The following is a 144,179-nucleotide window of genomic DNA, read 5'->3' as shown; positions in this document are numbered from 1 at the left end:
TCACACACACAGCCTCCCCAAACTTTACAGCGCCGCTCGCTACACCTGGGAGACGCAGGTCATGAGGTTTACGGCTTGACGTAGGAGACGGCGGCGAGATGAATTGTTGGAGGAAAGAGGAGTGGATGTAAAAACCTCCAACTGAAAGCTGGTCGAGGAACGATGGAGGCAACAGGAGTGATGATGGAGAGGAAATGGAAAAGTGGGCAGTGAGGTATTTAGAAGAAATACTGGAATAAGTTGGCGAGGAAGGAAATGATAGAAAGCTGGTCAAAGGAAGAATAATACAGGAGAGGATGTGTGGTTTTTCACCTTCTGCTCATACAATCCTGAATTGCAAGATCAAGCAAAAGATTGAAGTTTTAGTTTAAATACAGACATAAAGTCTGCAGACAGAAGCCATGTCTTCATGTATTACAAGTGTTTTTAATAATAGTGGGGTTTATGTTTTTTTAATGTGAATGTTAAATTAGAAAATAAAGAGGAAACAGAAGCAGAATCCATCAAAATGTCTCTGTTTCGCTACAGCACTATATTAAGGACACTTCCATTATTGAGGGAGTTTTGGATCAAGTTTTTACTCAGCTAAACCCTGCAATGTTTGGCTCCTCGAAGCATAAGATCATGAGGTTGAGGTTAGTTAGAAAAAAAAATTAAACCATTTAATCATTCACTCATGTCACTGTGTTTGAATTCCCTCCAAAAAAGGTGAAAACCAATAATTAGATACATTTTTTTTGGGTGGAATTCAGTCAAACTTATACCATTTGCTTTTGAAAACTTTATTTTAGATCGTATGAGATACCAGCAGCAACAGAAAAGTGGACTCTGTGATGGTTTTGATGGAGCGGTGGGACACAGAGTGGCTTTACAGCTTTAATTGGTGGTTTCAAGCCATCAAAAACACAGACGTGTGTGTTTTATTAACACGGTAAGCTGCGCTGTTATGTTTAATGATGAAGGCTTCACCACCAGTATATAAATGTGTGGTTTCATGAGCGGCTTTATGACACATATAAACAGAAACGTGCTTTCACTGGCACGTTTCTACTGTCTAAATATGGGTTTGTTTTCTTCTGCGGCTTTGACACTTCTTCAGATTCTCATAGCGCTGATGAAGCGCAGACCAACTTTCTAACCCCCCCCCCCCCCCCCCCCCCCCCCCCCACCTGCCTCACCTTTAAGTTCTGCTTTTTCAATACAGCAAAACATATTTCAGGGCCTCGCACTGGCAACAGTCTCCTCTGGCAAATAAAGCCCCTTTAATCCCCTTCAGGACCACGTGGTGTAGCAAGGCCGCTGTCCGTCCACTGGAACGCACAGACACAGACACACACACACACACACACACACACACACACACACACACACACACACACACACACACACACACACACACCAGATACATATACAGAAACAACACGCTCGCCACATCTGCTCCAAATTATGTTTATATGCAGCTACTTTGCATTAATATAGAGACTGTGTGACGATTATGTGGAGCAGTGGACTTTAACTAACAGTTTAATGTCCTCATGGCAGTCATTTAGTTAAGCTGGATTGTCTGCAGAGACTTTTGCTGTGTGATCTGTAGTGAAGAGGAGACAATACTGAAAGTGGAAAAGATATTATAAAAATCATAATCTGGAAAAATGTGGACACTTCTCCCTTTTCCCTGAGCCCAGAGAACAAAATGGTTTAGAAGAGTAAAAAAAAAATGTCCTCTTTTTTTTCCTCCTATTCTTGCGATCATCAACCTGAAAAAGAAGCAGAGTCTTATGCAAATACTTACATTAACACACCGAGGAGAAATTAATACACTGAAAAGTAAATAAAATTAGAAAAAAAAGATGCAGTATGTTGCTGAATATGTGATGTACACTCAGTTTTTAGAGCGTTTAAATCACCTGCTTTTTACATTCAACAATCACTCAGTACCGATGAGCAGAAATGATAAAGTCACTTTCACAGCGATCATGAGGCTCTGGACATCCAGTTTACCAGCAGAGAGAACCATGGAACGACAGCAAACATCAGCTGGTCGACCGGGTGGTTTCTCAATCGGGGGGGTTGCAGGCTGAATCACCCATCTGGCCGTACGTCGACGTGTCCTTGAGCAAGACACTGAACCACAAACTGCTCCCAGTGGATGCATTGGGCTGTTTGCATGGAGCTTCACCTGCTGGTGTGTGAAGGTGAGTAATCATGAAAACGCTTCAGGGCAACTAAAGCAAAGGAAAAGCGACATTTACAATAAGTCAAGGACCAAACTGGTGTTTTATTATGCAGGTTCATCTCCTCCTAACTGCAACATCGCAAAGCAGGCCAGGAGTGAGACACGCCTCGTTACACCACGTTCCAAGCTTATTTTTATCTTTTTTTTTCTGTCCTGTCTTTAACACAGAACACTTTAGTTCACCTAAAATAATATGGATCAGCTCTTCCAGACTCATCCACAGCTCAAAAAGAAAGCATTTCACCACACAAATGTCACATTCAACCTCTGTTAGTGCAATTTTATGAGCTTCCTGTGATTCTGTGGATAGATTTTAAATTTAGGACCTTCAGTCATCAACAACCTCAAACTCAAGCCTTACTTTCAACTTTCATGATCTCGCTTTGAATAGATTTAATTGATACGACTGATATAAATGTATCCCCTTAAGGTGTAATACTCTTTCACTCTTTCACGGTTTCTAATTGGTTTCATTTCATTTCTTATTATATTCTGGTTTGGATGCCTCTTTTCCTCTCACCTGAATTCCTTCTTGCTGGCATAGATTCAACAATGAGCTGAAAGATTCTTTCTGAAACTATGTCACACTATCATGCAGTTGCAGCACATTTGTTGGCAATGAAAATCCCCCTACACCATATACTTACACATATACAGAGTTTAAGGTTTTTTTTTTCTTTGCAGATACAAAGCCTGTGGAATCATTTCTGCAGGGTTTCATACATTTTCTTCAGCCCCCAGGCTAATTTTCTGTTTCCATGAGGCGCCTTGTCTTAATCCTGGGACTGACTCTGCTGAAATAGCTCCCTGAAACTGAACCAGAAACACACAAACACAGCCTTGCACACATAAACACACAGGGAGAGAGTAACCTTCCCACCAGGCCACCGAGGCCTGTTCAGCCTCTGCTCGGTGATGCTCACGTCTTCATGTCTGAGGTTGGTTCAGATAAACAGTGTTTTATCACAGAGTTTAATTTGTGGTCATTTATAATGCTTCCTTTATCTATTAGTGTTAAAAAAAACATCCAAAAAGGTAAATGATGTGAGAAAGGGGATGTTGAGTTGTTTAAAGTCGGCTAAATTTAAGATTTGTGAGTAATTACACAGCCTCATATGTAATTTTTAAACCTGTTCAAGCATGAAAAAAATACAGTTTCAAGAAATTATGTTTGAGCAGCTGTGAATGTTAACACTGCAAACCAGAGATATGTTGGGATTCTGCTATGAAAGGTGTTTTAACTGAGATATTCACCTGCTGTTCCGCTCATTTTGCTCCATCTCTTAAAAGAAATGCTTGGAGTGGCAGGAGCATGAGCAGCTCAGTGAACGCTCTGCACACTCCGAGTGAAAACTGCTCCGTTCATCAACCACACCTGAGCAAAAACATCAAAGGCTGAAATGTTGTTTGTGCTGCATAAAAACCTTAAAGTTTACCTGAAAATAGAGAAAAACCAGCAGCTGGAGCTGAATTATGCACACACACACACACACACACACACACACACACACACATGTATGCACAGAGCTGGTATTTCGCTCGCTGCGATAAGTCTTAATCACAAGTCAATGGGGGCCAAGAGGCTGCTTTGTGTGCACAGTAGTAGGTCTGACACACTCACACACACAAGCACACTTAGTTTAGACAATTCATTCCTCAAACTCAGCCCAGTGGTGGGTTCTGCAGACTCCCTCGGGGCTCGCAGCTTAGGCCTGGCCAACGGCACTAATCCCCTCACATACCTCCACACACGATAGCTCACTATTTGCTTTTCACCATCTTTCTGCGTCTTTTTTAACACCGCTGAGACTGGATGGTGCTCATTTCAAAGATATTGCTTACAATGTGAAATCACACACATTTAAATCTTTGTTATATAGAATAAAAGTAGGTAAAACAATCAAACAGGTTACATTTGAATGGTAAAAACTCCTGTCATGTTGCTTCTGTGTGTTTTACAGCTTTTGGCAGCAACAAGAAAATTACTGGTTACAGGCTTTCAACATGTTTAAGTTTTTAACAATCACAACAGAGTTCAAATTCAACTTATAAAGACTTAATTGCTCGGTTCAAAGCTTAATTTCTTTGCTGCCTGCTGCTCTGCTCACTGAAACTGCTTTTCGCGTTATCACGGTGTACGTAGCTCCAGTTCACTTCAATTTCAGGTTGCAACCTGAGTGAAAAATCTGGGTAGTTTCTCTGCTGAATGTGAGTAGGTGGTCCGTCACGGGCGGCCTGACGGCTGCAGACTCGTTACAGGCACCACGTCTGAAGGGAGCTGAATGGAGGAGATGCGGGATGCAGCTGTGGCTTCCTGAAACGTCCCACTATTATACGAGTGCACTCACACACACAAAGCAAAGCCAGCTTCAGCCGGCACTGCCGATGCAGCCTCATTCAGAGCGGTCAGTGAAAGGTGAAGGGGATCCACTTCAGAGCGGGCTCACACTGAAGAAATGAGCGATGGAGAGCGGGGTGAGGGGCTTCGCCTCCTGAGGATACATTGAAACCACTCTGCTCTACCTTTAACCTTTCGCTCCCTTCCACCACCACAAAAAACCTGTGAAGGAAAAGGTAAAAAAGCAATCTGACGCCGGAGCACTGAGTCAGATTTCAGTGCCCTGCACTAATGAAGCAACAGGAGGATTATTTCTAACAGAAATTAAATTATTTCATTTGACTATTACAGAAAGTAACAAGGCGGAGCAGATTACAGTTACATTGTTTTAACATTTTTATTTGTTACTATTTATTGGGATAATTGATCAATATGTCATAATCAAATGACAATACATGGACACAAACACAAATATCCATCAGGTCCTGACAGGTCAAAGTAATAATGTCCCTGTTATGTGGCAGTGTCTGTTCTAGATTAGCAGCATTCTCAGACTGATGCCATGATATTGGTCATGTGACTCATTAAATGTGATTAATTTTGAACAAACCCAATTCCCTGCTTTTTCAAGTGTTTTCGATGTAAAGGTTGAACCTAATGTGGACAGAAAGAGTCACTGAACTGGAGATAAAATGATTAAAAATAACTCAGTGAGAAAATGTCATGTATTTTTTAATGGCTAATAACATTCTAATGACAGCTGTCAATAAAGTGTTTCTCAGTCAATTCTGTGCCACAACGACAAACTTTTAATTCCAAGAAAACTCAAAATGGGAGCAGAACAATCCTAAGTATGGTACTGGAAGTTATACGACATGTCGTAACTCTAGAACTTGCAGTAAATTTGAACTATTTTCACTTCACTCTGTATTTACCTGAAAATTCTCCATCTCATTCTTTGCATCTTTACTCATACCATCAAAGAAAATGTAAAAATTGATTAATTACTTAAATTTTTGGTAAATTGTCAATTCTCAGTGCCACAATAGAAATGTAATGAACTGCGTTAAGTGAACTACTAAACCATTCAATAGTGCTTTATTCAGGCAGAGAGCTTCACATATACTAATCACTCCCTGGACACAACTTTACCACAAGTATCTGATGGCTTCACGGCGTTTAGGCCGTCTGCGCCGTGAGCAAGACGAGGTCACAAGGTCAGAGGTTAAAACCACAGTGGCTCCTAGTGGGAGATTCGGTTTCCTCAGGTGTGTGTGTGTGTGTGTGTGTGTGTGTGTGTGTGTGTGTGTGTGTGTGTGTGAGCTGTTGAGCCACTTCACCGTAAACGTCATTGTCCTCCTGGTGACCAGCGGCTCAGGACCCTGAGTGGTTTTGGGATGTCGGCGCTGAGATGTTTGCTTCTCCTCTCGCTCTTTGTACTGATGAGCTTTTCTTCTTATTTGCTTTGCCGTTCTTCCACTCTTCTCTTATTCCTGCCATTTTCCCTCTTGTTCGTCTTTTCAACATTTTTTTTGAGTGATATTTCATTAAAATCGTCCACAGGCTGTTTCTCAACACTTCACTTGCATTTGGTTTTTACCTTTCATGTTTCCGTCTCTTCTCTGCCGCCTTCTTTCTTTATTTCAGGCAAATCTTTGGGTTTCTTCACTTCTGCACTCGATCCATCATCTGGACAGAGTCTCCGAGCCGGAAAATCCTGCGCCGGACTAAAGGCAGATTACACTTCCTTCTTTAAACGCGCAGACGAAGAGGGGGAGCGAGAGAACAGGAGCCGGTCCACTTTTAAAGGATTATCAGTTTCAGCCCCTAAAGAAAGAAAAGGATAGACTTCTAATTTGAAAGGATTACGTTTCCGCCTTCAAATCAGGACAATCGCCAAAGAGACAAAAACGATCTGCCCGGTGGGTTAAGGTTGGGAAAAGAACCTGTCGGGGGGGGTTTTTTCTTTGGGATCAGTGTTGAAATGGCCTGTAGGTGGTCTGTTGTGAAAGGTTTGAAATAATATGCTCCACAGAACATGGAAACCTATCTTGAGCATTTCGTTTCTGCCTCCATCCAGACGGAAATTATCTGTACAGGACGGACTTGGAGCGGTGGACACTTTAAAATTACCAGTAACAGCTCTGATCAGTCCATATCCAACAGGATCAATAAGCCACAGGCACTTTAATAAAACCCACTTTTACCTACAGAAACAGAGACCAGCGCCTGAATGCAGGCGACTCCACCCATCAGTCCATCTTCTTTCACTCTGCTGGAGCGGCGGCGGTATGGAGAGAAAACCCCTGTAACTTCCTCCTGCTTCAAGTTCCTCATTTCTATCTTCTGGAGCCTTATCATGCTGCTCCAAACCACAAGGAGAGAATATCTGATGAATACCTTCCGAGGAAGTCCATAAAATCGGCTACTTTGAAGATTTTTATCACACGTAACTCCACATGGTGCCACAGCTAGAATCTATTAACCCTGAAGTAAATAACGTCTCAGGAGGCTCAAACATTAGAATATACCAGGAGTCAGTGAAAGGAAATGTTGAGTCCCGTGTTGATGCTGGCTTTGCATAGTTTAAAGAACTATATTTGGAGAAATAAGGCTTTATTTTAGCCACTTGGAAAAGTAAGATTGAAATGTAGAAGTGTGGCAGTAAGAATGGTTCTCAATTTGAAGAGCAGTGTCTGAAGAAGATCAGGTTAGAAGTGAAGAACGCTTGTGAATCCTGGTTTTCCAGTCATATCGAAGTCCTCAAATTAACATCTTTAAGCCTCCTGAAGGGCTCTTCTCTCTGTGCACCACTACCCAAAGCAGCTTTTCCATCTCTCCTGAACACAGTGGATGTGGGAACACTGAACACTTGTGGGAGGGTCTGACTGTCGACATTTGCACAAAGGAGAGCGGATCCCTAATTTATACTGTTGCAGAATCACTGTTATCTTCACACAGACACCGAGGCTCTGAAATAGAGCACGTCAAACATGAGGAAACAGGGTTCTGCACGTTTTAAACCAAGTTTACATGAAAACAATCTCCTGGAAATGGTATTGCATGCATACACAGTATTACGTTTATGAGTGTTTTCATGTGAGCGAACCTCTGGGAGATCAGACCCAAAGAGAGGAGCGTACAAAAGAGCAGGGAGATCAAGCAAAACCTTCCAAAGCAAAAATGGAAACCGTGAAAAAGGGGGAACAATTGAAAAGTGGATGGAAGTCTGGAATGTGTGAGGAAAAAGTCAGGAAGAAGAGGAAGTGTTGCAACAAGAGTGAGAACAAACAGAGGAGCAAGGAAGAAGGAAAATGGGAGCATAAAGACAGAAGGAGGGCGCTTCTGGTAACCATGGAGGCAAATCATGAGAATCTCATGATATGGGGCCTCCAGGAAAGCCTTCCACTTCTCTCTATTCTCTGCCTCCGTTCTTTCATTTCACCCCTCCTCTTCTTATCCTGTTTTTATCTGTGCCCCACTTGGCCAACTCCCTTTTGTCTTCTAAAATCCTTCCTGCTTTTTTCATCCGCAAAACACACACACACGTACACACACATACACGCAAACACACACGTACACACAAATTAATCGGTGTAATTTCCATAAGAAAAGAAAAGTCTTTTTCCTGGTAATTCCTCACGGAGCAGATCTGAGTCGGTCGTTACTGAATAAACTCTGGTTATTGATGTGCTGCCTTTTGGCTCTCCTTTGTCTGGAATGCTAACAACAAAACGCTAATCTGTGACATAAATTAGTGCAGCCTGTGGAAATGTGCACTCTCGCTGTGGTATCTGTAGCGGTGCTTTACTGCATCTGAATTAGTCCAAGTTCAATATATTATCACAATCTGTCAATTCAATCAATAAAAAAGTGAATTAAAATCAGGATTTGAATGAAATTCTTAATAATCATCATCAGGATTTTAAAGTACTGAAAGGATTCTAACACACCTGGCTGACCTGGTTGGTCATTCCCACAATGCACTTCATGCTTTGTACTCTTCACTAGTTTTATTTGACCTTCTGTACAGTTAAAGAACCAATGAGAGGCGAAGTTGAAATGCATCCAGGTTTTCTCGTTTAATAACCGTGCCAGGGGAAAGCAGCTGCGGTTGCTCTTCTGTTCAGGATCTGTTGAGTTTAATTTCATCCTTTATCCAGCCGACATGCAGCATTGATCCTCTCTGCTCTTATTGGGCCTCTCCTTCCTAAACCGTCTTCACTCTCTGATCCTCCCTCTGGTGTAAAATTCCTCCGGGTTACTTAAGCTACTTTACCGTCCGCCTCGCTCGCTCTGCTGTGTCGGTTCACCTCTTCCTGCTGGTGTGTATTTCCTTCCGTTTGTCCGAGTCAGTGCTGAACGTAATCATGTGATGATTTAAGAGTGCGTTTATATCGTCGATGTGACTCCAAAGTCAAAATACCTTTTTGCACCAGTTAAATCATGCATGGATCTGTGTGTGTGTGTGTGTGTGTGTGCTGCTCATAATGGATGTGTGTCTTCACTTTGGGGTCACTGGGGGTAATCCCCACCTTTAGAGGAGGGATAATCAGACACATCACAAGTGCAGTCCTACATAAACACATAAAGACACACAGACTTTAAGGATTTCTGACACGATGGTGAGTGTGTCCTTATTTCTCCCAGCCTGTTATCAATGCAGGGTCACTAGATTTCACTTTATTCACAGATGTAAAGCTACAAATGACTTGTATTAACAAAATCAAGCAAACCTAAGTGGAGTTGTTGAATTCAGGCGTTCACTGCGTGCAAATTAAAAGTTGGTTTGCAAAATGCAAAAACTTTTGGGTGAAGCAGTCAGTTACATCAGACATCAGCTTCCAAAAAGAAGCACATATGAATATTCCGTTAACTAATGTAAGAGGAGTACATGCATCTTTCACACACTCCTGCAGGTTGAAGGTCGAATGCGTTTGTGTGTATGAACACGTTTCACGATCCGTATCAGTGGAATTCATGCATGTGTCTGTGTGTGTCAGCGGCCGTTACACTCCCATCACTCAGCTGTGCACCACCGTCACGACACATTACAGGCTACACGCACACACATTCAAGCATGTGCACAAACACCAAGATCCGTGCCACATTTTTTTCATATCCAGAAACAGCTCATGGGCTCTCAAACTTTTCACGTTATGCTCGAATCACATGAGATCGGAGGAGATCCAGAAACCTGCGGCACACACTCCTCACACTCCGTCTCCCGTTCCAGCGTTGTTCAGTGTGTGTTCTAACCATGCTCTCCCCTGCTGGGTGACAAATCTCTCTGCCAAAGAGTCGATCCGTCAAGCTCACACACACACACACACACGCACACACACGCACTGTGTTATGAAGATTGAACATCACAGTAGCCTGTGTGTCAGAAAAACTGATACACAGATAATGGCAGGAATGCATGTTTAAAATGATCCAGACCAGAGATCGGAGTCACGTATACATATATCAGTGGACTCCACACACATACACACACACACACACACACACACACACACACACACACATTCTTGTTGCCCATGCTAACACACTCACATATGCCATAGTTGGAGCACAGCTCCCTGATTTGGTGCGCTCAGCAGGGAGTCTGTTGTGGCAGTGAGGTTTCCCATGGCTGTACTTTAAAGGGAAAATCCAGCGAAGACGTTCTTTCGTTCTTTCTCATCCCGGAGTGACAGAGCGACTGCTGCAAAGAGACAAGCCAGCGAGAACTCAACAAGTAGACGTCACATTGGGACAGTTTCACGCATGAACACGTTTTATTTTTAGTTGCTGTTTTATTTTGAAAGAATCCAAAAACAGCAAATCAAATGTTATTAAAAACTGCAAAAAGAATTTAATTAAGAAGTTAATGAATGTTCTGAAAAGCATGTGTTAATGGCCTCAATATTTTAACATTTCACTAGTTCTTTAAATTAATTTCAGTGAAATGTGGTTGTTAAACTACTTGGAAATAATTTCTTTAACCATTTGCCATCATGTTCCAGTTTTATATGCTCCTCGATCGGTCTTGTAGACGACTCTGTAATGATTTATTCAGGCACATTGACCTCCAGAGTGTTTCTCAGAGGAACCGTGACTTTTGACTGGACTGCTGTTGAACCTCACAACAGTGAGCTCAGATAAACAAGCGCAGCCGAACTGTGAGAATGAAGCAGCGTTACAGTAACCGGTGTCAGCAACTCTCACCTCGAATGGCAACAGGTGAACATTTATCTTTAAAAACAAAAAAAAAAGATGACGATGAGAATCAATGTTGTGTAATTTCACTTCAGACCACTCTCCGCTTTAAACCTCTGCAGCCAGAAACCCCGCTGAATGTGAGTTTAGACGAGCGTTTCCCACAGACTCGCTCTCCCTTTCAGTTTAAACAAAACAGCTTCAGGTTGTACATCTTGATGACATGAGGGTTTTTACCCTCCTCTCCTCTGGCTCTGGTGGCTTCAGAGGAGAGTGCTGTCATGTTCACAGAGGCTGAACGGTTCTGTCCCAAAGGCCCAGGAAAAACACATTTCAAAGCTGCTGTGTGCCGTTCCAGGTTCAGCTGGTATTTGCCTTAAAGCTCTCACCAGCATTTCTACATATACACAAAGTGCAGATGGGCAGAAAGCTTCCCGAGTGTTTATTTGTGTACGAGGGGAGCAGGATCGTCTCACGGTGCTTTTTATAAGCCGACTGGACTTCTGCTGAGAGTTCAAAACTCATAGGAGATGAGAGCAACCGTCCACCGTTCGCTCTCCAGCACAGAAAAAAACAGTCTTTAAATTTTCTCCCTTGATTTGAAAATACCTGCCTGAGCTTCCCCTGCACCAAGAGCACATGATGTACCATCAACTCCAGACGCAAACCATCGACTCCACCAGCCGCTGCATCAACACTGCCTGCAGGCACTTCGGACGGAGAGTGGCAGTGATTTACAGTGAGTGTTTGAACATTTCCAACATTAGTCACACATTCAGAAACATGGTAATCTTTCCCCGGACATGCCGGCCCGTCCGGAGGGGGATCTGAAAAGAGCCTGGAAACTGCTTGGTGGGATTTCAGTCCCACACGGCGAATCGGTGATTAGTTTAGCTGATTTATGCCCCGAGAGACAAAGAGCTTATGTCGGATATATAAACCTGCCGCTGAACCGTATTTCTCTTGTTCGTGCTGTCAGCCTTAATTCAGATCTCCAAATTCCTCCTCAAAAGTTCGAACATTTCAGTTTTTCATTAAATCCCACACAGCCAGATTTTGGCTGGGTTTAATTTAAATTCCTAATTATTTTTCAAGAGCTTCATTTCTCATTCAGTGCTTTTCGCAGCTTCATCCTAATGCCTCGTCTTCCCACTGTCTTTCTTTTTTCCGCGCCGGTTCATCACAGTCTGTCCTGAATCTGCTCCGACGTGCTGGATCTGAGGGAGTTGGATGTGTAAAGTTCACAGAAGTGGTGTTACAGCCTGAAAAAGAAACAAGTGGTTGTTTTGCTAGAATTCTTTGCGAGGGCGTGAAAAGCGAGGTGGAATAGTTCTGATAAGCTGCGATCTCCCTCCGGGCACGCTCGCAGAGCTGTTCCTGCGCTCTGCAAATTCAGGAGTGCAACTTATTTTGATAAGACAAATAAGGACAAGTCGAAACAGGTGTAAACTCTCTCTGTTAGTCCAAAAGTCAGATTTCCCATGAAAACGATCTTCCTTCATCAAAACACACAGATTCCCACAAATCTGGTGACTCCGCCTCAATGATGGTGAAGTTTGACCAACAGGACTTCGAGAAATATGAACAATTTATAGAAGTATTAAAGTCTAAAAGATGTTTGTAGATATTCACTATTTAAAAGAATCTGCTCTTGCAGTATGTCTTGCTTTTTGAAACTCTGCTCTCAACATGAGAAGATGTTTATTTTGGCCTCGTCTTATGGACTTCTCTTGCTGGCATGCAGCAAGCCCCGGCAAAATGTTCCATTTCTCTGTAATTTAATCAAACAATCCACACAAGAAAAGAGGACATACAGCTGACCTCTGCACCAAAACATGCATGAACGATGAAGTGATGGACCACGGGGCAGCAAAAATGAGACAAAGAAGCACAGACCAGAGATTTTCTGAGCAGCTTTTGTTGTTGAAGCTCAGACAAGAAAGTCTGCAGATGTGGCCAAAACATCACAGAGCAGCCAACTTATGTTATATAATATACAATAAATGCTGCGGGCAGTTTCCCAGGTCTGCTCAGAACCAGTGTCTTATATTTCCCTCTGACATGTGCAAATCTAATTTTTGACAACCACAGAGCCGGCGAAGCCTCCGGCCCCTCCCCTCATCTCAGGTGGCGCCCCGTGGGAGTCCCGGGTCACAGTGTGGGAGCCGCTCCCTTCAGAGCGTGGTCAGTGCTGAATTGAATCTGGACTTCCCAGCGGGGGCCATCCGGAGCTGCGTAGCCACGGCGCTGACCCCCAACGCTGTTCCTCCACACGGCCGCAGTCCTCCTGATTTATCACCCCGCCATCCATCTTCAGCAGACGAGCAGCAGACAGCAGGCGGGGTGACGCGAAACCACAGAAACAACGTTTTCGGACTTTTTTTCTTTTTTTAACAACAGAGGTGGGAGTTAAAACTGGGGCAGGAGAACGGATAAGAGGAAATGAAAAAAAGGCATGCTCTGCAAATACATTTAGCATGAAAATAACCACAATCAACAGTTTTTGTTTGATTCTCTTGAGATGGAATAAAATGACTGATTTTTCCTCTGGGAGAGAGGAAAGCGTCTGCAGAGACAGAGAAGGCAGATGAGGGCAGGAGGAAGAGTGGAAAATGATGGAGGAGCGCGCTCAGGGAATAGCGGGCGTTTTCAGAGGTGATAAATGTTGTTTTGACACGTGGGTATCCACAGGCCCGAAGGTCACGGTTTAACACGAGGAACGGAGGTTGGCGTAAAGTCTGGGTCGAGTCACATACGGCTCCCTGACAGGTTTGAGGTTAACGCTCCGGTTCAGAGGAGTTTGATGGGTGAAGCATGGCAGGAGATTAACTCAGTTCAGCTTCCCTGTTTGATTATGTGGCAGGACATAAGATAAAGTGAACACGATCAGTAATGTGCACGGCACAAAGGTTGAGGAAATAAAAGTGAATGTTGCTCATACGTATTGTGTGTTTAGTGAAGCAAAAAATAGGATCAGGGATGGTAACTAACTGGAGAAGGATTACAAATTTGATAAAAATCACAAAAAGAAGCACTGATGACAGTTTTTACTTGTGTTTATGGTTATTATCAGCCTCCTCTTCAAATGTGTTAACTAACGGCCATTAAACTGTTGGCCATTTCTGCTCCCATGCGCACACACACACACACACACACACACACACACACACACACACACACACACACACACACACACACACACACACACACACACACAAAAATCTGGAACCAATTACTCGTTACCTGCAGGCTGCAGGCGACCCTCATCACACACGCTGTGTTTAGGCATGGGTAATCAACACTACCCTGTGTGTGTGTGTGTGTGTGTGTGTGTGTGTGTGTGTGTGTGTGTGTGTGTGTCTGTGTGTGTGTGTGTGTGTGTGTGTGTGTGTGTGTGTGTGTGTAGTCCTGAACAGTGCACAGCTGTAATTATGGAAAGACACTGTGATGATTTAGGTCTGATGATGTAAAGTATCTGTGGAACAAAACACACTCTCACACACACACACACACACACACACACACACACACACACACACACACACACACACACACACACACACACACACACACACACACTTGAGGAGCATTTGAAACACACACTGAGACTACATCATACGAGGCCTGCATGAGTGAGTCGATATGGAGTCCAGCCACAGGAGAGATGATGGGCCAGATTACTAAACTCTAACACCACTCCAACATGTCAAGACCACATCAACACGGTGTGTTTTCATCTCCGACCAAATTTATTTTGGTTTGATTTGATTTGTAGTTTGTTCCTGACTCATATTTCGGCCAAAGGTTAACACAAATAAGCTCAAAGCGTTGTATCAGAGTCACAACATGAGCCATCTTCCCAAAGATGAAAAGAGACTGTTACAGATCAGGTTTTACACCCTCGCCGGCCGTCGTCGCTCTGTTTAGGTTCTGCTGTCGACACCAGTTTGAGTTTTCTTGTCCCTGTCTTGACTTGGCCGGCGGATGCGGTTTTGACTGGAGTCATCCCAAATGACACAGGATCATCTTGAATGCAACACTGTAATAATATGTAATATTATAATTTTAAATACAGTCTAAAGACAGACACATTCACACACATACAGTCGATAAACATGTACATGAAACACGTAACACACATTAAAACACATAGTCATGTTTCATTTCTGATGCCAAGTAACAGTTTACCAATGTAAGGCTGGCCTGAGTGGCATTAATTATTCTCATAACTTACTATATTTCATCACACAGCATGGCGTCAGGTGCTACTTTATTTCTGCTCCGCAGATATAGTCTCCAAAAAACTGCCACACAAAGAATTCACGTCATCTTTGATTCGTCCCCTTCTTCATATGAGCTGCCCTCATTACAACATCTGTTCAACAAATAGATCTTATCTTACCTGAGCAATGATGCCCCAGTAGTGATACATGGATGCAATAATTTACTTTAATTCCTATAAAAGTAAAAACAACGTGCATCAAGAGAATGCTTTGATTTTCTAAAATCTGCGAGCAATACTTCAAAACTAAATATAAACAACATACATTAAGATCGGGACATTTTATTGTTCAATGAATACAATGACTTGACATCAGCTCAAACTAATAACATAACAAAATATTTAGCTTTAGTGTGATTTCAGAGACATTTCTCCAGAACAGGACCATGTTTATATTTTTATCTCATCTTTATCTGAATAATTTAAATCACAATAAATCAAGTGGACGGTGGGATCATTAAAGTCTCTCCAGTTTTACATTGGGGAATATTTTGCTGGAATTGTTCCACAATAGTTCTTTGCAGATTGGTGAATCTGTTCCCTCCTTTACATGCAACAGTTTTACAGGTTATAATAATGCGAAAACGCTGCATTACAGAAAACTGCAGTTTAATGCACCATGTGTCCTATAACTGACACAATATAAAACTAAATGAAGTAATTTCTTCTCTTTTGACAGGTCATTGGAGCAAGTGGCCCTTTCCTAAAAAATTGAATATCAGGGCAAAGTTTATTTCCATAATTCCATTCAAAAAGTTAAACGTTCAAATAGATTCAGGGGCTTCAATTTAAATGATTTCAAGTATTTATTTATTTTACATAATTTGGGCTTCTGGGTCAGGAAACCCACAAGAACAGGAAGTCAAAAATAATTGAATACAGAGATCCTGAGAGAGTGGAGTGAGGCGAGAGTCCCAGCTTCAAAAACCACCACATCCAGAAGCATGTGGGAACTTCCTCGGGTCGAGCCACTTCTGAGGCTGAGGCAGCAAATGGAAGTGTCTCAACTGGGCCAAGGAGAAGAAGGACTGGACTGTCGGCCAGTGGTCCAAGGTCCTCTTTTCCCATGAAAGTAAAGTCTGCCGTTTGTTCAGGAATCAAGGTCCAAGGGTTTGGAGGAAGACGGGTGAGGAGCAGAACCCAAGCTGCTTGAGGTCCAGTGTGAAATATCCTCAGTCAGCCATGATTTGGGGCGCAGGGTCCAGTGCAGGTGATGGTAAACCCCACTTTCTTATATCCAAGGTCACTGCAACAGTCTACCAGAATGTTTTAGAGAACTTCTTGATTGCTTCTGCTGAGGATCCGTAAGGAGATGCAGATTTCATCTTCCAGCAGGACTTGTCCTCTTCCCATACCACCCTGCCCAGAACCTGGTTTGACACCCACACCATCACAGCGCTTGACTGGCCAGTCAACTCGCCCGGCCTAAACCCCACTGAGGGTCTACGGGGAAAACGAGGGCCGTCAGACCCAAAAACACAGAGCTGACGGCAAACATCAAGGAAATCTGGGCTTCCAGAACTCCCAGGCAATGCCGACTGCATCAAGGCCGACTGCATCAATGCCACGGCGTATCCCGGCAGTGATGAAGGCAAAGGCATTCGAACTATTGAAGACTGACATACTGTTTTGAAAATACCATATTTTAATTGATTTGATGTGATCTGAATATCCATCTTTTTTCTTCTACCATAACTGATATGTAAATGGTGATTTCCTCACAGTGTCCTAATTTTTTATATTCCTGTTTATGTGGGTTTCATGAGCTGGAAGCCAAAATTATGTAAAAATGAACAAATGAATAATTGAAGTAATGTAAATTGTGGGCCCTGAATCTATTATCTATGAAAGTTTAACTTTTTGACTGGAATTATGGAAATAAACTTTTCCGTGATGTTGTAATATTTTGGACGTGTTAAAGTGCCTTCCTAGAAACCTAACAATAAAAATTTGTCAAATTCAAAAATAGAACAGAAGATCAGGCACTAAAGAAGCTTCATCAAGCAACTGTTGAAACCTTATCTGTATTTAAGATTTAATATTTAACCTTGACAACTTTTCAAGGCTGTCGTGATTTCAGGTCTGTACATAAAAAATGCATGACTCAGTTTTCACATCTGGTTTTATCTAAATCTGCTCTCGACAGGATAATTGAGGGTTGAACCCGCTCCAAAGCTCATTATACTGTTTTTTACTTTCCTGTTGTGTTTAAGTAAACCATGCAGCGTGCGTCTTTCTTCACCTCCATTCTTCATAAAGAACCCCGTCCAGGGTTTCCTGTCCACGGCCAGACTGCTCGCCACATTTTTCCCCAGGAGACGATTATATGGGTCAGTTAGTCAGTGATGAGCCTCGGCCACATGTGATGGAGATCAGGCCGAAATGATCAAAGCCACAGCAGAGAGAGGCGGAATCGCTGGAAACAAGATGTCTGCAGAAATACGACTGCTTTAGGACTGTTGAACAAACTCAGCAATGTTTTTGTATTTAGCATCTCATAGTGATATGATGGTGACAAGGTTCAACCTTTTAAATTCAACTTTCATTATTTTGACAGTCACTAAAAAAGTGTCTTCCCACAAAGAGGCAAATTACAACAGAGTTGTAATAACAAGGATTTATGAGAAAAATATTCACCAGTAAGAAACCATGAGGTTTGAAAAATCCAGTTTCATTTATTTGATACTCTTACGTTCAGTTTTACTGTATTTTAGAAGCAATGACTTTCTTTCCATCCATCCTTCTTCCCTCCCTCTTTATCCGATTGAGGGTCTCGTGTCGCTGGAGCAGATCTCTGTTAACCATCGGTGAAGGCTGAGCGCACCCTGGACGGGTCACCGATCCATCACAGGGTAAAAACTGAGAAACACACAGTCTCACACACTTCCGTTCACACCTAGAGGGAATTTTACTGCACATGTTTTTGACTGTGGAAGGAAACCGGAGTTCCTGGAGAAAATTAATGCAAAAGAAAACATGCAAACACAAGACTGGACGTCAGCCAGAGCGACTTTTATTATGAGTTGAGTGCAAACCGCTAGACCACTGTGCAGCTCCGAACAGCGATTATCTGGTTCAAATGATGATTGATGACGGGGGCAACGTGTGGCCATGTCGGCTCTAAATGAGCCATATTTATTCCCTCTTCAGCTACTGGTTTAAATTCAGGAATATTTTTTCTGTCTGAACTCTGCAGTTGCTGTTATACAATGTCACTAGCTCCCATTATTTTATTAAAATAGCACATTACTGCTGGCTTTACTCTTAAATATACTATAAAACAACATCCAAATTGTTTAGAATAGCTTACATTTTCTCATTTCTTGGTTCTACTAGATACACTCTGGACATTAATGTTTGTGGCAGTGGTTTTAAGTGTGGATATGTGTTTCCAACATGCCTCATGTCCTTTCAGCATCCCTGTCTGCACTCCGTCTCTCAGCATGTGTGTGTAGGTTGAGCACAAGAATTATAAATACATGTTCGCTGCTGCATGTTCTTAACATCTGAAAGACAAAGCCGATACGTGGAAACACATGTTGACTCTGTGATAACCTCCATCATAAATCTCCAGAGGAACGGGACATGAAAGGAGGGAAAAACAAAGAGAAGAGGAGAAAAGCGGTCACAGCAACAAGCAAATCAGATCGCAAGAGGTTGTGGTTCAATCATTGCTACATTTATATTTTTCTGTATGATTTATCTAAAAAGGTAACTAATGTCAAGTTTCCATTACCCAGGTGGTTCACTCAGACACAAGAACCTCATCTGGAGTGGAAAGCGACAAATTAGGGGAAAAAATACAATATTTAGCAACACATGAATGTAATGAGATACCACTAAGCTAAGCACTTCAAAGGAAAGTTTGTCCGACTTTAAAACACAGACTAATTGAGGTGATTCAGGATCTACTACAGACGGCATGTCTGATTTGAAGTGACGCCTTATGATCCCACAAACGCAACAAGAACGGCCACTGAAGCCAGTTCTTGGCCTCTTAACCGAACTCTGAAAAACAACACAAGCTGAAACAGCAAACTACAGAAACTTGTGCAGAACCAAAAAGCTCTTCCCGAACTCTTCCCCAAGAAGAAAGTGCGAGTCTGAGATGGCGAGCCCTCCTCCTGATCTCCACGCCTCTTCTTATTACCTCCTGATTGCCTGCAGGCTGTGGAGATGAGAAGAGGGAGGAGGAGCGAGGGGGGAGAAAACAGCAGCCGACACAAGAGTAGCGCCCCCTCAAGGACAGTGCACGCCAACCGCAGGTGACATGTTACATACGAGGGGGTACCCAAAAGAAACTGAAATTTGGTCAGAAAACAATAATAATAACGAGTTCCGACTTCTGGCCGTCAGATATGCTGCAGGTAAGCCTCGTGCACATCTCTGAGAAATCTGAGCTCCCAGAGTGACACTGACGCCTGTCAGGCGCTATTTATAGCAACAGAGTGCAGCTGCGTTCTGCGATTTTTTCCAAAATGGCGACATTGACTGGGAAGCCAGAGCAGCGCGCAAACATTAAATTCTGCTTTTTGCTGGGAAAAAACAGCAGCAGAAACACTCAGCTTGTTGCAGCAAGCCTACAAGGATGATGCTCTGGGGAAGAATCAGGTCCATGAGTGGTTCGGGTGGTTTAAAAAGGGCCAGATGTCGGCGCGTCAGGTCCACTCAGCCGTGAAAACAATGCTGAGCTGCTTCTTGGCTGTCCAGGGTCTCGTCCACAGCGAGTCTGTCCCTCCAGGTCAGACTGTAAATCAGGACTGCTACATGGAAGTCCTCAGACGCTCCGTGAGGATGTGAGGAGGAAGCGGTCCGCGTAGTGGCGGAGTGGAGCCCGGTTTATCCACCACCACAGAGCGCCAGCGGACACGGCGCTGCGCCTCACGCAGTTTCTGGTGAAGAATGAGATAAATCTCCTCTCCCATCTGCCTAATTCGCCAGATGTAGCCTCGAGTGACTTTTTCTTGTTCCCCAAGTTGAAGAAGGAGCTGAAGGGACGGCGGTTTGCAGATGTGGAGGAGGTGACAGAAAAATCGCAGCCGGCAAAAAATGGCACAATTACGCGCGGGTCTGACGACGCATTCGTGAAGTGGGAGACACGGCTGGAGCGCTGCATTAATGCGGATGGAGACTATTTTGAAGGCGACAGTGATGTTTTGTTTTGAAATGTCAGAAATAAAAAGTTACAGTCAAATTCCGGATTCTTTTGGGTACACCCTCGTAGTGACGTGAATGGTAGATTCGCTTACATTGTACACCATGTTCTTTTACTCCTCTCCCAGACCCACTCAGTGGCAGTCAAATGAATAAACGTTCAACTGCAGAGATTAATCAAACCACCACTTGAAAATCTTCAGTCCTCCCAAACCTGATATCACAGTGTTTGAATAGAGTGTTTCATTCTAAAGTAAATTTAAAGAAAAACCTGGCAAACCTAATGGAGGCCAGTGTTACGGGTACCGGGCTGCGGCTCCCGTGGGCAGTTATATGTTGCTGAAATGATAAAGACGAAGTGATCACACGGGAGCCGTGGCTTCTCCTTCTCCGGATCATGCAGCTATCTTTATTAAACATGTCATTCTATTTACTATTCATTGACATTGTCCATTTTCAAAGGTAACAGCAAATCACTGTTTCTTTTAATCTCTGAAGACATCTTCAAACATTCACAAAACATGTGTTTCTCTTAACCCATTTCTTTTGCATAACATAAACAAATCTGTCACATCTTTCAGTCATTCATCCAAAATCCACGCCAAATAATATCATGGTAGCATAATGCACTTGATATGCATCTCATTTAAATACTGTAAAGTATTCTCATGGACTTGTGCAAAACAGAATCATGTAAATAGACAACTTTCAAACTTTTTAACCAAATAATCTTTACAACAACATGAATTTACTTCTTTTTAATCAACATTTTACTATTTAACCTCTTTTTAACAGTTTCTTTAAATGCACACCGATTAAACTTTATGAAATCATGTCATGGAGCCAGTCAAATCATGAAAAACACTCTTTACCCAACAGAAATGAGTCGTGCTGCCCATATAAAGAAATATAAAGATGTCTTTTAACTCTATCTGCGTGCCACACCGCCATCTTTGTCACTTCTGGCAGACATGTGGCCCCAAAAACACAAGATTAAGCACTCTACTGATCATCTGAGTCAATTGCATCTCGCCCAAACCAAACTCAAAATATTTACAAGTCTTATGGACACTTTCACTAGTTTTTGATCATGTTTCATACCTGAAATGATAAAGACGAAGTGATCACACGGGAGCCGTGGCTTCTCCTTCTCCGGATCATGCAGCTATGAGAGTGAACCGGAGGGTGAGGTGACAGATACCACAGGCTCACAGTGCCTCCTACTGGTTGGAGTGCTGCGACTACATGTCAGTTTCACAGATCATACCTTTTATAGGTCTTTTTCACAAAATAATAAACACATCAATGAGAAAAACTCAAATAAACACAAAAATATATTAACACAAGTGGGCACACACTGGTGGGCATCACACGCTCCCTGACAAAATAAAAATGGCTCCTGACATTTCAAAATACTCATAAAACTCTTTAAACCCAAATATTTATTGACCCAACTATTTCAATTACTCACTCCTGACTTAATAACAAAACATCGTGGGTGGAATGTATGTGGCTGGTGGATATGGTATGTGTGGTGTCTGATTGTACCAAATATGATGAGAGTTTGGGACACAGATTGGTGACATCTGTGGTGTGAGTGAATGTGTAAGTGACGTGTGGTGAGGTATCATTGCAAACACTGGGTATGGCACTGTATGAGCAGTTGCGGAGTTGACACTGACGCCTGACTGCACTGACGGTTCACCAAGTGTTTCATACGTGAAGAACTGTTTTGGTTTTCTGTCACGTGTAGACTTTCTCAATGCAGGCTGTGTATGTTCAACAGGGGGTCGATTCTCTGTGTCAGCATCTGAGTGTTCATCAACTCCATCTTCTTCAGTACTGATGTCTTGTAAGTTTCGATCATCATCCTGTTCAGTCTGACTTTCAGTTGGTAATGGAGTAGTGTCAGGTATGTACTCAGGTACAATGCAACTTTCTCTTTTCTCCTGTTCTGAAACATCCACGTCTGTTCCAGGGTTTTCAGTTGGATTCCTCTGAGTAGATTGTTCATGGGTATTCTCCATTCTCTCTATTGGTATCCTCAACCAATAACCTGAAGGGCAGTCATCATCTGAGTCAGTGTTTTCACTTTCATCTGCTTCCTTTTGAGTTTCTGACTGTTTTCTTCGTCGTTTGTATTTTTCTCTCTTTTCAGGTGTTGTTGGAGTAACTTCGACAGGTAGGTCATTTACCAGCAAAAGGAGGTTGCGGTGGAGTGTTCGGGTTTTGCTCTGATCTCCAGTTTCAGGACAGACGATGTACACTGGGTTCTCGGCAATCTGTTTTTTGACTTTGTAAACTGTCTTCTCCCAGTATGATCTTATTTTGCCTGGACCTCCACGTTCACTGAGGTTCCTGACTAGAACTCTGTCTCCGGGTTGCAACATCACTCCTTTGGTTTGTTTGTCATAAGTTACTTTCCCTCTTGCACTTGATTTTCGGCTGTTTTCACTGGCAATCTGGTAAGCTTCTGACATTCTTTTAGCCCATCTTTCTGCATACCCTTTCGGTGAGTATGATTCCTTTTCTTCAGTTAATCCAAATAGCAGGTCGACTGGGAGATGCGGATGACGGCCGTAGAGTAGAAAAAAAGGTGAGTAGCCAGTCGATTCATGCCGAGTACAATTGTACGCTTGAACAACATGCGGGAGGTGATCCTTCCACCGCAGCTTCTCACTGTCAGTCAATGTTCTCAACATCTGTAGTATGGTGCGGTTCAATCGTTCTGCCGGATTGCTCTGTGGGTGATATGGTGTTGTCCTTGAGTGACCAACTCCAGATAGTCGCTGCAACGTTTGAAACAGTTTATTTTCAAATTCACGACCTTGATCGTGATGCAATCTGGAGGGATATCCGAACCGAGGAATAAAGTCACTGAACACGAGCTCTGCAGCTGTCTTTCCACTCTTGTTCTTAGTGGGGTACGCCTGGGCAAACCTAGTGAAATGATCAAGCACCACCAAAATATATTCATATCCTCCAACACTGGTTTCCAAATGCAAGTAATCAATACATACTAGTTCCAAGGGAAAACTAGATGTGATACTCCCCATCGGAGCACGGACATGTGTGGTCGGCTTTTTGGCTTTAATGCATGGACATTTTCGAGTGACATAATCTTCTATTTCCTTTGACATAAAGGGCCAATAGAATCTCTTTCTTGCCAGATGTAGCACCCTCTCTGTGCCAACATGACCCATCTCATTGTGCAAATACTTCAGAGCGAGTGTTCTGTATTTGGTAGGGAGGACCAATTGCTTGTGCTCATTTGTTCTTCGGTAAAGGAGATCATTGTCAAGATACAACCTGTTCCACTCATGTAGCAGCTTTCGGGTTGCTCCACTCACACTTTTTCTTGTTTCATCTGTTAGTTTTGTGTTTGACGCCTTTAACTCTCTTATCTGATTGATTGCTTGATCCTCTTTTTGGGCTTTCACGAGATCTTCATGGCTGATGGTTGGTAGATTGGTGTGTGGCTGTAAGGACATGTCTGAGGAGGTGGTGTTGAGAGCTGCGACCCAGGCCACGTCTTTACGCTCTGCTGCCTGACTTCCATCCCATGTCGCATGCACTACCTCATCAGAGAGTTTTTCTGTACACACACTTTCATATTTCTCCAGATCGAGGGGAAGACGGGACAGTGTGTCAGCGTCCACATTTGCTTTTCCAGGCCTGTATCTGATGTCGAAGTGAAAATCTGAGAGCTCACCCACCCATCTATGACCCACTGCATTTAACTTCGCCGTGCTCATGACATAAGTCAGAGGATTGTTGTCGGTGTAAACGGTGAAGTGTGGAGCATAGTACAGATAGTCTCGGAATTTCTCACAGACCGCCCATTTCAATGCAAGAAACTCCAGCTTCCCGCTGTGCAGATGGTAATTGCGTTCGGCTGGTGTGAGTGTCCTTGAGCCATATCCGATAACTCTCAGTTTTCCATTCTGGCGCTGATATAGAACTGCTCCTAGGCCCTGGTCTGATGCGTCTGTATGCAGCGTGAAGGGGAGGTTAAAGTCTGGATATGCCAAAACAGGTGGATTTGTCAGGAGAGCAACAAGTTGTTCAAGGGCATCCTGATGTTCAACATCCCAGTTCACCAACTCTTTGGAAGACAGCTGTGGATGTTTGGAATTTCGACTTTTTGTAAAAGACAGGGGTTTTCCTGGTCTACTCTGAAGAAGCTCATAGATTGGTCTTGCAATTCGAGAAAAATCCTGGATGTATGAGCGGTAATAGCTCAGGAAACCAATCAGTTTTCTCACCTCTCCAACTGTCTGCGGTTTCTTCTTTGTCAAGGTTTGTACTGCTTCCAGGTCACGTGGATCTATTTTTACTCCTTCAGCAGATACGAGACGGCCTACATATCTGACTTCATGTCTGAAGAGCTCACATTTATCCGGTCTCAGTTTCACTCCATGCTGCTGCAGAGCCTGCAAAACTTTTCGGACAGCTTCAACATGTTCATCGAAGGTTTTAGCAAAACAGAGCACGTCGTCAAGATATGGGATACAACAGTCATCTCTGAGGGGTCCAAGCATCTCCTCCATGCTTCGTTGGAATGCAGCTGGGGCATTTGAGACACCAAATGGTATACGGACCCATTCATAGAGGCCCCACGGCGTAATGAAGGCAGTGAACTTGCGCGAACTCTCAGCTACAAAACCCTGATGATAGGCTTTGCCTTGGTCCAGGATACTAAACCATGCATTTCCCCCAAGGGTGTCCATCAGGTCCTGTATCCTGGGCAGCGGATGTCGATCAGGGACAGTCTTCTTATTCAGGAGGCGATAATCAACGCACAGTCGTAGACTGCCATCTTTTTTTCTGACGCAGACCACCGGTGCAGCATACGGGGATGTTGATTTTGTTATCCAGCCTCTGAGCAGCAGTTCCTGTATGTACTCTTTAACTTCTTTGAAGAGCGGCTTTGGAATAGAAGCATATGTTCTTTGTACAGGTATTCCATCCTGAAGAGTGATTGACATCTGCAAGCTCGGTATGCACCCAATATCATTTTCATCACGCGCAAAAGCTCCCGATTCCTCACAAAGCATTTTTTTTACCACTGCCCTTTGCTCCTCATCAAGGTGGCTGAGGTCAACATTTGGCTGCCAGGGAGATGCTTCTGGGCTTTCAGGGTTTAAAACAGCACTGTTTACAGTCACTTTGGGCTTGGGCATGTCAGATTGATCACATGGGATCACTTTGCCAACACTTTGAATGACACCAAGAGCCGTCATTCTCGGTAGGGTGATTGGGTGTTTTGTTTGGTTACTGACAGGGAGGGTCACATACGGTCTCTTTGGATTCTGTATTTCTAGTAGTCCCTCACTGACATTCAGCTCTGCTAACTGCACATTACTGTCGTCAGGTTCAAACAAAAAGACTGAGTCAGCCAAATCAAGGTGGGGTGGAACGTGGCACTTGACCCAGGTTACTTGGCCTGCTGGAATCACAGTGTCCTGTTTGTGTGTTCGAATGCGCCCACACTGCATGGGAGGTTCACTGGCCTGGATGAAGTGTACGAGGAGCTCTGCTGTCTCTTCTGGTAACGACATGGCATTACAGAGCAGAGTGATGAGCATGGGGATTAGTTTTTGAGATTGTTCTTGGATCATCTCCTCCAGTACATTAAAACCAAGCAATGGTCTTTCCAGAGTCAGACTACTCACAAGAAAAGGCACAGTGATTGACAATTCTGGGTTTTCATTCCCCTTTAAGTTGACTGTTAATGCAACCCAGCCGTCAAATGGGATGGTGTCGCCATTGACTGCATACACTTTCAACTCCTCTTCATCATCAACAATCTCACTGAGTGGGTTAACAGTAGTGTCAGGGAGATATTTATTTTTCCATTCTCGATCGATCATGCTCACTTGGGCTCCAGTATCCAGCAAAGCAGTGATCGCCAGACCATTCAGATTACATTCAGTGAGAGCTTTTCTCCCAATAAGTTTAGCTAGTCTTTCACCTTTACTGCTCGGGAGGGCATGAGCTGTTTCACTGGATGTCCGTTTTGTCTGTCTTTGACTCTCTGTCACATTGTCTTTGTCCTTGATGTTAAGTGTCGCCACACTTGTTTTGTCAGACTCACCAGAATGGCAGGTGTTAGTTTGGGACTGCAGGGACCCGGTCACTGTCCGTCCCCTGGCAGAGACCGGCGAAAGTTTCCCTGGTGCTTCGGATTCTTCAGACAACCAACTGCTCGGTGGCCATCTCCACCACAACAAAAACAGTGAGTACAGTCAGGCAGATTCAGGTCGACACATTTATCACAGCCATAGGGTCTCTCTTTTCTGCCATCCATTTTGCTTCTTCTTGGGTGACTGGCTTGCTCTGATTTTTGGGTGTGTATTGACTGTTGCATGAGTTTGACAAGATTGGTAAGTTTCTCAACTTTCTCTGTTAACTCCTGAATCACATCTGTCTTTGTTTTTTTTCCAACATTTTCCTCTTTCACATTGAGAGACTGAGCAGCGTTTACTTCAACCTGAGCACTGTGCACATTTGTTGGTTTGTGACGGGTGGCTGAACCTAAGCGTCTCTGTCTTTCATTTTCGTCACTTATTATTCTCTTCATTTGCTTTAGGATGGCTTCATCTGTTACATTGGGATCTGCAAGCAATGATTTGAGATCTCGGCGGACATCATCATACTTGTGTGCAAGCCCTTGATACACAGTGTGAAGAAAAATATCTTGCACTGTACTTGCATTATACTTTACATCTGTGTCATCACGTTTTGAAGCCAGCAAGATCTTTTGTTTAAGTCCAATGACTCTGTACAGGAATTGTTGAGGTGTTTCACTGTCCTTCTGTTTAGTACACATGAGTTCTTGGAAAAGTTCCATGTTGCTCTGCTCACCAAGGTGGGAATGGAGGAAGCCTTTGAGCTCTCCAACCGTTAAGTCATCCTTATTCATTAACATGTCCTTGAAGTTCCCAGGTTTGATTGCTCTAAGGACAGCCCTCACAATTTCTGCTTCACTGAACTGCTCCTTTACTCCTTCCTCAATCTGGCGGCATACATTGTTGTAGGTTATGTCTGACCCTTGATCTCCAATCTGACCCCCCAAAATCTTAAACTCTCTGCGATGGAGGTAAGAAAGCTCTCTTAAGGAGACCATTTTGTCATGGGTCATGGGTGTGGAATGCTCTTTTTGACTGTTGCTGTTTGATTTGTGTTGTGATCTTGAAGATGACTGAGGGGTGGACTGCAATGTTTGAGGAGGAATGTATTGCCTGATTTTCTGACCTAGCTCTTGATAACTTGCAAGCATTTTCTGTACCTCAGTATCACACACATCCTTAACTGTAGCTGAGGGGTGTCTAGCATGAACATTTTCACAATCACGAGCCCCACCATCATCATGTACAACTGGATTGACAGAAGCATCAACTTCATTTTCTTCCTCACTTACATCATCAACGTGTTTGTCTGGAAAAGAACCAGGGGGAACACCACCACTTGGTGCATGTGTTTGCAAATCAGACCTGTGTTTCTGCATAGCCTCTTCAATCTGATCTTTCAAATATAACAAGTGAGCAATACCTGTATCCTCAGACTCTAGCAAAAGCTTACTCTGCATATAGCTGGTGATGTACTCAAAACTCGCCTCTTCATCCTCTGATGACAGCCTGGCTTTGTCCCATCCTGGCACTGGACCCAGCGTTGTGGCGATCTCGAACAGTTCATCTGGCGGTAGAGCAAGCAGGTTCTTCTTGATGATCCACACCAACTTCTTCCTGTCACCGTCCGCCATGGCTGCTTCTCTATCACCCACACCTGGTCACGCAGTCCTGGGGTTCTGGAACCGATCTCCGCCTCTGTCCTCGACGAATGGCGACGTCAGCACAACACCACGTTCACTCTTCCTTCTTCACAGGTGGCATGCTGTTGGTAGCATCACATTGCTTCTGGTCCAAGGTTTCCATATCACTGGATCAGCTTCCGTCATGGCAGTGGAAGTGATCCCGGACGAGCCCCCAATAAACTGTTACGGGTACCGGGCTGCGGCTCCCGTGGGCAGTTATATGTTGCTGAAATGATAAAGACGAAGTGATCACACGGGAGCCGTGGCTTCTCCTTCTCCGGATCATGCAGCTATCTTTATTAAACATGTCATTCTATTTACTATTCATTGACATTGTCCATTTTCAAAGGTAACAGCAAATCACTGTTTCTTTTAATCTCTGAAGACATCTTCAAACATTCACAAAACATGTGTTTCTCTTAACCCATTTCTTTTGCATAACATAAACAAATCTGTCACATCTTTCAGTCATTCATCCAAAATCCACGCCAAATAATATCATGGTAGCATAATGCACTTGATATGCATCTCATTTAAATACTGTAAAGTATTCTCATGGACTTGTGCAAAACAGAATCATGTAAATAGACAACTTTCAAACTTTTTAACCAAATAATCTTTACAACAACATGAATTTACTTCTTTTTAATCAACATTTTACTATTTAACCTCTTTTTAACAGTTTCTTTAAATGCACACCGATTAAACTTTATGAAATCATGTCATGGAGCCAGTCAAATCATGAAAAACACTCTTTACCCAACAGAAATGAGTCGTGCTGCCCATATAAAGAAATATAAAGATGTCTTTTAACTCTATCTGCGTGCCACACCGCCATCTTTGTCACTTCTGGCAGACATGTGGCCCCAAAAACACAAGATTAAGCACTCTACTGATCATCTGAGTCAATTGCATCTCGCCCAAACCAAACTCAAAATATTTACAAGTCTTATGGACACTTTCACTAGTTTTTGATCATGTTTCATACCTGAAATGATAAAGACGAAGTGATCACACGGGAGCCGTGGCTTCTCCTTCTCCGGATCATGCAGCTATGAGAGTGAACCGGAGGGTGAGGTGACAGATACCACAGGCTCACAGTGCCTCCTACTGGTTGGAGTGCTGCGACTACATGTCAGTTTCACAGATCATACCTTTTATAGGTCTTTTTCACAAAATAATAAACACATCAATGAGAAAAACTCAAATAAACACAAAAATATATTAACACAAGTGGGCACACACTGGTGGGCATCACACCAGCTACAGGATGATAGTACCGCATTGGTTAGTGAGCTGCTTCATAAAATTCATGAAATTATCAAAGAGCCGAACAGACGTGAAGATAAATGGTTCATGAACGCAGCACAAACACAGCTGAAGATCACAGCAAGAGCAGGACCGAACTGCACTCTTAAAAACTTAGCAAAAGTCTGTATTTATACTCCACAATCAGCAGTGGAGATAATGCATTAAGGCTTGAATTCACTCCACAATCCATCATCCAGTTTATGTACGTGGCGCTGAAAGCCACCAGCTGCTGCTCGTCTTCCAGAAGTGCCTCCGACCTGAAACCGGACCTGAACACGAGGTGGTCGCGATGTAGATCATCTTTACTGAGTCTTAAAGTACGCAGAGCAGCGAGACACAGTGATGGCCTCGGACATCACTATCTTAAGTGTGTGTCCTCTGACAAGCTCACAATTCTTTTTTACTGGCCGTCTGCTCGCGGTGGGTCCAGGATGTTAACCGTCAGTTTACTATTTCCTGGAATGGTTAACATCAAACATGAGGCGAAGGCTGATCAGTTAGAGAAAAAAAAGCTGCTTTTTAAATTAAACCTTAATAAATAAAGGGCCAGAGGATGAATGTGGATGAAGGAGGTTTGCAGATATGAGACCAGGTCACACATGTGGAAGTCTCAAGTCATTTTTTCTTGAGCAAATCAAGTCCTGTAATAAGTCTAGGCAAGTCAAAATCACGTTACCTCATTTTCACGTACTGTGTTTTAACTATATACTCTATTTTTGAACCAATACTTCATTTAGTCCATCTCAAACAGAATTCAATCTCCTTTAAAACCTCATTTATTGAGGTATTTTTTTCAATTTTAACCAAAATTTTCAGTTACTTCATTGTTGGCAAGTTCACTTTTTCAGCCCTTAATTTGATTTTCACAGCATGTGGAAACGAAGGCGTAGCTTGAAAACCTGTGAGTCTCACAGTCGATGCAGGGTCAAGTTAACATTACAAAAAGACTGAAGAAGTCAGTATTTCTCCATCAAATCTGAGCAGTTGTGAGTCACCAGTATCAATTGTGTACATGCAGATTTTATTCTCTCCACAAATACAACACAACTCTTACATATTCTCAAATTCTGAATAGCAGATCCATAAACTTAAAGTTGCAGATTAAAAACGTGCCACTTTTTCTCCTACTGTTGAAGTAGATTTAGTGCAAAACATATTTGTGAACCTGGAACAAACAATTTTGATTGAAGTTATGGACAAAATCTGAATAAGTGCAAAAATATTCAATGTATGTAAAATAACTTTCCACAGAAATATTTGTGTTCCTTCGAAGCACAAATGCAAATCAATAACTCCAACTGCCCAAATCGTCTATAACTACAAATCACAAACTGTGATTCCACTGAAATACGTGGTGAAAATTTGTCTGCATTGAGTCCATGGAGAAAAAGGCGGTGCTGATTTGAGATCAGCTGATTCCACAGCCAATGGAGTGTTTTCAAAAGTTGCATTTTCAGTGGCCTTGATCATTGTCGTCTAAACAGACATCACAAACGCAGCAAAAGCTTCATGTTTTTCACTTCAAGATGAGTCTGAATTTCAACAAAAATAATGGTTCTATTCTTCTCGATTTTTTAACTCTCATGTCTGACAGTCAGTCACATTAATTAATCTGTTCATATTTCTGTTGTGATTTATTTTATGGAGGAAGTAACATCCGTCTATGAGGTTTGGAGTGAAAGCATGGATTGAAAGGCTCAGGGCATTTTTAAGAAATCTATTATCATCCCTCCCTCTCCTGTATTCCCCCCTCTTCATTCCTGCCTATCTTACCCCATCAGCTCTCATCTCATCACTGATGTAGCAAAGGGGGCGACCCCCTCACCCCCGCACCGTGGTAACGCCCTGCAGCCGTGCACCCGGGGTCTCCAGGACCCTGGGAAGGTGAAGGAATGTGCATTGAGAGAGGTCTGTGAGAATCACAGTGGATGCACAACCTGAGATGGATTAAATGACAGCAGAAAACACACACACACACACACACACACACACACACACACACACACACACACACACACACACATTTGTAGTACGAATGAGTGGGGCCCACTTATTTACATAATGCATTCCCAAGTCCCTAAATGCCCAACTTATATGCTAAACTTGACCTTGGTGTTAATCTAACTCAAAGCACGGGTCTAAAACCCAACCCTGACTCATGAAATGATGTGAATTATTGTGACGCCCCGCAATTTGATTCATACAAGTAAACTTGGACCCTACAAGTGTGGCGTGCTCCGATCATTTAGATCTGACAAGGAGAGCAAAACTCCAGCAGAGCTGAAGCGATCAGAGTCCGAGCTGCAGGGCAGAGGTTGGACTGACGAGTGATGAAAGCCCCAGTTTGATCAATCGCATCATTTCACAGCTGACACAGCTTGAATATTTGACGGACTTCACCCATCATAGGTCACTAATTCACCGTTACAAATAATTTTCTCCTGAACAGTTAAAGCACACTGAACACAGTGATTCAAGTCCTTTATTCTACCGAGTTAAAAACAAATTTAATTCAGACAAAGCCAAATGCACTGTATGGGGTGCAGCTCATCCTCCATTGTGACATTCATCAACTAAAATGAATGGGTTTATTTTGGCAGCATTAACAAAATAAGTACTGCAGTTTGTTGTAGCTCAGTTTGAGTGAATAAAGCAGCACTGAGTTACATAAACGCAATTGGTCTGAGCTGGGAAACAAAAATTGAATTAGAAGAGCTCAATAATATTGTTTCACATTGACACAGTTGTTTTAATTAGGAGCTACAAAGATCTATTGGATGGAAATCCTGTACATCGTTATAATTACAATTTTTTTTTTATTAGTTAATTCTTTGTATTTTTTTTTCCCAATGTGCCTGGTGAGTTAAATCAAAATCACCTCAGATGATTGAGGCTGCAGTAAATTGGGAGTCTCGATCGAGAAACAACACAGTCAACAAAAACAAATGATTATGCTACAAATCACTATTCTGAATGAACATTTAGGTCATATAGAGGGGAATTCACCTTTAAATGTTTGATATGGAGTCACAAGATTTTCTGTTGTCTGTCTGTTTTTGTTTCATTGCATGCTTTATAAGTTTGAAGCTCAGAAATGTTGAAAATAGGACAACTTTTACTTCTCCAAGCAGGTGCTATGGTTTAATCAGGTTTTCAGTAAATACAGATTATAATGTTAAACTTTATCCAGACACTTAAAGATCAGCTAATGTTAAGCACGGACTTCAAAGAAAAAGATTCCACCCATTCAACTCGTCTGCCCTCTTAATCCAAATCAGAGTCCCGGGGCGGGACCGCACTGCAGCCGGCCTGGGAGGAAAGGCGGAGTCGACCCTGAACAGAGCCCAGAATCACACACTCACACCTACAGTTAAATCAACAAGCTGTGGGAGGAAACCAGACGGCAAAAGACCAGAATGCATCTGGAGCCACAGTGCGTCTGAATTTTTAAAGAGCCGGAACACAGATAATAACATAAAAGTGACAAAGTTTTGCTATATCTAGAAAAAGTGTCTTTTGTTGTTTTGACTTTATGAGTGCAATTCAGAACAGGGCATTTTATTAGATTTCTGATACTTTCAAAGAGCTATAGAAAAAGGTTGAGTTTTTGTATCTGTATTTAGAAGTTTAAACCCTTTTAAAATCATTTTTATAAGAATGTTTAAAGTTTTATCTCTTCAGTTTTATAGCTTTAACCATTTTTAACAGTTTACCCATTTTAGATTTTAGATAACAGATTTTTGGTATTTTTCTCAATTCAGTCAAAATAATTTATTAATTTCAGTTTGCTGATTTTAGTTAAGTTAACTTTCTGTTTGTTTGTTTGTTTGTTTGTTTGTAGCCCTCATTAACTTTTAGCCTTTTAAAAACAGGTTACTGACACCTGACTTAAAGAAAAGTGCTGCAGGCAGATCATGAAAACTCCATGCAGGACTAACTCCATGCCAACAGGACTAATAAAATTGGTCAACAGCAAAAATATGACAAAGAAGCATCTGACTTTAATGAAGTAAAACACACTCAGTAAAGTAGCGAAAATATTCAAATACCTTGAATTTTGAACTGGATGTCACCATAAAAATACAAATGTAAATGTATTTCATTGGGACTTTATGTGATGGACCAACTATTTTGCTGCAGAATTATGAGGAGGAAGGAAAAAGAGATTGTTTTCACATTTTTTTTACAAATGAAAAAATAAAAGTGTGTCATATATTCATCATACCCTCTTCACTTTGATACTCTGGAATAAAATCCAGTGCAGCTAAATGCCTTCAGAAGTCAGTGAGTCCGTAAAAAGAGTCTCCTTGTTCGTATTCTAATATTAATAGAAAATTTATATTCTTCGTTGTACATGCAGGATGGCTGTATTTATATTATGAATACAGCCGTCCTGCACGAACAACGAAGGCCTCAGAAATATTCCTTTGAGAATATTTGTCAACAAACGGCATCATGAAGACCGAGGAACACACCGGAGAGTTCAGGGTGAAAGTTGTAGAGAAGCTTAAAGCGGGGTTGAAGTTTTTTCAAAAAAATCCCAAATTTTGAACATTTCATTTAAACCATTGTCCAGTCTGAACTTCACAAATCAGGCGTTTGTGGAAGAGTGGCAAGAAGAAAGCCGTTGTTGAAACAGAAGGGATAAGAAGTCCCATTTCCAGTTTGCCATGTTGGGGACGCAGCAGAAACACGAGCTCAACATGTGTTTGAATGGACGAGTTCAAGTCCAGACCTTCATCCAACTGAAGATCTCTGGCATGATGTGAAAATCGTCGTTCACAGACACTCTCCATCTAATCTGACTGAGCTTGAGCTACTTTTCCAAGAAGAATGGGTAAAAATGTCAGTCTGTAGATCTGTAAAGTTGGTAGAGAGTGATTCCACTCTACAAAGGTTTGTCTCAGTGGGTTTAAATATTTTGCAAACCACAGCAATTCTCACAGATTCTCCTGCACAATGAAGAGCATTTTTTACTTGAAATACATTCATTTCTGCTTCTTTATTGCTTTGTCTCCAATATGGTGATATGGAAAACAAATAAACCCAAACATCCCCAAGCAAAAGAATCAGTCTCTCCAGCCTCCTCCCATGGTCGATTCCTCAAGGGGAGCAAACAGGGGGCGGTCTTAATAAGATGCCTGAAGCACCTCAACTGGTTCCTCTGAATATAGAGTGGCGACTCTGCTCAGAGTCGCTCTGGGGAGGTTGAACCCCTCAGTGGAACACAAAGAGCGAGGCATGCCACCCTGTGGAGAAAACTCATTTCAGCTGCTTGTGTCTCTGATCTCATTTCTGTGGTCGTGAGAGTTTTACTCCAGCTTCACCGTCCAGGACAGCGCTGGAGCAGCCACTCGCTCAAATCTGTGGTCAATCTCACAATCCCTCTTCCAATAACTGCTGAATAAGAACCAGAGATACTTTAACTCCCCTCACCAGGAGAGGGCATGCCATCGTTTTCATGAGGGAAACCAGGGACTTAGTCTTGACTTTGCTGATCCGCACTCCAACCGTTGGCAACAAACTGGCCAGTGCACTCTGCAAACTTTCATTACATTTCACTGGCAAGACTCACAGTTTACGAAAAGGACATTTTAACAGTGAAATTGCCAAACTCAAGCAGGGGCTTTGGGTAGAGGGCATGCAGCATTTTCCCCTCCAGAGCCTTTGATGTTCCAAGTTTTGCAGAGTGCATTTTTTACACTCCACATTATGTGAGTCTTCAAATAAATGTGGCACGGCAGTCTGTACTATTACTCTGTTTTTGTTTTGCTTTTGATTTTCTTAACATATTGCCATGGACACAGAAGCCCTGTCATGTGTTTTGGTTTCTGTTTATGGCTTCAGCCCAGATTTGAGGTATTTTTTTCAGTAAATTCAGCCAATCAAACATAATTAAATGACCCATTAGCTGACAGAGAGAGAGAGTCAACCGACTAAAAAAAACAGCAGTTCTATTCAGCACAGTGTGTAAGATATAAAACGCTCTTTTGATCACTGCAAGAGAAATCTGAAATGCTCAGTTCAAAAGCACTGACATTCACATACAAAGTCCCTTGTCTCGATTCACTAAACCCACACAAACACTCATTCATTGAGCGCGAGGCTTCCTCGGGCAGCCCTCTAATCAAAACACATCTTCAGAGATGCAAACGCAGCCAGACAAAGAGCATGAGGCGCTCCAAATGTGTTGTCAATTAGCAACAGCACAACAATGCAGCAAAATACTGGAGGAAGAAACATTAAAGAACCAAAATAAATCAAACTGTTTTGTTGTTTCTTGACAAGTTCTGAGATGTTGGAACAGGAGCTACTTCTTTTTTTTCCCCACTGGGAGTCTCTGGTCAAGAATTATGTTTATAGAAACAATGAGGCAGCTTGTGCAGAGAGGCCCTCAGTGTGCTGGTTGCTACATTATCCTGGATGTTTCCATTCACTTTCCAGTCCTTCCTTCCATTTGCTCCTCCTTTTATCAATTTCTGCGCATCATGGGTGTAATTCATTACCGCTAGTGATGGGAATTCCGGCTCTTTTTAGGGAACCGGCTCTCTCAGTTCGGCTCACTAAAAAGAGCCGGCTCTTTTGGCTCCCAAACAGCTCTTCAGATTTTTTTTGTTGCTTTAATCGATATATTACCAATAATAATGTAACGTTATGCACAAAATGAATTAATAATTTATAAAAAAAAATATATTATACTACTATATTATGATAGCCTTTATTTTTTCACTCTGCAGTGAACTTTCAACTAATTTAACCTTTTAACTTTTTTATACTAAGCAACTTTAAAGTCAAGCAACACAGAATTCCTGAAAAACACATGACACAACAAAATGTAAATTACAAATATTTACTTTTCAGTGCAACAACAAATAAACTATGAAATACAAGAATAAACTTTTAGCTTTTTTATACTTAACAGATTTAAAGTGAAACACAGGATCCCTGAAAACACACAAAATATAAATTTAAATGGTAAATGGTAAATGGACTACGCTTGTATAGCGCTTTTTACCCTGCATGACAGAGCCCAAAGCGCTTCACACTGCAATATCACATTAACCTGTTCACACCATACTCGGTGGTGGTAAGCTGCTGTTGTAGCCACAGCTGCTCTGGGGCAGACTGATTTACAGATCTACAAAAAAATAAATTCTCAAATACAAACAATTTTAGCTTTTTATACACTCAACAAATTTAAAGTCAAACAACAACACAGAATCCCTGAAAAAAAATTAAAAACAACAAAATAAAAATTACAAATATTAACTCTTCAATGCTATAAATAAACTATAAAATACAAGAACTTTTATCTATTTACAATTCAACTTTTGACCAATTTAGACTGAAACAACACAGAACCCCTGAAAAACACGCAAAAAAAAAAAAAATTAAAATAACATAAGAAAACAAAAAGAAAAAAATCAGCACTCTCTACTGAAGATTGGCATTTAGAAACGCCAAGTGCCTCAGCTTTGAGCGACTGATTCGGCTTCTTCCATCGGTGATTATCTGACCTGTTTAGAGAAGATTCTCTCAGAGGGGACTATATGACATTTTGGTCTTGCAGACAATGCTCTCTGCTTTTGGAGCCATCAATATAATTAAAATGAGTCCAAATTTGGCTCCTTTTCCTGATATGACTAATTTCTTTTTTACTTTCTTTCTTTTTGTCCCCCATGTTGCTCTCTCTCTCCTCTGTTGACCTGTTCCTGTGCTCACTGTGCTGCTGTGTGTGTGTGTGTGTGTGTGTGTGTGTGCTCAGCTGCAGCCCCTCCCCCCTCTGCTCAGCACACAAGCAGGCAGACAGAGAGAAAAAGCATCTCGAAGGGAGCCGGCTCCTGATTGGTGGGGAGCCGGCTCCCGTCGTTCACTTCAAAGAGCCGGCTCATAGAGCCGTTACGTTCGCAAACGACACATCACTAATTACCGCCTACAGACACACACACACCCAGCTCCCTCCATGCGCATCACACACTGCACGTAGGGCCCTGAGTGCGGGGGGGGGGGGGGGGCAGATCAGTGTCCCATATACATGTGTGGTCACGTGTGAAGAAGATCAATACCTTCCTTCACATCTGCTGCTGAAAAAAAAAAACGCCTTCATGTGATCTGCACCGTGGATCGCCCAGTAAACAACCATGACCTCCAGGTAATGAATCGGGTGCGGAAAAGAGAAAAAATAAAAAAAACAGCGAGTTGAAGCAAGCTGGTCTACACCCGGCCAGTTGCCAGGCTGGTTGTTCTTCCTGCAGTCCCTTCCGGAGAAGAGGACGACTCTGCTCCAGTGCCTTCGGCCTAACTTGGACTTTGTCGCCTTTGTTTGTTGTTCAAATGTCCTGCGTACATTTGGGGGCGGCTGTAAGAAAGGCCACAAAGTTTGTTCATAGTTTGTATGTGTCTAGAATGGGCGTACTCAGTTGCCACGGGGTTATAGGTCACAGAGGTGTCACGCCGCTACGCCCCCCTTACCTGTAGTTAAGCGCCGACACGACGGAGCAGCAGTGCACGGGGAGAAGAGATCAATCGGGAAGTTCGTGTGCGTCAGTGAAAAGTAAGTTCACTCATCCCCCGTTACCGCCATTGGTTCATGATCCGTGATTTCTGTTATTGTACGTGCATCAGATTGTTTGGCGAGTGACTCGCATCTGAGCCAGGAAGTTCGGTTGGCGCCGGGCGTATCTCGGCTCCGGTGGGGAAGTCGGATTAGCGCCGAGCATGTCGTGGCTAACTCAGTGGTGGGCCGTCAGGGCCTGCAAAGCCTTCTCTGCTGGCCTAAAAATGATCTGAATTACAGACTGATGTAAATTATATTTTGTCCATAAATAATTAATAAATGATTCCAAACGGTATGTTCCAGTTCCTTTCATAGTTTTCCCGTGGTTGCGCTGCTTCCAGACATGTTTTTTTCATATTAAATGATTTAACCAATCAGATTTCAGGCATCATCTGTTGCTAGGGTCAAAGAAATCTGCCCGAGGCCTTCGTTATCCGTTCCTGATGGCGCAGTGAAGTAAAGTGAAGCGTCAAACAGACAGTTGCTTCAACCAATCAGACAGTTGCTTCAACCAATCAGATTTCGAGTTGGCGACTCAGCGCCTTCTAGCTTCTAACAACAGCATATCCAGGCCCTCTGATTTACATTCACCAAGAGATACAGTAGGGGGCGGTGTGCACCTAAGTTGTTGGTCGCCTACCTCAATTATTCCAAAGAAGAAGAAGAAGAAGACCTGAAGAGAAATAAAACTTAAGCCAGAAATACCACAGGGCAGCTGGACTTTCAGCCCTGGCTTTATGGAACTGAAACGCACGGATAATCTATATGACAGAGCAGTTGAACTCTTTTTGAGGAAGGAAATGAGGATGGATTTTGTTTACAAATAATCGGGATTTTGGTGAGTAAAATGTTCCTCTTTTCCTAAATAATATTGCTGTTTTATTAAGTTGTTGATGCTCATTGTATGTGCACAGATGTCGTAGGAGAATTGTGCACTTCAGCAAAGGCATTTATTCTGGCTGCACAAGTATCTATCTGCTGTGCAACAACTCTTTATGTGCATATCTGCATAATAAGATTTTTTTTTGTAGACAAAATAGTTATTGAGAGGTGGATTGGTTCAGGCGGATCTGTTCTGAAGGCTTTAGTGTGAAATGCACGGTCCGCCACTGGGCTAACTAGTAGCCCGGCGCGGACGGGCTGCCGCTCCCTGCATCTGTTGGTTGGCTGCTAACGGTGATCCGGTCGCAGGTTCAGATGTTGCATAGCTGGTAGAACGAGGCATGATCGCTCCCTTATTGTTACTTGTACAGAGCGATTCAGCATCTCCGTGGATGACTGTCAAGCTACGGGCTAACGGCGATACGTGACTTCCGGTGCCCTTCACATTAAAACACCGTGACTGTGGAATCATGAGCACCGGTTTATTTACAGCATTTTATTAACTGTGGGGCTGCAGATGTTGCAGCTTGATGTTTATTCTGTACAGTAATCACCTTAATGTCACTTTGGTAATTGTTTGTTTCCTTTTGTTTAGGAAAACCACACACACATCCACACTCACGAGTAGTTTGTATGCCTGCTGAACTGTGAGTATAGCCTTTGTTCACCTGCAACCTGCCTCCCTCCTCTTTACTCCTCACCCCAGAAGCGGCCACAAGTGGTGTTCTGGCCGACACACCGGACATGAACAGGAGATAATTTCATAATTCCAGAACTGGCCCTAACCCCAACCGAGATTCCTCCGCAACAGTATGTGTCTTCTTGGATTCCTACATTAATGCAGGGTCGATGCTGGAGTACGTCCGAGGAGGAACACAAGACCAGGAAGCAGATGGAGATGAGCAGTCATCTACCAGCATCATGCGGTCATCAGCATCAATATGGAGGTGGCTCAGAAGCTGTCTTACGATGACCTGACAGCTGATTTTGCTTCCAGAAAATGCAGACGTATGCCTTTGTAAGGCCTGCAATTAGTGACATTCACTCATCAAACTGACACCGGGGGGGAGCGGCCCTGCACACACATAAGGGGGAGAGGCACTGTGTAAATTTGAAATGCGATGAGTAGTGCATGAATATTCTTTTACTTTATTCCATCCATCCATTTTCTTTACCGCTTCTCCCTTTCAGGGTCGCGGGTGGCTGGAGCCAATCCCAGCTGCTGCGGGCGAGGGCGGGGTACACCCTGGACAGGTCGCCAGTCTTACAATTTTTAATAAATGAAGTTGAAATACATAAGCATATTGTGAAAAGTGTACATATAGTCAGCATTTCCTCATAAGAACAAGTTGCATTTTCAGTTTGTTAAAGGAGAACTACTATGCAAGATTTGGTTTAGCGCTCCCCCTACTGGTTTCCTGTGAAAGCTCACTGTTTTTGTAGTCCAAAACATGGGATCATGGCATGGAGTTTTACGTCCGTTTTACCCCCAAATTCCACCGGACGCTTAAGCACCGCGTCATGCCAGCGTCTTGTTCTTGAACTCAATGCACACCGGGAGCGCAGCGCTGTGCCGTTTAGAAGCGGCGACCTGAAGCGAATCACCAGCGCCGTAGCGTGCACCTCCGTTCTGGTGATCTGTCGTAACACCGGCGCTTCTGGGACGCGGCGCGGCGCTTTGGCGTCCGGTGGAATTTGGGGGTTAGAAAGAAAAGCCTTCAGAGCAGATTCTTGCTGTGGTTTCAGCACCAAATTCAGTTTGTTCAAAACTTCAAACAGAGCCGTGGTGAAGCCTCGCTGTGTTGCGGCCACCACCATGATTGTTTTGGGGGGGGGGGGGGGGGGGGGGGGGGGTATACTATGACGCATCGCTATCTCCCGCCTCTCGTGGGCTGTGATTGGCCCGGCAGAAGTTTGCCGGGCAGAAGTCAGACTCAATTGGTGCGGTACCAGACTGTATCTCCGTGTATCCCTGAGCATGGAGAAACAGTCTGGCGTGCCAGGCTAAAAAAAAAATTGCATAGTTCTGCTTTAAAGGGGCTGTATCATGCTTTTTTAGCTAGTCCAAACCCGAGAAATGGCATTAACATGGTAATAGTTCAATTTTGGCGCCAAGGAAAAGTAATTTTGTGTGAATTAAAAGATTTTCTGATGTTAATTCTGAAACCCGGAAGAGAAAACGTTCTGTTTCACTGAAATCCCGCCTCTCCCCCTGTGGACTTTGACTGACAGCGTACTTCAACCAATCAGCGCTTCAAAACAAATATGCTGGCTAGCTTTAGCTCTTTAGCTTTAGCTTGTCTACACACAAAGACACGCGAAAACATCTTTTCCTGTTAGAAACTCACCAAGCGCAGACCCTCCAGACCCTTCAGACTCTTGCTCTTGCTTGATTGTTGCTTTCAGACGATGGTCAAAGTTTGTCTCCGTAATCAGAGTTAGAAAAAAGCAGCAACGCTGATTGCCGAGGGCCTGTGGGGGGGCTCAGGGGAGCCATCATCTCAGTGTGACGTGACTGTGGGAAACAGAGCGTTTTCACGGGTGCCGTAGGGGCTGCCTCTCTGAGCAGCAGAAACACGAGGAAAGCTCAAGCACGCAGGCACAAAGGAAAAAAATGCTTTGGAGGTGTTTTTGGTGAGTATATAACTATAAAAAAAAGGTTAAAACATACAAAAAGTGAATTTTGCATGATACTGCCCCTTTAAGACCTGCAGTACCACCCCCACAACAACTTGGTATCCCTGAAAGGACTTGATCCTATCTCAAATTTTCTTGAATTTATTGTATAAACCAATAGCTGAGAGCAGATTTTTTTTCCCATCTGATAGAATACAGAACGCCCCTTATCCAGCAAGTCGGAGAAAGGGGGTCCATTTGATTTCCACATTATCAATATTGGCGATCGGGCCAATAGATCTGTGAAGGGCATGAAGCTCTTGTGAAGGAAGGCTGGTGAACAAGAATCCAAATAAAAGATGAAACAATTTGGTTCAATTTGTTCCCCTATAGCTTCTGACAGCAAAAATATCTTTACAGTATTTGCAGAGAGAAGCAAACAGTCAGACAGAGTGGATCATCTTGGCAGGAGATGGTTGACATTGATCACATAATCAAGATACTTATATATTTAAGCTAAAGGTGTCTTCGTATAGAAAGAACTCAAAGCTTTCTAGAAACAATGAGTACATTTAAATGCAGTCAATATTCCGGTTAAGAAAGGGTTAATAAAGGGTTATTGACTGCATGTAAACGCACCCACTGAGGATGACGGTGAAGCTCCTTACTTTAATGAGGTTGTTCAGACATTTGTCATTCAGACTAGAGAAACATAACATCAGTTTTCATTGCAGAAAAACAGCCACAGTGGTCTGCATACTCACTCCAAACATGACTGATGTGACAATACACAATAAAACAACAAAGTGAAATACCCACCATCACTAACCACTCACATTAGCAGCAGCATCTGAGAAATGAGACGTGCACAACCCTCCTTTCAACTATTAACACCAAACTGAACTTATCAGCAGCTGTGCTCAAATGAAATGAGACATAGGAAAACTGCTAGTTTAAACTTGACGCAGGAGGGGATTCCTCTCAGAGACAGTCAGGGTTTGTCACAGCTCATCCTTAACATGTATGATTTTGCTCGGCCCGCCATTCTTCTTACTGCACCTGAGAAACAAATATTACTTGAATGAACTATAAGAAGTTATGAAGTCTAGGATCAGTGAATGGAGCGAATTGTTGCAGATCTATTTAAGCCGCCAACATTTGACTCTAACTGCCAGCCTTGTGTCTCCGCTACACCTGTAATATTTAATTATTCAGATATTCACTGTGGATGTGCTTCAGCACTATGTAAGACAACACAAAATATCCACAGCCTCGTCTCACTGGGATAACGATAGAGAGAGAGGAAGAGAGGAAAATCAACTCATTATGAGTCAAGAAAGAGGGCTCTAATTTGACGGCGCAACTTGGCGATGATCACCGGCGGAGGCAGCGCATTCCTATTTTCGACAGGCGCAGAAGAGGGTTTCTGCCCGGTCTGCTGCACTTGCGCCGAGATGGGCGTGGCGGCGCACCAGGGGGAGGGGTCGACAGAATCAGCTGGGCGCAGTGAGAGTTTAGTGCAGAAGGTGTGAGCAGGCTGGGGAGCGGAGGATCTGATGACACTGACAGCTTGTCAGTGTCATGAAAGATACACAGAATCACTCATGAAGCACATAATTGTTTTTATTATCTTCTTCAGCATTACAACAGCCAAGATGGTCTGACAGACCGTTTGGGTTTTTGGAATTCAAATAAATCTGTGAAAAATAATTTCCCTGTCCTCTAATTCTTTGACTTTTCCTAAATATGTGTCTTGTATGTTTTTCTGAAGCAAATAAGGTCCTAACAATGACACAAATAATATTGCAAAGCATTTATACCTCCAAAGGCCAACAGTGGTCTCACAGACTGCTGATAAAAAAAGATGCACTTCACGGGGCTTTTTTTTTCCTGCTATTGATTTGTTTTGGTTGATGCGCGCATCTGAACAGGGAGCGAGCTCTGACAGCAGACAATCAGACAGACTGCCAAAAATATCAAGCAAATCCCAAAAGAAAGACAATAAAAACAGGCATAAATAAGAGATATAAGGTGGAAGAAGCTTTAGCAATGATACAGGAGGTCAGTGAGGGGGAGTTGGATGGCGGAGACGTGTCGGACATCAGCGATCTTGACTGGAGTGAAGAGGAGGAATGTTCTGAATCAGAGTCAGAACAGGCACGCGCCAAACAGCGAAACAAATTTAATCCTGCCCCAAAAATACCCGATCGACCTCCAGCTGCTGTACAGTCCAGCACAGAACCTGCAGTGGCGCATGAAGCGCTCACGCGTCACCTCCAGGTAGAGAATTACTGTAGGCTGCTGTCAGTTTACAACTAAATAATTATAACATAAAATGGTGTAAAAAAAAAACAACTAATGTATTAAAATTAAACACAATAGTGAACACGGTAGTTGACAGCAGGAGCACTGGTCCAGCGACTCCAGAGGTGCCAATTACAGATTCAGGTAAAATATTATATTCTCCATCAAAGTACAGCAAACCATGTATTTTTCGTTTCCAAAAATTAATTTTAGAACGAACATATTTTCTAAATAAAAACCTTTGTCCTGTCAAGCCTGTAGTCCCAGAATCAAATGAGCAGAGTGAGGACCGTACCGTGTGGAAAGTTGTCCGTCCTGGTGCGCAGCCGGGGAGACTTATTTTACTAATTTTAATATGTTCTTAATTATTATTGACGGTTAATAATACAACTTTTTTATGTGTGTTGGTGTGTGTGTGCGTGTTTATCAGGGACATAAGTGCGCGGAGTGTCAGTGAGAGGTGACGCTGCGCAAATGCGCACTGTAAAAAGTTAAATAAATTTTGAAACCTGATTTGAGGCATTGATAAAGCAGACATGAGGCATTAAAAGGTTTGCTGATCCTCTTGACTTAATATTTTGTTTATTTATCTTATTTTCGCGCTAGGTTTCCACCGCTGTCGATCTTCCTCAGGCAAAGAACCAACAAAAAAAAACACAAAAAAAACACAAAAAAAAAAGAGAAAGAAAGAAAGAAAAGACAAAAGAAAAACAAACCACACGCGAAAATGGTTTCAAGTGGGTCAATGTACAATTCGGCCGGGCCCAGAGCAGGATACGTTGTCTCTACAGAGTTGTGACACCAACTCTGTCATCATGAATGAGTCGAAAATGAGGGACTCTCCGCTTTGCGTCGCCTCATTCATGCATGAACAGTCTCTATTTTGTGCTCGGAAGATCTCTCAGGTCATTTTGAACCGACTTAAAGACAATCCTTCATATGGACAACCAGTCCGTTTGTCACTGGCTGATCAACACACTCCACGCAGTGACAGCGGCTTCATTCAGTTGACTGATCTGATTAAAAAAATAAAATGAACATATTGCAGGCGCGGAAACTATGTGGATCCCGCACGGCTGTATATGCATGCGTTGAACAGCGTAAAAAGCAGGTGAATCATCATTTCTACCTGTGATTTTGAGGAGGAAACCCACACGATGTCAGAAGTTATTTCACACCATCGGACCAAAACACGGTTCGGACAGTCCTGGGCAGGCTCTTAGAGTGTTTTATTGATCTTGCATCTTGTCACGACGCATTTGCTACAGCCATGCACCTGTCAGTTTGCCTTGTCTTTCTTTGTGAATAAATAGTGCAGTGCGTAAAAGCGCGCACTGTATGTAAAGACCTCGGCGGAGCCGATTGGCGCTCTGAAGGAAGTATTAGCCTGTAAATGTGTCTGCATTGTTATTTCATTTGTCTGGTTCCCCAAGCTCTTCAAGAGATTATTTATTTCAAAATACCTTCATATACATCGTTGCTTCACTATGGTTTAGTATTGAGGCCAGGAAATAAAATGTAGTTCATCATGTTAATGAAGCAGTGTCCTTTGCTGCAGTGCATTTGAAAAAAAGAAGAGGTGTTCATTTGATTGGTCAAATTACTCTCAGCTGGGTTAAACCCACTTTCTCTCCTCCCTCTTGTGCCACCTGCACCAGTGGGCGGGATGGAGGCGTGACTGCGCCTGGTTCACGAAATTAGGACAATTTTCTGGACACGCCCCACTGACTTTATCCGCCGACGGCGCACTTTGCGCTCCGCTGACAGCGGGCGGATTCGGCGCAGTCTGCGAAGTTAGAGCCCAGAGAGTGAAAACAAATGCAGGCAAACTCAGAGAAGAACTGACAAAAAAAGAGGACAGTTTAATAAGCATATCAGAGGCAGCAGCAAGCTAACTGTATTATTTATTTCCGTTCACAAGCAGAGAAAGCAAATGAGTAACAAGAAAACAACATTCTACAAAAATAATTTGCAATCACAGAAGACAGGAACCTGAAAACATCTTCTTTATAGTCTTTTTGGTTATTTGAATTATGTGAACAGAAGACTGTTGTTTGTATATTATTCGATGTTCATGACACTTTCACTTTCCATAACTGTAGTTTTCGTTCATATCACTCTATAAAAATATTTTTAAAAGCAAAGACACTTTCTTACAAAGACACCGTCAGCTCACTGAGGTGACCTTCTGTGAAACATTAAAAAAACCCTTACTTTTTTTTTTCAACTCAAATCAACTTTATTTATGAAGCACTTTAAAACAACCATTATGGCAACAAAGTGCTGATGGGCAAGAACATCTAAAAACAAATATACAATAAGTATTTAAGTTGACATCGCTCCTTTTTTATTCACACTGTTAGTATGGAGCTTAGTTTCACCACAGTGAATGATATAAATCAGTGTACAGTACCAGTGGGTATGTTTGACTTTTCAGATTACAGGTCACACAAAGTCACAGAGCCCTCTTTAAACCAGAAGCCTGGGAAAAGTGGGCCTGTGAACTTTGTGCGGAAGGTGTGTATGAGGCTCCGTTCATCCGATGATACACCGTAGTAACTCAGAGTCCCAGCTTTCCAATCCAGGTAGACTGCTATTTTCTGGCAGCATGGCACTTTGATGTGTTTTGACATCTTCCCGTGCCTGGCAATGAATCCAGTGAACATCTTTCCATCCCTTCCCATGAAGCCAGAGCTGGAACACATCAGACTCCAGGACTTCTCATTGCACCCCAGACCACCGGCATTGTCCCATTTTCTGCCCACATCATTATATGACACAGCAATGCCGACCATGCCCTGCCATTCCACCTCCCAGTAGCCGAGGTCCTCCAGGCCTTTGTCACAGAGCACCTGGGTCCTCTTAAACCTGTCGTCATTTTCAGGACGGGCCACTTTCTCTTCCACCAACTCCACAGTTTTGACTTTTCTTCTTTTATCTTGATCCACCACAACAAGTCTTCTGCTTATTGTGTTTTCATCAAACTTCAAGAGTGCATCATCTGGAGAAAAAAAATACATTTTGTGTTATACTTTCAATAGTTCTTTTGTGAGATGGTGAAGTGCAGTGAGTTGACCTGTTCGCCTTTTAATAAAGTGGTTCATGTCAAGTTATTACACTATATGATGACAACTCCATCCATTCATCCATTTTCTACCGCTTATCCGGGACCAGGTCGCAGGGGCAGCAGTCTCAGCAGGGATGCCCAGACCTCCCTGTCCCCAGACACTGGGGGACATGCTTCACATATCCGCGTGGGCGCGCGTTGCACATTGGTCCACGTGGCGTAAAAATCATCATGAATTCCTACCCGCTAGGGTCCGCGCGGACCGATCCATGGATGTCCGCGCAGCAGCTCGATTTTGTCACCGCACTGCGCGTTCATACCGGTGCATGCATGCGCCAGAGCACCACAGCAAACAAAACAAGACGGTAAAATTGACAGTAGATAGAGCTACAGCCTGATGGCTCCACACGAAGACACCCAGTGAGTGAAAAACTCATGGACAGAGAGAGCAGACTCTGTCGGAAGGGATGATAAGGTCTGCTGACAGAAATGAAAGTATCTAATCGCTCGGACACGGCCCCCGCAATTCAGAAATAGAAAAAGGCAAACTAAACTTTAATGGGGACATATTATGCTATTTTTCAGTCATGTTATATAGGTCTCAGAAGCTCAAAAACAGAATATTGAAGTTTGTTCGCCCCAAATTCATCCTTTGTTTGGAGTTTCAGCAGTCAAAAAAGTCGCTCTAACAAGCCCTCCTCAGAACAGGCTGTTCCTAAGCCTGCTTCCCGGAATGCACATGAATGCATCTGTCCACACCCACTCTCGCTCTCACACACACACACACACACACACACACACACACACACACACACACACACACACACGGTGGGGCACAGTCAGGGGGAGGAGTTAAATCCGCTTATTTCAGGATAAGCGGACCAAACTCAAACTCGACCGTTTCAGCAGGCATTTTCACAAAATGTGATGTAGCAAGACAGGGAGGAAACAAACAGTTTTCAAAATTGAATGTCATAATGAGGCTACGGCAACACATATTACAATAAGAAACTCTTCACAAAGTGGAAAAAGCATAATACCGTATTGGCCCGAATATAAGACGACTCCGATTATAACACAACCCCTATTTTTCAAAGATCATTTTGTGAAAAAAAAAAAATGCTCAAGACAATAAGGTCACTGATAAAACAAAATTTTTTTATACAATTATTATAAACTCAGAAACTCACAACTGAGATAACATTTCATGAGATATAAAATGAAAAAATATATTCTCTTTCTCAAAATAAGAAACAATAAGCAACAAACAAGGAGCCTCAAGGGGTCCAAAGTACTGCATAAATGATGTAAATAACTTTCCAGTGCCTTTAGCTGAATCAGGCTCTGGTGGTGGGCATTCCGTCTTTCCGTCTTTCCGAGACGTATTCACTCACCCTTCTATCAGTCTCTCTGAAGCGTCGCTCTCAGGACCACAGAAAGCTTTTCTCATAGTGTTAGCATCTGTAGGCGTTTTTTTCTGTGCTCTCCAATAAGAACGAGGCTCTGCTCCACCAGATCTCCTGGCGGCTTGGCAGTAGTTTGATGACTCTGCTGCGTTGATCACCATCAGTTTAAAGTTGGTATCATAACTTCTCCTCTGTTGTTTGCTCAGTTGTCCAGCGTTCAGCCCCGTTGTTCCAGATGATCCGCCATTTTTCATCAGATCATTTGATCTCATTTCATCGCTCCACTCGCTCTCTGGTCAGTGATACTTTGGCTCCATCTAGCGGCGCGGATGCGTATTGACCACATACCGTAAGTCCGCGATTATAACACGACCCCACTTTTTAGGATGCAATTTCTGGAAAAAAACATCGTCTTATATTCGGGCCAATACGGTATGTCCCCTTTAACACTAAATGATAATGTACTGACAATGTATGTGCTTAATTTTCTCTAAATAATCTGGAATAAAGGAGCAGATAAACAGGCTGTAGTGCCGGAAAAACTTCTCGAGGATGCGTGGATCAGTGCGCCTGCATGGAATGTGCACAGCTGAGCCCAAAAATGTAGAATGGGAGAAAGTGCATGCGCATCAGTGGTGCGCGGAGGCTCCAAAGCGGACGCGGACACGTGGACATTGGAAGCATGGACGAGCCTTAAAGGAATACTGCGAAGATTTTGGACCCATGCCCTATTCCTATCATTTTTATAGTGAGACAAGCTCATACATACCTTTATTGTCTCTCTGCATCCAGTGGCTGGCTCCCAGCTGTTAGCATCATAGTTAGCTTATCTCAATAGCTGGAGGTGAACAGGAGACAGAGTCAGACTGACGAAAGTGGACAAAATACTCCTCACAGTGGTCCGGGGGATGGCGTATTAGCACGTGAAGTAAATCCGAATGGTTATAAAAAATTTTAAAAGACATGTTTTCTTTTTAACCCGTTTAAATAACGTTTTGATACACACAGATCTGCACAAGCATAGTGCTCCGTGGAAGGATATACTGGCGCACAGCGGCTGAGTCTAGGGCTTATAATGCTGTGGAGCACTGCGCATGCGCAGGTCTGTGTGTATCAAAACGTTATTTTAACGGATTGAAAAGAAAACACGTCTTTTAAAATGTTTTATAACCATTCGGATTTACTTCACATGCTAATACGCCGTACCCTGGACCACTGTGAGGAGTATTTTGTCCACTTTCGTCAGTCCGACTCTGTCTCCTGTTCACCTCCAGCTATTGAGCTAAGCTAACTACGATGCTAACAGCTGGGAGCCAGCCACTGGATGCAGAGAGACAATAAAGGTATGTATGATCTTGTCTCACTATGAAAATGACAGGGATAGGGTGTGGGTCCAAAATCTTCGCAGTATTCTTTTAAGGGAGGGCCCAGCCACCCTATGAAGGAAACTCATTTCAGCCGCTTGTATCCGCAATCTTGTCCTTTCGGTCATGACCCAAAGTTCATGACCATAGGTGAGGGTGGCAACGTAGACTGACTGGTAAATTGAGAGTTTTGCCTTTCGGCTCAGTATCCTTCTTCACCACAATGGACCAATACAACGACCGCATCACTGCAGCCGCTGCACCAATCCGCCTGTCAATCTCACGCTCCATTCTTCACCCACTCGTGAACAAGACCCCAAGATACTTAAACTCCTCCACTTGAGCCAGGGTCTCTCCACCGACCTGGAGAGGGCAGACCACCTTCTTCCGATTGAGGACCATGGCCTCAGATTTAGAGGTGCTAATCCTCATCCCTGTCGCTTCACACTTGGCTGCGAACCGCCCCAGTGCATGCTGTAGATCTGGGTTCAATGAAGCCAACAGGACAACATCATCTGCAAAAAGCAGAGACTAAATCCTGTGGCTACCAAACCTGATCCCCTCCGACCCCTGGCTGTGCCTAGAAATTCTGTCCATATAAATGATGAACAGAATCTGTGACAAAGGGCAGCCCTGCCGGAGTCCAACATGCACAGGGAACAGGTCCAACTTACTGCCGGCAATGCGGACCAAGCTCCTGCTTCGATCATACAGAGACCAGACGGACCTTAACAAGGGGCCCTGAACTCCGTATTCCCGGAGCACCCCCCACAAGACACCACAAGGGATGCGGTCGAATGCCTTCTTCAAATCCACAAAACACATGTGGACAGGTTGGGCAAACTCCCACGAGCCCTCGACCACCCTATGGAGAGTATAGAAATGGTCCAGTGTTCTACGACCAGGACAAAAACTGCATTGTTCCTCCTGGATCCGAGGTTCGACTATCGGTCAAATCCTCCTCTCTAGTACCCTGGAGTAGACTTTCCCAGGAAGGCTGAGGAGTGTGATCCCCCTATAGTTGGAGCACAGCCTCCAGTCCCTCTTTTTAAACAGGTGCCTGTCCCCGACCCGAAGGTGCAGGGACACAACCCTCTCATTCACTGAGGTAAACTCCAACACATGGCGGCTGAGCTGTGGGGCTATAAGCAGACCCACACCAGCCCGCCGCCTCTCACCGCGGGCAACACCAGAGAAGAAGAGAGTCCAGACCTTCTCGAGAGGTGGGGTTCCAGAGCCCAGGTTATGTGTGGAGGTGAGCCCGACTATATCTAGCCAGTACTTTTCAACCTCCGTCACAAGCTCAGACTCCTTCCCTCCCAACGAGGTGACATTCCATGTCCCTAGAGCTAGTCTCTGTGTCTGGGGATTGGGTCGCCGGGCACCCTGCCGTTGGCTACCACCTAATCCACATTGCATCCGGCCCCTACGGTTCCCTCGGTGGGTGGTGAGCCCACCGGAGGTCAGGCCCACGTCGCCCCTTCGGGCTGAGCCCGGCCGGGCCCCGTGGCCAAAGGCTCGGCCACCAGGCGCTCGCTTGCGAGCCCCAACCCCAGGCCTGGCTCCAGGGTGGGGCCCCAGCTGTGCCATACTGGGTGACATAACGACCTTTGTTGCCTTCCTTCTCATAAGAGCTTTCGAACTGCTCTCAGTCTGGCCCGTCATCCAGGACCTGTTTGCCATGGGAGACCCTACCGGCGGGCAAAAAGCCCCCCGACAACATAGCTCCTGGGATCATGCGGGCGCTCAAACTCCCCCACCACGTTAAGGTGGCAGTTATAGAGGGATGACAACTCACCGCACTATTTTTCTATGTGATGATAATACGCTGCACTATTCTACTACAATTTCTCATGTTTATCTGGGAAAAAATGATAGTTAAGAAGCAGCATAAAATGTCACTTGCACAAATCCTCAAGGTAGAAAAAGTGTGACAGTCAGTATTTCGTTTATGTTTGAACATGAAACACAGCAGGGGGTCGTCAACCCACGATCCTGCCGTCAAATTATGGATCCGGGTAAAACCCCATTTCTGATACCTCAATTTCCTAACATACGGCTCCTGGAATTCAACCTATAAAGTCTGAACATAATCCGACAATTGAAAGGATTTCGTGGCAGAACAGTTTGCTTTGTTGTTATCGACCATTGCTTCTTGGCTGCTGGAGCAAAGCTTAACTTGATGTCATGTTTAGAAACAACCACATCTCCTGTACTGTGCCTAACTGTGAATGTGGTGGTTGAATATGTTTAAATTCTTTGTATAGAATTATACAGTGATTGCATCAAGATCTTAAACAATTGCTTTGCAAAAAATACTAAAACACTCCGTTTTTCTTATATCTTAATTACATTATGATACAAATGTGCAGTGAGTTGGTCTGTTGATGTGCAGTAAGTTGACGAGGTGCAGTGATTTGACCTATTCCCTGATAAACCACATCAAGAGATGACTTATTTTGTAAATATGAAAAACACCTTACTGAAAGGCAAAACAACATTGAAAATTGATATCTCTCTATATAATGAGGAGATAAAGATCTGATGATAAATTAGTTCCAAAAGCAGACTTACACTTCTTTATCCCTGGCTTTAAACGATGTTCTCCACCGTAGTTGACACTGTATCAAATAAAAACAGCAGATATTAGATGTTTGTTCACAGCACAGGAAAAGGTCATGTCATGTGTCTGTTGTAAAATTAAGTTAGTTGATACTGACTGGCAGAAAAGTATTTACCAACACTGAAAGTACCAGCAGGATGCTGTCAGTAAGTTTGAAAATGTGCACATTCACTGACATCTCAACATACCACAGTTTCATTCTTGGATCCGCAAAGACAGCACTGAGCTCTTTGACTCCACTTTCTCCTGGGTGATTGTAACTCAGGTCCAGCTCTTTCAGGTGGGAACCTGTGTTCTCCTTGAGGGCAGAAGCCAGGTAAGAGCAGCCTTTCTCTGTCACCTGACAACCAGACACCCTACAGATCACAAAGAAATGATTCAGGTACTCCAATAGGTTCTGACATGGAAATTAGTGCAGCTTGTAATCACATTTTCTTTTGATATATTTTCTTTTTACAAGCTTTCTGCAAGCCTCCTTTAAGAGCCGTGACTTCTCTGGAGGTATGTATCTTGTGTCAAGGCTCCTTCTGTGGCTGTGTAAAATCTGTCTTACCTGTTGTATATTAATACTCATCTGTCTCATCTTTGCCTCTGCACATATGCCCTTGTTATCAATGTGTTTCACTCGTATCTTCCCCTTGCTCCGTGTATATAAACCCCTTATCTTCATGTGTCAATTGCAAAATTGTCTGCATTCCCTAATGTTGAGATTTCCCACATCTTCCTTCATAAAGACAACAATCCTCCCTTGGAGTCTTGTGTCTATGATTCTTGTTTTTTAGTGTTTCCTATTGCCTATTGGATTCCCTTCTGTTTGTTCCAGTAAGCTCTGTAAAACCTTCAACGTGAGTCTGCCTTGGGGTTTAGTACGATCCGTGACATCTTGCTCAAGAGTTGATGCACACTTTGCAACAACTGCACATCAGGAGGGATGTCCAGGACTCCACCCTGGACTCCACAGAACCAGAACTGGTCCTCATGCTGCACACGCCTATTCAGGCAGCTCTCTCCCAGATCTGCAGGCAACCTCTGCACAAGACCCCGTGCTCCAACAGCTGTGCATTTATATTTGCAATGGCTGGCCTGCCAGGATCCCGGAGGAACTAGCACCCTTTCACCAGGTCAGGGATGACTTCTTCTGCTGGAATGATGTCTGCGTGGCCAGGGGGATCCACAGTGATCCCAAGCACTCAGAGAACGTTTTTTGACTATTGTCCACGATGGCGATCTGGGCATTGTGAAAATGAAAAAAGATGGAGAGGTCTAGTCTGGTGGCCAGGCATTGACAGAGACATTGAGGATCTAGTCAGGGACTGAGCAGCCTGCCTCACCAGCGGTAAAACCGGCCCACCTCCTCCCCCGCCTCTGCAGCCCGTGCGGTGGCCTCAGACACCGAGGACCCACATCCAGGTGGACATCTGTGGCGAACTCCACGGCACCCCACATCATCAGCGCTTCCTACTGGTGGTCTATGATCTGCACTCCAAATCCTCAGAAGTGCTGCCTGCTGGGTCTGTTACCACTGCAGTGGTCATCAGCTTCCTCTCCTCCCTGTTTGCCTGCTGGGGTGTACCTGACACCATCATCATGGATAATGGGCCCCAGTTCATCTCGACTGATTTTGCAGCTTTCATGGGGCGGGAAGGGGAAAAAACTGAACAGAAAGAACTGTGCTGTACCTTCTGCAGGCCAATGTCAGCATGGAGAAGTTTAATCTGACCCTAAAGAATGGGCTAAGAGCGCACATGGCAGATGGCCTCCCATTTTCAGCTTCACTGCAAAGCACATTGATGCACTACCAAGTAACACCCCACACTCTTTAATTGGCAGCTCACCGGTTGTCCTGATGCTGGGGCGTGAGCTACAGCTTCTACTGGACCGCCTGCGCCACCATGCTAGTAATGTCCAGCAGCGACAACTTCCACCGGTGACAGAGTGGCGCAGCAGGAACGGTGCATGAAACAGCGGTTCGATAAAAAACATCGTGCGAGGCATCCAACAATGGCCGTGTCGGACTGGGTCCGAGTCAGGCGACCCACTCACTCCCACAAGCTGTTCTCCTTCGGGTCTGCACAGTGGGGACCGGCCACCTTTCGCCTGACAGACGGTTCACGCTGGCATGCCAGTCGCCTCCGACAGGTGGCGCGACTGTCACTATCTGATCAGCTGACTGCCTCAGATCTCCTCAACACAGATGAGGTCTGGGATCGCCCTCGTGCACAGGTGGAGACTCCAGCGAGGCATCCCTCTGAGTTGGCTGGGCCATCTGAGTCAGTGCAGCAAGAAACTCGTCCAGTCAGGGCCCGCCAGAGGCCCGCATACCTCAAAGACTATGTTACTGACTTTTAAGCTAAACTTAGTTACATAGCCCGTGTTACGGCAGTTGCTGTATTTTTTTTTTTTGTGTGTGTGCACAATAATCCACAGGGCTATGAAGGTAAACCGGTAGTCCGTCCGGTTTATCTAGGCAGGTTGGCTGTTGGCCTAAATGTTGTTCATGCACTACTTTACGGTTATTGCACTTTATTGTTCATAGAGGTGTTCAGACATTTTTAAAAAGGAGAGTAAGGCTGAATCCCATTTCACCCCTTAGCCCTTCCCCTTGGCCCTACCCCTTAGCCCTCCGCCTATGAAACGGAGTGCTAAGGGGTAGGGGAGAAAGTCAACCCCTCCGAATTGGGACACCCCTCCGACAATCGTGTACGTCATCAGTAGTCGCCGCTGCCGATGACGTAGGCAGATGCGACAATTATCTGCCGAAGAAGAATGTTTTTCTTACATTTTAAAACTTTATTAATTGACAAAATACTGACATTTATGAACGTCTTTCGTTGCGGACGCCGCCATCTTGCTGATCTTGGAAGGCTTTCTGAGAAATCTGTCATCCAGTGGCGCCGGTGGCGAGGGGCGCTTGTTTTGTTCGCCTGGACCGTCAGTGGCGGGTGGGGTTAGTTCACTTCCGCATTGGCGGGGGCGCTCGTTTCCCACCCGCGCATTCCAGGCGGGCCGTGTTGAAGAAACCAGTTTATTGAAAATAATCGTCTATCTGTTGTGTTTGGAATGCGCCTGGAATGCGCGGGTGTGGAAACGATCACTCCCGTCAATGCGGAAGTGAATTCACCCCGCCCGCCAGGCATGACCTAGGCTGAAAGAACAAGCGCCCCTCGCCATCGGCCGATACCCCTCCGTTTGGAGTGTGCCTCTCGAGAATCTCCTTTTGGAGGGGTGACTGGCCCTCTTTCTTGGCCCTACCCCTCCATCATAATGACAATTGGGACACTCCTATCCCTCCACGTGAACGCGCAAAACGAGGGGTAGGGCCAAGGGGAAGGGCTAAGGGGTGAAATGGGATTCAGCCTAAATGTGGTTGTTTGAGTCACATTAAGATGACGTCATTCCGTAAAGCAGGCGTGGGTATTTGTCGGTGCTGTTCTCGCGTCCTGGGGTTGATGGGAAATGGATGCCAAAATTAAGTGCTTCATTCATTCATTCTACACGGTCATTGCATATCATTATTCTGGAGATAATACTGAGGCCTTTCTTCTTCCTTGACTCCACCTCATGTTCACACCCAAATAAAACCAAACTAAACAAATACATACGCCCAAAAATGGTATAATTTTTCTTCGACTAACATTTGGGAATAATAAAAGGATTCTGTGTCTCTGTTATCCTTTTTGGTACCTCATCCTTCACTGCGTTACTGTGCGAGTTGTTCATATGAAAAGCATGATAAATGCATTCCACACTTACTTGAGATTTTTCAGTTTGCAGTGAATACTTTTTAGCCCTTCAGCAAGTCGCTGTATCCCTGCATCCTTCAAGTCGTTATTACTCATGTCCAGTACTGTGAGATTTGAGGATGGAGAACTGAGGACTGAGGTCATCAGACCACTGCAGGACTTTTCAGTGAGGTCACACCAACTGAGCCTGTGGAAAACAAATACAAATGCAAACAGAAATATATTTAAACTAAAAAAAAAAAAAACAAAACAAAAAGAAAAAACTTGACAGATGAAGCCATTTCACAAAAGGATTCTGCCAAGTGTCTTCAATAATGGCACATCATCACAATGGTGTTTTTTTCATGGTTTGAGAGAGAGAGAGTCTCAGCAGTTCACATCTGGGGTTGTGCCACATCAGATCATGTAATCTGCATGTTTTATTTGACTTCTATGTATGGACTTCCTGACAGCAACCTACAGGAGACAGCTGGAACCTTGCTCAAATACCCACGCTTGAGACTTCTCAGCATGAAGATTCAAACCAGCAAGCTTCCCTGTCCTGTTCACTTTCCAAACCTGTAGATAACCACTGGCACTTATCTCAATGGTCAAGATCTAATCTCTGTTTTTATACCCCACTGGCTTAGGCCAGGTTAAAATTGTAGCTGATTTGATGACAAAACTACTGTATAAACCAACTATAATTGCAGCCTTTGCTGGTTAAATTTAGCATATACAGTGTGTGCAATCACCTCGACCAGGCTGATCATTCAAAGGCAACATGTAGAACAGTGATTGTCTTGTTAGTGGCACCCATGAACCAGTGGAGAAAAAATGCAGGCAGATTGTGGAAATCTTTTCCTTTAAATATTTCGATATGGATGCGCAAGCATATGGATCTCAGTGAGACTTAGAAAGACAGTACTTACAATGTAGTTTCAGAAACTTTGACCACCGGCAGCATTCCCAGGAGTACCGTTTCTGACTTCAGGTAGTTTTTAAGATCGAACACATCAAGATTTAAATCTGATGTTAACAGCACAAATGTCAGAGCTGACCACTGTGAGGGGGAGAAGTTTTCAAAGGTCCGTGTTTCCAGAGACTTTTTGACTTCCTCAACAAGTGAATCATCATTCAGCTCATTCAAACAGTGGAAAAGATTTTGCTTTTTTTCTGGATCATCCACTTCTCTGATCTTCTTTTTGATGTGCTCCACAGTTTCCTGGTATGTCTCCTTATTGTTTTCAGGTGTTTTGAGCAGCTCCGGCAGCAGATTCTGATGAGTCGCCAGAGAAAGGCCAAGCAGGAAGCGGAGAAACAGATCCCAGTCTCCATTTTTGCTTTCCAGAGCTTTGTCCACTGCTTTTGTGTAGAAGTCTGATGCAGGTGACTCTGAATCCTCAGGGGAGGAAGTGAACACATTTTCACCGTTGTTAGTGAATCTGTGAGATACATACAAAGCTGCGACGAACTCTTGAATGCTCAGATGAACGAAGCAAAACAATTTTTGTGGGTAGAGCCCACAGCCCTCTCGCATGATTTGAGTGAATAAACCTGAAAGGACAGCAGCATTTCTGATATTGATACCACACTCGACAAGATATTCTTCAGGAAAGACAAGATTTCCCTTCTCAAGCTCCTCAAAAGCCAGTTTTCCCAAAGCAAGCACTGTTTCCCTGTTTCTTGTATTCAAGCACGAATCAGCTTCAGGATCGTCACTGGTCTCGGTTTCTTCATATTTCACGTTTGCTTGTTCACACTGCAGCAAAAGAAAACGTGTGTACATGTAAGTCAGAGTTTTGGGCAACACATCCTTCTGGTCTTTTTTCATGATGTCCTCCATGACATTTGAAGTGATCCAACAGAAAACAGGGATGTAACACATGATAAACAGGCTCCTGGATTTCTTCACTTCTGAGATGACTTCTTCAGCAATCTCCTTCTTGACGAATCTCTTCCTGAAGTACTCTTCCTTTTGCTTTTCATTGAATCCTCGCACCTCTGTAACTCGATTCACTGCATCAGGAGGAATATTGTTTGATGCTGCAGGTCGAGATGTGATCCAGATCTGAGCTTTTGGAAGCAGCTTTCCTCGGATGAGGTTTGTCAGCAGAACGTTGACTGTTGTCTTTTTTCTCACATCTGTCCAAATGACATTCTCACTGAAATTGAGATCAAGGCGACATTCGTCAAGGCCATCCAGGACAATCAGAATCTTGTAATTGTCATAGTTCCGTATTTCTGACGTCTTCATTGCTGGGAACAACTGATGAATCAGTTCCTCGAAACTGTGTTCCTGGTCTTTTCTCAAATTCAACTCCCGGAAGGGAAGCAGAAAGGTGTAGTCAACAGTTTCATCTGCTGGACTCTCGGCCCAGTCCAGAACGTACTTCATGGATGCAAATGTCTTTCCTATGCCTGCCACTCCGATTGTCAGCACAGTTTTGATAGGTATGTTTCCCTCAGGTGCATTTTTGAAGATGTCGGAGTATTCGATGGGTGTTTCTTTTCTCACTGATCGAGCATCATCAATCTGTCTGACCTCATGTTTTTTATTGACGTCTCCTCTGTCCCCCTCTATGATGTATAGATCTGTGTAGATTTCTTTTAGCACAGCTGACGTGTTTCTTTTATCAGTCCCTTGAGTTACGTAGGTCAGTTGCCTCTTCAGTTGGGATTTCAGGGTCCGCGTACTTGTAATATCAGGCTTCTCTGTAAGGAATTGCATTTTAAACATTAGAGAAAAATAATATCTTGAAGTTGTACTGAGTTACGTTTAGCACATTTGCACTTCTCAACAGATGTGTTACGATTGTACATATTTACAACAAAATTGTCTCTAAATTGATCCCTGTCAATCAGTCTGGTACAACGTACTCTGAGAATGATTATTTTTTAATCAAAGGATCTGATGTTGTTAGGGACCCTTTTATAGATCGATCAACAAACTGACAGATAGATAAATCACACTTTTTTTTCACATTTTTCCATTCCATTTTCAAATTGGATGACGCTACTGTAAAATACTTTATTGCATCAATTTATATCATTTGCAAATATAGTCTCACCTCGTATTTCTGTCTTCTTGTCAACACAGTCAGGCGGCAGCTTTTCAGCTGCTGAAGGCTGAGATGTGATCCAAAGCCTGGCAGAAGGAAGCAGGTCTCCCCTGATGAGGCTGGTCAACAGCAAACCCACTGAGGCTGGCTGTCTGATATCATCCAAGACAGCTTTGTGGTCAAAATCAAGAGGAAGTGGAAACGCATCCAGTCCATCCAATAGAAATACAAGCTTGAACTTTGCGTAGTCAGAGATCACATATTTTTTGGTTTCCTCAAAGAGGCCATTTAGAAGTTCCAGCAAACTGGATTTTTTAGCTTCTTTAAAGTCAGACTTTGACAAGTCAAATGGGAAAAGAACTTCTATATCTTCAGTTTGACTGAAAAATTTTTTTCCATCGTTGTACAGGCGAGAAAGTAGTGTTTTATCATCTGCCCATGCTTTTATGAATTTCTGGACTTGGAATGATTTTCCGATTTGAGCTTCTCCTACGGTCAAGACAGTTCTGACTTTTTTGTCTTTTCTAGCTTCAAAGATATCAGATACAGTTACTTGTGTAACTGATTTTGGCTTGGTCTGTTGATCAGTTTTCCCATCTTCAGTGCTGTGTTCCTTCAAGATGTGTTCTGTGTTTTTCTGGTTCGAATGATCAGGGTCTTCAACTGGAGTGTATTCTCGACGATATCTCTCTTTTAGCTTTGAGATCAGGTCCTCTCTGCGCTTTGATGTCTCTGACATGAAAAAACAAGCATATTACTGGATATGTCAATATATTTGTCAGAAATCAAAAGGCATTAAAATCTTTTTCCTTGCATTGTCTGCTAAATATATGTAACTGCTCATTGTTATCCCTTAATTGTTTTATGAGCAATAAATGCAAAGCATTGAGATCCCAACTGTCAAGTTTGATCATTTTGCTGTTTCTCACCTCGACATCGTGTCACTTTGTGAATACGTTCAGGAGGAACCTTGTCAGTTCCTGAAGGTCGAGAGATGATCCAGAGACGAGCATCGGGAAGCAGATCTCCTCTGATGAGGTTTGTTAGGAGGACATCTATTGAGGCACGTTCTCCAATATCAGTAAGGACACTGCTGTTTTCAAAGTCAAGACGACGTTTACATTCTTGAAAGTCATCAAGGATGAGAGCTAATTCACACTCAGAAATGCAATCTTTTCTTCTTTTCCATTTCTCATCTTCCAAAAAGTGGTCAAGCAGATCTTCCATACTGTGCTCTTCTCCTTCTGTCTTCAACTCACTCAAACTGAGAGGGACGATCAAGTCAATACTTGTGTTGGACTTTCCTTTTGCCCAGTCGACCATCAACTTCCTTGTCTGAAAGGTTTTACCAATACCAGCCACTCCCTCTGTCAGCACAGTTCGCACAGCTTTTTTCTCTGAATTAATGAAGATGTCGTTGCAGGTTTGTGGCACATCTTTATCTCCAGTCGTGACGTAGAGTTCTGAATCCTTTTTCAATTTACGCAGTTCAGTCTCATACTGACCCAACACTTTTTCCTTTACTTTCTTTATGAGTCGTGGCATGATGATGTCTAAATTAGGAAGATAAAAATGACAAGATTCCATGACTTTCAAGAAGCAGCACACTGATGGAAATCATGATACATCCTGGTAGAAAATAGTGAAATAGTCATCACAGTTAATGTGTTGCATGAGATGATGAATAATTTCATCAAACATAACTAAAGTACCTGGTATACTGATTTTATTTAGTAGATTCTATTCTTTTTAAATACTTTGAAAAAAAATGTTGCATCAATTTATATTATTGGCAAATATAGTCTTACCTCGTATTTCTGTCTTCTTGTCAACACAGTCAGGCGGCAGCTTTTCAGCCGCTGAAGGCTGAGATGTGATCCAAAGCCTGGCAGAAGGAAGTAGGTCTCCCCTGATGAGGCTGGTCAACAGCAAACCCACTGAGGCTGGCTGTCTGATATCATCCAAGACAGCTTTGTGGTCAAAATCAAGAGGAAGTGGAAACGCATCCAATCCATCCAATAGAAATACAAGTTTGAACTTTGAGTAGTCAGAGATCACATATTTTTTGGTTTCCTCAAAGAGACTATTTAGAAGTTCCAGCAAACTGGAATTTTTAGCTTCTTTAAAATCAGACTTTGACAAGTCAAATGGGAAAAGAACTTCTATATCTTCAGTTTGACTGATTCGATTATTTCCATCGTTGTACTGGCGAGAAGACAGTGTTTTCTTGCCTGCCCATGCTTTTATGAATTTCTGGACTTGGAATGATTTTCCGATTTGAGCTTCTCCTACGGTCAAGACAGTTCTGACTTTTTTGTCTTTTCTAGCTTCAAAGATATCAGATACAGTTACTTGTGTAACTGGTTTTGGCTTGGTCTGTTGATCAGTTTTGCCATCTTCAGTGCTGTGTTCCTTCAAGATGTGTTCTGTGTTTTTCTGGTTCGAATGATCAGGGTCTTCAACTGGAGTGTATTCTCGATGATATCTCTCTTTTAGCTTTGAGACCAGGTCCTCTCTGCGCTTCAATGTCTCTGACATGAAAAAAAGAAGCATATTACTGGACATGTCAACATATTTGTCAGACATCAAAGGGCATTAAAATCTTTTTCCTTGCATTGTCTGCTAAATATATTTATCTGCTCATTATTATCCCGTAATTGTTTCATGAGCAATAAATGCAAAGCATTGAGATCCCAACTGTCAAGTTTGATCATTTTGCTGTTTCTCACCTCGACATTGTGTCACTTTGTGAATACGTTCAGGAGGAACCTTGTCAGTTCCTGAAGGTCGAGAGATGATCCAGAGACGAGCATCGGGAAGCAGATCTCCTCTGATGAGGTTTGTTAGGAGGACATCTATTGAGGCACATTCTCCAATATCAGTAAGGACACTGCTGTTTTCAAAGTCAAGAGGACTTTTACATTCTTGGAAGTCATCAAGGATGAGAGCTAATTCACACTCAGAAATGCAATCTTTTCTTCTTTTCCATTTCTCATCTTCCAAAAAGTGGTCAAGCAGATCTTCCATACTGTGCTTTTCTCCTTCTGTCTTCAACTCACTCAAACTGAGAGGGACGATCAAGTCAATACTTGTGTTGGACTTTCCTTTTGCCCAGTCGACCATCAACTTCCTCGTCTGAAAGGTTTTACCAATACCTGCCACTCCCTCTGTCAGCACAGTTCGCACAGTTTTTTTCTCTGAATTAATGAAGATGTCGTTGTAGGTTTGTGGCACATCTTTATCTCCAGTCGTGACGTAGAGTTCTGAATCCTTTTTCAATTTACGCAGTTCAGTCTCATACTGACCCAACACTTTTTCCTTTACTTTCTTTATGAGTCGTGGCATGATGATGTCTAAATTAGGAAGATAAAAATGACAAGATTCCATGACTTTCAAGAAGCAGCACACTGATGGAAATCATGATACATCCTGGTAGAAAATAGTGAAATAGTCATCACAGTTAATGTGTTGCATGAGATGATGAATAATTTCATCAAACATAACTAAAGTACCTGGTATACTGATTTTATTTAGTAGATTCTATTCTTTTTAAATACTTTGAAAAAAAATGTTGCATCAATTTATATTATTGGCAAATATAGTCTTACCTCGTATTTCTGTCTTCTTGTCAACACAGTCAGGCGGCAGCTTTTCAGCCGCTGAAGGCTGAGATGTGATCCAAAGCCTGGCAGAAGGAAGTAGGTCTCCCCTGATGAGGCTGGTCAACAGCAAACCCACTGAGGCTGGCTGTCTGATATCATCCAAGACAGCTTTGTGGTCAAAATCAAGAGGAAGTGGAAACGCATCCAATCCATCCAATAGAAATACAAGTTTGAACTTTGAGTAGTCAGAGATCACATATTTTTTGGTTTCCTCAAAGAGACTATTTAGAAGTTCCAGCAAACTGGAATTTTTAGCTTCTTTAAAATCAGACTTTGACAAGTCAAATGGGAAAAGAACTTCTATATCTTCAGTTTGACTGATTCGATTATTTCCATCGTTGTACTGGCGAGAAGACAGTGTTTTCTTGCCTGCCCATGCTTTTATGAATTTCTGGACTTGGAATGATTTTCCGATTTGAGCTTCTCCTACGGTCAAGACAGTTCTGACTTTTTTGTCTTTTCTAGCTTCAAAGATATCAGATACAGTTACTTGTGTAACTGGTTTTGGCTTGGTCTGTTGATCAGTTTTGCCATCTTCAGTGCTGTGTTCCTTCAAGATGTGTTCTGTGTTTTTCTGGTTCGAATGATCAGGGTCTTCAACTGGAGTGTATTCTCGATGATATCTCTCTTTTAGCTTTGAGACCAGGTCCTCTCTGCGCTTCAATGTCTCTGACATGAAAAAAAGAAGCATATTACTGGACATGTCAACATATTTGTCAGACATCAAAGGGCATTAAAATCTTTTTCCTTGCATTGTCTGCTAAATATATTTATCTGCTCATTATTATCCCGTAATTGTTTCATGAGCAATAAATGCAAAGCATTGAGATCCCAACTGTCAAGTTTGATCATTTTGCTGTTTCTCACCTCGACATTGTGTCACTTTGTGAATACGTTCAGGAGGAACCTTGTCAGTTCCTGAAGGTCGAGAGATGATCCAGAGACGAGCATCGGGAAGCAGATCTCCTCTGATGAGGTTTGTTAGGAGGACATCTATTGAGGCACATTCTCCAATATCAGTAAGGACACTGCTGTTTTCAAAGTCAAGAGGACTTTTACATTCTTGGAAGTCATCAAGGATGAGAGCTAATTCACACTCAGAAATGCAATCTTTTCTTCTTTTCCATTTCTCATCTTCCAAAAAGTGGTCAAGCAGATCTTCCATACTGTGCTTTTCTCCTTCTGTCTTCAACTCACTCAAACTGAGAGGGACGATCAAGTCAATACTTGTGTTGGACTTTCCTTTTGCCCAGTCGACCATCAACTTCCTCGTCTGAAAGGTTTTACCAATACCTGCCACTCCCTCTGTCAGCACAGTTCGCACAGTTTTTTTCTCTGAATTAATGAAGATGTCGTTGTAGGTTTGTGGCACATCTTTATCTCCAGTCGTGACGTAGAGTTCTGAATCCTTTTTCAATTTACGCAGTTCAGTCTCATACTGACCCAACACTTTTTCCTTTACTTTCTTTATGAGTCGTGGCATGATGATGTCTAAATTAGGAAGATAAAAATGACAAGATTCCATGACTTTCAAGAAGCAGCACACTGATGGAAATCATGATACATCCTGGTAGAAAATAGTGAAATAGTCATCACAGTTAATGTGTTGCATGAGATGATGAATAATTTCATCAAACATAACTAAAGTACCTGGTATACTGATTTTATTTAGTAGATTCTATTCTTTTTAAATACTTTGAAAAAAAATGTTGCATCAATTTATATTATTGGCAAATATAGTCTTACCTCGTATTTCTGTCTTCTTGTCAACACAGTCAGGCGGCAGCTTTTCAGCCGCTGAAGGCTGAGATGTGATCCAAAGCCTGGCAGAAGGAAGTAGGTCTCCCCTGATGAGGCTGGTCAACAGCAAACCCACTGAGGCTGGCTGTCTGATATCATCCAAGACAGCTTTGTGGTCAAAATCAAGAGGAAGTGGAAACGCATCCAATCCATCCAATAGAAATACAAGTTTGAACTTTGAGTAGTCAGAGATCACATATTTTTTGGTTTCCTCAAAGAGGCTATTTAGAAGTTCCAGCAAACTGGATTTTTTAGCTTCTTTAAAGTCAGACTTTGACAAGTCAAATGGGAAAAGAACTTCTATATCTTCAGTTTGACTGATCCAACCTTTTCCATAGTTGTACAGGCGAGAAAGTAGTGTTTTATCATCTGCCCATGCTTTTATGAATTTCTGGACTTGGAATGATTTTCCGATTTGAGCTTCTCCTACGGTCAAGACAGTTCTGACTTTTTTGTCTTTTCTAGCTTCAAAGATATCAGATACAGTTACTTGTGTAACTGATTTTGGCTTGGTCTGTTGATCAGTTTTCCCATCTTCAGTGCTGTGTTCCTTCAAGATGTGTTCTGTGTTTTTCTGGTTCGAATGATCAGGGTCTTCAACTGGAGTGTATTCTCGACGATATCTCTCTTTTAGCTTTGAGACCAGGTCCTTTCTGCGCTTCAATGTCTCTGACATGAAAAAACAAGCATATTACTGGACATGTCAATATATTTGTCAGACATCAAAAGGCATTAAAATCTTTTCCCTTGCATTGTCTGCTAAATATATGTAACTGCTCATTGTTGTCCCTTAATTGTTTTTTGAGCAATAAATGCAAAGCATTGAGATCCCAACTGTCAAGTTTGATCATTTTGCTGTTTCTCACCTCGACATCGTGTCACTTTGTCAATAAGTTCAGGAGGAACCTTGTCAGTTCCTGAAGGTCGAGAGATGATCCAGAGACGAGCATCGGGAAGCAGATCTCCTCTGATGAGGTTTGTTAGGAGGACATCTATTGAGGCACGTTCTCCAATATCAGTAAGGACACTGCTGTTTTCAAAGTCAAGACGACTTTTACATTCTTGGAAGTCATCAAGGATGAGAGCTAATTTACACTCAGAAATGCAATCTTTTCTTCTTTTCCACTTCTCATCTTCCAAAAAGTGGTCAAGCAGATCTTCCATACTGTGCTCTTCTCCTTCTGTCTTCAACTCACTCAAACTGAGAGGGACGATCAAGTCAATACTTGTGTTGGACTTTCCTTTTGCCCAGTCGACCATCAACTTCCTCGTCTGAAAGGTTTTACCAATACCAGCCACTCCCTCTGTCAGCACAGTTCGCACAGCTTTTTTCTCTGAATTAATGAAGATGTTGTTGCAGGTTTGTGGCACATCTTTATCTCCAGTCGTGACGTAGAGTTCTGAATCCTCTTTCAATCCACGCAGTTCAGTCTCATACTGATCCAAGACTTTTTCCTTTACTTTTTTTTTAAGTCGTGGCATGATGTTTTCTAAATTAGGAAGATAAAATTATGGGATTCAGTGACTTTCAAGAAGTAGCACACTGATGGAAATCATAATACATCCTGCTATAAAATAGTGAAAGTGACATGATTTAGTGTCATTGTAACAGTTGAGTTGATGAGTAATTTTCAACATTAAACACATCTCAAGTAACTCGAACATTGAATTAATTTAGTAGATATGACAATAATGATGAATAAACAAATGTCACACTGATGCTATTGTTGTGCAATACCACATATTTCTCATTCTAATTGAACATCTAGTTAAACCAAAACATCAGGTAAACCAAAACACTTAATGAGCTTATCAGACAAAGAGAGTGACTTAAAAACTATTCACCTGATGAATGAATTTGTTGGGGGTCGTCCTCTGAAATCAGAAAATAAAATATAAAAAAAGATTATCAAGAGATATAAAGACAGTTTGGAAATGTCATTGCACTTTTAATACTTTGTTGAAGAGTGTTGGTTTACACTTTCAATTGACCAATGAAAAGTTTGCAAGCTACATTTACATCCATATTCAGTGTAGGCTTATGAAAGTTCCTTAAAGTCAGTTATTTCTATTTTACAACAGTCATGAGTGTGATGTGGATCCTCATCTGTTGTTACAATGATGGCACAGCCGATGGTCGGTGGTGTTGAGTTGTTTTACTTTCCCAAAATGTCATCCCAAAGTGCAGAAACAAAATTAGGGGCTCAAAAAACTATTTACACTATTTACAAAAAAAATAGGGAAAAAAAAGGAAAATTCTTGAGAAGGTCATTGGTCTTTAGTTACCTCCACTGTAACAATTCAAACCAACGCTTGCAGGCTGTCAGTCTCTCTGTGAGAGTGAAGTCTTTTGTCTCTCTCCCTACAGGTGGAGGTTGGCCTCCTTTTAAACCCCACAGGCCCCTCCCTTTGGGCAATTAACAAGGGAAGTCATATTTTTCTCCACCAAAACATAATTCATTACCATAATAAATTCATTATAATTTCCCAAAAAATATAGAGAAACAAACAGTTGTAGCACTGCATCTCAGAATAAGTCAGCAATAAATAAATTATTTTAATGCCAAAATCGACACCTTTCGGTGACGTCATGACATCACTTCCGGGATCCCCCTTCTGACGAAGTATATCCAGCTGCAGACCGCAGACCCATGTAACACTACAAAACACACCCACTGTGACGGTTAGGGTTAGGGATGATGATATGATTCCTTCACGTCTTCACCTCCGCTATACTTGCTGCCATGGCCGTGTTTTGTAGGGCCTGCAGTCTGCATCTGGACCCTCCTCCATCTGACAGGACATAAACAGGAAGTGGGCACGGCGCTCGGTTTGACAGTAGGAGGATGTGAATGGGAAGTGAAAACTGGTGAAAAGTTTACAAGGTGGAAAGATTATGGCAAGGAAGATGATTTGGCTGTGGTCGAGTGTGCACCCACAACTACCGCGGTGAACGACAATGTCCAAATATGTAGGGAATGGAGCAGACGAACGGGGAAAAGACAACAGGTGAGTGTTCATGTGGGTTTGAATGTGCGCCGACGCTGCGCCACGGCCACTGTCGAAGTGACTCTGTCCCAATGAGGTCTAGTGTTTTCACTTGAAATTCAATTACAATACAGGGCTCAAAAGGATGACGTCAGCAGTGGAAAAAACCGCAATGCATTGTGGACTTCTTGGGATGCTGAAACGTTTGTTTACACCTGCTACAGACAAGACGCTGTGCTCGTGCTGTTCTTTTGTTTTTTGTTTGGCAAGTTTTTAAAAATTAGAAAAATGGCACAATCGTGCTTTGTCATTAACTGCCACAGTCATTCCCACGATCGCTCCAGTAAAAAAAAAGAACGAAGGGATGACATCTTTCTCATGCCCAACTTGGAAGCAGCGGCAGGGACCTCAGATATGTGAGCTAACAGAGACGCCGAATGGCCTGGAGAGCAGCTGTCAGACGACCAAACATCACTTTCAACACCATCACCGACACATGTTGGTGTGTTCACAGCATTTTCACACTGGTGAGTTCTGTTATATTACTGGCGTGTTGCGGTGTTAGCAGTGTTAGCTGGTTGCTAGCATTAGCCACGCTAGCTCAGGGCAGTGGTAGCAAAGCAAACACTCTCTCTTTCCTCCACTTACTTTTGAATTTATATAATTGTCCTCACTCATAGGAGATTGACTTTGAGAGTACATTGTAACTGACCTCATTTTAAAAGTCATAATGGGCGTGTGTGTTTTTCAGGAGAGCTGCTGATGAAGTGAATGAACCTCATCCAGACTGCGCTCCTGTCATCACATCTCAACACACGGAGGTGAGAGCTGTGGATTACCAAAGATTCCAACAGAGAAAAAGGAGACAGGTGATTGTGACGGGAGTTACTGCAACTGCTACACCTGCAACTCGCACACCTGATGGTTATCAAGCTCCACAACAGAACGACATTGTGGAGAACGAGCAGTGTGTCCATTGTGAACGTATGAATGGTGAAATTAAGTCCATGTGTGCTGAGATGAACCGCTTTTGTTTATCTTGATTATGTGTGACCAACTTATGTTTTTTTGTAAATAAAATTGATGGCTAACAGTCTTCCTCTGCTTAATTCTAATATTTATCCTTAACATTTCATTATGTCCAGGACAGGTAAATCTCCTCAGCTGTTACTAGCTCACATGGTGACAAAAACCAGCCCTCTACTTATTAAGTTAATAAGACTATGGTGAAAATAAATATTGTAGTTCAGTACTATTTATGACACTTCATTTTAATGGGAAATCCTCTGTGAGACTGCACCATTTACCCATGCAATAATGGCAGACCATTTCTTGTTTCAAAGTTTTTCCTGTGTATTACCAACCGTCTTGTGTAGTGCAATGACACTGTTAAAGTTACAGTTACAGTTCAAATAAGTTGCAAAAGTCTTTGTGCAAACAAATATCACTGCAACTATTTAAAGTACGATTAGATTGTGCAAAAACATACAACAATTTAAATAAAATGAAGGAAAATAATGTGCACTTTACTCGGTACGGTCCGTCGTCTTTCTGTTTTGGTCCATTTTTCCTCGTGTTTAATTCTGTCTGTCGCCGCACGGTACGTGATCATACATGGTAAACACTGTAGCTAAACGTGAATGTGCTGTCCCGTATTGCCCACAATGCATTACAAAATATCACGTGTCCTTTCGAGCCCGACTGTAATACCCCTTTCACAATTACAAACTCTCTCCACCAAGGTCTGCGGATCACCGCAGCACTGGACTGCCATGTGTCATGGTGCTGGGTTGTACGAGAAGCGATTTCTCATTGAAAAAAAGAGAAACAGCCTGTGTGTGCTCACTGGAATCATATCACTAGCTCATGCGGGCAGAGAGTTCTCATAGTGCTAGTTCCAACCTTTAAAGCAGAACTATGCAACCTTTTTACCTCAAATGTTTTTCAGAATCCCTGTGGGGGTTAAACAAAGACTTGTCACTGTGATTGGCCGGTCTCTCCACTCCCCCCGTGGTCTGTGTCCTGAAAACAGCGCTTGCAACTTTCAGAGGAGCTGACCAACTACATCTCGCGAGAACAAACCTGCTTTACGCCACTCATACGGGAGTACAAGGATAAAAGCGCGTCACGAACTTCTGGCCCGCATCATTGCTCAGAGTGCTCGTCTGTGATTGGATGACGCGCGCGTTGACGCTTCCAAAGTTCAATTTTCCTAACTTCAGGCGTTGACGCCTGCAATGCGCGCCGCCAACACTCGAAACACTCGGAAAGTGACGCTCAAAAAGCGCCGCTCGAAAAGCGCCTGACGCGCGTTAGGTCCATTGAAGCTCGTCCACCATAGACTTTGAATGTAAAAGCAACGCCCGTGACGCTTGCAACGCGTCCGGTGTGAACACACCATTAGGTGCTCACTGATGGTAGAACCAAAAAGACAGAAAAAACCTTTGTCTGACAGGCGGAAAAAAAAGAGGGAGAGGGATACTCTCTGCGCGCAGGGGTGGGGGGGTGATGTGGCGAACGTTTACGACAGTGAGCTTTCACAGGAGACCAGTAGGGGGAGCACTAAAGCAAATCTTGCATAGTTCTCCTTTAAATAGAAATTTCAGCTGCCATGCATTCACCAAAGTGTTTCAGTGACGATAAGTATGAGACAAAAAGTTATTTCTCCCTGGTCAACCTAAAATGTTTATCCAATCATGTCTTCAACAAAATGCAGAACGTGTGCCCGCCCACTTCGACCAAACCTGTGAAGGTGTGAGGGTCATCCTCTTGGTACTTCAACACTTGAGACTCAGGTGGGCTGTTGAAAAGACATTGTGACATGTTTGACACAAGAAAAGTTTTCTCTGAAGCAAGAAAATTTTTTAAAGTATTATGTCAAAGAAAACTGTACAGATTTTGAGTTTCTGGGAAATGTGCTTAGTTGGTTAGTATTTGCTAAAATATTGAAAAAGATGAGATAAGACAATTGCTGTGTAAATATCATCAATCATTCAGCTACTGTTATGGGAGAAAATAAAAAGCGATGCTGGCGCCTCGGCGCCGCCGAAGCTGATTTCCTCATGCCAGATACAGAGCAGCGATAGTGGTGGGCGGAGCCATCTCAATCTCAATCTTTATTTGTAAAAGCACGTCTCATATTCATTGATAATGATTTTATGTATGTACATTCAAACATACATTGAATAGGCATTACATTGTTTCCCTTCATCAGAGCTAGAACATCTCACTCTTCACTGTCTTACCTTGACTGATCATTTCCAAAGTCAAGAGGTCTGTCTTGAGACAAGTCACTCCTCAGTGAAGCAGTGCTGGATGCAGGTGAAGATGGTCTATACAGTCAAACCACAAACAGCAAAGAGAAGAACACACAGCGTAAAACTATGAGCATATTTTGGTGATTAAAAGCAGAAACGTGTTTATATGATTACATACAGCATGCAGAGCATCCCCAACATCTTCACAGTTGTTGGGGATCAGGGGTATCACCCAGAAGCTGTTCATTTGCCGTGACTGCTGTGTGTGCGCGCACACAGCGGGGGGGTCAGCACTGCTAACGGCTAACAAATTAAGGGTAGGCCCTCAGACCAGGGCCTAACCAGAGAGGACTTGCACTGCCACTCGCCCGCCACCTGCCGCTTCATGGCTCTTCACTTGTCGCTCGAGTTGAAATAATTGAACTTTTCAAGCGAATTCGCACCAGGACAGCCTATCAGCGTGGAGGGACTGCAGATGGCGCTGTGGGAGGAAGTGCGCTGTGTCTGCTGAATGAATGATGGTGGCACCCAATGAGACCGCTGCGTTCTGATAAACCAAAAGCAAAGTTTTCTGCAATCAAAGCCGTGTGTAAACCGAAAAATAACGGGAAACCGACATAATGCCACCCAAGAAAGCACAGGGGAATGAAAATGACGGAGGAATGGAGGAAATCCGTAAATCGTTGGACAGCATGTCGGGTGAGCTGACGAAAGTAACTCAACAGCTGACCAAGCTCATGCAGCTGTTTGATGAAGTCAAACAACTCAAGCTAACAATCGCGGAAAAGGACAAAACTATAGCTGAGCTTGAAAGGAGGATTGACAATCTGGAGCAATACACTCGAATGGAGGATGTGATTATCACCGGGCTTAATATTAAACCTCGCTTGTACGCGAGAGCGACAGAGAACGGAAGAAATGTGAGCGAGGACGCGGACGCCGCCGATCTGCTAACGCTGGAAAGGCAAGTGCTGCATTTTCTAGCCGAAAAGGACATCATCGTGGACGCGAACCATATCGCGGCGTGCCACACTCTCCCGAGGAGAGACAAAACAAAGCCTGCTGTGATATTGCCTTTCATTGCGTTTCGTCAACCGCAAGCATAAAATGGAGCTTCTACGCCAGGGAAGGAAATTAAAGGGTTCAGACGTCTATCTGAATGAACACCTCACCAAGAAGATCGCCGAGATTGCAAGAAATGCTCGCCTTCTGAAAAGAAACAACAAGATCAAAGCAACGTGGACGAGGAATGGCAAAGTATTCATTCAAATGAAAGGACCCCCTGAACAAGCCAAAGTAATTCTGGTAAGAGAACTAGCAGACCTTGACCAGTACAAATAATGCGACAGATTCTTTCCAAACCTGACATCTGCAGAAACTTACAGTCTGGATGGAGGACCACATTATCATTTTTAGTTTTTTTCACATTGGCTGGGAAAACTGTTACTTTATGAAGACTGTGAAAATTCCTTTCCTCTTGCTCCTTTTTTGTTGTTGAACTATATAAAAATGAGACTCCAGCAAATTAAGATTTTTGTCAAAAGTCAGTGGTCCATTGGATTTTTTGTTGATTTTTTGACAGACTGAAGACATTTGAACACTCCCAGCACACACTAAGAGTGTTTGGAAGCTCTTGTGAAATCTTTTGTGTATGTTTGTACTGTGTGTGTGGATGTGTGCGTGAATCCTATTTCATCATAGTATATCTCATTGTAAACAACCTCGATTATACTGTATGATAACAAACAGTGATGAGAATCTAAATGATGCGTGGGGTATTTTGGGTGACTTTAACATAACTGATGATGATGAATATGAGCCATATACTAGTGATCTACACACACTCTATGACAATCTACAACTAGACACACTTGATTCTATGGATTACAAAAGCAATGAGTTTGGTTCTGACATAGACCTGGATAACAATTTTAATATTCCCTCAATGAACAGCTGTATTATAATAATGAACAATTCAATAAACTCAAAATAGACAATGCCTTCACAGTTATACACATAAACTGTAGAAGCCTTTACAAAAATTATAATGATATAAAAGCATTCCTAAATAAGTTTAAAAAATTCAGTGTCATTGCTATATCTGAGACATGGTTAGATGTCAAAAAAGGGTTAGATGTCAAATTGAATGGATATGAATTATATATATTAAATAGAGAAGGGAAAAGAAGTGGGGGGGTTGCCTTGTATGTTGACTCAAATTTGAGAAGTAGGTTGGTTGAAAGTAAAACCACCTCCATTGAAGGGATCATGGAATGTATAAGCGTCGAAATTGTACTTGAAGACCATAAAAAAATCCAAGTAAGTTGTGTGTACAGAACGCAAGGTTCTTGTTTAGATACATTTAACTAAAACATTGGAAAGCTGTTTATGGAGGCAAATAAGAATAAGATTATCTGTGGGGATTTTAATATCAACCTTTTGAATCCTTATAATAGTATAAAAACATCTGACTTCATTTCTACAATGTATGCCAGCAATCTTTTTCCATTGATCCTCAAACCCAGTAGAATTTCAGTGAAATCAGCCACCTTGATAGATAACATTTTCACTAATGACATAGATAGAGAAATCACAGCTGGTTTACTTGTGGCTGACGTTAGTGATCATTTACCCGTTTTCGGCATTTTTCATCAACTTGTACCAAAGGCACATGTCTCTCAAACAGCAACCCACAAAGCATTTAGACATAGAACACCTGAAGCCATGGCTGCCCTTCAGGCAGACCTACTTGATCAAACATGGGAGGAGGTTTACGCCACCCCCCACCCTGATCAAGCATATGACGTTTTTCAATCTATTCTAATTAACCTATATGATAAACACTGTCCATTAAAAAAACATATCGTCAAAAACAAAGTTGAATCGGAAAAGCCATGGATCACACGTGGCATAGCAAACGCCTGTAAGAAAAAAAATTATCTTTATGGACAATACATAAAATATAGAACTAAAGTTACTGAACAGAGGTATAAAACATATAAAAATAAGTTGATCAGTATAATCAGAACTAACAAGAAATTATACTATCACAAGGTATTAGAGCACCATCAAAATGATGTTCGCGGAACATGGAAAATATTAAATAGTATAATCAAAAATGGTAAGAAAAGAAAGGAATTTCCCCATTATTTTATTAATAATAATAATGAAATTACAGACTCCAAAGACATTGCTCATGGCTTTAATGATTTTTTTGCAAATGTTGGACCCTTATTAGCAGATAAAATCAAACAGTCCAAGAATGGACAAGCAGAATCCAGAAATGCTAAAAAACACACCTTAAACTCTCTTTTTTTAAGAGATGTGGATGAATTGGAAATAATAGGCATTGTAAATAAATTTAAGGATAAAAAATCAACTGATCACTGTGGCATTTATCAAAGATATAATTCATTTTGTAGTCAAACCATTCACCTATATTTGTAACCAATCTTTTCTCACTGGTATTTTTCCACAACAAATGAAAATAGCCAAAGTAATCCCTATATATAAAAACGGTGATAAGCACTCATTTACAAACTACAGACCAATTTCCCTACTGTCCCAATTCTCTAAAATCCTCGAGAAATTATTTGTTAATAGGATGGATAAATTTGTTGAAAAATACAGTCTTCTCAGTGATCAGCAATTCGGATTTCGATCAGATAGGTCAACCCTAATGGCAGTCATGGCTCTTGTTGAAGACATTGCCACTGCAATGGACAACAAAGAATATACTGTAGGTGTATTTATTGATTTAAATAAAGCCTTTGACACCATCGATCATGTATTACTCATGGAAAAGCTTCAAAGATCAGTGTTTCCCCTAGGTTGAGAATTTACTTGTGGTGGTGGGCCGGGCGGTGTAGGAAGACGTTGCGGTCTTTGATAAGTGCATTCACAGGAACCTAGTCAAACTGGTTTATGAACCATGTATTATTCATTCCAGATACATCTTAAGCCTGCTTTAACATAAACAGAACCAAAAAGAAAAGCGAAATAAAAAAAATGAAGGAAAAATAGCCATTTAAAGCCACTTGCAAAGCTAGTTGCAAAGCTGACAGTTTGTGTCAGAGCAGTGTATTTTTCTTGGTTTAGTAAAAAAGATCTCCAATGCCTTTCGGTACGGAAAGGATCGGGGGTCAGGTCCATTTATGCTGATGTGCATGCATGCAGCAAGATGCTCCCCTTGCAGCCTGTTCCTCAATTCAGTTTTGATCTAAAAGAGAAAAAAAACTTGCATAACAATAATGCAAAAGAGCACAAGAAAATTAACTGAAATTATTCACATTGTGCTCTTATGCATTGTGGTTTAAATCACTTACTAGAGCTGGGCGAAATCAATATCACGATAATATTAAGCAGTTCACCTCGATAACGATAAATGGACGATAATTATCTACTTGGCGGGCATTCAATCACAGCTTTTTATTGTACTGAATTAAATTTATGACAGTTTACTGTGGACTCAGGTGGTGCAAACATTATTATTATTTTATTTCTCATTAAATGGGGTCAATTTTCTTGAAATGCTAGTACATTTATCAAGATTAGGGTACAAAACATATCTATGTATCCTAACTTTCACAGCAACAGACGTCCAAATCCGACAGAACTCTGCTGGCAATGTAAATGTCTTCTCTGTGGGCTTTAGGGAAAATCCGATGACTGGAATACTATAGAAAATTATTAATGTTACGAGGTTCCAGATGTTTCCAGTGTGATGTGGTGTTATGAGCAGCTGAGAATGGAACACAGCTGGACGTCTACCTGTCCCTGAATTACAAATGAGCCCAACTTATTTGTTTAAAATCTCCTTCTCAGTTTCCTGTCCATAAAGCATCGCTTCAGGAAATATCTACATCCACGCAACATAACAAGGACTCAAAACGATGTAGTTCACCCGCCAGGCCTTCAGATGGCGCTGTCACTCTGACACAGCAACTCCAAAATAGAGAAGACACGGAGCAGGACTCGGAGCTGCACATGCAGCGTGATATAAACAAACACAACACCAGAACATACAGCCTGCTCAATAAAACAGCATGAGGAGCTTCTGCAGGAAAAATCAGCCAATCGAGCTGATTATAAGTTTTACTGTCCGGGACGGTCGACCAGCATTAATCTGCAGCCTGCAGGCTGTTAGCCTGTAGCCGGTAGCGGCTAAACTAGCATGCTTCCATGCTATGTGTCCAGAGATCAGAGTACACGGGGGTGCGCGAGCCTGACACCCAGTGTGAGAGACAGACCGCGCGTTTTTTGTTTTTTTTCCATTCATCTTCTTGGGCGGGTGTCAATCTACTTGGGCGGCCCGCCCAAGTAAAGTGTATGTAGGGGAAACTCTGAAGATACAGCATCAGGGGCACTGCTGCCGCATGGTTGAACAGTTACCTCAGCAATAGAGAACAATATATACATTATAACAACGTCAACTCAAAAAAACAACTCATGACACATGGAGTTCCGCAAGGCTCTTTACTGGGCCCCAAACTCTTCAATTTGTACATAAATGACGCACCTGATGTATTAAATAATGCAAAGTGCCTATTGTATGCTGATGATACGAATCTCTATTGCTCAGGTAATGACCTGCACAGGCTCATGGCCACAATGGCCCATGAGCTCACACTCCTTAAAGAACATTTTGACAATAATAAGCTGTCCATGAATCTGAGTAAAACCAAATACATTATCTTTGGAAATAAGACAATAAAGAGCAACATCAATTTAAATGTCAATGAATCAACAATTGAGCGTGTGCAGGCCAGTAACTTTCTAGGCATTACAGTCGATGATAAACTCTGTTGGAAGCAACATATACATACTATACAGTCAAAATTAGCAAAAAATGTTGGTGTAATAGGAAAACTGAAATCAGCATTAAATAAAAACTCACTTATGCTACTATATAATTCCCTAGTCCTTCCATATCTTACCGATGGGGCAGAAATATGGGGACATAATTATAGTGTCAATATTGACCCTATATTTTTACTCCAAAAAAAAGCAGTTAGAATTGTTAGTCACGCTGATTTTTATGCACCATCTAATCCCATTTTTGTGGCGTTAAAAACATTAAAAATATATGACATTATTGATCTAAATACATTAGCTGTCATTTACAAAACATACTATAATAATCTTCCAAACTGCATTCAAGGTATGTTCGAACATAGAAAGAATTGTTATAATCTTAGGGGCTCTTGCATTTTAAAAAAACAAAATAGGGTAAGAACAAATAAAAAATGCAAATGTATATCAGTAATTGGAGTCGCCAAGTGGAACGAACTTGATGAGGGTATAAAAACATGCAAGACCTTGAAAGTATTTAAAAAGCAGTTGAAAAGATTAGCTCTTGAAAAATATCAATCCCAGGGAAAATAAACTAAAATAACCAAAATGATTTTGAATGGACTCCTCTTATCTTGTAAATGATATCGAAAGATATTAGCCTGGTTTTCTCTTCTCCTGTTTGTTTGTTTTTTCTTGTCTTTTCTTGTCTTTGTCTTTTGCCTATGTTTTTTTTTCTTTTATTCCTTTTCTCCTATGAAATATGGAAAATTCTGTTTTGGTTGAAAAGGGTTAGGCAAAATAAGTTTTGACTTCAGCCTAAACCCTTCGGTCACAGGATGATGAAGTTGATGATTCTGATGAGTTGTTGTTGTTGATACTGATGATAATAACTTATGTGGATGGAGACGATGATGATGATGATGATGCCATCATCGTACGCAATTGTTACAATGTTTATTCTTTTTCCATACTGACCGAATAAATCTACTACTACTACGAGGTCTTCACGGCCGTTCTGACATAGGGCATGCAGGGCTCCGACCACCAAAACAGGTGGCATGATGCCACAGTGAGCGGCGTGCACTATTTCACTTGTTCACCACTTCTGGTGGAAATACAGTATCAGCCTGAAGTAGCGCTGGAACCGGCCATCGTCCGGGCGCAGCTCCTGCAGAAGACTGTGGAACTCACCGAGCTCAGACCCCCTACGTAGTGCAGCATGCATCCAGAAGCGATGCTGGCGCCTCGGCGCCGCCGGAGCTGCTTTCCTCATGCCAGATACAGAGCAGCGATAGTGGTGGGCGGAGCCATCTCAATCTCAATCTTTATTTGTAAAAGCACTTCTCATATTCATAAAAACAACGCAAAGTGCTGAACAGTAGAAACAGTCATAAAAACAAAAAAGAACAAAAACCGCACCATCGATCAGTATGCGCACACAGAGAGAGACAGACAGACAGCCGGGTGCACAGTACTGTGGGACAAACATCAGAAGAATCCTGCCCACTGCTGCTGTGCAGGAGACGGTGATGAGGAAGGGCGTAATGTTTCTGCAGCATGTTGTCTTTTGCATATTTGTACCAGCAATAAAACTTGAGTGTCTAGCGAATGCAGTCGCGTTCAACGCGTCCGGTGGAAACACGGCGTTAGTCTTTCTTCCCCCAGTTGTTTTCAGAGAGCACATTTCCCACATTGTCTTACCTTTGTTCGTCATTTCCTGAGTCAGGAGATCTCGCATTGAAACAGTCACTTCTTACTGAAGCAGTGCTGGATGCAGGTGAAGAAGATCTATACAAACAAACGACAGAAAGTCCAAGAGAAAAGCACACAATAAAAAACTTGAAGCACATTTTGATGGCTTGAAGCTGAAACACATTGATGTGCTTCACTGTCACAGAGTCACCTGTCATCACTTTTCACCTGTAAAAAAACCTCTTTGACGGTGCAAACTGCTCTTCAATGTCTTACCTCAACTCCTCATTTCCTAAATCTAGAAGTTCTTCTTTGGACTGGTCACTTCTTGCTGTGTGGTCACTGTATGCAGGTGAGAGTGGTCTGCAAAGTTACAGTGAAAAGTAGTGAATATTTTCCTTTATGATAATGATTTTATGTATGTACATTCAAACATACATTGAATAGGCATTACATTGTTTCCCTTCATCAGAGCTAGAACATCTCACTCTTCACTGTCTTACCTTGACTGATCATTTCCAAAGTTCAGAGGTCTGTCTTTAGACAAGTCACTCCTCAGTGAAGCAGTGCTGGATGCAGGTGAAGATGGTCTATACAGTCAAACCACAAACAGCAAAGAGAAGAACACACAGCGTAAAACTATGAGCATATTTTGGTGATTAAAAGCAGAAACGTGTTTATATGATTACATACAGCATGCAGAGCATCCCCAACATCTTCACAGTTGTTGGGGATCAGGGGTATCACCCAGAAGCTGTTCATTTGCCGTGACTGCTGTGTGTGCGCGCACACAGCGGGGGGGTCAGCACTGCTAACGGCTAACAAATTAAGGGTAGGCCCTCAGACCAGGGCCTAACCAGAGAGGACTTGCACTGCCACTCGCCCGCCACCTGCCGCTTCATGGCTCTTCACTTGTCGCTCGAGTTGAAATAATTGAACTTTTCAAGCGAATTCGCACCAGGACAGCCTATCAGCGTGGAGGGACTGCAGATGGCGCTGTGGGAGGAAGTGCGCTGTGTCTGCTGAATGAATGATGGTGGCACCCAGTGAGACCGCTGCGTTCTGATAAACCAAAAGCAAAGTTTTCTGCAATCAAAGCCGTGTGTAAACCGAAAAATAACGGAAAACCGACATAATGCCACCCAAGAAAGCACAGGGGAATGAAAATGACGGAGGAATGGAGGAAATCCGTAAATCGTTGGACAGCATGTCGGGTGAGCTGACGAAAGTAACTCAACAGCTGACCAAGCTCATGCAGCTGTTTGATGAAGTCAAACAACTCAAGCTAACAATCGCGGAAAAGGACAAAACTATAGCTGAGCTTGAAAGGAGGATTGACAATCTGGAGCAATACACTCGAATGGAGGATGTGATTATCACCGGGCTTAATATTAAACCTCGCTTGTACGCGAGAGCGACAGAGAACGGAAGAAATGTGAGCGAGGACGCGGACGCCGCCGATCTGCTAACGCTGGAAAGGCAAGTGCTGCATTTTCTAGCCGAAAAGGACATCATCGTGGACGCGAACCATATCGCGGCGTGCCACACTCTCCCGAGGAGAGACAAAACAAAGCCTGCTGTGATATTGCCTTTCATTGCGTTTCGTCAACCGCAAGCATAAAATGGAGCTTCTACGCCAGGGAAGGAAATTAAAGGGTTCAGACGTCTATCTGAATGAACACCTCACCAAGAAGATCGCCGAGATTGCAAGAAATGCTCGCCTTCTGAAAAGAAACAACAAGATCAAAGCAACGTGGACGAGGAATGGCAAAGTATTCATTCAAATGAAAGGACCCCCTGAACAAGCCAAAGTAATTCTGGTAAGAGAACTAGCAGACCTTGACCAGTACAAATAATGTGACAGATTCTTTCCAAACCTGACATCTGCAGAAACTTACAGTCTGGATGGAGGACCACATTATCATTTTTAGTTTTTTTCACATTGGCTGGGAAAACTGTTACTTTATGAAGACTGTGAAAATTCCTTTCCTCTTGCTCCTTTTTTGTTGTTGAACTATATAAAAATGAGACTCCAGCAAATTAAGATTTTTGTCAAAAGTCAGTGGTCCATTGGATTTTTTGTTGATTTTTTTCTCTGACAGACTGAAGACATTTGAACACTCCCAGCAGGCCAGCACACACTAAGAGTGTTTGGAAGATCTTGTGAAATCTTTTGTGTATGTTTGTACTGTGTGTGTGGATGTGTGAGTGAATCCTATTTCATCATAGTATATCTCATTGTAAACAACCTCGATTATACTGTATGATAACAAACAGTGATGAGAATCTAAATGATGCATGGGGTATTTTGGGTGACTTTAACATAACTGATGATGATGAATATGAGCCATATACTAGTGATCTACACACACTCTATGACAATCTACAACTAGACACACTTGATTCTATGGATTACAAAAGCAATGAGTTTGGTTCTGACATAGACCTGGATAACAATTTTAATATTCCCTCAATGAACAGCTGTAAGTATTATAATAATGAACAATTCAATAAACTCAAAATAGACAATGCCTTCACAGTTATACACTTAAACTGTAGAAGCCTTTACAAAAATTATAATGATATAAAAGCATTCCTATATAAGTTTAAAAAATTCAGTGTCATTGCTATGTCTGAGACATGGTTAGATGTCAAAAAAGGGTTAGATGTCAAATTGAATGGATATGAATTATATATATTAAATAGAGAAGGGAAAAGAAGTGGGGGGGTTGCCTTGTATATTGACTCAAATTTGAGAAGTAGGTTGGTTGAAAGTAAAACCACCTCCATTGAAGGGATCATGGAATGTATAAGCGTCGAAATTGTACTTGAAGACCATAAAAAAAATCCAAGTAAGTTGTGTGTACAGAACGCAAGGTTCTTGTTTAGATACATTTAACTAAAACATTGGAAAGCTGTTTATGGAGGTAAATAAGAATAAAATTATCTGTGGGGATTTTAATATCAACCTTTTGAATCCTTATAATAGTATAAAAACATCTGACTTCATTTCTACAATGTATGCCAACAATCTTTTTCCATTGATCCTCAAACCCAGTAGAATTTCAGTGAAATCAGCCACCTTGATAGATAACATTTTCACTAATGACATAGATAGAGAAATCACAGCTGGTTTACTTGTGGCTGACGTTAGTGATCATTTACCTGTTTTCGGCATTTTTCATCAACTTGTACCAAAGGCACATGTCTCTCAAACAGAAACCCACAAAGCATTTAGACATAGAACACCTGAAGCCATGGCTGCCCTTCAGGCAGACCTACTTGATCAAACATGGGAGGAGGTTTACGCCACCCCCCACCCTGATCAAGCATATGACGTTTTTCAATCTATTCTAATTAACCTATATGATAAACACTGTCCATTAAAAAAACATATCGTCAAAAACAAAGTTGAATCGGAAAAGCCATGGATCACACGTGGCATAGCAAACGCCTGTAAGAAAAAAAAATACCTTTATGGACAATACATAAAATATAGAACTAAAGTTACTGAACAGAGGTATAAAACATATAAAAATAAGTTGATCAGTATAATCAGAACTAACAAGAAATTATACTATCACAAGGTATTAGAGCACCATCAAAATGATGTTCGAGGAACATGGAAAATATTAAATAGTATAATCAAAAATGGTAAGAAAAGAAAGGAATTTCCCCATTATTTTATTAATAATAATAATGAAATTACAGACTCCAAAGACATTGCTCATGGCTTTAATGATTTTTTTGCAAATGTTGGACCCTTATTAGCAGATAAAATCAAACAGTCCAAGAATGGACAAGCAGAATCCAGAAATGCTAAAAATCACACCTTAAACTCTCTTTTTTTAAGAGACGTGGATGAATTGGAAATAATAGGCATTGTAAATAAATTTAAGGATAAAAAATCAACTGAGCACTGTGGCATAGACATGACATTTATCAAAGATATAATTCATTTTGTAGTCAAACCATTCACCTATATTTGTAACCAATCTTTTCTCACTGGTATTTTTCCACAACAAATGAAAATAGCCAAAGTAATCCCTATATATAAAAACGGTGATAAGCACTCATTTACAAACTACAGACCAATTTCCCTACTGTCCCAATTCTCTAAAATCCTCGAGAAATTATTTGTTAATAGGATGGATAAATTTGTTGAAAAATACAGTCTTCTCAGTGATCAGCAATTCGGATTTCGATCAGATAGGTCAATCCTAATGGCAGTCATGGCTCTTGTTGAAGACATTGCCACTGCAATGGACAACAAAGAATATACTGTAGGTGTATTTATTGATTTAAATAAAGCCTTTGACACCATCGATCATGTATTACTCATGGAAAAGCTTCAAAGATACGGCATCAGGGGCACTGCTGCCGCATGGTTGAACAGTTACCTCAGCAATAGAGAACAATATGTACATTATAACAACGTCAACTCAAAAAAACAACTCATGACACATGGAGTTCCGCAAGGCTCTTTACTGGGCCCCAAACTCTTCAATTTGTACATAAATGACGCACCTGATGTATCAAATAATGCAAAGTGCCTATTGTATGCTGATGATACGAGTCTCTATTGCTCAGGTAATGACCTGCACAGGCTCATGGCCACAATGGCCCATGAGCTCACACTCCTTAAAGAATATTTTGACAACAATAAGCTGTCCATGAATCTGAGTAAAACCAAATACATTATCTTTGGAAATAAGACAATAAAGAGCAACATCAATTTAAATGTCAATGAATCAAAAATTGAGCGTGTGCAGGCCAGTAACTTTCTAGGCATTACAGTCGATGATAAACTCTGTTGGAAGCAACATATACATACTATACAGTCAAAATTAGCAAAAAATGTTGGTGTAATAGGAAAAATGAAATCAGCATTAAATAAAAACTCACTTATGCTACTATATAATTCCCTAGTCCTTCCATATCTTACCTATGGGGCAGAAATATGGGGACATAATTATAGTGTCAATATTGACCCTATATTTTTACTCCAAAAAAAAGCAGTTAAAATTGTTAGTCACGCTGATTTTTATGCACCATCTAATAGCATTTTTGTGGCGTTAAAAACATTAAAAATATATGACATTATTGATCTAAATACATTAGCTGTCATTTACAAAGCATACTATAATAATCTTCCAAACTGCATTCAAGGTATGTTTGAACATAGAAAGAATTGTTATAATCTTAGGGGCTCTTGCATTTTAAAAAAACAAAATAGGGTAAGAACAAATAAAAAATGCAAATGTATATCAGTAATTGGAGTCGCCAAGTGGAACGAACTTGATGAGGGTATAAAAACATGCAAGACCTTGAAAGTATTTAAAAAGCAGTTGAAAAGATTAGCTCTTGAAAAATATCAATCCCAGGGAAAATAAACTAAAATAACCAAAATGATTTTGAATGGACTCCTCTTATCTTGTAAATGATATCGAAAGATATTAGCCTGGTTTTCTCTTCTCCTGTTTGTTTGTTTTTTCTTGTCTTTTCTTGTCTTTGTCTTTTGCCTATGTTTTTTTTTCTTTTATTCCTTTTCTCCTATGAAATATGGAAAATTCTGTTTTGGTTGAAAAGGGTTAGGCAAAATAAGTTTTGACTTCAGCCTAAACCCTTCGGTCACAGGATGATGAAGTTGATGATTCTGATGAGTTGTTGTTGTTGATACTGATGATAATAACTTATGTGGATGGAGACGATGATGATGATGATGATGCCATCATCGTACGCAATTGTTACAATGTTTATTCTTTTTCCATACTGACCGAAAAAATCTACTACTACTACTACTACGAGGTCTTCACGGCCGTTCTGACATAGGGCATGCAGGCCTCCGACCACCAAAACAGTTGGCATGATGCCACAGTGAGCGGCGTGCACGATTTCACTTGTTCACCACTTCTGGTGGAAATACAGTATCAGCCTGAAGTAGCGCTGGAACCGGGCATCGTCCGGGCGCAGCTCCTGCAGAAGACTGTGGAACTCACCGAGCTCAGACCGCCTACGTAGTGCAGCATGCATCCAGAAGCGATGCTGGCGCCTCGGCGCTCATTTCCTCATGCCAGATACAGAGCAGCGATAGTGGTGGGCGGAGCCATCTCAATCTCAATCTTTATTTGTAAAAGCACTTCTCATATCCATAAAAACAACGCAAAGTGCTGAACAGTAGAAACAGTCATAAAAACAAAAAAGAACAAAAACCGCACCATCGATCAGTATGCACACACAGAGAGAGACAGACAGACAGCCGGGTGCACAGTACTGTGGGACAAACATCAGAAGAATCCTGCCCACTGCTGCTGTGCAGGAGACGGTGATGAGGAAGGGCGTAATGTTTCTGCAGCATGTTGTCTTTTGCATATTTGTACCAGCAATAAAACTTGAGTGTCTAGCGAATGCAGTCGCGTTCAACGCGTCCGGTGGAAACACGGCGTTAGTCTTTCTTCCCCCAGTTGTTTTCAGAGAGCACATTTCCCACATTGTCTTACCTTTGTTCGTCATTTCCTGAGTCAGGAGGTCTTATTGAAGCAGTGCTGGATGCAGGTGAAGAAGATCTATACAAACAAACGACAGAAAGTCCAAGAGAAAAGCACACAATGAAAAACTTGAAGCACATTTTCATGGCTTGAAGCTGAAACACATTGATGTGCTTCACTGTCACAGAGTCACCTGTCATCACTTTTCACCTGTAAATAAACCTCTTTGACAGTGCAAACTCCTCTTCAGTGTCTTACCTCAACTCCTCATTTCCTAAATCTGGAGGTTCTTCTTTGGACCGGTCACTTCTTGCTGTGTGGTCACTGTATGCAGGTGAGGGTGGTCTGCAAAGTTACAGTGAAAAGTAGTGAATATTTTCCTTTACGGTAATGATTTTATGTATGTACATTCAAACATACATTGAATAGGCATTACATTGTTTCCCTTCATCAGAGCTAGAACATCTCACTCTTCACTGTCTTACCTTGACTGATCATTTCCAAAGTCAAGAGGTCTGTCTTGAGACAAGTCACTCCTCAGTGAAGCAGTGCTGGATGCAGGTGAAGATGGTCTATACAGTCAAACCACAAACAGCAAAGAGAAGAACACACAGCGTAAAACTATGAGCATATTTTGGGGATTTAAAGCAGAAACGTGTTTATATGATTACATACAGCATGCAGAGCATCCCCAACATCTTCACAGTTGTTGGGGATCAGGGGTATCACCCAGAAGCTGTTCATTTGCCATGACTGCTGTGTGTGCGCGCACACAGCGGGGCGGTCAGCACTGCTAACGGCTAACAAATTAAGGGTAGGCCCTCAGACCAGGGCCTAATCAGAGAGGACCCTGGCATCCAGCATCCAGGCTTTCCCACCAAGGACCGCAAGAACAGGCCAGAGGAGCACCGCCTCTACTCTCACAAACTGTTCTTTGAGACATCCACAGGCCAAGCGACCAGTTCCTTCAGCCTGAAGCAGGATCTCCGGCCTCCAGCCATAAGCGCATGGCAGACTGACCGACCAAGCCAAGCACCAGTCAGCCCCAGCGTCTGACTGCCACCCAGGCCCAGAATCCACTCCTCCAGCCCATGACAAGGACACCGCGGAAGAACCGCGGCAGGAACGGTTTTCCAACGCCTCCACCTTCTACCGCCGCACAGCAACAGTCAACGTTAGCAGGGACCTGCTAACAGGAGACAGAGAGCACCACCTGGCAGCCCCGAGCAGCTGGCCAGCACCGAGCGACTCTTCCTCCAAAGACAATGGAACGTGGAACTATCTGGGCTTCAGCATAGACTGATTTTGCCAAGCGTAGAACTGCTTGCTTTCATGATGTGTGGATTTAATTGAGATTGTTTTCCCGTTTGGATGAACTGAGGATAAGTTAACAGTCTGTAAGCTAATGGTCACTTTGCTTCACCCAACGGCGGCTTTGCAAGTTAATCTTTGATACTGAACTGTACTGCTTCAGCCTCCAGCATCACACCAAAACATCGCATGGTTAATCCAACATCGTCCACCCGGTCTGAGGTGATGGACAACACAGATCATGTAGACTCATTTTGAACTGGCTTTTACAAAGTTGCGCTTGAGAGAGGAAAAGGAAAATTTTTCAAAGAAAACTGTACAGATTTTGAGTTTCTGGGAAATGTGCTTAGTTGCTTAGTATTTGCTAAAATATTGAAAAAGATGAGATAAGACAATTGCTGTGTAAATATCATAAATTGTTCAGCTACTGTTATGGGAGAAAATGAAAACAGGGAAAACAAGGTTTCGTACAAGTTCTGTGTCCTCAAAATACAAATAACATGGTCAGCACCTTTTACCTCGTGTTTCCACCGGACGCAACGCAAATTTTTCACACGATGAGATTACATACAAAGTCAATGTAATGAACCGATTGTCGCTCAATCTTGAACAGCAGGCGGCCGGCGGTGAGCGTTTCCTGTGAAAATTCACGCACCCGTCGACTTGCACTGCCACTCACCGCCACTCGTCGCCCGCCACCCGCTGCTTCATGGCTCTTCACTTGTCGCTCGAGTTGAAATAAATGAACTTTTCAATCGAATTCGCACCAGGACAGCCTATCAGCATGGAGGTCTTCACGACCGTTCTGACATAGGGCATGCAGGGCTCCGACCACCAAAACAGTTGGCATGATGCCACAGTGAGCGGCGTGCACGATTTCACTTGTTCACCACTTCTGGTGGAAATACAGTATCAGCCTGAAGTAGCGCTGGAACCGGCCATCGTCCGGGCGCAGCTCCTGCAGAAGACTGTGGAACTCACCGAGCTCAGACCGCCTACGTAGGGCAGCATGCATCCAGAAGCGATGCTGTTGCCTCGGCGCCGCCGAAGCTGATTTCATCATGCCAGATACAGAGCAGCGATAGTGGTGGGCGGAGCCATCTCAATCTCAATCTTTATTTGTAAAAGCACTTCTCATATTCATAAAAACAACGCAAAGTGCTGAACAGTAGAAACAGTCATAAAAACAAAAAAGAACAAAAACCGCACCATCGATCAGTATGCACACACAGAGAGAGACAGACAGACAGCCGGGTGCACAGTACTGTGGGACAAACATCAGAAGAATCCTGCCCACTGCTGCTGTGCAGGAGACGGTGATGAGGAAGGGCGTAATGTTTCTGCAGCATGTTGTCTTTTGCATATTTGTACCAGCAATAAAACTTGAGTGTCCAGCGAATGCAGTCGCGTTCAACGCGTCCGGTGGAAACACGGCGTTAGTCTTTCTTCCCCCAGTTGTTTTCAGAGAGCACATTTCCCACATTGTCTTACCTTTGTTCGTCATTTCCTGAGTCAGGAGGTCTCGCATTGAAACAGTCACTTCTTACTGAAGCAGTGCTGGATGCAGGTGAAGAAGATCTATACAAACAAACGACAGAAAGTCCAAGAGAAAAGCACACAATGAAAAACTTGAAGCACATTTTGATGGCTTGAAGCTGAAACACATTGATGTGCTTCACTGTCACAGAGTCACCTGTCATCACTTTTCACCTGTAAATAAACCTCTTTGACGGTGCAAACTCCTCTTCAGTGTCTTACCTCGACTCCTCATTTCCTAAATCTGGAGGTTCTTCTTCGGACCGGTCACTTCTTGCTGTGTGGTCACTGTATGCAGGTGAGAGTGGTCTGCAAAGTTACAGTGAAAAGTAGTGAATATTTTCCTTTACGGTAATGATTTTATGTATGTACATTCAAACATACATTGAATAGGCATTACATTGTTTCCCTTCATCAGAGCTAGAACATCTCACTCTTCACTGTCTTACCTTGACTGATCATTTCCAAAGTCAAGATGACTGTCTTCAGACCGGTCACTCCTCAGTGAAGCAGTGCTGGATGCAGGTGAAGATGGTCTATACAGTCAAACCACAAACAGCAAAGAGAAGAACACACAGCGTAAAACTATGAGCATATTTTGGGGATTTAAAGCAGAAACGTGTTTATATGATTACATACAGCATACAGAGCATCCCCAACATCTTCACAGTTGTTGGGGATCAGGGGTATCACCCAGAAGCTGTTCATTTGCCATGACTGCTGTGTGTGCACGCACACAGCGGGGGGGTCAGCACTGCTAACGGCTAACAAATTAAGGGTAGGCCCTCAGACCAGGGCCTAACCAGAGAGGACCCTGGCATCCAGCATCCAGGCTTTCCCACCAAGGACCGCAAGAACAGGCCAGAGGAGCACCGCCTCTACTCTCACAAACTGTTCTTTGAGACATCCACAGGCCAATCGACCAGTTCCTTCAGCCTGAAGCAAGATCTCCGGCCTCCAGCCATAAGCACATGGCAGACTGACCGACCAAGCCAAGCACCAGTCAGCCCCAGCATCTGACTGCCACCCAGGCCCAGAATCCACTCCTCCAGCCCATGACAAGGACACCGCGGAAGAACCGCGGCAGGAACGGTTTTCCAACACCTCCACCTTCTACCGCCGCACAGCAACAGTCAACATTAGCAGGGACCTGCTAACAGGAGACAGAGAGCACCACCTGGCAGCCCCGAGCAGCTGGCCAGCACCGAGCGACTCTTCCTCCAAAGACAATGGAACGTGGGAACTATCTGGGCTTCAGCATCGACAGATTTTGCCAAGCGTAGAACTGCTTGCTTTCATGATGTGTGGATTTAATTGAGATTGTTTTCCCGTTTGGATGAACTGAGGATAAGTTAACAGTCTGTAAGCTAATGATCACTTCGCTTCACCCAACGGCGGGTTTGCAAGTTAATCTTTGATACTGAACTGTACTGCTTCAGCCTCCAGCATCACACCAAAACATCACATGGTTAATCCAACAACGTCCACCCGGTCTGAGGTGATGGACAACACAGATCATGTAGAGACATTTTGAACTGGCTTTTACAAAGTTGCGCTTGAGAGAGGAAACAGGCCTCACCCCCTCTCAAGCTCTTCGTTTTTACCGAGCACATGCGCCAAGCACATCCTCTGATCTGCCATTTTAACTTTAGTCTTTGGTTGGCCGCCATTTTCATCTGAAGTTCCATCCCCCAGCCTTCCATCCCACCGCACAAACCGTCTCTCTCCCTCTCACACACACACACACACACACACACGCACGCACATTCATACAAACACGACTTGTATAGACACCTCGATAGAACTGTGTGTTTGGTTTTGCTTTATTGTTAATAAATATAATTTTTGGAATCATTTGTGTCGTTGATGTTTCACAGTTAAGAACGGAATTTCGATCTCTTCTGTCCAAGAACTCCAGAATCCTTCAGGTTTTACTGTTAAAATTTGGTAGTTGTTCATAATCTAATTATTAATCCAAATTCCAAATTAATAGTTTAACCAAGTTTATGAGACTGATTACAACGAATTTGCTATCTTTTCCTACTCAACGTAGGTGGTGCCCCGAGGTCGTCTGATGAAATCAGATCCAAAACTGTTTAATTAATAGTTATCTTTGATAATCATTCATTATTACTGATAGCCAAATTCACTAAGTTGAAATCACAACATTATTGGTGCGGCCCATGTGAGCCAGAAGAACATTAATGCTGTCAACCCCAACACAATGTTTTACGTCCCTTACATGTTGCGTTACGATGACTTGACCGTATTCTGAAAACCCAAAGCCACCAAAACCCACGCCACCCAGCCTCTTGGAGATACGGCAGAAAGACCCAAAGACACTCAAAGATGACAAGATGACTCTATAAAGCATACATTTCTTTCAAACATTTCTCTTCTGTTTGAAGTGAACATTTTCTGATAAATAATAGCTCACAACATGCTTCACAGAAAAGAAGAGAGGCATGCCATTGCTGAAAATTAATTTTTTCTTTTGTAAAAACAAATAATTTCTCAAAATCTCAAACAGGAAGAAAATTGAGATTTTCTTTTGTTGCTGTTTTTTTCCCTTTTCTTTGTAAACAAAAGAAAAGAGAGGTCACATATTCTTCTTTATTTCACGCATAAAGAATGGTTCAAAATGAATGAAAAAAAATAGACAGGCTACATATTCTTCTTTTCTTTCCATCAGTCGTCCTCATCTTTCTTGTGCCCTCATGTCCATTTTGTTGAAGAGCTCAACTTTCCCAGAAGTTTCCTATCATTCATTATCACCATAGTTTGGGGATGCTGGCACCCCCCCTGGGACAGCCATTGCACCCCCAAGAAGTAAGATTGTGATTTTGTCTGAATATTGGAATTTGCTGTCCGTTTAATCAATAAATACATGAATAAAGTATCTATTTATTCATTTATTTATTTATTTATAGACTATCTAATAAAACCCCAATCAGCCAATAGGTGCAGCTCGTGCATTACTTGCTGCTTCCTGTTAATGACAGCCCTTATCTTGCCAAAGTATAATTAAAGATTTTTCATTTTTATGAAAAAAACACAAAGGTACAAATACACACAAAAAACCCACACACACAAACAAAAACAAAAAAAAATTAAAGAAAAAAAATTAATGACAGCGCTTTTGTTCCGGTGAGTGTAACTTATTTTTAGTAATAAAACATGGAGCGCTTTATGCTAAAACATCCCTGTTTTGAAAACAGAGCAAACAGGAAGAGGATGTAACCCAAAATTTGTCTTCGCTCTCAATCACAACAACCGATGTATCGTTTTGTTATGACAACTAATGGTAAGTCGAAGGTTACGAATGTAAATACGGTTCTATGAATCCCGGATGACCGCCAGAGGCGGTGCTTAAAGCACTGGAATGTTACCTTCGTGCATGCGCAGTTCGAGTACGTATACCAACAACGTCACTTGTGACCCCTGGATGACCCAGGAATTACCTATAAATTCCTGGCGGGAAACCCGGTTCGGTTCCTACGGAATCTTCTTGCGTGACCACGAGGATTCCGAGTGACAGAGTGCTCTGGCTGTTGAGACTTTGGGCTAAAAGGGAAAAAAAATAAATAAAATAAATAATACTAATTAATGGGTTTGGATAATTTTGTTACATTAAATTGTTTGAATTAAGATAGAAGTAATCTGAAGTAAGTAATGGGAAATAAGAAAAAAATAAGTTCTTTGGATATGGTTGAATATATTTTCTATTTAAGTGTGGCAATATGGCGGACTTCGGGTTGGTCTTATTTTGAAAGGGTCATCTCCGCCAGCACCAGGAGCACACAGCCCGTCGGTACGTTGCAGCTACTGTTTTGATTTAAAGCACTGTTGATGCTTATTTATGTGCCTTAACGTGTGCCTCACCGGGCCAGTGTTGATCATCGCTTGAGCGTCGCAGCCTGCAGTGGGGTAAAAAACCTGGGAGTTGTGGGGTTTAGCGGCGTTAGCATCCGGCTAGCGGCGCTAGCGGCGCTAGCAGCGGCTCAAACTTGTTATTTGCTGTTGCTCGGCGTCTTACTCTTGCTCGGCGGCTTACAGCAATGGTGGCGGCGAGAAGCATTGGTGTCGATCTGTTTTAAAATGCTGCACTTTGGTGATCTAAGTTCCTATTTACTTTAAGAGCATGTTGTTTACATGGGAAGCGACTCGTGAGTGCCAGGCTCAAACTGCGCATGCCCAGTAGCGCAAGGCATTCTGGGCAATGTAGTTTCTGATTGATTTAATCCGACTTTATTTAGTTTGATATTGCAAGCTTTTGCTTGATTACTGGTTACATTCAGGTGATTGCATTGTAATGCTTTATTTTATTGTATTTCAGGTTTATGACCTGTGGTCATTGGATTAAATAAAAAGAATACAAATGACAAACACGAGTTGTAAATGGTGTGCTTCCTGGTAAGCCTTTTCGGAGGGCTCAAACCACAAAAATCCGAACAGTCATAAACCGTGGCTCGGTTCTGAAGAAAAAGGTGAAACAAAGTAAAGACTGCTCAACATCTGTAAACGGCAAATTGCCCACCTACAAAGTCATCTGCCCACCTGCTAACTTAATGGCTGATAAATAAACTATTGAAACCAAAAAGAGGAGAGAGTCTACAGAAAAATAAGACTACTTAAACCCAGTTGGAATAAAGTTTATTCGGTCAAACAAAGGCAAAAGGTACCAAGATGGCAACAAAAGAGGAGGAGCTGGAAAGGCTGAAGCAGAAGCGTTCAGCAGCTCAGACTGCATTCACCAAAAGAGCCAACCACATTACTTCCAGAGTTAATGCACTGGGAGAAGGTGAAATGAGAAGTGAGTGGAGGAACTTTAAAGTGGACCACTCCAGAGTTAGAGATGCTGGATTTGACTACTCCATGGCCCTGAGAGAAGCGAACAGTGAAGAAGCTGCAAAAAAGGCAGACAACGTCGACGAGAAAACAGCAGAGTGTGACTGTAAGTTTGACGAGGTTGAACATGTCGTCTTAAAAAGCTTCTGGACCAGGTTTGCTGAGGAGGAAATCACTAACCTCACGAAAGAGGCTGAGTCAGCCATGGACAAGGCCGAGGCAGCTGACCATCGCCAGATGACCGGAAGGCAGCGTGAACTAATGAATCGAAGCTTGGAGCGGGATGTCTACGAACTCGAGAACGGATTGAGTAAGTGGATGGATTTGATTCCCAGAGCCAACGTAACGGAGACCAAAGACTGTACTAGAAGGCTGAAGAAACGGCGTGAGAAGCTGTGGGATGAGTGGACATGGCAAGGCAGCCTCCGAGGCTGGGACCAGCGGAGTGAGAATTCAGATGGTGCAGGAGAACAAGGTCACCGGGATTCATAGAACCGTAGTTACATTTGTAACCTTCGTTCTATTTCATCCCGACTGACCGCCAGAGGCAGTGCTTAAAGCACTGGAATGACGTATGCCAACTTGGTCACGAGGAATCCCAGGGATCCACCTCACTGGGATGTCTCTGCCGGGTCCAGGACCACCCGCAGGCACAACGTCCAACTGGTAGAATCTGGAGAAGGTGCCCGGCGTAGACCAGGAGGCGGCAGCACACAGCTCATCCAGGGGCACTCCCTTCAGGGCAGCCCACGAAGTAGACACCGCCCTAGTGGAATGGCAACGCACCCCCTGGGGCGGACGCCGGCCCGCGGCCAGATAAGAATGGCGAATGTTGTCCACCACCCAGTGGGAAAGACGCTGCTTAGACAGCGCAGAGCCCCGTCCAGGGCCCCCATAGCAGATAAACAGCTGGTCAGTAGTCCGCACGTCCGCCGTTGCTGCCACGTAGCCCCTGAGGGCCCGAACTGGGCACAAGAGTGCCAACTGGACCCCAGAGCCGCCTGGCGGGGGGTCATAACGGGCAAGCCGAATAGGCTGGTCGGCCCCCGGCCTCGCCCAGACCTTAGGCAGGAATGCGGCCACAACGTGACGCCAGCCCCATCCGGGTGCCATCTGAGGCACGTCGGGTGGACAGACAGAGCGTGCAGCTCCCCCACACGCTTTGCTGTGGTAACAGCCAGCAGGAACGCTGTCTTCCGGGACACCCACTGCAGCTCCACCGCTGCCAGGGGTTTAAAAGGAGGCCGGCACAGGCTCTCCAGCACCAAATGCAGATCCCAGGTAGGCGCCCGTGGGGCTCAGCAGCGACTCGGGCCCCTCAACAGCCAGGCGCACAGGCAGAGATGGTGAGGCCAGGGGTGCAGCACCTGACCCCTGTCCTGAGCCAACAGATCCCGCCTGGCGGGAAGCCGCCACGGCCCACCGTGAGACAACCTGTGGAGCAGAGGGAACCACGCCCGTCCCGGCAAATAGGGGGCCACCAGCAGCAGCGTGTGCCCCTCGCGAAGCACCCTGAGGAGTGTTGGCCAAGGAGGGGAATCGGAGGAAAGGCATACAGCAGGACCCGCGGCCAAGGATGCGCCAGCGCGTCCAGGCCCAGAGGGCTGTCGGGCTCTGCCAGGGAGAACCAAAGTGGGCAGTGGGAGGTCTCTGCGGAGGCAAAGAGGTCGACCTCAGCCCGGCCGAACCGCTTCCAGATTTCATGCACCACCTGTGGGTGGAGGCGCCACTCCCCGGCCAGGGGCCCCTGGCGGGAGAGGGAGTCCGCCAGCTGATTGAGAGCCCCCGGAAGGTACGTCGCCCGCAGGCTGGCCAGCAGCGGAGCCGCCCACAGAAGCAATCGCTTGGCAACCTGCAACAGGCGGGAAGACCTGGTCCCGCCCTGGTGGTTGATATAAAACACGGCCGAGGTGTTGTCGGAGCGGACAACCACGTGCCGCCCCCTCAGGAACGGCAGGAAGTGCCTGAGGGCCAGATGCACTGCCCGCAGCTCCAGCACGTTGATGTGCCCCGTGCGGTCCTGGACCGACCAACGTCCCTGCACAGTCCTGCGCCACCAAACAGCGCCTCACCCCCCCGAGACTGGCGTCCGTAGTGACGGTCTCGTGGTGACCTGGGGCCACGCCCAAGTGGACACCCCGCAACAGCCAAGCCCTGTCCCTCCACTGAACCAGGGCTGAAAGGCACCGCCGTGACACCCTGAGCAGCCGGTGGCGATGCCACTTGGCGTCCAAGTGGAAGCTGTTCAGCCACCTCTGAAGAGGGCGCAGAGACAGCAGTCCCAAAGAGACCACTGCCGTCAGCGAAGTCAGCTTCAACAAAAGCCGCAGGAAGGTGCCGTAGGACACGGTGACATTCCAAGAACATTAATGCTGTCAACCCCAACACAATGTTTTACTTCCCTCACATGTTGCGTTACGATGACTTGACCGTATTCTGAAAACCCAAAGAGGACACGCCACCCAGCCTCTTGGAGATACGGCAGAAAGACCCAAAGATACTCAAAGAAGAAAAAATGACTCTATAAAGCATACATTTCTTTCAAACATTTCTTTTCTGTTTGAAGTGAACATTTTCTGATAAATAATAGCTCACAACATGCTTCACAGAAAAGAAGAGAGGCATGCCATTGCTGAATTTTTTTTTCTCCGACTGCAAAAACATAAATTGTGCTGCAAAATCTTACTGAAATAATAAGAAAATTGAGATACTCTTTCGTCTTTTTTCTTCCTTGTATTTTGTAAAGTAAAGAAAAAGAGAGGTCACCTATTCTTTTATTTGGGATAATGTAAATACACTCAACAAAAATATAAACTCAACACTTATGTTTCTGCTCCCATTTTCCATGAGATGGACTCAAAGATCTAAAATTCATTCCAGATAAACAATATTTCCATTTCTTTCCAACATTGTTCACAAATCTGTCTAAACGTGTGATAGTGAGCACTTCTGCTTTGCTGAGATAATCCATCCCACCTCACAGGTATGCCACATCAAGATGCTCATCAGACACCATGATTAGTTCAGAGGTGTGCCTCAGACTGTCCACAATAAAAGGCCACCCTGAAACGTGCATTTTTTTTTTCTGCTTTCTTGGGGGTCTGGGGACTCAGAACCAGTCAGTATCTGGTGTGACCACCATTTGCCTCATGCAGTGCAACACATCTTCTTCGCACATCACCTCATGTTTCAGCAAGATAATGCACAGCCCCAAGATGCAAGGATCTGTACACAATTCTTGGAAGCTGAAAATGTTGCAGTTCTTGCATGGCCAGCATACTCACCGGCACTTCGCACAGCCTTGGAAGAGGAGTGGACCAACATTCCACAGGCCACAATTGACAATCTGATAAACTCTATGCGAAGAATATCTGTATTTCCGTTATTTTGTCATCACGTCTCAAACTGCCTACTATTTCTTCGAAACAGAAGAAAACCAGAACAACCAAGCTTTCTTTCAAATACTACAGCCAGACTGACAAAACATCACAGCTGTGTCCAACCTCAGATCACTTTAACCTTAAGCAGTCATGGTTTTGTGAACTTTTTTTGAAGACAAAATTATAACTACTAGAGATAAAATTGAAAGCATTCTCCCCAAAGTGGTCACAGACCCATCAACCACATCCTCAGATCTGTCAGTAGAATCTGACTCACAACTAGCCAGCAACCATCCTGTAGAACTCTCTGAGTTCTCCTAAATTGTGGCCTCATCTAAACCTACAACTTGTACATTTGATCCAATCCCAACTAAACAGTTAAAAGACATTTTCCCACTGACCAGCACATCAATATTAGATCACATCAACCTATCTTTAGTAACAGGCTACGTTCCACAGGCCTTTAAGGTTGATGTTATTAAGCCTCTCCTCAAAAAGCCCACCCTTGATCCAGGTGATCCAAGTTACAGGCCAATATCCAAATTTCCCTTTATTTCTGAAATCCGAGCGAAAGCTGTTGCAAGTCAGCTTTGTGACCATTTATATAATAATGACCTATTTGAGTCTTTTCAGTCAGGTTTCAGAGCTCATCACAGCACAGAGACAGCTCTGGCAGAAGTCACTCATGATCTTCTCACAGCCTCAGACAGAGGACTGGTCTCTGTTCTGGTCCTCTTAGATCTCAGTGCCGCATTCAATACTGTTGAACATAACATCCTACTACAGAGAGTACAATACCAGGACTTATCCGAACTCCCACATTAACCCTTTAAGCTCGGGGCCATTTTTGCCTAAAAGTGCAACTAAAGACGTACCCAAAGTAAACTGAATGCTATTCTTGAGCTGTTTGGAGTACATGCATGGTTGGGGTCTCATTTGAAAGCTGACAACCTGTATTTTCACCCAGTGCAGTCAGAATTACTCTAGGTGCTACTGGCACAGATTCATTTATGTTGCAGAACACTGAATTAGAATGAATTTAATTCTCGCCTGAATTTTTTCCCTCATAAAACACCTGGAAATAAGTGTGGAAGCACTGAAATAGCTTGAAAACACAATTTTCCTAAAGCCTGGGGTCTTACATAGTTCAGGTCAAAATGTCAGAGCAGTACGACAAGAAATGACTGTTTCACACATGTATTTGTACTGCTATGCCTCGGCGGGGTCAATTTTGGACATCCTCTGTATACTTAGTAGTTACTGGATGTAACTCCAGGTCTACGAGTAAGTGCGTGCCCGCCTACGGACTTCGCTAGTGGCACACCTCCAATCTCTGTCCAATCCACTGAGACTATACAAAGCTCGACGCACCAATCCCCCGCACGCGATGGCGCAGCGCCACGCCCCACACCGAGGGTACATAACCTCGGATGGCGCTAAGCAAACCCTTCTTCTGACGTAGCAAAAACAAGGGAAGCAGACAGCTGGGCCAGCAGGTAGGCGGGCACGCACTTACTCGTAGAACTGGAGTTACATCCAGTAACTACTAATTCTACTTCGTAAGTGCTTAGCCCGCCTACGGGCTTCGCTAGTGGTACTCACCAAGGCGAAGGCCGTAGGTCGATGAATGTACTCCCAGCTGGCCTGCTGACGGGATTGGTGCGTAAGACGGAAGTAAACAAACCGTACGTCCAGAACGGCCGTAGAACTCCCGAAGGACGAGGCGGGCACCTAGCGATGTAGTGCGGCCCACGACGTACAAAGCATCGCCACAGCGACACACACACACGCCGGCCGGGAAACCACAGCGGCAGGCGGTGAAAGGGGGGACCCTTGGCCCACGTTCCACACACGGGGAGCGGCAGCGAACCCAAAAACGGCAAGCGGCAGAACTCCTGCCCCTGCAACACCGTAAACAGCAGGACCCTCTGCACCGCCGTCATTTCCAGCACATTGATGTGAGTGGGAGTCAAATCCCAAGCACCGCCCACCGCGTGGTGGTCTAGGGTGCCTCCCAATCCCGCGAGAGACGCATCGGTGAACACTTCGACGTGATGCGACACGCAGCCCAGGGGAACTCCTTGCATTAGGAGAGCAGGATCCATCCAATAAAGGAGATCCTGGCGTGCTTGGGGCGGGATTGGGAACCGTTTGCATCCGTCCCACTTCCCCACGCAGCGGAGGCGTGCAAACCACCGTTGCAGCCTGCGCATGTGTAGAAGGCCCAGCCGGACCACTGGGTGGGCCGCGGCCATTAAACCCAGGACGGTCCTGATCAGACGAACCCCGACCAGGGGTGTGGTCACTGCAGACCTCAGGGTCGAGAGAAGGGAGGTCCGTCTCTCCTCGGAGAGGCGGGCAGTCATAGAGAGTGAGTCCAGCTCCAACCCCAGATAAGCCATGCTCTGAGCTGGGGTGAGCGCGCTCTTGTGTCGGTTCACCATGAACCCCAGGAGCTTGATGTGGTGCAGGACCTGGGTCGTGTGCAGCACAGCCTCCTGATGAGAGGACGCCAGTATGAGCCAGTCGTCGATGTAAGTGAGGATCCTCAGACCATGACGACGGAGGGGCTCCAACGCTGCTTTGACACACTTGGTAAAGGTTCGAGGGGCGAGAGAGTAGCCGAAGGGCAGCCGGTTGTATTGAAAATACCTGGTCCCCACGGCAAAGCGGAGGAAGGCTCTGTGCCTTCTGAGAATGGGGATGTGGAAGTAGGCGTCCGTCAGGTCGATCGAAGTCATCCAGTCCCCAGGTCGAATGCTCTCCAGGAGGTGTTTGACCGTCAGCATGCGGAACCTCCTGGTGGCTATGTGAGTGTTGAGGACCCTCAGGTCCAGAATGGGTCTTACACCCCCACTTTTCTTGGGGACCAAGAAGTCGGGGGAATAAAAACCCGAGTGTGCCTCTGTCGCACTCAGCTCCGTGACCGCACCCCGGCGGAGGAGTGAGGCTACTTCTGCCTCGAGAGCGGCCGTCCCCGCAGGGCATGCGAGCCGCGTACGAAGGATGCCGTTGAAGAGAGGCGAACTGCAGGGCATAACCGTTTCTCAGTGTCCTGGACAGCCAGGGAGAAAGCGGTCCCAACATAACACGCCACGTGTGAAACCGGAGCGTGAGTGGCTGTACCACGGCCAGCGGGGACGGCCCACCCATCCTCCCGGCCTCGGGAGACGGGGGGCCCCCGGCGAAAGGGCTGTGGAGCAGGCGTCCCCTGAATGAGAGCGGGCGGCCGCCAGGTGGCCGCGGACCGGCGCTTTGATGGGGACAACCCGAGCAGAGGCAGCGCGATCCCGGAGTTTTCCGGGTCGCTGTCCTCGGTGCTGATGTTGGAGCCTTCCGGATCGTTGGCCGTGATGCTGAAGCCGGAGCCGGGACGCTCAATAGCGGGACCCCGGGACGGCAGAGCTCCGCTGCTCCGAGGCTCCGCCGTGACAACACACGGGGAAGCCGAGGGAGCGCTGCCGGGAGCAACACGAATAAAGGCCTCAGTATACGGCGTTCCTACGCCGGAAACCCTACGCCGCTACTGAACATATCTTGCTCCTGCGTCAAGGGAACACCCTCCTCTGCCAAGCCGCTAGCAGTCACAACAACAATGCGGCTTCCGTAGCCCCGTCTGCTAACAGTGCTAACACTGCTAACAGTATGGGGATGTGCGGGATGTTCGGGAGGCGCACGTCAAGCCCAGACGTAGCCCGTCGTAGGGCTACGACGCGGCGACAGGGGAGTATACTGAGGCCTTAAGGCCGGGATCGGGGCGCTTTACGGCGGACACCCGGGCCGGCGTGAGTCCGCCGGACTCACGGCGGAGAAACTCCGCTGGGAGCGGCATGAGTGGCGCCGGGGCTGGGGCGCTGCATGTCGGCAGCCCGGGGCGTAACGGCACCACCGCTCTGACGCCTCGTCATGCTAACACGGTCGGCGGACAAACGCTGCTGAGAGCGCTATGGGTGCGGCCGGGGCCGGGATACCCCACGGCGGGGATCCGGGCCAGGCCGGAGCCGTCGCTCTGACGCTTCGAAATGCTCACTCGAGCCGAAGCCGGTGGAGAGTGCAGCCTGGAGCGTTTGCGGGGCGCTGAAAAGACATCAGCAGCGCACCGCTTGCGTGACGCACACAGCGGGAAAGCTAGCGGCTCTAGCGCGCTGCTGTGCCCCGCGTCCGCAGCCGCATTGCGGCCAGAGCGCGAAGAAAGCGCCAGTGAAGAGGCGGTTCCGTGCGCATTCCACTCACCATCCTCAGCCGCCTTATCATGGAGCGGGAGGAGGGAGGGAGAAGGGCCCAGCCGGGTTTTGCACTTTTCGATCATGCTAACACGGGGGAGAGGAGGGATTGCTGCTCTTTGGAAGATGTAACGGGCCTGACGGCCTTATTTGCATGTTTGCTGGCAGGTGCGGGTCGAGCGGACGGGGCGCTCCGTGTCTCGGGAGCGCGGGACCGTCTGGGCTGATCGGCGCCCCGGGAGGATCGGCGGGAAGACGGTCCGGTCTGTCCAGGTGCCGAGGTGCTCCAAGGAGCGGGGCGCCGCTGGTCCGCGGAGCGACGGCGCTGCGGCGGCGGCTCACGGCGGGGCTGGAGGTGCGGGGCAAGCTGCTGCGAGCCTCGTGCTGCTGCCTCCAGGCGCTCGATGATCACCTGTATATCGGGCCCAAAAAGAGAAGAGGTGGACAGGGGGAGTCCCAGGACGCCCCGCTGGTCCCGCTCAGATAAAGAAGACAGACCAAGCCACAGGTGCCTCATGGCGAACTGTGCATTGGCCATGACGTGGCCTCCACTGACGGCGATGGCTCTGCACATGCGCATCAGGACTTCGGCCGTATTTTGGACTTCCACAATGTCTTCGGGGGAAAGCTGGGACTTCTCGTCGCAGATCTTGTCCACAGAGCCCAGGAGGAAGGTCATGTTATTGGCTAGGGCGAACGTCAGGTTGCCGCTAGCGTAGCCACGATCCAGGAAGCTCGCCATGCGCCTGTCCCTTTCGGACGGCAGCACGGGCTTTCCGCCGGGCCAGGCGGAGGATCGGGGGAGGAGGCACAGCCGAACGGAGTCCTCAATGGCAGGCACTCCGGAGACCGGTGGCCAGCCCTCCACACAAAAATAGTCTCGGTAGCCCTTCACCGTACCCCTGGCGGCAAGTGGCGTACCCCAGTCCCGCTGCACATGAGCTTGAAACGACGGCACGGCGGGACACAGGATCGCAGTCCGGGACCGAGCCCGTGACCGGGTTGCCAGCCCGAGTGCAAAATCACGCTGCATCCGCTCCGGAGGCTGCGGCGGCAGCGCGAGGCCGGTGCGCTCGGCGGCTGAAGTGAAGAGCCCCGCGAGGTGCTCCACAGGCTCGCGGGGGAGACGGGATGCGGTGGAGGCGGAGTTGAACAGAGTCGAACTCCGTGACACAGACACGCTGCTGCTGCTGCTGCTGCTGCTGACGCTGCCGCGGATCTCGGCCCAGTCGTAGGCGGCGGCGGCGGGGGCAGCGGTCTCCTCGGCGTTGTCCTCACTGGCAGGAGCCGGGGAGGTTGCGCCCATGAAGGCTGCTCGCCGCTGGCTCACTTCGAGCGGCAGCGCGAGGCAGGCCATGCAGGAGGTCCGCTGGCGGTGATGCTGCCAGCCAAGGCAGAGGAAGCAGAGCTCGTGACAGTCCTGCACGATGAGCGGCAGGAGCGGCAGAAGAACGGCCCGACGCCCGATGGCGACTGGTCCCGGGCCGGCGAATCCATTCTAGTCGAATCTTGATCCGGAGAATAGAGGCTTCTAAGTCTCATGGAGATGCTGAGAAAGAAGAAGGGTTTGCTTAGCGCCATCCGAGGTTATGTACCCTCGGTATGGGGCGTGGCGCTGCGCCATCGCGTGCGGGGGATTGGTGCGTCGAGCTTTGTATAGCCTCAGTGGATTGGACAGAGATTGGAGGTGTGCCACTAGCGAAGCCCGTAGGCGGGCTAAGCACTTACGAAGTAGAACCTCTGGATGCCCTCTGTACAATGGTATATGTTGGTTTTTGGCCCGTTTTTACATTATTTTCACTCCAAAAACTCATAAAGAACTCAAAAAATCACTTCAGATAGGCTTCAGTGTGGGATAAGGCACTCAGACTGAGAGGAGCAGGGACAGACAGCAGGTGCATCCCTCAGCAGATGTCTGAGAAGTCACAAAACCCCGCTAGCGGGCCAGCCAGCCATTCATCAAGCTCATTGGCTACCAGCCCTGTCAGTCAAACATTTCTACCAACGTGATTGGCTCAGAATTCATTGATTACGAGTGATGACGACCGATGACGTGGGTCCATCAGTCTCGGCAGCGGTTGGCTGGTTAGCCATCGGAGGCAGGGATAAGCCACTTGATTGGTTGAAATATGATGAATAAGCAACGGAAACCGATCAGTCGCCATATTGGATATCCTCAGCGCGAGTGAGAGCGGTCTGGATGTTTTTATCTGATAAAAAAATGGATTATTATCGGACGCGCACGCGGAGAGACGCGCCGCGCGCATCTGATTAACAGAGGATCCACAGCAGAGGCGTAATTTACGTAGGGTTGGTGGGTTATGAAAACCCACGGGCCCTGTTGGGGCGAAATCCTATACCACCACCACACTTATGGAGTGAAATTAATGCCAAAACCTCTCCAACACAAAAAACGTGTTTTATTCACAGGCAATGATTCACACACAAACTCAGTGTGTTTTGCAAAAGCAAAATGTCATTCACAACTAATGCACTTAGGTGTGTCCATCAAAAAAACGTTCCACAAATTAAAAAATATATATCTGCACTTACATTAAAATATTCTTTAAGTGCAAAATAAAATCTTTCAAGATTAATTTTTTTTTCTGAGTACAAAAAACAATTCTGCGGGTTGGAGAAAAAAATCTGCAGGTTGGAGAAAAAAATCCGCGGGTTGGAGAAACTTTTCTGCGGGTTGGAGAAACTATTGGCTCCCCAGCGTCACATGACTTTTGGCATTGATTTTGCACCTTCCTGATCCGCATCCGCAGGACTTAGGATTTATTCACAACTGCCAGTGTTGTGTAATTTGCATGCCACAACAGGAGGTGGCGCTGTTGATGCCGTTTAACGCATAGCACCATCCACAACCAGCCAGGACCACAACCGAGTGAGTCAGTCGCCCCAGAACAACGCGCCCTGAGCAACCAACAGGTGAGTTTGTGGTCATTGTTGATGAAAAATTAAATTATCTTCGTGGGTACATGTCATTTTTGTCACTACCGGAGCTAACCCATGTTGTGGTGTCCGTGGTGTTAGCTGGTTGCTAGCGTTAGCCACGCTAGCTCAGGGCAGTAGTGGCAAAGCAAACACTCTTTCCTCCACTTCCTTATAGATTACTGTTGAATTTATATCATAATTGTCCTCACTCATAGGAGATTGACTTTGAGAGTACATTGTAACTGACCTCATGTTAAAAGTCATAATGGGCAAGTGTGTTTTTCAGGAGAGCTGCTGATGAAGTGAATGAACCTCATCCAGACTGCGCTCCTGTCATCACATCTCAACACACGGAGGTGAAAGCTGCGGAAAGATTCCAACGGAGAAAAAGGAGACGGGAGACTGTGACGGCAGTTACTGCAGCTGCTACACCTGAACCTCACACACCTGATGTGTATCAAGCTCCACAACAGAACGACATGGTGGAGAATGAGCAGTGTGTCCATTGTAAACATATGAATGGTGAAATTAAAGCTGCTGTAGGCAGGATTTTGCTAGTCAATGCTAATTTTTCTGTGTTTTCTTTGGATTAAATGTTAGAGTATCCACTGATAATTCTTTAGGAGTGTAGCATAATTGCACTACCGCGAGGGCGCAGCGTTTCCATCTCTCTGTTCTGAGCTGAAAAGGAATCTTGACAGCTCCAGGTATCTTTGACCAATCAGAAGAGTCCATGAGGCTCTAACTGTGATTGGTCGAGGGGCGTTCGTCGCACGTTCTTGTGGGAGGGGCTTAACTTGCATAAGGGCGTGATGTGAGAGAAAACAGGACAGGATTGGCTGTGCTGGGTTTCAAATCGCCATCTTAGATGGGTCAAATCGCCATCTTGCTTAGGTAACCCTAAGCAAGATGGCGGAGATGCCGAATCCTGCCTACAGCACCTTTAAGTCCATGTGTGCTGAGATGAACCGCTTGTTTTGTTTATCTTGATTATATGTGACCAACTTCTGTTTTTCTGTAAATAAAATTGATGGCTAACAGTCTTCCTCTGCTTAATTCTAATATTTATCCTGAACATTTCATTCTGTCAGGACAGGTAAATCTCCTCAGCTGTTACTGCTCATATGGTGACAAAAACCAGCCTCTGCTTTAATAAGTTAATAAGACTATGGTGAAATTAAATATTGTAGCTCAGTAGCTATTTATGAAACTTCATTTTAATGGGAAATCCTCTGTGAGACTGTGCCATTTACCCATGCTGCAATAATGTCACCATTTCTGGTTTCAAAGTCTTTTCTGTTTATTACCAACCTTCTTGTGTAGTGCAACACACTGTTAAAGTTACAGTTACAGTTCAAATAAGGTGCAAAAGTCTGTGCAAACAAATATCACTGCAACTGTATAAAGTACGATTAGATTGTGCATAAACAAATAACACTGCAAATAAAATGAAGGAAAACATTGTGCACCTTGCAGTCCACCGGCGTCCACACAACTAAGTCACAAAACTTAGCAGCTGTCACAAAGATGTGAGTCTGTCTGGCTGTAGTACTACCAGAGATGGGATACTTGGACTCGAGACTCGGACTCGACTCGGACTCGAGTCACGATTTTATGACTTTTTGACTCGACTTGATAAAATCAAAAAAAGACTTGGACTTGCTTGGACTCTAAGCTCAGTGACTCTAGACTTGGACTTGACTCGAACCCTTTGACTCGACGAGTCACGTCAAGTCATAATAGTCATTTTAAAAGTGCGATGTATGAATCATTTTTATTTTTTATCGCTTCATTTCATGGGATCGCAGTGGCGAGGTGCGCCTGCAGCGGGAGCGCTTGTTTCGTGTCGCCTAGACCACGTGCAACGGGCGGAGTTCGTTCACTTCCGCATTGACGGGAGCGCTCGTTTTCGACACCCGCGCATTCCAGGCGCATTCCAAACAACACAACAGGTCGGCCACGATTGTTTTTAATAAACTGGACACTGCCCGCCTGGAATGTGCGCATAGGCGTCAGTTTAGGGGGAGACTTTTGCCAGGGGTGTTTTTTTCTCCACTACACACAAATCCTTCACGTGTAGCCATTTTAACCCCGGTTATTTTCAGTAGTATATAACATTCCGATGCTCCTGAACGCACCATCCGCAAGCATCAGAGACGCAAACAGACGTCCACGAGGATTTAAAAAAAACAAAACAAAAAAGTGCGGCTGTTCTAAATGTGCGTCTGTTCCAGTGGAAGCTCCGCACAGAGCAGCTCTGTCTTCTGCAGCACCTGTGGTGAGTTTGAAAACTTGGTTGCTAGTTTAACCCTGTGATTATCCCAGGTTATAGACTTTATGCAAGAGGCGGTAGTCTGTTTTGAAATGTGGATATGCCCTGAAGAACTTTACTGTCAACATGCTAACAGCAACATTTTGAGGCTGTTTGGCCTCATTCTAGTCTCAGCTAATGTTCATCATCAACATACTTTTCGTCCCCGGGGGACCTGCTGCTTTTGATTAAAAGGAAATGCGAGTTTTATTGAAAGATGTGAATAGGGATGAATTTCATATTTTTATTTTTGAACTGTAATGAAGAAGAATGCATCAAAGATGCTTTATTTCATTAAGGAAACACAATTTATTTTAAGATAGGTTTAAATGTGCACACTTCAGTGAAGACTGTTTTTTTGGTTCACAGCTCACTGGACATTTAACACTGAACATAGAAAACAGAGCTAAACATACTCAGACACTGTCTTTTGTCCCCAACAGAACTGCAGCTGTGAGGACTGGAAGTCCTACAGGTCACCACCAGTCATCTTTTTTATAAAGACACCAGCAGAAAGGAAAACACTCGGGCAACAATAGCTGAAGTTATTGGCGTGAGTGGTGAGTAAATTGTAACGATATAAAGTGCCTGATCAAACATTTTTACATGGAGATAGTCATGGAAACATAACCCCACACATGCGCTGAGCGCATGTCTGGTCAAAAGGCGGAGTGCTGTGGCGCAGCCACACCGCATCAGGTGGGCGCGCCCGCTCCGCTTCGTTCTATTTTTCACGCGAGCCGCGAGCGCCGGGAGCGCCATATGTCAAGCTGGATCAAGCAGATCGGACCAGACAGGAAGTCGGAAACAGAAAAGGCAAGAGAATCCGGTCAATTTTCAAAATGTAACAAATTAAATAACGATTAGTTACAGACGGTGTTGCTCGTCCGTCTATAATTTGTCACTTGGGTCTAATCACAAGACAGATGGACACACAAACAGACATACGCATGCATGCACCCAAACACACACACACACACACACACACACACACACACACACACACACACACACACACACACACACACACACTGCGACAGACATTCACGTGATGCAGAAAAAAAGAGGACAGGAGGAGAAAAAGTCTCTCCACAGGTCACCAAAACACACACATCCATACTGGCAGAGCGAGACAGAGGGAACAGGGAACAAACGTGAAAACCGAGAGCTGACGGAGCCAGCCGAGTACAGCCGTTGTGTGACCAGCGCGGAGAGCGCAGGCAGCAGATACGCCTCCAGTGCGAACAGCCAAGCGCCAGCGCCTCCGCTACGCTTCCGCGTCCAGTGCGTTCCCGGCGTGAGACTGCTCTCCACTTCACAAGAGAACACTGAACCACCAGCAGGAGCCGGACCAGGGTCTGACCAGGGTCTCCACTGGGACCTCCAGCAAGAACCAGGGTCTCCTGATCAAATAAGTACACTTTGCACTTCCATTGTAACTAGTAACCTGTAACCTGGGAGATAACCGGACTATTATTTTATTGTTTCTTTCTTTCTTTCTTTCTTTGTGCAGACGTCACCTCTTCAGTCACCAGTTCTGTCAGCTTTGTTCACTTCTGTTGAACTCTGCTCCTGGACAAATAAAATAATGGAAAACACTCCTGAGACTGATGGTTCTCTGTGTCTGACACACCTTGGATGTTCAGTAATGTTTGTTCTTGTGTCGATGGTGCAGTTAGTATTTTAATATATTTCTTTAATGGGTCCAGAGCATCTTTACCAGGGCAGAGACATGTCAGTATGTGTAGATCTGGTACATTAGCTTGATCAGTCTAAAGCTATCTGAGGACGTCTGATGGTGATTCTTTGGATTAACAGACTGCCTCCTCCGATGTCGGTTGCTTTTCTTTTTGAAATGTTGAAATGTTGATTTGTGATTAGGTCTTTCCTCAGATTTTATAAATGAAAGAAGGAAACAGAGTGACTGGCCGTACGCAGGTTGTACAGGAGGCAGTGAACAGCACAGCAGAATTAAAAATTCCATGAAACACCAGAGAGCAGGAGAGGAAGAGGTCATACCATAACCTGGAATATCCACTCATGGCAGAGTTTTGCTCCAATAATTAAAGCTAATAATAATAATAATAATGATGATAATAAATTTTTCCAGCCTCCCAGCAACAAAGGTCAGACAATAAGGCTTCATGTTGTTCTTCCTCTGCTGATTCACCAGGTTTTTGTGACAAAGTTGACAAAGAGTCATCAGGCAGACTGATCATTGGTGTTTCTGTTGTGAACTGCCTAACTGTGTTTTTGTAATTTTTCCATTTACTCCTGGAGTTGCTTTGTGTAAAATGTTCGATTTGAGAGGAAATGCATAGTTAGGCTTGAAGCCGAGATTCGTCCAGTCACAGATATAATGTTCTGGTAACAGCCTGTGTTCTAATGTAACTCCAACTGTCCTCCCGAGGTTTATTCTTTTATTCTGGAAATGCTTTGACCTTATTCCTATTTGTGATGAATATAGTTAAGTGGTTTGTTTCTGTGCTGTCCCTGAGCTGTAAATCCTCTTGACAAGTAGCTTATGTATCTGACATGTAGCTGATTTCAACATGAAGTTCAGCATTGTTGGGTTTGTAACTCACATAAAAGTTTGAGGCCAGAGGATTTTATTAAAAACATGACAATCACCTACAATGTGAAATAATTCTCTAAGCATCTCAATCAATCAATCACTTTATTTTTGTATAGCCCAGTATCACAACAACAGTTGCCTCAGAGGGCTTCAAGGCAGCCACACCAAAAGTAAAATCAGTTATAGTCATCATCTCAAGCACTTCTCAAAAGCAGTGGTGACTGGTCATTGGGGGCAGGTGGAGCACAGCACCTTTATGTTGTGTTTGACAGATATGGTGAAAATACCCAATCTACAAGCTCGCTTCTCAAAAAGAGTATCGAGATCTCAGTTCAAAATTTCCTTAACAGTGCCTCCCCAGTTTTTTTTTTTTTTTTTTTTTTTTTTTAATGACTTGTTTAGGACTCGAGGAAAAAAGTTTAGGACTTGGACTCGACTCGGGACTCGACTGTCTTGACTTGGGACTCGACTCAGGACTTGACTGTCAGGACTCGGGACTTGACTCGGGACTCGAGTGCAAAGACTTGAGACTCGACTTTGACTTGCAAAACAAGGACTTGGTCCCACCTCTGAGTACTACTGTCTTCTTCAAGACAAATTGCCATCACTGAATCCAGACAAAAGTTTGTGCCCTGACAACCTGTAGCGCCGTGCTGCTGCGATGCTTTGATGGACATTTCACTTCCAGGCTGCCTTTTCCACAACAGGAACGGTAAGTGAGCCCAACCGGGTCTGAACCGGGTCCAGCTTGTCTCCATACAGTCCATCGCCTTTCTGTTTTGGTCCATTTCTACTTGTATTTAATTCTGTCTTGTTGCAGCACAGTACATGATCATTTACTGTAAACACTGTAAACGTGAACGCGCACAGCGCCACCTCCTGTTGTGGCATGCAAATTACACAACACTGGCAGTTGTGAATAAATCCTAAGTCCTGCGGATGCGAATCAGGAAGGTGCAAAATCACTGCCAAAAGTCACGTGACGCTGTGGAGCCAATAGTTTCTCCAACCCGCAGAAAAGTTTCTCCAACCCGCGGAATTTTTTCTCCAACCCGCAGAATTGTTTTTTGTACTCGGAAAAAAAAAAATTAATCTTGAAAGATTGTATTTTGCACTTAAAGAATATTTTAATGTAAGTGCATATATATATATATATTTTTTAATTTGTGGAACGTTTTTTTGATGGACAAACCTAAGTGCATTAGTTGTGAATGACATTTTGCTTTTGCAAAACACACTGTGTTTGTGTGTGAATCATCGGCTGTGAATAAAACACGTTTTTTGTGTTGGAGAGGTTTTGGCATTAATTTCACTCCATACACACTGCCGAGAATTTTTGTTTGTTTGTTTAAATCCGAGGCGGAATGAGCAGCAGCTGCTTCTCTCCAGCCAGAGGAGCCGCTACTGGCTAGGGCCCCGAGCTGAAGGGGGTCCTGAGGAACGGCTGACATCAGTCAATTTCAATGACAAATTTAAGGCGCTACACTAGACGCTGCAACGACAACGTGTCGAAAATCCCCCGCATGGGGCCCTTTTGCGAGTACTCCCCGGTGAGTTGCTAGAAGGGGGCCGGCGGAGAAGACGGCGGATATCAGCAACACAACTTGAAACCCCCCGGACACATTACAATGACACGTCTGGAACCTACCTAATGGGGCCCCACTACTACCCGGCTTGCATCAGCGTACAGTCAGTGTTGCTAAACACACTTTCTTTGGGTTAGGATAGAGCGTCTCGCTGTCGTTGTCGACATGTTTAGTTCACTCGTGACGCTCGCTAACTGGGAGCCACGCTAGCTAGGAGCCGTGCGGCTACCGCTGCTCTGCTGTGTTTACATGTGAGGGGAGGGGGAGAGGATGGGGGGCTGCAGGAGGGAGACGAAGCAGGGCGGAAGAACAGGAGCGGATTTTGAAAATACACTTCAACACGTTTCAAGTGGCACTAGATCCTCTATACGATATTATCATGTGCGCATTTTGAACACGATATTTAAATTTAATTTTTTTAATACCACGATTATCGTCAATACTGGTTTAACGCGACAGCCCTATCAGGAACTGAATGAATATATATTTTAAAATGGTACTATTGAGTTTTTATTACAGAATACTTACACTGACCTTTTTTAAAATCCTGCACCTGAAAAATAGGAAAAAAGTAAAACTAATAAAAACTAAAACGAAATGCTTTCTCAAAAATAAGAACTAATGAAAACTAAAAAAAAATGCTCTAAAAACTAACTAAAACTAACTAAATTGGGGAAAAAAAGTCAAAACTAACTAAAACTAAACTAAAATGAAAAATCCAAAACTATTACCACCTTGCGCTAAACCGATAAACTGCTAAAAGATTTAGCTGAAGCTAACAATAACCGCTAACTGCTAACGCCTGGTTCACAGAGGACGCGCCACGCGTGGAAGCGGCAGTGCCGCACACCGAGTTTCGGATCGGCGCCCCTGTTAACCTACCTGACGGTTCTTAGGCGCGGGGAGCAGCTGGCGCTCTGCAGCGCGCCCGCTCTGCTCCGAGCTCTCAGCGCTCTGAGCCCCGAGCACCGAGAGCGCATACGGGAATATTTGTTGACATCGCACCATGACGCAAGCACGTACGTGAGTCATTTCAATACCCCCATAATCTTGAGTTCCGGGGCTTTCTAACAGTTTTGGAATCAATTCAATCGGACATACGGATCGGGAGTTATATACATTACAAAATCCATGTGTTTTCGAAACAATTTTCGGCGTTTTTTAGCGGCAGAGAAGAGACTTCATTACTTTGCACAGTAGGAAACTCGTACGAGAAGCGTTCAAGTACCCTCGGAAACCAGATTCGCTAATGTGTAAATTTAGCGGAAGCTAATTAGTCCGCAAATGTTTTTCACAGTTAGCAGAACAGCTAATCCACGAACGAAAATGTTAGCTTCGCTAATTAGCGGACTGCGCCCACCACTGGTTGAACATAACATCCTACTACCGAGACTACAATACCAGGACTTATCCTAACTCCCACATTAAACAGGTCTGCAGGGTCTCCTTCTTTCAACTGCATAATATTTCTAAAATTAGGAACATGTTGACTCAAAGCGATGCTGAGAAATTAGTCCATGCATTTGTTACGTCCAGAGTAGACTGCAGTCATTCCGTGACCAGGGGGCCCCAACAACTGCCTAAAGAGTCTCCAACTGATTCAAAACGTTGCAGCAAGAGTTCTGACAAGAACCAGCAGGAGAGATCACATCAGCGCAATATGAGCTTCTCTTCACTGGCTTCCTGTTAAATTGAGAATACAATTTAAAATCCTCCTCTTAATTTTAACCGAGAAAGCTCTGAACAACCAGGCCCCATCATCTCTTAACGACCTGTTAGTCCTACATTGCCCCAGGAGAACGCTTCGTTCTCAGAGTGTTGGCCTGCTGGAGGTTCCTCGGTTCTCTTAAAGTAGAACAGGAGGCCAAGCTTTCAGCCATCAAGCTCCTGTCATGTGCAACCAGCTCCCACTGCAAACTCCTCTTCAGTGTCTTACCTCAGCTCTTCATTTCCCAAATCTGGAGGTTCTTCTTCGGACCAGTCACTTCTTGCTGTGTGGTCACTGTATGCAGGTGAGAGTGGTCTGCAAAGTTAAAGTGAAAAGTAGTGAATATTTTCCTTTATGATCATGATTTTATGTATGTACATTCAAACATACATTGAATAGGCATTACATTGTTTCCCTTCATCAGAGCTAGAACATCTCACTCTTCACTGTCTTACCTTGACTGATCATTTCCAAAGTTCAAAGGTCTGTCTTTAGACCAGTCACTCCTCAGTGAAGCAGTGCTGAATGCAGATGAAGATGGTCTATACAGTCAACCACAAACAGCAAAGAGAAGAACACACAGCGTAAAACTATGAGCATATTTTGGGGATTTAAAGCAGAAACGTGTTTATATGATTAGATACAGCATGCAGAGCATCCCCAACATCTTCACAGTTGTTGGGGATCAGGGGTATCACCCAGAAGCTGTTCATTTGCCATGACTGCTGTGTGTGCACGCACACAGTGGGGGGGGGTCAGCACTGCTAACGGCTAACAAATTAAGGGTAGGCCCTCAGACCAGGGCCTAACCAGAGAGGACCCTGGCATCCAGCATCCAGGCTTTCCCACCAAGGACCGCAAGAACAGGCCAGAGGAGCACCGCCTCTACTCTCACAAACTGTTCTTTGAGACATCCACAGGCCAAGCGACCAGTTCCTTCAGATTGAAGCAGGATCGCCGGCCTCCAGGATTAAGCGCATGGCAGACTGACCGACCAAGCCAAGCACCAGTCAACCTCAGCATCTGACTGCCACCCAGAACAACCAAGCTTTCTTTCTAATACTACAGCCAGACTGACAAAACATCACAGCTGTGTCCAACCTCAGATCACTTTAACCTTAAGCAGTCATGGTTTTGTGAACTTTTTTTGAAGACAAAATTATAACTACTAGAGATAAAATTGAAAGCACTCTCCCCAAAGTGGTCACAGACCCATCAACCACATCCTCAGATCTGTCAGTAGAACCTGACTCACAACTAGCCAGCAACCATCCTGTAGAACTCTCTGAATTCTCCTGAATTGTGGCCTCATCTAAACCTACAACTTGTACATTGGATCCACTCCCAACTAAACAGTTTAAAGACATTTTCCCACTGATCAGTACATCAATATTAGATCACATCAACCTATCTTTAGTAACAGGCTATGTTCCACAGGCCTTTAAGGTTTTTGTTATTAAGCCTCTCCTCAAAAAGCCCACCCTTGATCCAGGTGATCCAAGTTACAGGCCAATATCCAAACTTCCCTTTATTTCTAAAATCCGAGCGAAAGCTGTTGCAAGTCAGCTTTGTGACCATTTATATAATAATGACCTATTTGAGTCTTTTCAGTCAGGTTTCAGAGCTCATCACAGCACAGAGACAGCTCTGGCAGAAGTCACTCATGATCTTCTCACAGCCTCAGATAGAGGACTGGTGTCTGTTCTGGTCCTCTCAGATCTCAGTGCCGCATTCAATACTGTTGAACATAACATCCTACTACCGAGACTACAATACCAGGACTTATCCTAACTCCCACATCAAACAGGTCTGCAGGGTCTCCTTCTTTCAACTGCATAATATTTCTAAAATTAGGAACATGCTGACTCAAAGCGATGCTGAGAAATTAGTCCATGCATTTGTTACGTCCAGAGTAGACTGCAGTCATTCCGTGACCAGGGGGCCCCAACAACTGCCTAAAGAGTCTCCAACTGATTCAAAACGTTGCAGCAAGAGTTCTGACAAGAACCAGCAGGAGAGATCACATCAGCGCAATATGAGCTTCTCTTCACTGGCTTCCTGTTAAATTGAGAATACAATTTAAAATCATCCTCTTCATTTTAACCTATAAAGCTCTGAACAACAAGGCCCCATCATCTCTTAACGACCTGTTAGTCCTACATTGCCCCAGGAGAATGCGTCGTTCTCAGAGTGTTGGCCTGCTGGAGGTTCCTCGGTTCTCTAAAAGTAGAACAGGAGGCCAAGCTTTCAGCCATCAAGCTCCTGTCATGTGCAACCAGCTCCCACTGCAAACTCCTCTTCAGTGTCTTACCTCAGCTCGTCATTTCCTAAATCTGGAGGTTCTTCTTCGGACCGGTCACTTCTTGCTGTGTGGTCACTGTATGCAGGTGAGAGTGGTCTGCAAAGTTAAAGTGAAAAGTAGAGAATATTTTCCTTTATGATAATGATTTTATGTATGTACATTCAAACATACATTGAATAGGCATTACATTGTTTCTCTTCATCAGAGCTAGAACATCTCGCTCTTCACTGTCTTACCTTGACTGATCATTTCCAAAGTTCAAAGGTCTGTCTTTAGACCAGTCACTCCTCAGTGAAGCAGTGCTGAATGCAGGTGAAGATGGTCTATACAGTCAACCACAAACAGCAAAGAGAAGAACACACAGCGTAAAACTATGAGCATATTTTGGGGATTTAAAGCAGAAACGTGTTTATATGATTAGATACAGCATGCAGAGCATCCCCTACATCTTCACAGTTGTTGGGGATCAGGGGTATCACCCAGAAGCTGTTCATTTGCCATGACTGCTGTGTGTGCACGCACACAGCGGGGGGGTCAGCACTGCTAACGGCTAACAAATTAAGGGTAGGCCCTCAGACCAGGGCCTAACCAGAGAGGACCCTGGCATCCAGCATCCAGGCTTTCCCACCAAGGACCGCAAGAACAGGCCAGAGGAGCACCGCCTCTACTCTCACAAACTGTTCTTTGAGACATCCACAGGCCAAGCGACCAGTTCCTTCAGATTGAAGCAGGATCGCCGGCCTCCAGGATTAAGCGCATGGCAGACTGACCGACCAAGCCAAGCACCAGTCAACCTCAGCATCTGACTGCCACCCAGAACAACCAAGCTTTCTTTCAAATACTACAGCCAGACTGACAAAACATCACAGCTGTGTCCAACCTCAGATCACTTTAACCTTAAGCAGTCATGGTTTTGTGAACTTTTTTTGAAGACAAAATTATAACTACTAGAGATAAAATTGAAAGCACTCTCCCCAAAGTGGTCACAGACCCATCAACCACATCCTCAGATCTGTCAGTAGAACCTGACTCACAACTAGCCAGCAACCATCCTGTAGAACTCTCTGAGTTCTCCTGAATTGTGGCCTCATCTAAACCTACAACTTGTACATTGGATCCAATCCCAACTAAACAGTTAAAAGACATTTTCCCACTGATCAGTACATCAATATTAGATCACATCAACCTATCTTTAGTAACAGGCTACGTTCCACAGGCCTTTAAGGTTTTTGTTATTAAGCCTCTCCTCAAAAAGCCCACCCTTGATCCAGGTGATCCAAGTTACAGGCCAATATCCAAACTTCCCTTTATTTCTAAAATCCGAGCGAAAGCTGTTGCAAGTCAGCTTTGTGACCATTTATATAATAATGACCTATTTGAGTCTTTTCAGTCAGGTTTCAGAGCTCATCACAGCACAGAGACAGCTCTGGCAGAAGTCACTCATGATCTTCTCACAGCCTCAGATAGAGGACTGGTGTCTGTTCTGGTCCTCTCAGATCTCAGTGCCGCATTCAATACTGTTGAACATAACATCCTACTACCGAGACTACAATACCAGGACTTATCCTAACTCCCACATCAAACAGGTCTGCAGGGTCTCCTTCTTTCAACTGCATAATATTTCTAAAATTAGGAACATGTTGACTCAAAGCGATGCTGAGAAATTAGTCCATGCATTTGTTACGTCCAGAGTAGACTGCAGTCATTCCGTGACCAGGTTGCCCCAACAACTGCCTAAAGAGTCTCCAACTGATTCAAAACGTTGCAGCAAGAGTTCTGACAAGAACCAGCAGGAGAGATCACATCAGCGCAATATGAGCTTCTCTTCACTGGCTTCCTGTTAAATTGAGAATACAATTTAAAATCATCCTTTTCATTTTAACCTGTAAAGCTCTGAACAACAAGGCCCCATCATCTCTTAACGACCTGTTAGTCCTACATTGCCCCAGGAGAATGCGTCGTTCTCAGAGTGTTGGCCTGCTGGAGGTTCCTCGGTTCTCTTAAAGTAGAACAGGAGGCCAAGCTTTCAGCCATCAAGCTCCTGTCATGTGGAACCAGCTCCCACTGCAAACTCCTCTTCAGTGTCTTACCTCAGCTCGTCATTTCCTAAATCTGGAGGTTCTTCTTCGGACCGGTCACTTCTTGCTGTGTGGTCACTGTATGCAGGTGAGAGTGGTCTGCAAAGTTAAAGTGAAAAGTAGAGAATATTTTCCTTTATGATAATGATTTTATGTATGTACATTCAAACATACATTGAATAGGCATTACATTGTTTCTCTTCATCAGAGCTAGAACATCTCGCTCTTCACTGTCTTACCTTGACTGATCATTTCCAAAGTTCAAAGGTCTGTCTTTAGACCAGTCACTCCTCAGTGAAGCAGTGCTGAATGCAGGTGAAGATGGTCTATACAGTCAACCACAAACAGCAAAGAGAAGAACACACAGCGTAAAACTATGAGCATATTTTGGGGATTTAAAGCAGAAACGTGTTTATATGATTAGATACAGCATGCAGAGCATCCCCAACATCTTCACAGTTGTTGGGGATCAGGGGTATCACCCAGAAGCTGTTCATTTGCCATGACTGCTGTGTGTGCACGCACACAGCGGGGGGGTCAGCACTGCTAACGGCTAACAAATTAAGGGTAGGCCCTCAGACCAGGGCCTAACCAGAGAGGACCCTGGCATCCAGCATCCAGGCTTTCCCACCAAGGACCGCAAGAACAGGCCAGAGGAGCACCGCCTCTACTCTCACAAACTGTTCTTTGAGACATCCACAGGCCAAGCGACCAGTTCCTTCAGATTGAAGCAGGATCGCCGGCCTCCAGGATTAAGCGCATGGCAGACTGACCGACCAAGCCAAGCACCAGTCAACCTCAGCATCTGACTGCCACCCAGAACAACCAAGCTTTCTTTCAAATACTACAGCCAGACTGACAAAACATCACAGCTGTGTCCAACCTCAGATCACTTTAACCTTAAGCAGTCATGGTTTTGTGAACTTTTTTTGAAGACAAAATTATAACTACTAGAGATAAAATTGAAAGCATTCTCCCCAAAGTGGTCACAGACCCATCAACCACATCCTCAGATCTGTCAGTAGAACCTGACTCACAACTAGCCAGCAACCATCCTGTAGAACTCTCTGAATTCTCCTGAATTGTGGCCTCATCTAAACCTACAACTTGTACATTGGATCCAATCCCAACTAAACAGTTAAAAGTCATTTTCCCACTGATCAGTACATCAATATTAGATCACATCAACCTATCTTTAGTAACAGGCTACGTTCCACAGGCCTTTAAGGTTTTTGTTATTAAGCCTCTCCTCAAAAAGCCCACCCTTGATCCAGGTGATCCAAGTTACAGGCCAATATCCAAACTTCCCTTTATTTCTAAAATCCGAGCGAAAGCTGTTGCAAGTCAGCTTTGTGACCATTTATATAATAATGACCTATTTGAGTCTTTTCAGTCAGGTTTCAGAGCTCATCACAGCACAGAGACAGCTCAGGCAGAAGTCACTCATGATCTTCTCACAGCCTCAGATAGAGGACTGGTGTCTGTTCTGGTCCTCTCAGATCTCAGGGCCGCATTCAATACTGTTGAACATAACATCCTACTACAGAGACTACAATACCAGGACTTATCCTAACTCCCACATCAAACAGGTCTGCAGGGTCTCCTTCTTTCAACTGCATAATATTTCTAAAATTAGGAACATGTTGACTCAAAGCGATGCTGAGAAATTAGTCCATGCATTTGTTACGTCCAGAGTAGACTACAGTCATTCCGTGACCAGGGGGCCCCAACAACTGCCTAAAGAGTCTCCAACTGATTCAAAACGTTGCAGCAAGAGTTCTGACAAGAACCAGCAGGAGAGATCACATCAGCGCAATATGAGCTTCTCTTCACTGGCTTCCTGTTAAATTGAGAATACAATTTAAAATCATCCTCTTCATTTTAACCTGTAAAGCTCTGAACAACAAGGCCCAATCATCTCTTAACGACCTGTTAGTCCTACATTGCCCCAGGAGAATGCGTCGTTCTCAGAGTGTTGGCCTGCTGGAGGTTCCTCGGTTCTCTAAAAGTAGAACAGGAGGCCAAGCTTTCAGCCATCAAGCTCCTGTCATGTGGAACCAGCTCCCACTGCAAACTCCTCTTCAGTGTCTTACCTCAGCTCGTCATTTCCTAAATCTGGAGGTTCTTCTTCGGACCAGTCACTTCTTGCTGTGTGGTCACTGTATGCAGGTGAGAGTGGTCTGCAAAGTTAAAGTGAAAAGTAGAGAATATTTTCCTTTATGATAATGATTTTATGTATGTACATTCAAACATACATTGAATAGGCATTACATTGTTTCTCTTCATCAGAGCTAGAACATCTCACTCTTCACTGTCTTACCTTGACTGATCATTTCCAAAGTTCAAAGGTCTGTCTTTAGACCAGTCACTCCTCAGTGAAGCAGTGCTGGATGCAGGTGAAGATGGTCTATACAGTCAACCACAAACAGCAAAGAGAAGAACACACAGCGTAAAACTATGAGCATATTTTGGGGATTTAAAGCAGAAACGTGTTTATATGATTACATACAGCATGCAGAGCATCCCCAACATCTTCACAGTTGTTGGGGATCAGGGGTATCACCCAGAAGCTGTTCATTTGCCATGACTGCTGTGTGTGCACGCACACAGCGGGGGGGTCAGCACTGCTAACGGCTAACAAATTAAGGGTAGGCCCTCAGACCAGGGCCTACCAGAGAGGACCCTGGCATCCAGCATCCAGGCTTTCCCACCAAGGACCGCAAGAACAGGCCAGAGGAGCACCGCCTCTACTCTCACAAACTGTTCTTTGAGACATCCACAGGCCAAGCGACCAGTTCCTTCAGCCTGAAGCAGGATGTCCGGCCTCCAGCCATAAGCACATGGCAGACTGACCGACCAAGCCAAGCACCAGTCAGCCCCAGCGTCTAACTGCCACCCAGGCCCAGGATCCACTCCTCCAGCCCATGACAAGGACACCGCGGAAGAACCGCGGCAGGAACGGTTTTCCAACACCTCCACCTTCTACCGCCGCACAGCAACAGTCAACGTTAGCAGGGACCTGCTAACAGGAGACAGAGAGCACCACCTGGCAGCCCCGAGCAGCTGGCCAGCACCGAGCGGCTCTTCCTCCAAAGACAATGGAACGTGGGAACTATCTGGGCTTTAGCATAGACTGATTTTGCCAAGCGTAGAACTGCTTGCTTTCATGATGTGTGGATTTAATTGAGATTGTTTTCCCGTTTGGATGAACTGAGGATAAGTTAACAGTCTGTAAGCTAATGATCACTTCGCTTCACCCAACGGCGGGACGCATTTGAAGTTCGAGTTGAGCTTCAAAGCCCACCTCTGACCTCTCTCAATGTTGTGTTCCGATGACTTGACCGTATTCTGAAAACCCTAAGAGGACACGCCACCCAGCCTCTTGGAGATACGGCAGAAAGACCCAAAGACACTCAAAGATGACAAGATGACTCTATAAAGCATACATTTCTTTCAAACATTTCTCTTCTGTTTGAAGTGAACATTTTCTGATAAATAATAGCTCACAACATGCTTCACAGAAAAGAAGAGAGGCATGCCACTGCTGATGTGGAATAATGCTTTGTTTTCAAAGTTCTCAGGAACACAGTGTGAAGGCCGCTCTGTTTTGTCTGAAGTCACTTGGAAACAGCGTCTGCTAGTCTCGTGAGATCTAGCTATATGACCTGGGATGGCCGGAAGTCATGCCAGAGTCGGGTTGGATTATCTCCGGAGCAACAGCCTTGCTCTCAATCAGCTGATTTGTGTGTGCTTCCTCTGCAATCCTCAATAAATCCTCCTTGTGCAGCGTCAACACCTTGACTCGTCATCTTTGGCTCTGATTCACCAAAAATTCCACAACAGTTTGGGGGCTCGTCCGGGATCTAAATACAACATAAACGAGGTAAGTGCAAATGTTTCCTCTGTTAAATATTTAACTCAGGAAGTAATGCCTTACCTGTGGGGATGTTTGACTAGATAAAAGAACTATTTCATAGTTGATTGGAATTGTAAAAGCAAATTTCTAAACATAAAGAGCCAAAGATGTCCCTAAATTTTTGATTGATTCTTATCAATCAATTGCTAATGATTAGTAACAATTGGGTTGTAATAATAATTTAATTCTAACTTGGAACTGTGGCTGAGAGAGCTTAGGAAGAGTTTCTAGACTTGGAGTCTGGACGGCCCTGGGGCCACTGGCGTGGGAGGGCTGAGTCCCTGAAGCGACTTTGTTTTCACTCGGATTGGATCCGATCCGAGATTGACGCACCGCAGAGCTTGGGGGGTATCTTAATATAGCCTCTTCACCAGGGCGGGCCTGGTGCATGTAACAGAAGGGTTGATGATTTCCCTAACGGGCTGACCTGCACTGTTGCAACTGTGGGTGGCGTCGCGTGTGGAAGTTTCTACTGGTGAAACTTTTTGAAAACTGGGTGAGTGTGATTCTGCAGGTCACACCTCACGACTCTGACTCTCTCTTTCACGTTAAAAGAAAAGGGGGTAAATAAAGAAGAAGGTCATGATGCTGGGAGGTTGTTCAGGTTTGTAGAGGACATGTGTTGCTGTTTGTGTTGCTGTTTTGTGTGCAGTTATTGTTTGTGCTAAACGTAGGAAAAGAAGAGACAGGAAGTAGAACAGCACGGCGTGGTCTGATCCCGTTGAAAGTTTTCAGCAACTATTCGATAAGTTCACACCGGTCGGGGTGGTCGGCAGGACCAAGATATTGGAATGTTTAGAAGAGTCACCAACTACGGCCCGAGCGATGATTTCTGGCTGGTTATGCAGACAACCGAGTGATCTGAGAACACCGAGAGAATTAAAGTTTACTTTAATGCATGGTGGTTTTGATTTGCTGGTTCTGTGTAAAACACGGATTGCGACTCCTCACTCGTGCCACAAAACCGGTTGTTGAAGAGAAGTGTGAGGATAGAAATGCTGAAGAGAGAGAGGCAGGCAAAGAGAGAGAGAAAGAAATAGAGAGAGGCAGAGAGAGAGACAGAGGTAGAGAGCGATAGAGTGAGAGATAGACAGAGAGAGAAAGACAGGCAGAGTGAGAGAGGCAGAGAGAGAGAAAGACAGAGAGGTGGAGTGAAGTGAAGAGATGAAGAGTTTGATGAACAGGGAGGAAGAACAGGAAGTTAAGAAAAATAAGCAGGGATTTAACCAAAGGGAAGGTTTTCAACCTGTTTGTTTTGTTTTGTCTGCTTTTTACATGTTTAAAATAAGGAATCCATCAATGAGTCAACAAATTTGCTTGTTGAACATGTAATCTACTCCACTATTTTTAACCTCAAGTCTACTGAGGACACCCAAGATTTGAATTTATATTCAAATTTTTCAATCTAATAGCCTGTCTGATCACGGCGGGGTTGATTAATCTATGATGTGATTGATGATTGGTTCTCTGAGAGAGATTCACTCTGCAATCTTAAAAATTAATCTAAAAATCGAATTCATCTGCAGATTAAACCAAAATAAAGGAAAAACAGTCACCTTTTCCTAAAGAGAGGGAATACAATAGAAATAGATTCCTGCTGACATCTACATTTGGTCACAAGACAAGCTGTCTTGGCATAGTTTATCATTATTCCTCTGAGGAACAAACTTTGAATGCAATATTTTATCAGAAGAATCAAATAAGATGTCTGCTACTGACAACACAAATCATCCATTGGTTAAAAGTAACAATACTTTGAGCAGTTTGTCTAGAGACATGCTTTGCACTCATAAGTATTTTCTGATACTGGTACTTTTACGGGTCATTGAGCATTAATCAATGTAGCAGTATTTGTACTTCAGTGCTAAATTTTCAGAAACCTCTGCCTCTGGAAATTTGTCAAAATAAGTTTCTTTTCTTTTCCATCTTCAGTAGGTGGGCAGAGGCCAGAAGTTCCACCTGTGAACTGTTTCCTGGATAATGCTGTAGAGCATGTGATTCAGGCCTGTTTGAGAGAAAACTGATTTCTCCAAGACTGCCAGCTGTGTGCAGGGTCAGAGGTCACTGCTTGAGCCATTGACAGGTTTGAGGATGGTTCCCTGAGGTCAAACTCTCAGGATGATTATTTATGATTGTGTTAAAGAGAAAAGACAGCCTGAATTTGCTGAATTTGAGAGGCAGTCTATTTTCTTTGACAAAATTTCCACACTATTTTAAACCCTCCAAAGTGAGCTGAAAAAAGCAGTTCTTTCAGTGGTTCTTATCAGACTGCTGAGGAGCCAAGGACCATGAACAGAAAACAATCCAGAGAAAATATCAGCACTAGTGAGAGAATGAGGACGAAGGTCCACCAGTCACATTGTTTGATAGACAAATATGATAATATACTAATATGTTTTTCTCTTTTGAGTGTTTGTTTTGTTATAAAGTCCTGTACAGGCACTCGCCGCTCCGATCCACAGCCCCGATCCTCACGGCCAACCACGTTGCGCCAGCCAACCGGGAGGGAGAAGCTCTGTCAGCGGCGGGAAGTGCAGACACACACACACAGGAGTGACGAAACTCAGATTTTAGCGGGGAAATTGGTTTTTCTATGATGATGACATGTGTGGTGATTCTCTGTTCTTCTGTTCTGCTGAGACTTTCCATACAGGAGAGGAGATGTTGTGACTGCGAAAGCAGTGGACGCATTCTTGGAGACGGCCGCTCCTGGTGGCTGGGTGGCTGGCTGGGAGGAGGCTGTGGAGGCGGTGGGTTTGATTACGACGTGAAAACATCGGACGTGATAACGGCGTACCGCTACGTGATGAAAAATATGAGGCAGCATGACCGCAACAAGGTCAGGCCATGAACACACACACTGGGGGGAAGAGAGATTAGACTTTAAAAAGTTTTAAATTCCTTACTTTTTTAGCTTTTGAATGAATTATGTGTTTTGTTTGTTTTATAAGTCACTAGGAAGATATCAGTGGGTTGACGGGCTGAACAGTCCTGATCAGACTGAACCACAGGCAGCAGGAAGCCTCCATGATGGTCACTTCTCCCCCACATCACTGTAACCTGAACACAGGGGGCGGGGCTTCTAGTTTTAGTGGTTTTAATCATCAACCAATTGCTCAGTTGGGTGAAGAATTGAAGTGAATTAATTAAATGAATTTGTTTCAATACAGTTTCAATGAAATAACTTGGAGGTCACATTCCGGGTTTTCAAACTGAGTGGAGGGGGAGACAGAAGCGAGAGGTTTATCTCGACCTTCCCCTTCGACATAACAAAACTAGCATGACAATGTTTTTACATGACTGTGCTACAAGAATTTGTTACTGTCTATGAATCTACATTCCTAACTTTGAAATCTACTGAAATGAATTACATTTGCACCTTTATTTGATTTAGTTGGAGAATTTGTGGACTAACTACAAAGAGATTACTCAGATTTAGCATCGACTAAACCTCACAGAATCACACTGGAGCTAAATGTCTAACTGCTAGAGATAGACAATAGAATGTTTGTCCAGAAGTCATGGGAGGTATCGAATGTTTTATGAAGTCATTGAATGATTCAGTGATGTTTAGTACTGACTCTTTCTACACCAAGACAAGGAAGACCTGATGGGTGGACATTTTTTTTCAAGATTTTATAGAAATCAACTGAACTGTACTATCTACGACTCCAGAATCTGCTGATTTTTGAAATAATTTTGTCTTTTGGACCTCTGACTCATGCTACTATCCAGTCGTTGACCTGTCTGACCTGTCTGCTGCATTATTTTCACTCAGATTGGATCCTGAAAGGCAATATTTACCTGCATTCACCTAAGAGTTATACTAATGCTTCACATTTGGCCCAGGACTTTGTCTCTAGTCTGGGAGTTTATGCATTGGCAGTGAGGGGATCTGGATCTGGACCTGTCAGGTGGAACTCTGATACAGTATGAGGTTGATGTTTTCACACCAAAAGGTTGAAGGAAGCTTGAAGAGCCTGACACTGTTCTACTCCTGAACCGTCTCCCTGAGGGAGGCCACCGAGCATCCTGAGCCCAGCTGCAGCTGAAAATGACGTTCCTTGGACCCGTTCTGGAGGAGAGGATCTGGAGGAGAAGAACCGGTCCTGGTCTTCGGGAAGACCTGGACTGTGGTCTAATCTGCCACTACAGACTAAAAGAAGAGACGTTGTCTTTTCTAGGTCTGGCAAAATGCTGTCGTCACTGGATTTTTGGTATGCAGCTGTAGACTCTGTGTTCGAAACAACCACACAAGGATGTTTCTGCAGGACTGGAGTGAACAGAGACCAGGTCACAGGAGGGTCAACATCTGGAAGAAGACTAAACATCAGCCTCTGGTCTGGGATTACCTGGCTACGGACCGCCCTGTCATCTCTATTCCAAGAGAAAGGATGGTTCTCTACAGGTATTCTGGTTTGGACACATGGATCACGGTTTCACCCTGATGCTAATTTCTCTTGCAGGCTCCTCACTGGGTTCCTGGGCTCCTAAATAGTCTGTGAGCAGCTGGTGCTCCAGCAGAGATTATCAATGCAGCAGGTTTTGGTTCGGGGCGACGGATGCGTAGTACATGCGTCACATTCTGCTGCTGGTGAATAAAGCACAGAGTGCCTGTCAGCAGGGGGGTCGGGGTGTGAAGCCATGTTCTGTGGTTTTAATTTACCTTTGAAATATCTGCTCAATTGAATATGGGTGACTGTGTTACGGCTGACAAACTAACTTACTAACAAACTGGGGCGACAGTAGCTCAGTTGGTAGAGCGGGTTGTCTTATAACCGGAAGGTTGGCGGTTCGATCCCCACTCCCGCAGGCGTAAAACTGGCATTGTGTCCTTGGGCAAGACACTTCTCCCACCTTGCCTTGTGTGAAAGTTGTGAGAGTGAATGGTTGGTGGTGGTTGGAGGGGCCGATGGCGCAGATTGGCAGCCTCGCTTCTGTCAGTCTGCCCCAGGGCAGCTGTGGCTACAGTAGTAGCTTACCACCACCCAGTATGGTGTGAAAGGGTTGATGAGATATTGCAGTGTGAAGCGCTTTGGGCTCTGTCAAGAAGGGTGAAAAGCGCTATACAAGTCCATTTACCAAACTAACATTGACATTGATGACTGACTTTGAGAACGACCAGATGTTTTATGGTGGTGTTCAATGTTTTTGCTGATTTTAATGGTTTTTCTTTCTTTTCTTAGTTTAGCTTGATTGGACACATCACGGACACAACAGGCGGTCTTTTGCCTTCCTGGTTGATTGGCCTGGACCAGGATTGATTGTTTGGCATGAAGGTATTTTCAGCTGTCACTGTCCCATGGTGCTGGTTTGTTTAAATTGTGCATCCATGACTGAGTGCTGCTTGGTGTTTTTTGTGACAGTGGATCAGTTGGAAATGGTCGTTGAAACATAGGTAACTTAGGACATATAAAATAAAAATGACAATGCACTTGGAGGAACTGATCTCATTGATGTTTATGGAGAACATTAATATTGACGTGTGATGCAAATGAAAAGTGGTTTTACTTTGTCTGGCTTTACTGTCTCCGATAGTGAGTTAGATTATTGTTAAAATTCGAATTTATTTTGTGTCTGGTTTTGTTTAAATTGAAATTTAATAACAGGAAGGATTGATGTGGAATAATGCTTTGTTTTCAAAGTTCTCAGGAACACAGTGTGAAGGCCGCTCTGTTTTGTCTGAAGTCACTTGGAAACAGCGTCTGCTAGTCTCGTGAGATCTAGCTATATGACCTGGCATGGCCGGAAGTCAGGCCAGAGTCGGGTTGGATTCTCTCCGGAGCAACAGCCTTGCTCTCAATCAGCTGATTTGTGTGTGCTTCCTCTGCAATCCTCAATAAATCCTCCTTGTGCAGCGTCAACACCTTGACTCGTCATCTTTGGCTCTGATTCACCAAAAATTCCACAACAATTTATTTTTTTCTTTTGTAAAAACAAATAATTCCTCAAAATCTCAAACAGGAAGAAAATTGAGATATTATTTTGTTGCTGTTTTTTTCTCTTTTCTTTGTAAACAAAAGAAAAGAGAGGTCACATATTCTTCTTTATTTAACGCATAAAGAATGGTTCAAAATGAATGAAAAAAATAGACAGGCTACATATTCTTCTTTTCTTTCCATCAGTCGTCCTCATCTTTCTTGTGCCCTCATGTCCATTTTGTTGAAGAGCTCAACTTTCCCAGAAGTTTCCTATTGTTAGGGATATACTTTAATTAGCACTACTACTGTGGAATAATTGTATTAACTGCACCTTAAGCCTTTCCTGAGAGAAGTACACCAAGGTTATAAGATGTTCTGCTAAAGTGTAAACATACCCACACATTCCAGAGAAACCAACACACACTCACTAGTGTTCCAAAACATACTCGATAAGGATGTCAGCTCTCGGTTGACAGCTGACATCAACACCAAATTGTCCAATTGCGAACAAAGTCCAGCCTATCTGTCGGGGCAGGCCCAGCCCAGAAGAACATGGAATAAAAGCTCTGTCTCATCAACAATCAGGATCCTGTCGGAGTGAAATACTTTGTATCTCTCCCTGTAAGGTCCAGCGCTGAGCATTACATCTGGCTATACTTAAATAAACGGTAATAATCTGAAGTCAGTCGTTTTGGCATTCTTTATACCAAGCATAGAATAAAAGAACCGGGTGGAGTCGGCCGGACAGAAGTCCTGGGCTCCAACACTATCATTCATTATCACCACAGTTTGGGGATGCTGGCACCCCCCCCTCCCTGGGACAGCCATTGCACCCCCAAGAAGTAAGATTGTGATTTTGTCTGAATATTGGAATTTGTTGTCTGTTTAATCAATAAATACATGAATAAAGTATCTATTTATTCATTTATTTATTTATTTATAGACTATCTAATAAAACCCCAATCAGCCAATAGGTGCAGGTCGTGCATTACTTGCAGCTTCCTGTTAATGACAGCGCTTTTCTTGCCAAAGTATAATTAAAGATTTTTCATTTTTATGAAAAAAACACAAAGGTACAAATACACACAAAAAACCCACACACACAAACAAAAAGAAAATAAAAATTAAAGAAAAAAAATTAATGACAGCGCTTTTGTTCCGGTGAGTGTAACTTATTTTTAGTAATAAAACATGGAGCGCTTCATGCTAAAGCATCCCTGTTTTGAAAACAGAGCAAACAGGAAGAGGATGTAACCCAAAATTTGTCATCGCTCTCAATCACAACAACCGATGTATCATTTTGTTATGACAACTAATGGTAAGTCTGTGATTATTGCCTCTTTGGTGGAGGTCTTTGGTTGAGATCTAAATTGTCATTCCCTCTGCTTCGCTCTATATGATGCTAGCCTGAAGCCTGAGTTGTGGTCTTTGTGTATGAGGCTGAAATGAAAACCTGAGTTTTGCTCAATGTCAATGACAATATTGTCTTTAAATTTACATTCAGTGATGTGTTTAAACTCAAGACTTTTTTTTTTTGTATGGGCGCAATTGCTATGTGCACGATGCAGTGTGCACATATTGTTGGTGTCACAGTGGAAAGTAAAGTACAGATCCCTAAATTTCTTAGTACCGGGACGCGGCAAGATGGCGGAGCGGACGGCCAGGCTGTGAAGAGCGTGGAGTAGCAAACTCTGAATAAGAACTGATTTAGGAACAAATAGCTCACAAACCAGCAGACACTCGACACCTAAAGTCAAGAGGGGTCCAAATAACTCTGGGACACATCGGCAAAAGGACTGTGATTCGGTAAGGTTGAACCGTACACCAAATAACAAGATGGCTAACAGCAAAGCTAACAGCAGCAAAGTTTGTAAAGCCCTGCAACCTCACGACTACGCCAGCCAAGAACCCATGGAGGTCAATCAAAAAGGCACCAAGAATGCCTTATCGTCGCCAGCTAAAACTCCTGTGCCTCCTAAAAAAACAAAAGGGCAAGAAGAGGTTATCCATAATGCTGATACAAACATCATACTAGCAGCTGTGGGAAGTCTGAAAGGCGCCATTGAAGAGCTCAGAAACGACCTGAAACAAAACACGCTCACGATTGCTAATGTTGTTAAGACAGTGGAGTTTAACAGCGGTGAAATCAAAGACATTAAAGAGAAGAATAAAGAAATGGCTGAGGCATGCTTGATAAAGCAATGAACTGCTTATCTCTGAACAAATCCCCGGGTCCAGATGGGTTAACAGGGAATTTCTATCGTCATTTCTGGGAAGATTTAAAAGACTTGTTGTATGACGTTTTCTCAGATATTTTGAATCTTGCACACTCCCACCAACAATGTGTCAAGGAGTTATAATCTCTATCCCAAAAGCAGATCAAGACCAAAGACTCATTGAAAACAGACGACCAATTACTCTACGAAATACTGATTATAAACTCCTCACCTACATTTTAAAAATACGTCTGCAGTCTGGAATAACAAGCATTGTTTCAGAAACCCAATCTGGTTTTTGGAAAGGAAGGTCAATTCATAACAATATAAGACTGGTGATGGATATTATTGAATACAGGGATCTAATCAATGATGATGGGTTTATCTTCTTCCTGGATTTCTATAAAGCCTTTGATTCTGTTGAACATCAATTTATATTTTCAGTTTTGGAACAGTTTCGATTTGGAGCTAAATTTACCAACTTTATAAGAGGACTATATCAGAATATCAGTAGCTGTGTCTCATTACCAAAAGGAACCACTCCAAGATTCAACATCTCTGTTGGTATTCCTCAGGGATGTCCGATTTCACCTTACATTTTTATCTTAGTAAGTGAAATGTTGGCAATTTATCTTAAAAATTGTGAGGATCTGAAGAAACTCGACATATTTGGTACAAAAATAATCATAACTCAGTTAGCGGATGATACTACACTCTTTTTGAAAGACAGATGCCAAGTTCCACCTGCTACTGATAAAATTAAACTGTTTTCTGACGCATCAGGATTAACTCTAAATTTAAAAAAATGCGAACTCCTGGCGATTCATGATACCCCTCTTAACATGATATGCAATATACCCATTAAGTCTGAAGTGAAATATTTGGGGGCATTTATATCCAAAGACCAAAACTCCAACCTCACGATGAATTTTGAAAATAAACTTAAACAATGTAAATCTGTATTAAATATGTGGCTTCAGAGGGATCTTTCCATCTTAGGGTGCATATACCTGACAAAAATGGAAAGTCTTTCAAGACTCATTTATCCAAGCTGCAGCACTGCTGTCTCAAACAAACTAATACAATCAATTAATACGATAAATTTTAAATTCATTTGGAGAAACAGACCACACTATCATAAAAAATCTCAAATGGTTAATGAAATAAAGGAGGGTGGCCTGAAAGTTATTGATTTTGACTGCCTAAATGGAACACTTAAAATTAATTGGCTGAAATCCTGGCTTCACAACAGTGACACATTTTGGTATTGTATCCCGAATTTCATTTTCAACAAAATAGGTGGGTTTGATTGATTGATTGATTGATTTTATTTGTTTCATTCTTTTTTAAAAGAAAGAAATGAAAAGGAACAGAAAGAAGTGAGACTTATGATATCTGCCCCTATCAACATAAAATTAATGACAATTTGTCAAGATTTGTTAACATATCACAAAAAAAAGCAAAATTCAATACAACCATTTCACTTAATCAAAATATAAATACGAAAATTTCACAAATAATTGCAGATCAAATACAACCATTTCCCAAGTGTAAATACAAAAGAAAAAAAAAAAACCTTAATGAACTATTTTCAAAAGAAACAATCATTCTAAGTTTGACCATTCTTTAAAACAGAGTCGTACCCTCCCAATAACTGTGCTTTTAAACATTTCTTGAAGATGTGAATGGACTGAGACCTCTTAATTTCACTGTCAAGTTTATTCCATAAACTGATTCCTTTTGTTGTGATGCATCTTTCTTTCAATTTGGTTCTTGATTCCGGTTGTTTGAAAACTTCAGTGCCTCTTAATCTATATTGACTGTCTCGCTTTGCAAATCTATTCTGTAAATTAAATGGTAATTTTTTCCGGTGAGCTTTATACATTGTTTTAAGAAGGTTGAGTTCTACCAATTCTTTCATTTTTAAGGATTTCAATTTTATAAATATTGGGTTAGTGTGGTCTCTGTAACCACTTCCATTCACCACACGAATCGCTCGTTTCTGTAAAAGGAAGAGTGGTTCAATGTAGGTCTTACAAGCATTTCCCCAGACTTCAACACAGTAGGTCAGATATGGTATAATCAATGAATTGTAGAACAGAACAAAGAATTATTGTGAAGTGACTCTTTCAATTTGTACAGAACAGCAATGGTTTGAGAAATCTTAGTTTTAACGTACTCTATGTGGGATTTCCATGTTAGTTGTTCATCCAGCAATACACCTAAAAACTTAATTTCGTTTGTTCTCTCGATCTCTATACCTTCCACTGTCAGTGTTGTGTCAACGTCTTTCCTTCTGTAACTGAAAATCATATATTTGGTCTTACTGATGTTCAAAGATAGTTTGTTAGCGTTGAACCATTTTATAACATTCCGAAACTCTTTTTCTACAATTTCTAATACTTCATTTATATTGTCTCCAGCATAATACAAAGTAGTATCATCCGCAAACAAGATGCATTTCAATAAGCTGGAAGCAGCGTCAATGTCATTGATATAAAGAAGAAAGAGTACTGGTCCAAGGACGGATCCTTGAGGAACCCCACAGGTTACGTTTCCATTTTTAGATTTTATATCGTTGATTTGAACAAATCGTTTTCTGTCTTTTAAATAGCTTTTGACCCATTCGTGAGCAACACCTCTTATACCGTACTTATATAATTTATACAGCAATATGTCATGATCTAGAGTATCAAACGCTTTTTGAAGATCTACGAAGACACTTACTAAGAAACGTTTCTTGTCCATTGCATTTGTAATTTCTTCTGCCAGTTCCATAATTGCTGTGGCGGTTGAGTGATTAGTCCGAAATCCATATTGATTGTTACTTAAAATGTTGTGTTTAACAATAAATTTATTTAATCTGATCACAAATAATTTTTCTAAAATTTTTGAGAGCTGAGGAAGTAACGATATAGGCCTGTAATTGGAGACATCATTTTTATTTCCTTTTTTGAAAAGTGGAATTACTTTGGCTATTTTCATACTCTCTGGAAATGTTCCTGTGGTAAATGACAAGTTACAGATGTATTTAAAGGGTTCGATCACGACATCTATTATTTGTTTTATCAGTGACATATTCATGTCTGTATAGTCATTGGAATTTTTATTTGGAAATTTACGAACAATACTGAGTATTTCATTTGTTTGTACAGGCTCAAGAAAGATGCTACGTTCATTATTTTGTATTATTCCACTATTTATGTTTTCGTCTGGGATATTTTGAGATAGATTTTTTCCTATATTCACAAAGTAATTATTAAATTCCTCTACAATGTCCTGTTTTTCAAAAATGTCTATTTTGTTTTTGGTTATATGGTTTGGAATTATGGGTTTAACCTTGCCTTTGTGCAAGACTGTGTTAATTACACTCCATGTGTTTTTTGTACTATTTTTGCTTTTCTCTGTTAATTTTGTGTAGTAATCCTTTTTCTGTTGTCTTAGAATTGATATCAGTTTATTTTTATATTTTTTATACCGAACCTCGGCTTCTTTTGTTCTTAGTTTGAGAAACATTCTGTAGAGATTATTTTTTTTCTTACAGGCATTTTTCAGACCGCTTGTCATCCATGGGTTATTAATAGTATTTTTCTCGACACAAGCAACTTTGGTTATTTTGCAATTTTTGTTGTATAAATTAATAAGTATCTCCATGAAAGTGTTGTAGGCATTATTTAAATCTCCTGTATAAACTTGCTCCCATTTTTGTTTCTTTAAATCCTCTCTGAATGCCTCAATGGCTTTATTGGATTTGTCTCGTATAAAAATTGAAGTTTTTTCTCGTTCAGGGGTAATGCACAATTTTTTAAAAATAGTAAATACAGGTAGGTGATCACTCACATCGGTCATAAGAATGCCACTAATTATGTCTCTATGTAAAGTTGTGTATATGTTATCAATGATGGTTGCGCTATGGGTAGTAATTCTAGTTGGCTTTGTAATCATAGGACATAGTCCTGCCATCTGCATATAATTTTTAAAGTCATTTGACGCTGCATTGTTACCCAGATCAATGTTGAAGTCACCACAGACTATAATTGTTTTATTTTTAACATCTGCAAACAATTCAAGAATTTTGTCTGTGAACAGCTCTATACCAGGCCCAGGTGGTCTATAAACACAACTAACAAGTATATTTTTGCCAATATCGCTGATGATCTCAATTGTGAGCACTTCCATTAAGTTTGGAATAATTACAGTTTTCATTTCAATGACTTTACTATGCAGATTTTCATCTACATAAAGGGCGACTCCTCCACCGCCTTTTTCCACCCTATTTGCATAAAACAGATTATAGCCTTTGATTTGAACTTTATCAATATGAATCTCTTTTAACCAGGTTTCCGTCAAGACTCCTACTTAGAACAGATTACGCTATAAATAAATTGCCCATTAAACTGTCAGAATTCCACAAGCAAGTGTTAATGTATTGGAAACTAATATATGTACACAATTTCTCACCACATTCCACTGTAATATGGAATAACAGATACGTGTTGTATAGGAACAAGTCCTTGTTCTATGAAGAATGGATGAATAGGAATGTATGGTCTATTGTACACTTGATGAACACAAATGGAGACATGCTGAATTTTGAGCAGTTTTGTATAAAATACAACTTCTATCCCCCGGAATCAGAATTTAACAGAGTAATGAAAGCACTTTCAAAAGAATTTATCTTTCAGACTAAAAATATATTGGAACATCAAGCTATCATCCCAAAACAAGGCTCTGTCACAATACAAGGGATTCCTCTCTCTGACAAAAAATGTAACAACCAGTTCATTAGACATTGTTTCAAACAGACTCTGTTCCCTGGTAGAGTCAATAATAATAATATCATGTGTAAATATGACAAAACACATATGACAAATATAAGAACAATGTACCTCAAGCTTCCTGTACAACCCAAAGTTAAAGAAACACACTTTAAAATTATGAATTCAATTTACCCTGCTAAAGAATTACTTAAAAAACGTTTTAATATAGAAAATAACACATGTGGCTTTTGTGGTTGTGATGGTGAAACAATAGACCATATATTCTTTGAATGTACACACACCCAACAATTCTGGAGAAAGTTTCAAGACTGGACTCGAGGAGAGTTCCAAGACTTGGATCCTATTTCAAGAGACACTGTGACTTTTGGAATTCTTCTACGGGACAAGAATAAGGAACTATCTTATAATTTGATTCTCTTGCTAGCCAAATTTTTTCTTCATAAACAACGAGTGCTTAAATCACGTCCCATTTTTGCAATTTTTCTCAATGAATTTCACAGTTATCTAAAATCCCTAAAATGCATTAAATCTAACAAATATAAAAACATCATCGAATTCATGTGTAAACTCCCATGACCAGGCTCTGTAATTTGTATATTGTATTTTATTTTATTTTATTTTATTTTATTTTATTTTATTTTATTTTATTTTTTGTGTATGTGTGTGTTCATCTTTGTTAAAATGCAGTTATCCCATTGACAATGTTTTTAATACTGTTCCAATGTTTGATGACTGAAAACTGCCATATTGTTTGTTTTTGCACAATTTCAATAAAGCTGCAAAAAAAAAAAAAAAAATTTCTTAGTACCGAAAGATGACGCTCCCTCAGAGTACCATCAATTGTTAATGGTGTTGCGACTGATTTCAAACAAAAAACAAAACATTCTACATTATGTTATTCAAAATTTTCATTTCTTGTGCTTCTGAGTACACACTCACCCTTCAAGGAGACATTGCTCAGCTCTCGTGAAAGTGCACACAATTAAAGTAGAAAAGTTAATGACAAAGCACACATGGGGAAATTCTGACAGTTTAACTGATTCACACAGTTGAATGTTGCTGGTATTCATGAATATGAATATAAAGTGTATTGCATAGCTTCAGCACAGGTCCTCTGACTAATTTTAATTTGAGCAGCATCAAGCACAAATATCACAAATATGACCGTTACTTACTTTTGTTCCATTCCTCAAGTTCTCTGGTTTGGTCCTGGACTTGTCTCTCTGCCGAGTTCAAACAAAATGAGCAAATATCATTGATAAAATAAAAGGAAAATAAAATAACTTTAAATATAATCTAAATCAGTGGTACGCAACTTGACCAACTCAGGAGCCACACTGACCTTGAATATTTTTCAGAAGAGCCACATTAAAAAAAATGTCCCTTCTAGACCATAAGAAAATGTGAATTAATACAACTATTATAGAAAAAAATATTTGTGTATGGTTCTTCAACAACTGTCAAAATATTTATTTTCCTAATGCAGCAACAAAACATCAATATTTGTTTATTGAAATCCTGACGTTGAGGTCTTTATTTGCGTGTGAATGGGCTGAAATGCATGTCTCACACTCAATGCCCGAGAGTTGAGAGCCCTGATTCCTCCTCATACTTGTGCTTTTTAGCCATGTTGACTTTATGCTCTGTCAACCTCAAAGCCCACTGAGTTTGCACCTGTTCTAGCTCAGTAAACAGATGAGACCCAGGATGAATTGTGATTGGCTGGTTGATGCAGCTGAGTACGTGATTTGTTGCAAATAACTCCTGCCTACTTCTTCCCCTTTTTCATTCAAATGACTTCCAGTAGGCTGTATACTAGGTGTAATGCATATCTAGTGTGTTACTGTGAAAAAACCGATGAGACCAAATCAGTCTGGAATGAGAAAGCTTGGCTCAGAGTGCATTGTGTATGAGCAAGACAAGAAAAAGTCAAAAAGGCAATCCAAAAGGCAAAAAGAGAATTTTTGTTGGTTTTGATCGAGGATGGTGCTTTTGTGTCACAGAAAAAGAAAAAGCAGCGAACTGTGGCACCGTGTCAACATGTGAGGCAGAACACATGATATTGGCAGCTTCAATCCAGGAAGCTCTGTACCTCACACAGTTGCTGAAGGACATGGATCACAGTTTTCAGGACACATCAAATAAAATCTTCGTGGATAATAAAGGGACTATACACCTGGCAAATAATCCTGGGTAACACTTTACTTGATGCACCCGGTATAACACATAAGTACATTTATAAAGCATTATAATGCCATTATAGCACATGTAGCTATAGTTAAACACTCATAAATGATCACAATTCCAGGACCTAACCCTATGCTGGAAAGTGGGTTAGTCACAATAAACAATCTTTGCACGAATGTGCATGGTTCTGTTTGAGTGTTTTGGTCACTGTGAAATAAAGCAGAGTGACACCTCCTCTTCTCAGGTGAAGCTAGCGGGGTGAGGCTGCACCAAGTGGCAACCATTCATGACATCACTTGTTTGTTTCTATTATCAGAAAATGAAGCCAGTTCGGAGGCTGACATGATGGAATTTTGGAGCCAGAGACGAAAAAAAAGACAGCAACAGGGCGTGGCTGAAGGGAAACAAGGGGCGGGGCTGACTAAGAGCACAGGACTGTGGTGTTGCGTGATAGTGTGATGGTCTGCTGTAAACTGGTTCCATAGTGTTTGGATTTCCAAGCCGAGCCATGACACTGTAATACTATATACAATACTATATACAAATAACAGGAAAAACTGGGTAACAGAATCCTTTGAGGGTCTTTCTGAGTAGTTAATCCAGAAACTAGTCATGGTTACAATGAATCAACAACTAATCAAAATTATTCAACAAACTGAATAACTGTGGAAAATAATTATAAGAGAGCTTAATCTTAATGTCTGGAAAACCTGCTGAAAAGATCTGTCAATCATTCCAGAGCTGACCTGTCCATCAAGTAACCACACTCCCTTATTCTGAAAACTTTAAGGCTCTATTAAAAAAAAAAAAAATCCATATTTATATATTTTCAGATCTCTTCTGGACGATGAAACGCAATGAAAAAAACTACTCTGACCTGAACAAACTCAGTTGATCCAGTTTTATTGATGTTTCATGTTGAATTGAAGTCAATAGAGTCAGCCTTTTTGGAGCCAGCCCCTGGTGGACACTGTGACATTGCAAGTTTTTAACAATTCCGGGAAGACCTCGTGTTTCGGAGCCACGTTTTGTCCATTTTTTAAACGGCCGATGAGCTGCACCAGAGTTCCGAGCAGCATGTCTTCCGCGTGTATGTGGCTGAGTCAGCCTAATAAATATGTGTGAGGGATGTCCACATGGGCTGAGATGTCAGGAGGGCGCTTCCTGTTGGTTCCAGAGAGCCAACACAGCCAACACTCTCTGAACCACAGAGGTCTATTCTGCATGTGAGAACACAAAATTCTAAAAAAATTTTAATAAATTCCTCAGTGTAGACAGAAGTAACAACACATACCTTGGTAGGCGAGATGAAAACAAGTTGTAATCATTGCATTTTGGGTCAGACATCTTCTGCAGTTTTATCCTCACGCGCCACAGTCAGTTTTTTTTTTTCTCTTTCTTTTTACTTTCTGTTTCTCTGAACAGCTCAGCGAATGAGAAAGCTTTCTGTTTCTCTGAACAGCTCAGCGAGCATGTCTCTCAGCTCCTCCTCCCACGAAGACAACAGCTCAAGTTCACTCTGTGGCTGCACCTCCAATCAATGTCACCTCCAATCAATGTCATTTTAAATGAAATATATATATCCTGTATTTGGGACACTGGGAGCAGTAACCCCCAAGTTGGGTGGATGGCATCAGCAGAAACCAGGAACAACATCTGAGATCTCTGTTCAAAAGAGCGCAATACGAGGATCAGCTAAGATCCTGCACAGAGCCCTCAAGCTCACAGGCCTCTGCTATGTATGTATATATACATATATGTATAAGGTTTTTCTTGTACCTTACAACCAGTTGTGCTTCAGGAGACTTGTGTTGAAGTTGCATGTTGAAGTTGTGCATCACTATATACTTTCAGGATGTGGTGCAGCTGAAGGAAATAGACACTGCAGGAAACCACAGAAGCCTTGTTTCTCCTGACAAGTCATTTGTTATGAAGGGGAGAGTGGGGTAAGATGAGCCACTTTTTACTTATGTTGTCCTGGAGGTAAGGAACAATGACAGAAATAGAATGAAAACATCTTTATTTCAGGATGTCTCCTATCAAATGAAATTGTCAGAATGCATCTCTGACAAAAGTGCCCAAAATAATGGCTTCTTAAAAAGTGCTCCTGTGGCTCAACTTGCCCCAGGTTAGGGGTAAGTTGAACCACCTGGGGGTAAACTGACCATCTGAGTTTTAAAATGTAAACCTGAGCATATTGTGCTAAACAGTTTTAACAGTTTTGAATTTATGAAAATAAACCACCAGTTAGTTTCCAAACAAACTACCAGTTAGTTTCAAGACCATTTATTGTTGTTGGCTCAGTCGATCTCAAGAGATCATGGACAAGCCAGGGCGAAGTTATGGAGGAACTGAGATGCCCCCTTCTCAGCCTTGCTGGTAGCGTCCAACGGAAGGGACAGGCCATACGGTTGGTATCAACTTGGCTACAGGAGTTGCAGGAAGGTGCTGCAATGCAAGAACCAACCACCTTCGGGGCTCCACTCCAGATTTTTTCTGTAGGGGGTGGGGGGGGTCTCCCTTAGCCTTTGTCACTCCCATGACGACCACAAGGCAGTGGTGCCATTTTACCCATAGCTTGGGGGGTTGCAACATGCAGACAGGGGGAGACAGGAATTGAACCCACAACCTCTCGATGGAAAGACGACTGCGCTCCCTACTAATCACAGTCGTCCCCAAGACCATTTAATCAAAACAGCTACTCAATATTCCAAGTGTCAAGGTTGCAGGGGAAAATGAACTGTTGCTCCCTCCGTCCAGTTCCTCCAGCCCTTTGAGGTTGAGGTAGCTTCTTCAGCACATCTCTCCGTGGGAAAGATGCCTCATCCTTTTCCTTGAGCACAAAGGTGGGTTTCTTATTGCCAGTGATCCCTCGGATTCTTCTGAGAAATCTGGCACTCACTTCGTTGCCCTCAAGGCTGTCAACCAAGCCAATGTAATGGTGGCTCCTGCATTTGGATGCAAATTTTACGATGACAAAGTCACCAACTACCAGATCTGAGACATCTGGGGGGTATTGCACAAAACCAGGATAAAGGATTAAGCCGGCAAACTGTTGTTATCCTGTGGCGATCTTGTAGTTATCCTGGACAAAGTTAGCCTCAAGTCGATTGCACAAAAGCTGGCCAAGTTTATCCCAGGCAAGTCACCATGGTGATTTATTCTCTGCAGCTAACCTGCTCCACAGCAGGCTAACTACCAGGATAAGATTAAACTGCTGTCAACAATGTGAGAAATGGGCGTGTTTTACAGCATTTCCTGGATTTTTCTACACATTACATCATTTAATCATCCTGCAGCCAAGTCTTATTACTGTAGTTATTGCATTTGCAGGGTCTGGTTAACTTTAGTATTATTTTGTTGCTCAGATTATATGAAGACCAACATAACTTTCAACACAGACGTTTCAGAATCCTTTCTTTATTAATACAAGTCCTACAATAAAAGGTTCACAATTATTGTAAAGACAATGGAAAAAAAAAAGATACGTGGACAAACATCACCGTATCATCACTTGTTCTGTCTACACAATGTAAATTATATCATGTAAAACTACAGGAAAGAACAATATCCCTGTTGTAAGAAGAACTAGGCACTCAAGTCTAACAATACATCTTCTCACTTCTCTGAAAAAAAACAATTTTCTTTATCTTCATGTAAAATAAAAATTCAATAATATAAGTTGATACTGATTTTTTTCCTATAAAATTAAAACAGAAATGCACTTAAAACATTAAAAAGGACACAGGAACTAATTAAATAGAAAAGGAACTCACCAAATAGCTGCTAGAGGTGGTAACCAACCAAGTAACACGCTCTTGAACCGGTTAATAAATTTTGAAACTATATATATATATTATATTACAGAGGAAAAGGACTCCAACAAGTATTTCATTGATGAGTGGTTGGTGACAAAGATCAATCAAACTTTATTTGCATGACTGTCAAATCGTCTGTGTGTCTGTTCTGCTCTGGACTCGACAAAGTGTTGTCTTTGTATGGATGTTTAAACAGGATTTCACTCAAAGAATCAGTCCAGGTTTTCTTTCAATTCTTTTATTGTCAACAGCTTTTTGGTTCCTTTAGATTCCTTCAGTTTTCTTTTAACTTCTTAACCCTTTAGTGGGTTTTTAGTGTCTTTGGGCTCTTCTTTAGGTTCTTAATTTAACTTAGTTGTTTACAAGGTTCTCAGGTGAAAAACCTTAAGGGAAACACAAAATATGCCAATTAGTCCTGGGAGTAGTATTTTGATTCTCTTACAAAAATAATAAAGCACTAATAATGATCTGGCCATAAAGGACCAAGTAATTTTAACAAAGGTAGATTCTAAGTACTAAACAAACTTCATCACCTTCTCAATTAAATATATTAACAAAAGAAAACATTAAACTTAAAGTTCACATTCACAACTGAAAAGTTGCAGGTGCTCCTGAATGCAAACAGTTCTCCTTAAGCCAGAGGAGATATCCAAACAGCCACCGTTCGGCAGCTCTTACCGGCTGTCCATCCAGGTCGAAGAGTTCTTTTGCATAGGTTAAATCCAGGGAGAAACACTTTTCTGATCTTTACCAGATTGTGATCTGTGTCCTCCTCTGAGCTGTCTCCTGCTCCATGCAGAAAGGCTGCAAGACAGGTCTCTCCTTCACACCCAGCTGGCCAGGAGCATCAATCAGGTGATTGGATTCACCTGGTCTCTCTCCTTCCTGATGGGGGATGGGAGGCAGAGCCAGCTCACTGCCACTTTTGACAGAACAATAACACTTTTCAGATTTGAAAAACAACACAAAGTGCTTCACAGCTTTCACAACAGAAAACAACATAAATTTGGTTGCAGGTGATCAGTGGAGAGCACTGGGGATCTCATTGTACTTTGTAGAAGCTGTGATGTATACTTCAAAGCTTAAGCTCATTTCTACTCAGTCTCATCCAGTTGTCACAACAGAGAGGTGGAGCATGAACTTCATGTACAGAAAGCAGGAACCATATTGGTGCAATCTCATGAACTAAAGATGATGTGGTCAACCGTCGCCACCAAAGATCATTTTCCTTCCTCCACAAGCGCTTCGGTTTCACTCTCCGTTAAATTTTTTGTGTTTTCTCTGATCAGCAGGCAGACTATTCAGGAGGTACTTTGCTTTAACCATTTATGGTAGAAAGTGGGCGTGTCTGGGGCGGGACATGAGGAGAATCCACCTACGCAGCGTTCCGACTGTGCATCAAGTGCATGCAGGTGAGTGTGCAGTGGTTTTATAAATCTGATTTTGGCTTTTGGACATACGTAGACCTTTAGTATGTATCCTGTACCATGTGTATAAATAAGAATGAAAAAGTAATATTATTGTCCCCCAACACTGATATGAAAATTAATTTTTCACATCACTGACACAGATTTATACTTCCTGATGCAATGGTGGCTTCTATTTGACCCTGAATACAGAACATGAAAACACTCTGACACTCACTCAGTGCATTAATAATGGAAGCTCTTAATGTTGTAGTGAGTGCTTCATGCACAAATATACCGGCACAGAAACCCAAACTATGTGTTGCACATGAAAGGACACACACCGGTACACAAACACACCCTGCACTTTGGAATAGAAGCATTTAGTTTTCCTCAACCATCAATATGTAATAACTTCCCCTGACATCAGTCACACTCATGACACAGCTTCAAATATTTCTGAAATATTTCTGAATTCTTCTGCCCAAAACACACACACACACACACACACACACACACACACACACACACACACACACACACACACACACACACAGAGTCTTGTATATTTCTATCCTTGTGGGGACCGTCCATTGACTCCCATTCATGTCTAGCCCCTAACCCTGACCCTTACCCTAACCCTAACCCACACCACAACAAAGCCTAACCCTAAAGAAATGTTTTTGCACTTTTACTTTTTTCAGTAACAACAACATGGTCAAGAAAACACTGTTTCTCCTACTTAGGACCGGAAAAAGGTCCCCACAAGGCACGTCGTTCCACGTTTTGCTATCCTTGTGGGGACATTTGGCCCCGACAAGGATAGAAATACAAGAACACACACACACACACACACACACACACACACACACATCCCCAGCTGCCATTGTTCTGGGGTTTCAGCCCTTTCGTCGAACTTCATTCTCACTACTAAAGGAGCGTGGTAAAGGCGGAAGTAGACGTTGGGGGAAGTTTCCTGGTAGAGGAGGGGTGTAAGTTAACCCCTCACCTTCCCAGAAGAGGATGAGCAGAAGTGGGGGGAGCCGTTTCACTTTACAATTCAATTTGATTTAATTTCGATAGCGCCAAATACAACACTCACTGTCTTCTCAAAGCACTTTTACAGAGAAGAAGCTCATTGCGATTGCCCACCACATCCTGTTTAACTTCTGTTTAACTCAAAGAAAGGCTCTTCAGAACCAGACTTTCTGCTGTCCTGCAGGGCACGTCATCTCAGATATTTAGGAGAGGAGAGAGATTTAGGAGAGACGGCCGTTCAACATGAGTGAGAAAAAGCTGTATCACGGTGAAGCAGGGCTCCGGGGGCTGGAGAGATGAACTGTTACTCAGCGAAAACCCCAGTGAGAATATATGAAGTTACAAACATGAGCCATATTTCAAAAACACTTTGAAGACTTTTATTCAAAATGTTAATTAACAGCTTAGTTAGTGCTTTAAGAGATATTAAATAAAACTTATATTGAGTGTATTTTGTTATTTCTACATTTTTAATAAATTTTTAGCTAACAGCTACTCCTTTTTCTACACGTAGCCCCAGTCTTACCTGTTAACTCAAGACTTGACATGCAGATGACACTGCATAACCAGTGAAACATGTCAGGTTCTGGACATGGGTTTAAGTTCGATCAGAGCGAGAAAGCATAAAGTGAGCATAACTCGGTGTCATATCCTCTGTGGTGAAAGCGCAGGTGTGTGTGGATGCCTGCATGCACATTCCTGAGTGTTTCTGTCATCGTGATGAGTCCCTGTGTCCTCACTTTAAAAGTGGAGTTCATCCTCACTGACCCTAAAATGAAAAGCCATCCATTACAGGCCCCAGAGGCTCCCACACAGATGCCTGATTCCAGACCACAAATTCTCCAAATCACTTCTGTGTGCATGTGTGCTGGTGGATGCATGTCAGGCATTTTGGGTCCCTCTGTGTTTTGCGTATGTGTGTTTCAGGATAAAAGTGGTGAAAAGGAAAGATAAATAATTGAGCAGGCAGCCTGTGGAGAGGTTAGAGTTTAGAACCTCTTCCATCTCACTCGGTCTCACGACGCCTCTCATGAGGTCCACACGGGCAAAAGCCAAGCAGGCCAGATTCCACCAGTCTGGCCTGTCGATCCACTGCTTCTACTCATCACCTGTTCACTGCTCTGTTTAGCATCTCTTACTACCATCATACCGGAACTCACTAACTCCTGATCCTTCCTCTAACGCTTTACATTTTCATTTCGCCACCATTGTCCTCCTTATAAAACCCTTTTTTATTCAAAAAGACAGACATGGTCAGACTCTAGTCATTTTTATGAGCTGTGTAATACGCATGTGCTGAACTTATGTCCAAAACAAAGAAGTTGAACATCTTTCCACAAAAACCACCTCTCTTTTTTAAGAAAAAAAAACTGCTAAGTTCCTGAGAGGCTCATTCCAGTTATTCCAGGTGAATACATGATCATGAAATATGAACCTCGTTTGCATGGTCAGACATGCACAAGTGCAGTCTTTCAGTTTTTATTCAAACCCCTGTATTTGTTATCACATGTTGCAATTTAAATTTCAGATCCACTCATGATGGACATGAAAACTCACATTTCCACACTAAATTCTATAAATGATCTTAAACACTTTTAAGTTCAGTGAAATTCTTCAACACCTAAGATAAACTGCAGAGTGCCACAGTACTGCAGCGTTTAGAAAAATCAATGAATTATTACTGAGACAGTGAATGTGACTGACAGGATCTCAGTTACAAAACGATCTCTCTCTTCCTCTCTTCTTCGTGCATGATGCTTGTCTATAATGACTTGTTTGTACCTTTGCCAGCTAACTCAGACACATAACCAGGCCTCCCGTTCATAAAAGAGAACCTGGCAGCCATCAGACGGACAAACATGCTTTAAATGTTTTAATCTTAAGTGGCTCCGCGCAGGCAGGCTGATGGAAACAATATGGAGCCAAAAACCGCCGCATAAATGTGATATTCCACAGACGATGAGCTGAAGCTCGCTGTGTTTAACTGCGTCATAACCAAATTAATGGGGGAGAAGAAACTCTGCAGCAGAGACCGTTGACATCCCAACGACACTGCGAAGAGTTCATCTGCAGCGGCTGATCTACGGATCCCGTATCAGCCAACAAACCAAATAATTACTCACAACGTATTTCACTGGATAGCTTGTCTTCACTTTAGTACAACTTCAGCATAACTGGCATCGGCATGACACACTGCATGCAGGAGAACACAACTGGCACAGGAGCACCAGCGCAAACCCAGAGGCCTTTACCTGAACTCCAGCTTTGTACCAACCGGACAGTAAAACCTAAGAATTCAACAATTCATTTACCTTTTGTGATACGGACTTCAATTTGTTTGGATTGTTTGTTTTTTTTTTGTTTTGTTTTTTTTGTGGAGTGATATTTTGGTCCTCACACACACACACAACACACACACACATCCATCATTCTGGTTGCTGCTCCGACCCACACACACACACACACACACACACACAGTGCTAATGCTCCTCCACTTAGACTGTTTTCACAAGACTGTAATGGATGAGTCCATTAGTGTAAAGTAGCGGGGTCAGCTATTTTTCACACCCTCACTGGGCCAGAAGTGGTCCGGTCCTCCCACAGTAAGGAGAGCTTTCAACACGCTCATCATTTCACATGATGAAATACTTTCAGGTCAACACACTGTCTGCTACTCTCATCTAGTCCCAGTGTCTGTTCCCTCGTCACACACCGCCGTCTGACAAAATCCAATGAAAAAAAAACCACTGTGATGTGCTCTGAAATCTGTGGTATAACTAAAAGTGACTCCAAAAGGAAGCTGTGCCAGTTTGAAGCATGTTATGCTAAAATCAGCAGCAACTGTCAGAAAGTAAGTGGAAATATTTTTTTCTTTCCAAAAACTGACACGACCTCTCAACACCAGCGTGTTAAGGCAAAGCTGGTGTTGACAGTGTGAGAAAATACGAACAGGAGTGTATTTTTGACCTGATAAAAATGTGTGTGTGAGTTAACGCTGGTACATCCGCCTGTAATCCAATCATGTGTTCAGGAATTGAAAAAACAGACGTGTGTGAGCAAAAAGTTTTGATATTCAGGGTCTTCCTTTTAGAGGGATTCAGTTTCATAATCGACGGGATGGATTATTTATATATTTATATTTTATTAAAAGTCTGTCAGACCTGCCTGAGTCATGTGGATGAAAAGGAACATTTTAAAAATAAAATGACAGAGGATGACGAGCGCGCAGGAATGTTTGCAGACGGCCGAGCTCTCTTTGTTTCATTCATTCCTTCTTTGACCTTCGTTTCCCCTCTCCTCTCTCCAGTATCTGCAGCCATGAAACGTTCAGCTGTTAATGATTATTTGAGATTAGATATGAGGCAATGTTTGGCCGGCGATCTATGCATCGAGACTCAATATTTGGCTCCAGCTGATAAGAAAGGAAATGAAGTTGCCAGGAGGGATTGGGGATGGATGGAGGATGTATATATAAGA

The 144,179-nt window shown here is 43.2% G+C and overlaps 1 protein-coding gene across 12 annotated transcripts; it reads right to left on the bottom strand.

The window, feature by feature from the left end:
• Nucleotides 1–45,804: 45,804 nt before the first annotated feature.
• Nucleotides 45,805–135,837, bottom strand: LOC115407882 (uncharacterized). 12 transcript variants are annotated; one of them, XM_030118436.1, is made up of 35 exons: nt 135,735–135,837; nt 133,429–133,476; nt 117,740–117,826; nt 117,513–117,599; nt 115,659–115,745; nt 115,432–115,518; nt 113,578–113,664; nt 113,351–113,437; nt 111,495–111,581; nt 111,268–111,354; nt 87,918–88,004; nt 87,691–87,777; nt 87,424–87,510; nt 85,107–85,193; nt 84,880–84,966; nt 84,634–84,699; nt 78,637–78,723; nt 78,410–78,496; nt 78,143–78,229; nt 70,637–70,723; nt 70,136–70,191; nt 66,249–66,278; nt 65,270–65,893; nt 64,350–65,072; nt 63,471–64,094; nt 62,550–63,272; nt 61,671–62,294; nt 60,750–61,472; nt 59,871–60,494; nt 58,951–59,673; nt 56,812–58,594; nt 55,911–56,087; nt 52,346–52,513; nt 52,109–52,155; nt 45,805–46,698 (listed from the first exon to the last, which is right to left on the bottom strand). In XM_030118436.1, exons 2-35 carry the CDS (start codon nt 133,437–133,439, stop codon nt 46,136–46,138), a joined length of 9,768 nt encoding a protein of 3,255 aa, XP_029974296.1. In that variant the 5' UTR covers nt 133,440–133,476; nt 135,735–135,837; the 3' UTR covers nt 45,805–46,135. The 12 variants fall into 12 exon arrangements, with proteins under 12 accessions (XP_029974296.1, XP_029974297.1, XP_029974307.1 ...); XM_030118437.1 differs by lacking the exon at nt 87,424–87,510; XM_030118447.1 differs by lacking the exons at nt 58,951–59,673; nt 59,871–60,494.
• Nucleotides 135,838–144,179: the final 8,342 nt, after the last annotated feature.

Source organism: Salarias fasciatus, chromosome 20, assembly GCF_902148845.1.
Source record: "Salarias fasciatus chromosome 20, fSalaFa1.1, whole genome shotgun sequence".
NCBI lineage: Eukaryota > Metazoa > Chordata > Actinopteri > Blenniiformes > Blenniidae > Salarias > Salarias fasciatus.
Note: the sequence above shows the minus strand (reverse complement) of the source record. Positions and strands in the feature narration are given on the sequence as shown.

Excerpts from the sequence above, each read along its gene's own strand:
- LOC115407882 (XM_030118436.1), bottom strand. Across the intron at positions 84,967-85,106 it reads TTTGGAAATGATCAGTCAAG|ACCACCCTCACCTGCATACA; the intron begins GTAAGACAGTGA and ends GTAACTTTGCAG. Across the intron at positions 70,192-70,636 it reads TTTGGAAATGATCAGTCAAG|CCCACCTGAGTCTCAAGTGT; the intron begins GTAAGACAGTGA and ends TCTTTTCAACAG.